General features: G+C 38.1%; 16 protein-coding genes, 5 non-coding genes and 2 pseudogenes across 27 annotated transcripts; 11 read left to right on the top strand and 12 right to left on the bottom strand.

Moving 5' to 3' along the window:
• Nucleotides 1-5,732: 5,732 nt before the first annotated feature.
• LOC110757419 (low temperature-induced protein lt101.2) lies at nucleotides 5,733-5,997 on the top strand. Its single transcript, XM_021959010.1, has 2 exons — nucleotides 5,733-5,813; nucleotides 5,914-5,997. Exons 1-2 carry the CDS (start codon nucleotides 5,733-5,735, stop codon nucleotides 5,995-5,997), a joined length of 165 nt encoding a protein of 54 aa, XP_021814702.1.
• Nucleotides 5,998-11,445: 5,448 nt separating this feature from the next.
• On the bottom strand, nucleotides 11,446-11,641 carry LOC148291070 (U2 spliceosomal RNA). Its single transcript, XR_015827125.1, has one exon. It is a non-coding gene; the product is annotated as a U2 spliceosomal RNA (small nuclear RNA).
• Nucleotides 11,642-15,809: 4,168 nt separating this feature from the next.
• LOC148291071 (U1 spliceosomal RNA) lies at nucleotides 15,810-15,970 on the bottom strand. The gene has a single exon (XR_015827031.1). It is a non-coding gene; the product is annotated as a U1 spliceosomal RNA (small nuclear RNA).
• A 631-nt stretch (nucleotides 15,971-16,601) lies between these two features.
• On the bottom strand, nucleotides 16,602-16,797 carry LOC148291072 (U2 spliceosomal RNA). Its single transcript, XR_015827130.1, has one exon. It is a non-coding gene; the product is annotated as a U2 spliceosomal RNA (small nuclear RNA).
• Nucleotides 16,798-17,538: 741 nt separating this feature from the next.
• Nucleotides 17,539-19,345, top strand: LOC148291073 (uncharacterized). Its single transcript, XM_088246320.1, has one exon. It carries the CDS (start codon nucleotides 17,656-17,658, stop codon nucleotides 19,075-19,077), a length of 1,422 nt encoding a protein of 473 aa, XP_088102446.1. The 5' UTR covers nucleotides 17,539-17,655; the 3' UTR covers nucleotides 19,078-19,345.
• Nucleotides 19,346-20,303: 958 nt separating this feature from the next.
• Nucleotides 20,304-20,464, bottom strand: LOC148291074 (U1 spliceosomal RNA). The gene has a single exon (XR_015827120.1). It is a non-coding gene; the product is annotated as a U1 spliceosomal RNA (small nuclear RNA).
• Nucleotides 20,465-21,242: 778 nt separating this feature from the next.
• On the bottom strand, nucleotides 21,243-21,437 carry LOC148291075 (U2 spliceosomal RNA). Its single transcript, XR_015827128.1, has one exon. It is a non-coding gene; the product is annotated as a U2 spliceosomal RNA (small nuclear RNA).
• Nucleotides 21,438-24,160: 2,723 nt separating this feature from the next.
• Nucleotides 24,161-25,912, top strand: LOC110747955 (uncharacterized; annotated as a pseudogene).
• LOC110757366 (Tetratricopeptide repeat (TPR)-like superfamily protein) lies at nucleotides 25,532-28,541 on the bottom strand. 2 transcript variants are annotated; one of them, XM_021958957.2, is made up of 2 exons: nucleotides 27,748-28,541; nucleotides 25,532-27,642 (listed from the first exon to the last, which is right to left on the bottom strand). In XM_021958957.2, the coding sequence occupies exons 1-2, from the start codon at nucleotides 28,191-28,193 to the stop codon at nucleotides 26,259-26,261; spliced, it is 1,830 nt and encodes a 609-aa protein (XP_021814649.2). In that variant the 5' UTR covers nucleotides 28,194-28,541; the 3' UTR covers nucleotides 25,532-26,258. The 2 variants fall into 2 exon arrangements, with proteins under 2 accessions (XP_021814649.2, XP_021814648.2); XM_021958956.2 differs by having other exon boundaries at nucleotides 25,532-28,541.
• Nucleotides 28,542-28,756: 215 nt separating this feature from the next.
• RBL13 (RHOMBOID-like protein 13) lies at nucleotides 28,757-30,939 on the bottom strand. The gene is made up of 2 exons (XM_021958959.2): nucleotides 30,753-30,939; nucleotides 28,757-30,347 (listed from the first exon to the last, which is right to left on the bottom strand). Exon 2 carries the CDS (start codon nucleotides 29,898-29,900, stop codon nucleotides 29,097-29,099), a length of 804 nt encoding a protein of 267 aa, XP_021814651.1. The 5' UTR covers nucleotides 29,901-30,347; nucleotides 30,753-30,939; the 3' UTR covers nucleotides 28,757-29,096.
• Nucleotides 30,940-43,406: 12,467 nt separating this feature from the next.
• CNX7 (co-factor for nitrate, reductase and xanthine dehydrogenase 7) lies at nucleotides 43,407-44,541 on the top strand. Of its 4 annotated transcripts, none has more exons than XM_021958938.2 (2): nucleotides 43,407-43,743; nucleotides 43,980-44,541. In XM_021958938.2, exon 2 carries the CDS (start codon nucleotides 43,991-43,993, stop codon nucleotides 44,312-44,314), a length of 324 nt encoding a protein of 107 aa, XP_021814630.1. In that variant the 5' UTR covers nucleotides 43,407-43,743; nucleotides 43,980-43,990; the 3' UTR covers nucleotides 44,315-44,541. The 4 variants fall into 4 exon arrangements, with proteins under 4 accessions (XP_021814630.1, XP_021814629.1, XP_021814628.1 ...); XM_021958937.2 differs by having other exon boundaries at nucleotides 43,408-43,624; XM_021958936.2 differs by having other exon boundaries at nucleotides 43,412-43,743; nucleotides 43,945-44,541.
• A 1,155-nt stretch (nucleotides 44,542-45,696) lies between these two features.
• Nucleotides 45,697-46,728, top strand: LOC110757362 (heavy metal-associated isoprenylated plant protein 8-like). Its single transcript, XM_021958950.2, has 4 exons — nucleotides 45,697-45,819; nucleotides 45,905-46,083; nucleotides 46,176-46,263; nucleotides 46,351-46,728. The coding sequence occupies exons 1-4, from the start codon at nucleotides 45,714-45,716 to the stop codon at nucleotides 46,635-46,637; spliced, it is 660 nt and encodes a 219-aa protein (XP_021814642.2). The 5' UTR covers nucleotides 45,697-45,713; the 3' UTR covers nucleotides 46,638-46,728.
• A 736-nt stretch (nucleotides 46,729-47,464) lies between these two features.
• LOC110757374 (uncharacterized) lies at nucleotides 47,465-51,187 on the bottom strand. The gene is made up of 2 exons (XM_021958966.2): nucleotides 49,718-51,187; nucleotides 47,465-47,799 (listed from the first exon to the last, which is right to left on the bottom strand). Exons 1-2 carry the CDS (start codon nucleotides 50,555-50,557, stop codon nucleotides 47,668-47,670), a joined length of 972 nt encoding a protein of 323 aa, XP_021814658.2. The 5' UTR covers nucleotides 50,558-51,187; the 3' UTR covers nucleotides 47,465-47,667.
• Nucleotides 51,188-53,429: 2,242 nt separating this feature from the next.
• Nucleotides 53,430-60,322, bottom strand: LOC110757371 (Class II aaRS and biotin synthetases superfamily protein). Its single transcript, XM_021958961.2, has 7 exons — nucleotides 58,869-60,322; nucleotides 58,252-58,431; nucleotides 56,681-56,938; nucleotides 55,983-56,117; nucleotides 54,809-55,090; nucleotides 54,441-54,581; nucleotides 53,430-53,973 (listed from the first exon to the last, which is right to left on the bottom strand). Exons 1-7 carry the CDS (start codon nucleotides 60,201-60,203, stop codon nucleotides 53,674-53,676), a joined length of 2,631 nt encoding a protein of 876 aa, XP_021814653.1. The 5' UTR covers nucleotides 60,204-60,322; the 3' UTR covers nucleotides 53,430-53,673.
• Nucleotides 60,323-61,026: 704 nt separating this feature from the next.
• LOC110757375 (bifunctional aspartokinase/homoserine dehydrogenase 1, chloroplastic-like) lies at nucleotides 61,027-71,442 on the top strand. Of its 3 annotated transcripts, XM_021958968.2 has the most exons (19): nucleotides 61,028-61,430; nucleotides 62,282-62,349; nucleotides 62,446-62,823; nucleotides 63,341-63,429; nucleotides 63,537-63,840; nucleotides 64,775-64,827; nucleotides 64,909-65,117; nucleotides 65,200-65,287; nucleotides 65,378-65,491; nucleotides 66,045-66,143; nucleotides 66,329-66,523; nucleotides 67,190-67,272; nucleotides 67,630-67,855; nucleotides 69,285-69,430; nucleotides 69,584-69,719; nucleotides 69,966-70,049; nucleotides 70,128-70,220; nucleotides 70,750-71,042; nucleotides 71,254-71,442. In XM_021958968.2, the coding sequence occupies exons 1-18, from the start codon at nucleotides 61,288-61,290 to the stop codon at nucleotides 70,993-70,995; spliced, it is 2,754 nt and encodes a 917-aa protein (XP_021814660.1). In that variant the 5' UTR covers nucleotides 61,028-61,287; the 3' UTR covers nucleotides 70,996-71,042; nucleotides 71,254-71,442. The 3 variants fall into 3 exon arrangements, with proteins under 3 accessions (XP_021814661.1, XP_021814660.1, XP_021814659.1); XM_021958969.2 differs by lacking the exon at nucleotides 71,254-71,442 and having other exon boundaries at nucleotides 61,027-61,430; nucleotides 62,449-62,823; nucleotides 70,750-71,155; XM_021958967.2 differs by lacking the exon at nucleotides 71,254-71,442 and having other exon boundaries at nucleotides 61,029-61,430; nucleotides 70,750-71,155.
• An 898-nt stretch (nucleotides 71,443-72,340) lies between these two features.
• Nucleotides 72,341-74,030, top strand: LOC110757411 (protein DETOXIFICATION 35 pseudogene; annotated as a pseudogene).
• An 86-nt stretch (nucleotides 74,031-74,116) lies between these two features.
• Nucleotides 74,117-76,999, bottom strand: LOC110757416 (DNA ligase-like protein). Its single transcript, XM_021959006.2, has 8 exons — nucleotides 76,817-76,999; nucleotides 75,986-76,113; nucleotides 75,774-75,862; nucleotides 75,588-75,683; nucleotides 75,343-75,437; nucleotides 75,217-75,257; nucleotides 75,025-75,108; nucleotides 74,117-74,451 (listed from the first exon to the last, which is right to left on the bottom strand). The coding sequence occupies exons 1-8, from the start codon at nucleotides 76,866-76,868 to the stop codon at nucleotides 74,302-74,304; spliced, it is 735 nt and encodes a 244-aa protein (XP_021814698.2). The 5' UTR covers nucleotides 76,869-76,999; the 3' UTR covers nucleotides 74,117-74,301.
• Nucleotides 77,000-77,040: 41 nt separating this feature from the next.
• Nucleotides 77,041-79,321, top strand: LOC110757405 (uncharacterized). Its single transcript, XM_088245110.1, has 4 exons — nucleotides 77,041-77,188; nucleotides 77,287-77,340; nucleotides 77,496-77,547; nucleotides 78,937-79,321. Exons 1-4 carry the CDS (start codon nucleotides 77,100-77,102, stop codon nucleotides 79,147-79,149), a joined length of 408 nt encoding a protein of 135 aa, XP_088101236.1. The 5' UTR covers nucleotides 77,041-77,099; the 3' UTR covers nucleotides 79,150-79,321.
• A 3,178-nt stretch (nucleotides 79,322-82,499) lies between these two features.
• On the top strand, nucleotides 82,500-88,116 carry LOC110757401 (SNARE associated Golgi protein family). The gene is made up of 7 exons (XM_021958994.2): nucleotides 82,500-83,104; nucleotides 84,478-84,530; nucleotides 84,920-85,012; nucleotides 85,102-85,325; nucleotides 86,011-86,077; nucleotides 87,586-87,696; nucleotides 87,851-88,116. The coding sequence occupies exons 1-7, from the start codon at nucleotides 82,678-82,680 to the stop codon at nucleotides 87,872-87,874; spliced, it is 999 nt and encodes a 332-aa protein (XP_021814686.2). The 5' UTR covers nucleotides 82,500-82,677; the 3' UTR covers nucleotides 87,875-88,116.
• A 140-nt stretch (nucleotides 88,117-88,256) lies between these two features.
• LOC110757420 (oil body-associated protein 1A-like) lies at nucleotides 88,257-89,249 on the top strand. Its single transcript, XM_088245675.1, has one exon. The coding sequence runs from the start codon at nucleotides 88,389-88,391 to the stop codon at nucleotides 89,154-89,156; it is 768 nt and encodes a 255-aa protein (XP_088101801.1). The 5' UTR covers nucleotides 88,257-88,388; the 3' UTR covers nucleotides 89,157-89,249.
• Nucleotides 89,170-92,518, top strand: LOC110757398 (annexin Gh1-like). Its single transcript, XM_021958992.2, has 4 exons — nucleotides 89,170-89,175; nucleotides 89,604-89,691; nucleotides 91,767-91,912; nucleotides 92,179-92,518. Exons 1-4 carry the CDS (start codon nucleotides 89,170-89,172, stop codon nucleotides 92,437-92,439), a joined length of 501 nt encoding a protein of 166 aa, XP_021814684.2. The 3' UTR covers nucleotides 92,440-92,518.
• Nucleotides 92,519-93,573: 1,055 nt separating this feature from the next.
• LOC110745999 (uncharacterized) lies at nucleotides 93,574-97,516 on the bottom strand. The gene is made up of 2 exons (XM_021946194.2): nucleotides 94,368-97,516; nucleotides 93,574-94,160 (listed from the first exon to the last, which is right to left on the bottom strand). Exons 1-2 carry the CDS (start codon nucleotides 97,054-97,056, stop codon nucleotides 93,760-93,762), a joined length of 3,090 nt encoding a protein of 1,029 aa, XP_021801886.2. The 5' UTR covers nucleotides 97,057-97,516; the 3' UTR covers nucleotides 93,574-93,759.
• A 25,806-nt stretch (nucleotides 97,517-123,322) lies between these two features.
• On the bottom strand, nucleotides 123,323-125,423 carry LOC110774585 (uncharacterized). Its single transcript, XM_021979142.2, has 2 exons — nucleotides 124,017-125,423; nucleotides 123,323-123,923 (listed from the first exon to the last, which is right to left on the bottom strand). The coding sequence occupies exons 1-2, from the start codon at nucleotides 125,354-125,356 to the stop codon at nucleotides 123,323-123,325; spliced, it is 1,941 nt and encodes a 646-aa protein (XP_021834834.2). The 5' UTR covers nucleotides 125,357-125,423.
• Nucleotides 125,424-134,494: the final 9,071 nt, after the last annotated feature.

Genomic DNA, 134,494 nt, shown 5'->3' on the forward strand with positions numbered 1-134,494 from the left:
CTATCAAGGATTAACCTCACTATCAAGGATTACGCTTGTTGATGCTCAAAATGGTTGGGCCAAGATTGAGTCCAACTTAGTGATGAGGTGTGATGGATGATGAGTGAAGGTTTGGACCTTCTGCGTGTATGTGAGGACTTAGCCAGTTTATGAATATACAAAAGACAAGATATATGTGGTTCACCCTTAATGAATGGGCTACGTCCACAGAGAAGATGTTCTCATTATGATATTGTTTACATTTGTACAAGGGGATTAGACCCAAAGATAAATGGAAGAAGGCCTAGGGTCTAAGGTACAAAGTTTGGAGTCTGGAGCCCAGGGGTCAAGTCCCCGGGTCTGGAGACCCAGGACTCGGAGGCCAGACTAATAGGAGAGTCCTGAAGAGGGAACCCAGCTCAGTTTCGGATCCCCTCTTAAGTGGAGAGTGGTATGCTTTTATAGGTGAGAGGGAGTCTTCACTTCTTGTAGATTTCCGATGTGGGACTCCTCTTGCTTTGCTTAGAGTTTCTTCTAGTTGCTTGGTCAGTTATGGTGTCAACAGTAGTCCCCCAAGTTCGCGAGTAAGAAGGTACTTCTTGCTTGGGGATTTGTAATCTTAAGTGCACTGGCCGAGCAACACCGTAGTTTGTCTTCCAAGTCGTATAGTGCACTATCCCCAGTCCCCCAAGTCCCCGGGTAAGAAGAACTTTGGAGGGAGAGAAGTTGCAACAAAAAACCAAAGTGGTTTGGAGGGAGAGAAGGTTTTTTTTTTTTTTTTTTTTTTTTTTTTTTTTTGGAGGGCTAGGTCAGCCAAGTAGCTATCCAAGTAGGCATTTTCACTTCCCAAATTCCTTCTGCATGTTGCCTACCGTTCGGCAGGTGCAATTTTTTTTTTTTTTTTTTTTTTTTTTTTTTTTTGGTGGCTAGGTCAGCCAAATAGCTAGCCAAGTGGGCAATTTCACTTCCCAAATTCCTTCTGCATGTTGCCTACCGTTCGGCAGGTGCAAAATTTTTTTTTTTTTTTTTTTTTTTTTTATTTATTTTTTTTTTTTTGTTGTTGTGGGTTGGCTGGAGCCAAGGAGCCAAGTCCTCCTCAAGTTGATTCTGCATGACACCTTCGGCAGGTTCAAATTTTTTTTTTTTTTTTTTTTTTTTTTTTTGGAGGGCTAGGTCAGCCAAGTAGCTAGCCAAGTGGGCATTTTCACTTCCCAAATTCCTTCTGCATGTTGCCTACCGTTCGGCATGTGCAATTTTTTTTTTTTTTTTTTTTTTTTTTTTTTGGTGGCTAGGTCAGCCAAATAGCTAGCCAAGTGGGCAATTTCACTTCCCAAATTCCTTCTGCATGTTGCCTACCGTTCGGCAGGTGCAAAATTTTTTTTTTTTTTTTTTTTTTTTTTTTTTTTTTTTGTGGCTAGGTCAGCCAAGTAGCTAGCCAAGTGGGCATTTTCGCTTCCCAAATTCCTTCTGCATGTTGCCTACCGTTCGGCATGTGCAATTTTTTTTTTTTTTTTTTTTTTTTTTTTGTGGCTGGGTCAGCCATTTGCTTCGGTAAAGGAGCAAAGCTTGAGGGTTTAGCTTCCTTGCCGAACGGTAGGGAGCGTGGAGAGAAAAATAGAGTCCCACACGGGCTTGGCTTTTGAGGCTTCAGCATGGAATTGGGCCCAACATCAAGAGCTGGCCTCTTAATGTTTCAACAGGAGAGCCGGGCACTTTAGGAAGAGCCGGGTCATGTGGGTTTAGCCTGGGCATTTAGCAAGGGCTGGGCCGCAATGGTTTTGGCAAGGAGTCTAGTTATAGTTTGGGCTGGCATGAGTGTCCAGAGGCTGGGAGTTTTGGAATTTGGAAGGAGGCTAGGCTTCGCAAGGAGCTAAGCTGCATATTTGGCTAGGCCTGAGTGTTGGGCTAGGCGGGGGACCAAGGTGCCGATCAGTAAGGGCCATCTATGGCTTTTATTGAGCCTGTTTTGCTCAAGATAGGGCTAGGCAAGGGCTAGGCCTAAGTACTCAGCTTGGCCTTAGGAGTTTGTTTTGGAGCTGAGCCTTCGGAAGGGGGCTAGGTCCCTTGGATACTGACATAATTTTGGAGTTGGGATGGCGAAGGCGATACAAAGCTTTGCATGTTGCAAGGTAATGTTCCTAGGCTCGGGGTGCCGAATGTGGGCTTAGGCATGGGGGGTGCTGAAGGCATGTTGCAAGAGATGGGTTTAGGCACGGGGGTGCCGAAGGCAAAGGGGATGCTAAAGGCACAAGGGTGCCGAAGGCAGAGTGGTTTGCCAAACGCACAAGCTCGCATGTCACAAGGCATTGTGCCTAGGCACGGGGGTGCCGAAGGTGAGCTTAGGCATGGGGGCGCCGAAGGTGGGCTTAGGCACGGGGGTGCCAAAGGTGGGCTTAGGCACGGGGGTGCCAAAGGTGGGCTTAGGCACGGGGGTGCCAAAGGTGGGCTTAGGCAAAGGGGTGCCGAAGGTGAAGCTAGGCACGAGGGTGCCGAAGGCAAATGAGATGCCAAAGGTGACACAAAGCTTGCATGTGGCAAGGCAATGTGCCTAGGCACGGGGGTGCCGAAGGTGAGCTTAGGCATGGGGGTGCCGAAGGTGAGCTTAGGCAAGGGGGCGCCGAGGGTGAGCTTAGGCACAGGGGTGCCAAAGGTGGGCTTAGGCAAAGGGGTGCCGAAGGTGAGCTTAGGCATGGGGGCGCCGAGGGTGAGCTTAGGCACAGGGGTGCCAAAGGTGGGCTTAGGCACGGGGGTGCCGAAGGCGAAACAAGCTTGCATGTGGCAAGGGGAAGAGCTAGGCACGAGGATGCCGAAGGCACAAGACTTGCATGTCGCAATATAAAATGCCGAAGGGCATAGGGTGCCGAAGGTGCCAAGCTTGCATGTCGCAAGAGGAAGTGGCTAGGCACGAGGGTGCCGAAGGCATGAGACTTGCTTGTCGCAATATAAAATGCCGGAGGGCATGGGGTGCCGAAGGTGCCAAGCTTGCATGTCGCAAGAGGAAGTGGCTAGGCACGAGGGTGCCGAAGGCATAAGACTTGCTTGTCGCAATAATGCCGGAGGGCATGGGGTGCCGAAGGTGCTAAGCTTGCATGTCGCAAGAGGAAGTAGCTGGGCATGAGGATGCCGAAGGCATAAGACTTGCATGTCGCAATAATGCCAGAGGGCATGGGGTGCCGAAGGTGCCAAGCTTGCATGTCGCAAGAGGAAGTGGTTGGGCATGAGGATGCCGAAGGCATAAGACTTGCATGTCGCAATAATGCCAGAGGGCATGGGGTGCCGAAGGTGCCAAGCTTGCATGTCGCAAGAGGAAGTGGCTTGGGCACGAGGGTGCCGAAGGGAAGGAATGCATATGTACAATTTTTATTATTATTTAAAGAATTTGGGTACCTTGTGGACATTTGAGCTTGTGGCATGTCCTTGGAGCTGGGCCTTCAAAGCTTCGGCAAGGGCTTGTCCTTCGGCGAGAAGAATGAGGGGCTTGATCCCGCAAGTTTCCAAGTTCTTGGTTGGTGGGCCTCATGAGCTGGGCTTTGGCGAAGGCCTGGGGTTTGTGCTCTGTGGAGCTGGGCTTCAGCGGGGGCTGGGGGCTTCCAGATTTGGAAAGGGTGTCTTGGGGGGCACTTTACGAGCTGGGTCCATGGGGGTCCGAGTGTTCGTTTAGTAGAAAGGCCAAGGTGGCGCGAAGGTGTGTTTGAAACTTCAGCAATGGAGTTTTATGCGATGTTGGGCTTGAGCAATGGCCTTGGGGCCGGGTTCCAAAGCTGGGCTTCGGCAAGCCTCCTTGACCCAGGTGGTGGCTAGGGTTTTGAGGGTAGATTCGGATTTTTAGAGGCTGGGTCCTTCCGTTTTTGAAACGTAGCTGGGGCCTTTTTGTAGCTGGGCCCTTGTGCTTTTATAGCTAGGGTTTTTATACCTTCGGTAAGGGAGTCCAAAGATTGGAGATAAGGGCCAGGGTTTGGGGAGAGGAGGTGCAAGTCCCCTATTAGCTTAAGACATGTCGTCACCTTTTAGCTTGAGGGGCTGGGTCAGCCAAAAATTGATAAGTCACTCCTTCACCTTCTGCATGCTCCCTGCCGTTCGGCAGGGAAGCTAGGCTCCAAAATATATTCGGAGCTGGGTCCGTAGTTCAGCTCGGAGGAGGTGCCGACCGGCAAGAGATATTCAAAGGTATTTTGGTGAGGGGCTGATCTGTCTTCGGCGAAGAGTGGGTCTAAGTGCCTAGTTTTTGCATCGAGTTGGAGCTGGGTCCGTGGTGTCGTTCATCATTTGTTCGTGGAGGGGGGTTCATCCAATCTAGGACCGTCTAGGGTCTGGGTCCTTGACTGACGGCAAGGAAGTGATTGGAGCCTTTCGATCCTTCTGAAGTGTGGGCAAAGTTTTTAGCTGGTCCTTCAAGGCGTTCGCGATTTCTCTTGGCTTCAATTGGTGCCGTGAGGTTTCAACTGCTTTTGCCAGAGCTGGGGTGTCTTTGGCAAGAGCTTTTGAAAGATAGATAGATGGCTGCAAGGGTTTTTGCAAGGAGAAGACTCAAGTTCGTTCGGCAAGCTCCGACTGATAGACCTTCGGAGCTAAGGCTGGGGTCTCTTGTACTGTTGTAAGGAACCTGGGTCAGCCAAGCAAGGGTGTCGTGACCATGGCAAGGGTATGGTGGGGTGCCGAAGGCAGCGCACGCCGAATGATGGAGCTTGTGGGACAAGCTCAAGTCCCCATATTTTTACTCTTCAAAGAAGTGTCGGTCGGTACTTTGAACTGAGATGTTGGGTTGGCCCTGCAAGCCATGCAAAGTATAGCCACACTGATTGGCTTTTTCTTAAAATATTGTCTTCTGCAATTTGTTGACCTGGCATTCAAGGTGGCTCCAGTAAGGCATTGCCTAACGGCAGCCTAGGTGATGTTGATTGTATGGGTGCCGAAGAGCACTGGAGAAGGGGAGAACGACAGAAGCCTTTTGTGTCAATTCCCACAGACGGCGCCAAACTGTTGATGCTCAAAATGGTTGGGCCAAGATTGAGTCCAACTTAGTGATGAGGTGTGATGGATGATGAGTGAAGGTTTGGACCTTCTGCGTGTATGTGAGGACTTAGCCAGTTTATGAATATACAAAAGACAAGATATATGTGGTTCACCCTTAATGAATGGGCTACGTCCACAGAGAAGATGTTCTCATTATGATATTGTTTACATTTGTACAAGGGGATTAGACCCAAAGATAAATGGAAGACGGCCTAGGGTCTAAGGTACAAAGTTTGGAGTCTGGAGCCCAGGGGTCAAGTCCCCGGGTCTGGAGACCCAGGACTCGGAGGCCAGACTAATAGGAGAGTCCTGAAGAGGGAACCCAGCTCAGTTTCGGATCCCCTCTTAAGTGGAGAGTGGTATGCTTTTATAGGTGAGAGGGAGTCTTCACTTCTTGTAGATTTCCGATGTGGGACTCCTCTTGCTTTGCTTAGAGTTTCTTCTAGTTGCTTGGTCAGTTATGGTGTCAACAACGCTCACCATGTGAAAACTTAGCACCCAAATTTGGGTTTCAGTATCAATCTATCCTTCACATTGTGCAACGTCGAGAGGGAGGAGATAGGAGGGAAACTTTTTCATTTTTCAAATGGTCTACTGATAAGTGTTCTTCCTTCTCTTATATATCCTCTACTTCTCTTTCACTGAAAGTAAATCCAATTCTCTCGGTCCACATTATCCTTAGCACAAGCATAAGATCCTCAACCAAATTTAGCACAACTGGTCTCATCATCTTCATCATCATGGGTTCAGAAACGTTTCTAGAAGTGATATTGGCAATTATCCTGCCACCTGTTGGGGTCTTCCTCCGCTACGGCTGTGGAGTAAATTCTTTTACCCTAATGCCCAAAAGCCATTCTATTTCTGTTCTTTTTTGAGTTTTGAGTTTGATTTAATTGTTAAATCATATTGTGAAAAATGCAGGTGGAGTTCTGGATTTGTTTGTTGCTGACACTGTTGGGATATATTCCGGGAATTATATATGCATTATATGTACTGGTCGGATGATCAAGTTTTTCTGGAGGTGAAAGAATAATAATATGGCAAACGACATGTGTGGTGTGGGTTAGTTTGGTTAATGTCACTTTGACTTTGTAATACAGGATCATAATATAGTTTCCTTATAAATTTTCCTTGTGTGCTCTGTTCTTGTTCTTTATTTTTTTGAAGAAGCAATTGCACACTGTAATTACATTCACTTATGCTAATTGACACTAATGTAGAAAGTGGAAAGTCTGAAAAAATCAAGTATAATGTTCTAGTCTCGAAAACAGAAAACAGAAAACAAAAATGTTCTAATGCGAAAACACAAAACATATGAACACAAGTCATGGATTTATACCTTGAAATAATAATGATCAATTTGCATGATGAGTTTCAATAAAATACAACTTTCAATGCAGTAAGTTTTATATTAGGAAAGGAAAATGTTCATAATTGATTTGAACATTTGGACTTATATGGTATGTCTTTTATATATATATATATATATATATATATATATATATATATATATATGTAAATGTAAGGTATTGGAGCAAACTAAACAAGCTTCTTCAAAGTAGTTCATTTGTCAACTGTGTGTGCATGACATAAAGGGAATACTTTTTATTTACGGCTGCATATATCCTAATTCCTCCATGTCTTAGTTATTATCAAGAACAGGAGAATAGTTGACTTATTATCAAGAACAAATGAGAATGCAAAATTATTGGCAGGTTTGAGTTGTGGAATGGTTGATTTTGGAAGAATCTTAACTGTATTGAATAATTGTAAGCTCTGGATGTCTAAAACAAATTGTTAGCTATCATAGTGATTGCAAATTAGTAATATTTTATACAATAAATATTGTATATTGCAAAACTAGTGTGAAAACACAAAACATGTGAACACAATGTGAAAGATCATACAAGTCATGGCTTTATACCTTGAAATAATGATGATCAGTTTGCATGATGAGTTACAATAAAATACAACTTTCAATGCTTGTTTATATTAGGAAAGGATTAGAACATTTCGAATTATGTGAGATGTTTATATTATCTAAAAACATTTTTACTTATATGTAAGATATTGGAGCGAACTAAATATGTATATCAAGCTTCTTCGAAGATGAAAGACATAACAAAAACTTTTTTTATTTATGGCTGCATTTCCTAATTCCTCATCTCTTAGTTGTTATTAAGAACAAATGAAAAGGAAGGAACATTTTTGAGTTATGGTTGTATCTCCGCTCCATCTCCCAGTTGTTATTAGGAACACATGAAAATGGAAGAAGATGAACATTTTTTTGTTATGGTTGCATCTCCTAGTTGTTACAAGCTGACTAACAATTTTAAATGGGATGATATGCGGGGTGAAATGAGAGTTAGTCATGGAAAAATGAGAATTAAGCGAGTCAAAATTAAATGAGAGTTAGTCATTCTCATTGTGGGCAAAATGAGAATTAAATGAGTCAAAATTAAACATAGATCCAAATTTGTATAATAGAAACTGTTTTTCATCAAAATCTCTCGATAAGTGGAAGAGGCACAAATCCTTTTGCCTATTCATTCAAAGAAACTTTCTATTGACTTTCACTTTCGTTGATCCCCTTTTTGGACACCAAATATGAAGGACAATGTATAAATGGAAAACTCGATGATACATCCAATTGAATTGTGAATTGGATTTGCTAGTTGGATACTCGATGATAATTAGGGTTTCGAGTCCTGAAGAAATAATGGGAACAAACATGTGTGGAGGTTTAGTTTGGTCAATGTCACTTTAACTTTGTGATCTTAATTTAATTTCCTTCCATTTTCCTTGCACGTGTGATATGTCATTGTGATTATTTCAGGTTTTTTTTATATGAAATTTTTTGTCAAATTAAATGGTAAGTGAACAATCCACAGAGCAAGCCCTTATTAGGCTATTTGATTCTTGACTTGAGAAGTATTTTCGTCTAGCTCTTGTCACTTCCATTCCATACCACAGTGGTTGAAACTTGAAGGTTGTTTTCACAAAAAGAAAAAAAGAAGCTTAATTAGTAATAAATTGATCATGTTAAAAAAAATATATATACAAGTGGAAACCCTTACCAAGTACCATGTTTAGGTTCTAGTCTCGGAAACACAAAAAATATGAACACAAGTCATAATTTTTTCCCCTGAAATAATAAAGGATCGGTTTGCATGGTATGGTACAATAAATAAAAGATTTGTTGTAATAGGTATGTCGGAGTGAAATAGAACTTGTGCTTGTTTATGTAAGGGAAAAATACATTATAATAAGACGTGAAACATATGTTTATTTACTTCAATTTGTCGATTTATGTAAGATATTGGAGTGAACTAAATATATTTGACAAATAGTGAAGGAGGGGTGATTTGTTGGACTGCGAAAGATTATTGAAGCTTGTGGTAAGGTCTATGATTAGTTGACGAAAGACAAAGAATTCAATTAAAAACAAGCAATGAGATAGTGTATATGGAATATGGAATTGCAACTAGTGTGAGTTTTCAAGAGATGGCATAATCAGACTTGTAACAACTTTGTTGTTGTATGGGTTTCAGGTGTTAACATAGCCTTTGTTTTTGTTGCATGGAATAACAACTATGTTTTTGTTGTACGAAATAATTTACTAATTACAATTACACTGGTGTTTGTTCTGTCGAGATACAAAATTAATTACCATTATTTCCGTTGAAATAATGGGAACAATATTTAGTTTGGTAAATGCCACTTTAACTTTGTGATCCAGGATCTTAATTTAATTTCCTTGACATGTGACATGTCACTGTGATTATTTCAGACTTTTTTTTTATTAAAAAAAATATGAAAAGTTCTGTCAAATTATATGCTAAGTGAACATTCCACAGAGCAAGCCTTTCCTTAAGGTGGTGGCCTAAGCCTAAACGAATAGTATAACTGTTTCTGTTAACCTTTTCTTAAATGTTTAAATAAAGTAAAAAACTGTACAATAATAAGCTTAAGCTTAATTAGTAATATGTTGATAATATTTAACGACAGAGTGAAAGTACAAAGTTTATGTTATAGTTCATCCAAAAAAGAAGTATAAGTTTGTCTCGGAAACACAAAAGTTATGAACACAAGCAATAATAAAAGATCAGTTCGCGTGATATGGTTACAATAAATAAAGATGTGAAATAGAGCTTGTGCTTGTTTATATTAGGTAAAAATAAATTTCCAAAAGAGCCCATACTTTAAAAATGTTAATAAATATATGTAAGATATTGCAGTCAACTAAACATGTTTGTCAAATAATATAAGATCGGTGATTAGTAAAAGTTCCTTGAATTTCAACTTCGTAATATGTGGGCGAGACCCTTGTAAATAGTAAACCCACCCATGTAAATGTAATTTATGGGACTTTTTCATTGAGCCTTGAGCTAAGCTGCATGCTGTTCATACTGTCTTTTTTTGGTTAATAAGAAAATGTGTTGGTAAATTTTACCATAAAAGTGCTGTAACTATTTATAATGACTAAAATAGACATGACCCCAGCACAAATTTTAGGATGGCATGAACATCGTTCATGCTTGAAGAAACCATAGATTTGATTTGGCCAGGAAGTTTTCGTGTGGAAAAATTTCCAACACAAGAATCAGATATACATAATAAGCACAACCAGTATAGAAAAAACAAAAAACAAAAGCAGCACGTATATAAAAATTTCAAGAGATTGAAGAATAAATATATCCCAGAAAATTATAATCAATAACTTTGAAGAGATTGATAATCTACCTTGTGAAAGAGATTGAGAGAGATTGAGCCTTGGGAGGCTACGTGAAGATGAACTTTGGTGTCTGCATATTTGAGAGAAATACGTGAGGATAATTATCTAACCTAATAAGGGTATTTGCGGAATTGCAAAAATTTCATTAAAGGGAGTGCGCTGCTTCAATTGAAAGCAGCTTTAAAAAGCAACCCCGAAGTTGCTTTTAAAAACTACTGTCAAAAGACCATTGCTTTTAAAATAAGCAGGATATTTTATTTTTACCAAACACCTTAAACTGATTCACTTTAAAGTTAAACAGGTTTTTGGCAAAAAAAAAAAAACAATCCCAAACGGGGCCAAAGACACACTAGATACCTTCACAACCTTGAATCTGACTCCAGGAATATCTCCCACGGCATGCCCCTTCCGACCAAATCCAGCAATCAACACCTCATCCTGCACCAAACGCAACAAATATATCATTAACTTGAGAAAATATAGTAGATGAAAGCAAACACGAACAGAGGATTCCTTGACTTTATAAAAGATTTAAAACTCTTCACTAAGGTTTCCTTCCTTTTTTTTGGTCAAATTCACCAAGGTTTCCTTGAAATCTAACATGCTGAAAGATGAAACTTACATTTTCCTCAATGTAGTTTAAGCAACCATCGTTGGGCACAAAAGCTGCAATCTTCTTCCCATTTTTGATTAGCTGAACACGAGCACATTTTCTAATGGCAGAGTTCGGCTGCTTAGCTTCAATTCCACTGCATTAACAGTCCACAATTTGTGACAATTCAGTTTAAACCTAAAAGTGGCATTAGTTATAATATCCCATGTTTTAGAGCAAGCGAGGAAGAGTATCAATAATCTCACATCTTTTCTAGAACGATGCCCTTGGCATGAGATGAGCCAGCAAATGGATTTTTCCATTCATTCCCAAGGTGAGACTTCTTGTATGACTTGTCCGCCCACCTTTGCCTTCTGCGGTGGTCCTTCAGCTTACGAGCAGCTCCCATACCACGTGTCTTCCTGCAAAATAACCACAATCTCTTCATTTCAAAATAATTTCACTCAAAACCAGTATACAAGAGCAAAAAAATGCAATCCAATCTCTAGGCATGAGTAATATTTGGCAACTGTTAAATTCAATGCAGTCACAGAAGCATCACTGAAATGAACAATGTAAAGCCAGTTGCACAGAGTAACAAGACATGCTTCAGCTTTCTTGTATTTGGACAAAACAGTCAAACTTCAAGTTCCCATGCCTCTTTTGTCAGTCAAATAATACATGCCTCTTGGGCACAATTTGACATTGATACCCGCTTTACCATCAGTTATAAGAATGGTGCTACCTAGAAGCCAGAAGTAATCCAATGTTGCTTTAACATCAGTTATAAGAATGAGGCTTGAAACACATTGATTAAGTTTAGCTAATTCAGACCCTATAAATAAGCATGAACTAATATCATCATCCCCTTAAGCCATGTCTAAGCTTAAGACTCGTTAGAAACCTAACAGAGCCCTACTGAAACTAAGATGCATCTCTTTTAAACCTAAAATTCAATAGGAAGCCAAATTACAAGCCAATATCAATGGCACCAACAAGTTTAGTTAAAGCATCAATTTGGTCTTTGTGTTTACGAGGACAAAATAAAAAAGGCCATTATTTTGGGCCACCACGGGAACAGAAAATCAAAATAAAATATGTTGGGAAAAAAATTCAACTAGCTTTGTTGGGGTGCGCCAGGCCCATGCTGTAGTGCAACGCTTGGGCGACACACGAGAGCCCCAGTAGCAAGCTACTGTGGTGGACCCTCCCCCTAAAAAAATTAATTTAATATCATGTGGGCCATTGGCCCACGTATCAGATATTAAACTGATAAGAACAGATACTACACTTGATCTTAGCCAAAAGGCCGAGAAAGGTATGAGTTGAATATCTGCATGCTTCGCATTTTATAAGATTCAGATTCGCTGTTTCGCTCTCTAGCTCGATGTGGGACAAAATAACGCAAGGATAATTGATACATTCTCTCATCCCTTTCGTCCTCTTGCGCGTGAAAGCAAATTCAACGCATCATTTATTTGGGTCAAATTCCTAATTTGTATTTGATTACTGTATTGGATGGTCCGGAGACGAAGTTTGACAAAAAATAAAATAAAATTGATATCACTTGAAAAAAAATATAAACATATGACAAGGACAATAGTGGAGGTGGCAAGAATATATACTTCCACGTTGATGGATGGAAGCAGCAGCCACAACTAGAGCGACAGTTTTAGTGACTGGTGATAGAAATGCTGGTGATGGTGGAGGGAAATCACGTTGCCTATTAAAATGTCGATAGGTTGTTATTATTGAGTTTGACTGGTTATAATATATATATATTTTATACATGCGATACTGGAAAGTGGAAATCAAACTTAGGATTTCACGTGCATAGTAAATATTTTTAACAACTTAAACTACAAGTCTCTGGCTTCTATAATTTCCTTTTATCCTAACTTCACATGGAAATTATTGAAACTCGGCAGACGGGATATTTAAATTTCATCAAGACATAAAAGATGAAAACCCTTGCCCTCTCTCTCCAAGAAAACACTCTACAAACGTTTTCACTTTGAGAGGGGAGGAAGCCATTGTTCTTCCTCCCCACTCCCTTTCTCCCTTTCTACCTTCTCCCATTTTCCCGTATTTTCAAAGACATAAAGTTTCTCCTATTTGTCTTCGTTTTGTAATGATTTCGTCTCTACGTCAGCTCTCCACCACCATCCTTTTTGCAGTTTCTTCATGTTTGGAATAAGTCAAAGAAACTCTTTAGATTTTTTGTATAATTTTATGTATCGTCATCCCAGGGCATGTAGCATTCCACTTTTGTGAAAACCTCAGCCATAGTCTGGCTTGGAGCAATAGTCAGCTCGCGGTATAAGTCGTCCTCAACTGGCAACCCTTTCTTGAAGGCAAAGGACATGATTCGGTCATTGCATCCCATAATGTGTGCCTTTTCTGCTTTAAATCTCTTGATGTAGTCTCGGATGGACTCATCTCTTGCGGATGCTTGTGACATGCTTGCGTGTTGAGTAGCATGTTCTTGTCTTCTTCCTTGCCTGCTAGTTCCTGCTCGACCTGCTTGAGGCCTCTCGAACTGTCTACCGGTGCTTCGTCGATCCTTCTCTCATCACCATTGGATCCAAGGTCAAGGTCTCGGACCAAGTCAATCTGCATGAGGAGTTGTCCAAGCAAGTTGTTTTGGTTGTCTACTCTTTGTGTCCAGTAGTCGACTATAAGACGGTGGTATCCTTAACTATGTGGATTATGATGAGAAAATTGTGTGGAGCCCAATTGCACGTGGGCTAGTATTTCATTGGAGGTGTACGCGAGAGTTGGGAATGTCAAGCAAGGTGGCAAATGAGGGAATGGTCGTATTTGCTCCACAACCGGGCCATAGGTGGCAGCGGCGCCAAGATTGCCGTGATGGGAGGTTATGGCCCCGTCATGTGTAAAATCCCGACATCGGCCATGGGCCGTGAGGTCGATTTCCTGCTTCGACCATAGGGCTCTGAGGGAGGTTGTCAGCCTTGGTTAAAGAATCATGCGTCGGGCTGACCGACTGATCGTGGATCAGGTTGACCGGAGAATTATTCATCAGATTGACCGAGGATTTGCAGGTTGATCCCCAAGTCCTTTGGTATTCTCCTGATCATTAGTGATAAAATATCATTAGTGGGCATGATAAAATCACGGTGTCATAATATATGCCAACTATAATATCATATATGCCTTGATAAAATAATAAAATTATTAAATAAAGCATGTACAATAATTCCGTAATTAAATATTAAATATTAATATTTATGAAGAATTTGCACTGATTCAAAATAAATATAAAATACTAATATTTATTAGGAAAGTGCATTTATTCATAACAAAATAAACCAAAATCACTATCTCACATAGACCTGTCAATGTTGCACACGGGTCGTTGACATGACACGAATTCGTAGGAAATTATCAGTATTTGGGTTAAGCTTAATGGATTTGGTTGAAAACAGGTAAACCCGTTAGCCACCCGTTAAGTTAACGGGTCGTGTCGGGTCCATTCGCGAATATTCGTTATCCACCCATTAAGGAGGGTAGTTTTGTAATTTTATATCACAATTCATATTAAAAACAAAACAAAACACCCACATAACTTCACTTTGTTTTTAATTATTCTTCTTCTCTCTCACCGAATCTCTCTATCTTCACAACCGGGCCATAGGTGGCAGCGGCGCCAAGATTGCCGTGATGGGAGGTTATGGCCCCGTCATGTGTAAAATCCCGACATCGGCCATGGGCCGTGAGGTCGATTTCCTGCTTCGACCATAGGGCTCTGAGGGAGGTTGTCAGCCTTGGTTAAAGAATCATGCGTCGGGCTGACCGACTGATCGTGGATCAGGTTGACCGGAGAATTATTCATCAGATTGACCGAGGATTTGCAGGTTGATCCCCAAGTCCTTTGGTATTCTCCTGATCATTAGTGATAAAATATCATTAGTGGGCATGATAAAATCACGGTGTCATAATATATGCCAACTATAATATCATATATGCCTTGATAAAATAATAAAATTATTAAATAAAGCATGTACAATAATTCCGTAATTAAATATTAAATATTAATATTTATGAAGAATTTGCACTGATTCAAAATAAATATAAAATACTAATATTTATTAGGAAAGTGCATTTATTCATAACAAAATAAACCAAAATCACTATCTCACATAGACCTGTCAATGTTGCACACGGGTCGTTGACATGACACGAATTCGTAGGAAATTATCAGTATTTGGGTTAAGCTTAATGGATTTGGTTGAAAACAGGTAAACCCGTTAGCCACCCGTTAAGTTAACGGGTCGTGTCGGGTCCATTCGCGAATATTCGTTATCCACCCATTAAGGAGGGTAGTTTTGTAATTTTATATCACAATTCATATTAAAAACAAAACAAAACACCCACATAACTTCACTTTGTTTTTAATTATTCTTCTTCTCTCTCACCGAATCTCTCTATCTTCACTTTTTTTTTTATTCCTCTCTCTCTCTCTTCTTGTTTTCTTCTTCTTTCCCTAGCACAGTTTTCTTCTTCCTCTCTATTTTTTTTTTCTTCTTCTTGCTGTTTCCCAAGTTTTCATCTTCTTTGTTTATATTTATTTCCTTCTCTCTTCTCTCTATGCTTCTTTCTCACAAGTACATTTCCTTCTCTCTCTTTTTAGAATTCAAATTTCTTTTCTTTAGATGTAAATGTGGAGAACCAGTGTCTTCACTGTCCGTCAATGTGGGTTGGGTTTTTGAGGGGTGGTTATGGTGTTTATGATATGGATATTTGGGGAGAGGACAGAGATAAGGGGTTGATGGCTAAGCTCGGTGATAGTTGTTGGTTTTTTTTTTTTCTAGTTTATTCTTAACGGCTCATGTTGGATATTCGCGAATTGTAACGGGTCGTGTTTGAGTCTAGTATTTGCCACCCGTTAACTTAACGGGTCGTGTTGTGTTAACCCGTTAAGTTAACGGATTGACACGAACACGATCGGAAACCCGTTAGCACGACCGTTTGCCAGTATCACACTAGTATCTAAGAAATTTGAACTAATCTTTAAAGAACTACAGAGACCAATTACTAAAATAACAAACCCAGAGAAATTTGAAGCTCGGAAAAGCTTTCGGCCAAGGTGAAACTCTCATGACTGTCCTTTCTAAATTCCAAACAACAAAAGATCACAAGCGCACACCAAATGCTCTTACCCAGAACTTAAATAACAACTTTAAACACCAAAACAAACCATAATCACTATCAACCCTGTATCTAATAAATTTTCAAATAACCTTTAAACTACAGAGAACATCTATTTGCAAAATAATAGCACAAAGATGAAAAATAACTACACGGGCTGTTTACCATTTGCAAAATAATATAAAATTAACCTTTAGACAAAAAAAGATAAAATAAAATCGACGTTTCAGCCCACAGTTTAATTCAATCAAGCCAAAACAATTGAATCAAAAATTCACAAATTACAATTGGCTATAAGATTGGCATTGCACTAAAATTTGGACAGGGGCTGCGCGAACGCAAGCCCCCACAGCAACAAATTATGACATTGGCTCTCCTACTTGAGGAGACCATAGGCAGGCACCCCTCCTAAGTGCAATGGAGGTCACCAACCTAGGACATGGGCCTTCTTGATCGCCCATGGACCCTGTCCAGGTAAGTATGTTTAAACATGCTCATCCTTTTGTATTTATACGTGCGCACCTCAACCCTTCAGCCTTTACTTGGGCGATGTGGGACAAGTACATGCATATTGGTTTTACTTATTGTGCTTGTATTGCAAAGCAAGTTCCCTGGTTTCAATGGTCGTTTGAAAGTTGCACTTGATTGCATGACAAATTCTAAATGGAGCATATTGTCTAACAGAGTAGTCGATTCGCTTATCTTCTGATTCAAATGTATTTTCTTGTTTGAAATATATAAGATTTACACCTTGAAGGGTATTTTTAACAAATTATATAGTGGCCGAACTTTTCATTTGTATTTTTCAATATCTTTTTATTTATACTTTTTCTGTTTAATATTTTATTTTACTAACTATCCTTTTTAGTATTCTAATTAGAAATATTTTAAAATGTCTTAATTTAGTTTGGTTTAAAGAAGATCATATTTTAAAATGTATGTTTTGTTAGGTGCAGAGATAAAATAAATAGATACCCCCAGTATCTTCAATGGTCCATGAGGAGACCCCCGACATGTTTACGAGTACAAAATAAAAAAGGCCATGACTTTGGGCCACCACGGGAACAGGAAATCCAAATAAAATAAGTCAGGAAAAATATTCAACTAGCTTTGTTGGGGTGCGCCAGGCCCTTGCTGTAGTGCAACGCTTGGGCGACACGCGAGAGCCCCAGTAGCAAGCTACTGTGATGAACCCTCCCCCTAAAGAAATTAATTTAATATCGTGTGAGCCATTGACCCACGTATCAGATATTAAACTGATAAGAACAGATACTACACTTGATCTTAGCCAAAAGGCCGAGAAAGGTATGAGTGGAATATCTGCGTGTTTCGCATTTTATAAGCCATTCTGCTTCGCTGTTTTGCTCTCTAGTTCGATGTGGGACAAAATAACGCAAGGATATTTGATACATTCTCTCTCATCCCTTTCGTCCTCTTGTGCGTTAAGACAAATTCAACACATCAGTCATTTGGGTCAAATTACTAATTTGTATTTGATTGCTGTATTGGATGGTCCGGAGAAGAAGTTTGACAAAAAATAAAATAAAATTGATATCACTTAAAAAATATAAACATATGACACGGACAATAATGGAGGTGGCAATAATATATACTTCGACGTTGATGGATGGAAGCAGCAGCCACAACTGGAGCGACAGTTTTAGTTACTGGTGATAGAAATGATGGTGATGGTGGTGGGAAATCACGTTGCCTATTAAAATGTCGGTACGGTGTTATTACTGAGTTTGACTGGATGTAGATTTTCCTAAGCCAATATCTCTTAGTAGATTTTCCTCATCCATTAGTTTTTGGTCGTAATCCTCATTCATTAGTTGGGTGTGGTAGAAAAGTAGTACAAGCTACACATGGATCTGGATCCAAAGTTCAGCCGACAGGCTTGACCACGTTCATTCAGACGGCCATTTTGTCTCAACCTTCTCCGACTCCCATGCTCTTACTTTACTCAATTGTAGATAAGTTTCAACTTTTGGGAAAGTGCTTCTTTCACTGCTTTTTGGCTTCAAGTTTGGTCAAATTTAAGCAAGTCAAACTCAAAGATATCTCACATGTCCTATAAAAATGCCCATTGCCTTTTACTTTACTGACTCCCAGTTTCTCCAAACCCATTTTGCCAAATTTGGAACTTCTTTCTCAGAAACCCAAAAACATGAACATCAAGAAGCTCTCCTTCCTCTTGCTTGTTATCCTCACCCTCCGGTGCCTCAAGCCCATCTCAGCAGCCTGCCACGTGGACGACGAAGCAGGTCTACTTGCCTTCAAATCGGGCATCACAGCTGACCCATCCAACAAGCTCAGCTCATGGAAACCGGGTACGGACTGCTGCACATGGGCGGGCATAAACTGCTTAAACAACCGGGTCACAAGCCTCTCTCTCGGGGGTCAACCCGACCAACCCAACACCTTCTTAGCGGGTAAAATCTCACCCTCTCTCTCAAAACTCAAGTTCTTAGGCGGCATATATCTCCAAAACCTCAACCTCTCGGGTCCATTCCCGGATCTCCTATTTGGGCTGCCCAACCTCCAGTACGTCTACATCGAACACAACAGGCTCTCGGGTCGGATACCCGATAAGATCGGCAACTTGACCCAGCTCGGTGCACTCAGTTTTTATTACAACCAGTTCACTGGTCCAATACCGAGCTCAATCTCCAAGTTGACTCGGTTGACGCAGCTCAACCTGGGCGGCAACCTCTTAACCGGTTCGATACCGTACGGCATTAAAAACCTCAAGAACCTCACCCTGTTCAATCTCGAGCGAAACGGTTTGTCGGGTCCCATACCCGATTTCTTCAGCTCATTTTCGGACCTCCGAATTCTCAGTCTTTCCTGGAACAAATTTTCCGGGAAATTTCCAGCTTCAATTTCAGCTTTGGCGCCAAAACTGGCTTACCTTGAGCTCGGTCACAATGCCCTGACGGGTCAAATCCCAGATTTCCTTGGAAATTTCAAGGCCCTTGACACCCTTGATCTCTCATACAATGGCTTCTCGGGAATTGTGCCCCAGAGATTTGTGAATTTGACCAAGATTTTCAACCTTGATCTTTCTCATAATTATCTCACCGACCCATTTCCACAATTGTACGTGAAGGGCATCGAGTCCCTCGATTTGTCTTACAACAGCTTCCATTTGAACCAAATTCCCAAATGGGTTACTTCATCGCCAATCATTTACTCTCTGAAGCTTGCAAAGTGTGGGATTAAGTTGAAATTGGAGGACTGGAAGCCTGCAGAGACGTATTTCTATGATTTCATAGATTTATCCGAGAACGAAATTACGGGCAGTCCGATTGGGTTGCTTAACAAGACTGATTTCTTGGTGGGTTTTTCGGCTTCTGGAAATAAGTTGAAGTTCAATCTGGAGAGCTTGAGGATTGTGAAGACGTTGAAGCAATTGGACTTGTCCAGGAATTTGGTTTTTGGGAAAGTGCCCAGTGGAGTTTCAGGGCTTGACAGATTGAATGTGAGCCACAACCATCTGTGTGGACCAATTCCAGCCACCAAGTTTGCTGCTTCAGCGTTTTTGGGGAACGATTGTCTTTGTGGTGCTCCACTGGCAGCGTGTAAGTAGAGGAAGATTGCCTTGCCACATAACAAGAAGCTTGAAGGAAATAAAACCTTGCCTAGAGAGCACATAACAAGAAGCTTGAAGGAAATAAAGGGCAGGAAGAGAGAAGTTAGGGTCATTATAGTTGATCTTGGGAGAAGAAACGGAGCAATGTCTCTCTCCTTATCTTGTATGTCAATTTAGAGTTAATCTTATTAGCAGTTGAAACAAAAGCAAAGGGAAAGGTAATGAAAAAATCAATGAACTTTGTTGTTGGAGGAACCTGAACTCATAGACTGGGAGTATTATCTTATAACAATATTGTTTGTCAGTGATGAATGATACTTGAGCAACAAGCACTTACAGAATCTTTGTTAAGGCAAAGACGTCTGAGTTTACACTCACGTAGTTCTGATCTTTTCTTGAAAATTTTATCTTCATAAGCACCAACAAGAAGAATAAATTTCTCAACCCTGGATAGTTTGATGTATCCTGATTTCTTGTCATTGACCTGCTTTTGAGCATAAAAGAAGTGGCATGGTCATGATCTTATCTACATTTTTTTTTTCCAGGGTGAAGAAATGTAACTAAAACAAGGCTAATCATGTTATACCCGGAGCATATCAACCATATAACCCCCGAGATTTTTGAATTCCTTCTTATAGACAGTCGTCAGCAAGTCAATTGCACCCTGGAAATAAGTAGTTATAATAAAAAAATTAGTTTCGAGCTTCATATTGTATTCCCATCAGTAATGTTGTTTCTGTTATGAATTATGAATGAAAGTATTATGATTTCATTTTCAATGTTGTTTCCTGGCTCCGCCACTGCCCATGACTGTCCTCTGTAAATTCCAAACAACAAAAGATCACAAGCGCACACCAAATGCTCTTACCCAGAACTTAAATAACAACTTTAAACACCAAAACAAACCATAATCACGATCAACCTTGTATCTAATAAATTTTGAAATAACCTTTAAACTACAGAGAACATCTATTTGCAAAATAATAGCACAAAGAAGAAAAATAACTACACGGGCTGTTTACCTTTTGCAAAATAATATAAAATTAACCTTTAGACAAAAAAAATAAAATAAAATCGACGTTTCAGCCAACACAGTTTAAGTCAATCAAGCCAAAACAATTGTATGCAAAAAATTCACAAATTACAATTGGCTAGGAAGAATTGTTGCCCTTAAGAATAAAAATAACAATTGGCTATAAGATTGGCAATGCACTAAAATTTGGACAGGGGCTGCGCGAACGCAAGCCCCCACAGCAACAAATTATGACATTGGCTCTCCTACGTGAGGAGACCATAGGCAGGCACCCCTCCTAAGTGCAATGGAGATCACCAACCTAGGACATGAGCCTTCTTGATCGCCCATGGACCCTGTCCAGGTAAGTATGTTTAAACATGCTCATCCTTTTGTATTTATACATGCCCACCTCAACCCTCCAGCCTTTACTTGGGCGATGTGGGACAATTACACGCATATTGGTTTTACTAATTGTGCTTGTATTGCAAAGCAAGTTCCCTGGTTTCAATGGTCGTTTGAAAGTTGCGCACTTGATTGCATGACAAATTCTAAAGGGAGCATATTGTCTAACAGAATGGTCGATTCGCCTATCTTCTGACTCAAGAAAATACCAACGTATTTTCTTGTTTGAAATATATAAGATCTACAGCTTGAAGGGTATTTATTACAAATTATATAGTGACCAAAATTTTCATTTGTATTTTTTAACATCTTTTTATTCCGTATTTTACTTTTAGTATTCTAATTAGGAATATTTTAAAATGTTTTAGGTTAATATTTTAAAATGTTTTAGGTTAGTTAGTTTACTTACTCTTCAAAGTTACATAAAAAGTTGTCGAGAGCAGGTACCACAGTGGTGGCCTCCCCCCTCCCCCCTGCTTGACACCCAGGTTCGAAACCCCAAGGGGTTTCTTTCCTCCCAATGTAACCAAAAAAAAAGTTACATAAAAAGTTGGGTGTAGAGATCAAAATGTATGTTTTGTTAGGTGCAGAGATAAAATAAAGGCTAAATAGAAAACCCCAGTATCTTCTATGAGGAGACCCCCGATATTTTCGCGACTACAAAATTAAAAAGGATGATTTTGGGCCAACACGGTAACTGAAAATCAAAATAAAATAAGTCAAGAAAAAATTTCAACTAGCTTTGTTGGGGTGCGCCAGGCCCAAGCTGTAGTGCAACGCTTGGACGACACACGAGAGCCCCCTAGCTAGCTACTGTGATGGACCCTTCCCCTAAAAAAATTAATTTAATATCGTGTGGGCCATTGGCCCACGTATCAGATATTAAACTGATAAGAACAGATACTACACTTGATCTTAGCCAAAAGGCCGAGAAAGGTATGAGTTGAACATCTGCGTGCTTTGCATTTTATAAGCCATTCTGCTTCGCTGTTTTGCTCTCTAGTTCGATGTGGGACAAAATAACGCAAGGATATTTGATACATTCTCTCTCATCCCTTTCGTCCTCTTGTGCGTGAAGGCAAATTCAACACATCAGTCATTTGGGTCAAATTCCTAATTTGTATTTTTTTTTTTTGGTGAACTGGGGGGGTAGAACCCCAAAGACAAACAGCAACTACTCACTACAGACTAGCCGAGTCCTAGTGACTCCAGTCAGATCATCAACAAGGCTAGCACCAACCCAACTAGGGGCCATATCAAAAAGGCAAACACCTAAGTCCATATTGTAGCTCCATTGCGCAATACAGTCAGCAACCACATTTCTTTCTCTATAAATGTGTTGGAGCGCACAAGTCTCAAACTTTCCCATAAGCTCCCAGCAACAAGAAGCCAGAGAAGCCACAGGATGTAAACCAAGAGTAGTAGAATTCTTCACTAACTTAACAGCCACTGCAGAGTCCATTTCCACCAACAGATTGCAAATGCCTCTGTCCTTAGCAAGCTTTAACCCAAAAAACAAGCCCCACATTTCAGCCTCAAGGATCTGACCTCTGCCCAAGTTAGCAGCAAACCCACAAGTCCAATCCCCAAAGGAATCACGAATAACTCCCCCCGCACCAATGCATCCAGAAGCACTTTTCCTGGTTCCATCCACATTCAGCTTATACTGCCCAGGACTAGGTGGCACCCAAGCTAGGGGAACCTGGATCTTAGCACTGGCTTTATGCAAATTTTTAGAGGCCATGAACCATTCATGGGTAGCAACCAAGATGTCGTGTCTGTGATTAACACGCACCTCCTCCTCAGGTTGAAAAATAAATTTGTTCCTCCACTTCCACAAATGCCAACAAGTAGCAACAAACACCAAATACCAAGGGATATCAGCCTGCCACTTCCTAATTTGTATTTGATTGCTGTATTGGATTGGATTGATATCACTTAAAAAATATAAACATATGACAAGGACAGTAGTGGAGGTGGCAATAATATATAGTTCGACGTTGATGGATGGAAGCAGCAGCCACAACTAGGGCGACAGTTTTGGTGACTGGTGATCGAAATGATGGTGATAGTGGAGGGAAATCACGTTGCCTATCAAAATGTCGGTAGGGTGTTATTACTGAGTTTGACTTGTTATCATATATATATATTTTTTATACAAGCAATACTGAAAAGTGGGAATTGAACTTAGGATTTAATGTGCATGGTAAATATTTTTAACAATTTAAACTACAAGTCTCTTTCTTCTATAATTTCTTTTTATACTAACTTCACGTGGAAATTATTGAAACTCAACTAACAAGATATCTAAATTTCATCAAAACATAAAAGATGAAAATCCTAGCCCCCTTTCTCCAAGAAAACACTCTACAAACATTTTCACTTTGAGGGGGGAGGAAGCCATTGTTCTTCCTCCCCTCTCTCTTTCTCCCTTTTTACCTTCTTCCATTTCCCCCCATTTTCAAAGACAGAAGGTTTCTCCTATTTGTTTTCGTTTTGTAATGATTTCGTTTCGGCGTCAGATCTCCACCACCTTCATATTTGGAATAAGTCTAAAAAACTCTTTAAATTTTCTATATAGTTTTCACCTCTCCCTTTGTAAGAGTTTTTACCTTTCTTTGTGAGAGTTTTATTTGTATTGTTATGACTTGGTTTTTTCAATCTTTATCTATATTTGGTTGTTCTTAGTCTGAACTCTTAGTTGGAATGCTTATGTCAGAGTTTCTTCGATTCTGCGTGATCGTTAGTGAAGGAGCTCATATTGTCTTTATTTTGATATTAGATCACTCCGTTATTGTAATGACCCTTCGTAGCTAGTTTGTATTGCCCTTTGTGGCTAGTGGCTTTTTTACTTGAATTATGAATGTAATTCCAAAATTTCAAATAAAATAAAAAAAAAGATTTCAAAATTTTATCCCAGTCCAAAATGTTAAAAACTAAATGTCAACCATGCATTAATTTATGTCCAGCACACCAAACATGACATGCCATGTCTTCTTAAATATGAGCTGCACCCGAGTTGCTTGAGGAGGCTATGAACAAGTTGGCCAAGAATACCACACAAGTGAATCGAGGCCTATAACAAGTTTTGAGAAATTTTAGTACCTATGCAACTACATGTCACGTACATAAAATTGGTGGTTCACTTACATACTAACAATTAATTTTCTGATAATTTCTATTAATAATAGTGTTAAGTCAATTGCGCGCATAACTGATTTAGACGATTTTTTTTGTTTGAAATCGGTAAGTTTTATTAATAGGAAGCCAAAACACTTACAATGTCATCCAGAATTTTAAATTTAGACTCACTCTGTCGAAATAGACCCATTTCATACCAAGTTCTTCAAAGCCAATGTCTCTTAGTAGATTTTCCTCATCCATTAGTTATTTGGTCGTAATCCTCATTCATTAGTTGAGTGTTGTAGAAAAGTAGTACAAGCTACATATGGATCTGGATCCAAAGTTGAGTCGACAAGCTTGACCACGTTCATTCAGACGGCCATTTTGTCTCAACCTTCTCTGACTCCCATGCTCTTACTTTACTCGATTGTAGATAAGTTTCAACTTTTGGGAAAGTGCTTCTTTCACTGCTTTTTTGCTTTAAGTTTGGGTCAAATTTAAGCAAGTCAAACTCAAAGATATCTCACATGCCCTATAAAAATGCCCATTTGCCTATTACTCAACTCCCAGTTTTTCCAAACCCATTTTGCCAAATTTGGAACTTCTTTCTCAGAAACCCAAAAACATGAACATCAAGAAGCTCTCCTTCCTCTTGCTTGCTATCCTCACCCTCCGGTGCCTCAAGCCCATCTCAGCAGCCTGCCACGTGGACGACGAAGCGGGTCTACTTGCCTTCAAATCGGGCATCACAGCTGACCCATCCAACAAGCTCAGCTCATGGAAACCGGGTACGGACTGCTGCGCGTGGGCGGGCATAAACTGCTTAAACAACAACCGGGTCACAAGCCATCCGTCTCGGGGGTCAACCCGACCAACCCAACACCTTCTTATCGGGTAAAATCTCACCCTCCCTCTCAAAACTCAAGTTCTTAGACGGCATATATCTCCAAAACCTCAACCTCTCGGGTCCATTCCCGGATCTCCTATTCGGGCTGCCCAACCTCCTATTCGTCTACATCGAACACACCAGGCTCTCGGGTCGGATACCCGATTAGATCGGCAACTTGACCCAGCTCTTTTCACTCAGTTTTTATTACAACCTGTTCACCGGTCCAATCCCGAGCTCAATCTCCAAGTTGACTCGATTGTCGCAGCTCAACCTGGGCGGCAACCTCTTAACCGGGTCGATACCGTACGGCATTAAAAACCTCAATAGCCTCAACCTGTTCAATCTCGAGCGAAACGGTTTGTCGGGTCTCATACCCGATTTCTTCAGCTCATTTTCGGAGCTCCGAATTCTCAGGCTTTCCCGCAACAAATTTTCCGGGAAAATCCCAGCTTCAATTTCAGCTTTGGCGCCAAAACTGGCTTACCTTGAGCTCGGTCACAATGCCCTGACCGGTCAAATCCCAGATTTCCTTGGAAATTTCAAGGCCCTCGACACCCTTGATCTCTCATACAATGGCTTCTCGGGAATTGTGCCCCAGAGATTTGTGAATTTGACCAAAATTTTCAACCTTGATCTTTCTCATAATTATCTCACCGACCCATTTCCACAATTGAAAGTGAAGGGCATCGAGTCCCTCGATTTGTCTTACAACAGCTTCCATTTGAACCAAATTCCCAAATGGGTTACTTCATCGCCAATCATTTACTCTCTGAAGCTTGCAAAGTGTGGGATTAAGTTGAAATTGGAGGACTGGAAGCCTGCAGAGACGTATTTCTATGATTTCATAGATTTATCCGAGAACGAAATTACGGGCAGTCCGATTGGGTTGCTTAACAAGACTGATTTCTTGGTGGGTTTTTCGGCTTCTGGAAATAAGTTGAAGTTCAATCTGGAGAGCTTGAGGATTGTGAAGACGTTGAAGCAATTGGACTTGTCCAGGAATTTGGTTTTTGGGAAAGTGCCCAGTGGAGTTTCAGGGCTTAACAGATTGAATGTGAGCCACAACCATCTGTGTGGACCAATTCCAGCAACCAAGTTTGCTGCTTCAGCGTTTTTGGGGAACGATTGTCTTTGTGGTGCTCCACTGGCAGCATGTCAGTAGAGGAAGATTGCCTTGCCTTGCCTAGCGAGCACATAACAAGAAGCTTGAAGGAAATAAAGGGCAGGGAGAGAGAAGTTAGGGTCATTATAGTTGATCTTGGGAGAAGAAACGGAGCAATGTCTCTCTCCTTATCTTGTATGTCAATGTAGAGTTAATCTTATTAGCAGTTGAAACAAAAGCAAAGGGAAAGGTAACGAAAAAATCAATGAACTTTGTTGTTGGAGGAACCTGAACTCATAAACTGGGCGTATTATCTTATAACAATATTTTTAACATAACAAATTGGGATTCATATAATCTCATCATCATCTTCTTCTTCTTCTTCATCTCTACCAGCCTATACAAAATGAGATATGCACATGATGCCATCCATTAGTATACAAACAGAGGTATACCATGCTCACACAACCTCAGATCAATCAATATATATTCTGTGAGCATTCTTCATATCAATCAATACATTATACATACATTCTTGCATACAACTGGGGAATTATGTATACAACGCTTCTCTCACAAATATCCGAAACACGAGACTTGGACAAATATCATGTGCAGAATCACCATAAAGCTAATAACGCAGAGGATCACCAATAATCTCCACAAGAGCATATGCCGGCGGCAAAATGGTGGAACCGCTTAGAGTCTCGAATTATGATAGTTCGCTTCTCGATCAAGGATATGAGTTTTGCAGTGCTGTGACAGTCACCACAGATTCTAAGGTTCTTAGTAATAATTATTGGCATGCCAGCATTAGTCACCAGAAGCCCAAATGCAATGGCTAGTTTCTCACTGTGCTTACTGATCATATCTTCTTTCACTGCCTGTTCAACATCATGAAGAATAAACTCCGTTTTCGACACGAATCCTGCCTCCCGAATCTTTCCTATCACTTCTTCCAATTTGGTGTATATCTTCTCTGACTCCGGATGAGATCGATCACCCACGGCAAATCTATGAATTTTATTTCCATGTTCGATAAAACTGCATCCAGGGTTTCTGGTGAGACCTTTCTCCTTCATCAAAGCCCTCACCTTTGAAGCATCTCTCCACAAACCAGCTGCAGAGTACATATTTGATAGCATGATATAGTTTCTGGAATCTGATGGGTCCAAAGAAAATAATCTCTCTGCTACTTCCTTCCCAAGTTCAATGTTGCCATAAACCCTACAAGCACCGAAAAGGGCCCCCCAAACGGCAGAGTTTGGCTTCAATGGCATACGTTTAATCAGCTCATAAGCATCATTCAGAAGCCCAGAGCGACCCAGGAGATCAACCATGCATGAATAGTGATCCAACCTAGGCTCAATTCCATAAACTTGAGACATAATGTCGAAGTAATTCTTTCCCTCCTTGACAAGCCCTGAATGGCTACAAGCACTTAGCAAATGAGTGAAAGTGACGTGATCAGGCTCCACACCCGCCTTAACCATGCCTTCAAAGAGCTCCATTGCTTCTCTCCCATTCCCATGCACAGCATAGCCTGCAAGCATTGCAGTCCAAGCTACTTTGTCGGGATTATTTACCTCCCGGAAAACCTTCAGTGAATAATTTAATCTCCCCAACTTTGCATACAAATCTAGCAGTCCAGTTGCAACTGTGGCATTTGCATAGAGACCGCATTTCGTTATCAAACCATGGACACCCTCTGCTAGTTTCAGTAAACCTAGATTCTCACAAGCTTCAAGCAAGGACAGCACAGTGCCATCATCAGGATTAATTCCAGCCCTTCTCATGAGATTAAAATAACCCACTCCATCTGCTGCAGTCCCATTTTGAGCATGAGATGCAATCATTAAATTCCATGATACTATATTCCCTACAGGCATTGTCTCAACCAATCGACAAACTGCATCCAAATAGCCTGACTTTCCGTACAAATTAATAAGAGAATTAACAAGCTTAACTTCCCACAGCACACCCAATTTCAGTGCAAAGCCATGAATGTACTTTCCTTCATCAACAGCTTCCCTGCTAGCACAAGCAGAGGTTATAGATATAAGTGTAACTTCATTGGGTTCTATTCCCATTTCAAATTTCATCCTAAAAAATGCATCCAAGCATTTATCTACATACCCTCTTCGCGCAAACCCCGAAATTAAAGAATTCCAGGAGACCAAGTCCTTGTTGGGCATTTCATCGAACATGTTGCGTGCATCATCTGCACGACCCAATCTAGCGTAACAAGAAACAAGCTGATCGCCAATGAACCCATCAGTATAATTGAAAGATTTGATGACGCAGGAGTGAATTGCACGGCAATAGGAGATTGAAGAGCAGGAGCTTACAGCAGAAATTAGATATGAAAGAAGAATGTCTGGATTTGGATGCGAGGGAAATTGGACAGAGGACTGGGGAGAAAGAAGAGAATTGTGAAATCTTTTCTGGGTGAAGAGTTTGCAGAAACGTTGAGGGTTTTGAATTTGATGGAAGTAGAAGAAAGTTCTGGACTTGAAGAGAAAGCCGGGGAGAGACTGGAGAGAGGGTAACAGAGATGATGAACAAGAAGCTACTGTTATCATCTCCCATCATTCAATCTTCGCTTGCTTGATGTATTTCTTGTATAGAGTTAAATTAATGATGGTAGCTGTTGAACCATAAGGAAGGGAAATGGAAATGAACAAGACGATGAACTTGTCCGTTGTGTGGTAAAAACACGGTTAGCAACAGTGCCAGAAAAACAAGACGATGAACTTGTCTGGATTATGGCATTCTGCAAGATGGCACATGTTTTTTCTTTTTTGGGGGTACATTTTCATGATACAATTTTACTATACAATATGGATTGAGCAGGAGCCCCTATAGCTGTCCCATTTCTTGGAGGCTAATGTTGAAGCCAATTCTTGTTTTTATTATATTATTTTAATTAATGGAAACGGCTAGCATCCGCATGAAGTTATAGTTATGATTTCATCAACATATACAAAATAATACATGTCCACTAGATATGGAAATCTCACCTAAGACCTGTTCTGAGATTAAAACAAAAACAAGAAAAATAGATGACTGAACAAAGAATAAATGAATTATCTTCCTCAAGGCTTTTATCGTACAATAAACGACTGCATGTGTATTGTCAACACCATTACACAATTCATCTTCCATCAATTTCTCTGAGAAAACAGTAGTAGAATGATACATTATCTGCTCAATTTAACAGACTCAAGAGATCCAATAAATGACAATAAAAAAACTGCTCCTATAACACAACAATAACAATCAACCCTTACATATGCAGTAAGCAACAATCGATCACTCTAACGGGTCAAACCGTAGCACCGTGGGATTTGTATCACCACAGTGGGCAGAGGTGACCAATCTGGAATGTTTCGAAAAATCAACAAAGTTTCAAGTATGACTATGGCTTGGTGGATCTAAACCCTGCAATAACTAGACCCCAAGTCAAGGTTGCATTTACAAATATATTACACAAGCTCAACACCCGTAGCTGGTAATGCGCTCATTTGCAATGCTCTACCATTTCCAACAAACCGTACAGATGAGGGATCAGTAACGGATTCAATCTCAAGAAAACTGAAATCATATGCGCCAGATCGCTTCAAACTGAACACAGAAACAAGCACAATCCATCCCAACATGGAAACTGCCCAGTAGTTGTTCATACCATGAATTAAACCCCATGCAATAGCATACCCAACAACAATTCCAGATAAATGACCGATAAAACTTGCTTGAGGAACGATGATTGAAGTAAAAATAAGTGACTCAAATGGTGCAAAACTAATGGGAAGTGAAAGAAATCCAAAAAGATGCAACTTGGATGTGGGTTGCTTGACAGAAAGAATCGTCATCCACCCAAAAACAACACAAGAATACCCAACAGCGGTAACTCTCCGAAAATACTCAATCTTGAATTTTTGGATTAAGATATGGTACATCCCCAAGACTAGCGCTCCGGATAGTACAACCAAGACAAGTGTGTACTGCAGATAATATTCCATCCCGAGACCTATAGGCCCCAACTTTTCTACTACCCCAAGACTCCAAAGTGCACTCATATTGAAAACAAGATGAAGAATGCTTATATGAGAAAAAGCTGAAGTTATAATCCTCCAATGGTGCCCTGCAATGGCAGTTTCATAACTCAAGCCCACATGTGAATACCCAATGTTTTTCTTCTGTATGTAGAACCAAATTGCACTGCATATTCCTATGAAACAACTCGTGGCTGGTTTTTCCAAGATCTCGAAAACCAATGGCCTACCCATCTATAATATATTTCTTAAGGATGCTTCAAACTCAATTATATAATCTCAATACGACAATTCCCACAATGGTAATAAGCTGCTGAAGAATCAAGACCACTTTTGCACTACCAAACATGACAGATATTTAGAGCTCCCTAATAGTTTATATATGAAAGGGCTTTCTCGAAACCCCAGAACTGTTTCAGAAACTACTCAGAGTTCACGAATTTAAGAATTCCCGGATAAAAAATCTTCAATAAAACGTGAAGATTCACACAACCCACCATCCAAAATGTGCACAAGACACCAATCCAAGAAATGGGTGGGAACTTTGAGAATCAATCCAAAACCACTTCCTCGATGAATTTAGTAAGTTGCATGAAATTTCATGCACAACAAGGAGAATCCTAGCTTCAGAGAAATATTAAATTTCATACGCTTAGACCTTGAGGCAATGAAATTAGGTTCCTGAAAGATCAATGAATCAGAGTAATTCGGATTTTGCAGACATATAACTTACTCACCTATTAACAAAAACATAAAAGGAAAAGGAAAAAACAGTAAAGATGCGTCTGAAGGGCACCAGAGGCACAAAACAAAATTTCAAGATAAAAGAAAAACAGTAAAGCTGCATACATTCCAACCACATAGAACAATAAAAAATCAATTCTTTATACAAGGAGAAAATTTATTATTAGTGAAATTTTTTAAGAAAGGTGTAAATGAAATCAATGTCGACTAACAGATGACAAAGAAGAATCTCATATTAGAGATTTTTCTGGTCTGATAGAGAGTAATTGAAATAAACCCAAATCAATACATCCATGGACTTGAACTTGTATAAAAACCCTAACCTATCCCAAATCAAGATACCTGAGTGAGGGGGCAGGTGCTGTGTTGTAAAGAAGATCTGCGCGCGCTCTAGGAGGAAGCAGCGAAAATCAATCTCTGTCCATAAAATGAGGCTGCTATTTCTATAGAGATGAGAAAGACAGAAGAAAGGAAATGGGGACTTAAGGAGGAAGTGACAGAGACGATGATGGGCTAGAAGGTCTGTGAGTTTTCCAGGTCTCTTTTTTTAAAACTTTAATTTTTATTTAATTTTTATTTTTTTAATGATTTTTTTTATTGAAAGAGACCCTAATATACTAAATGGTTATTTACTCAAATGATCTTCAAACTTATACTCGAGTTGTATTTTGATCCCTCAATTAAATTATTCATTCAAATGGTCTATCAACTCTTTATTAATCAGCGCACTAGTCCTACCGTTACATTCTGTTAATCTTGTCGTCAAATATAGGGGTAAAAGGTCCAGTTAAATAAAATAGTAAATAAATTTAAAACTAAAAATCAAAAGCAAAAAAAACCTATCTCCTACTTCCCAGCCCCCAGCCCGATAATCAATGCCCTCTCTCTTCCCCTCCCGCTATGTCCCCTCCTCCTCTCTCCCTCTATCTCCCTCTCTTCAAACGTTTATTAGGGTTGCAAGTGTTGGCGAGTCCTATTCTATTTGGGTTTTATTTATTTTTCCTTTGTGTAGATATTATGTAATTAGGATTCCACTTATTTCCTAATTAAACCCTACTAGGGTTTGTAACCTGTATTATAAATACCTCCTTTCGGAGAATGAAATAGATCTGAAAATATTCTACCATATTGTTTGACTTGGTATCAGAGCCGACTTTCTGGTGACCTGTGTGTGTTGTGCCCAGCCGTGTTCTACTCTGTGCCCTAATTTCTTTTTTAGGGTTCTTGTGCCCGTGCCTGTGCTGTGTTTATCGTATCTGCTTTGTGTTGTGTTTGTTTCCGCTGCTATCTATCATGGGTGATGATTCCATAATTGTGACTGGTACTAGTGCATCTACACCGAAGGAGGCACGTCCCTCGCGTGATTACTCTACCCTGATTACATCTGACAAATTGGATGGCTCCAATTATGCCTCTTGGTCTCGTGGTGCGCGTATTACGATTACTAGTCGTCGTATGGCAAGTTGGATCAATGGGAAGAAGCCTGCTCCGTCTCAAGACTCCGCTGACTATACCGAATGGGAAGAAGATAATTGTCTGGTGCAGTCATGGCTTCTAAATTCCATGACTAAACCAGTTCGTGCCTTGTTTGAACATGGTGATACTGCTTTTGATATATGGGAGGCTGCTCGGAAGACCTATACTGTGACTCAGAATAGTTCTCGTTTGTTTCAACTCCGACGGCAATCCATACTTATAGGTCAGAATGGTGAATCTGTGAAAGTGTTCTATGAAAAACTTCATGCTATCTGGCAAGAGATTGATTGTCTGCGTCCGCATGAGTTTAATTGTTCTACTGATGGGGCTCGTCGTCTGAAAGAAATTGAAGCCGATCGAGTTTATGATTTTCTTGGTGGGCTAGATCCACCGTATGATGGTGTTCGTAGCCGTATTCTTGCTCTTAGTCCTGTTCCACCCCCTCTTGAAGCCTATGCCATGGTCATGGAGGAAGATACCCGTCAGTCTGCTATGCTTGGAGGAGGATCGCTGGCTCTTAAGGTGGATCCAGCACGTCACCGACCGGTCGCCCGCCGCAAAAAAAGTTTAGATCTTCTGCTGGGTTTTGTCCTTCTGCCTCCACCTCTCTTGAAGGTCCACCTAAGTGCCGCCATTGTAATGGGGATCATTACTCTGAAAAGTGTTTTAAGGAGCATGGTTACCCCGATTGGTTTGCTGACTACAAAGCTCGTATGTATGGTCCCAAGGCCACTTACACTGTGACTCCTGATGAGGCCCGTCCTCCAACTCCATCTGCAAATCTGTGTGCTTCTGATACTATGCCAGGTATGGGTTCTACTACTTGGATAATTGACACTGGTGCTTCTGATCATATGACTTATAATGATAAAATGTTTGATGAGTTGTTGCATAACCATCGTGACCCATATATTACTAGTGCTAATGGTTTACCTTCCCCAGTTACCGGTGAAGGTACCATCCATCTTACTCCTTCTTTACCCCTGTCTCATGCACTCTTGGTTCCCAATATTCATTGCAATTTGTTATCTGTTGGGCGTTTTCTTGATACACTTAACGCTTCTGCTACCTTCTATTCTACCCATTGTTTTTTCCATGATCTCATGACTCACGAGAAGATTGGGCATGGTAAACGGATAGGGGGGTTATATTACTTACAGTTGCCGGCTGCAGCAGTTCGTGATTGTGTCGCTAATAAAGCTCTGAGTGGCAGTGTCAAGGACAAGCACCAACTTTGGTTATGGCATCGTCGCTTAGGACATCCGTCGTTTGGTTATCTTAGACATTTGTTTCCTTCATTATTTAGTTCATGTGATGAGTCTAGTTTCAAATGTGAGACTTGTGTAATTGCCAAGAGCCACCGTACTGTTTTTCCCTTAAGTAATAATAAAGCTGCTTTGCCTTTTGAGTTAGTACATTCTGATGTCTGGGGTCCTGCTCGTGTGACTTCTCATGGTTTCCGTTGGTTTGTGACTTTTATTGATGACTGCACTCATTTAACATGGGTGTATTTGATGAAGACTAAACATGATGTTGTCTCTATTCTTCCTGACTTTTGTGTCATGGTGTCTACTCAGTTCCATACTCGTGTTAAAGTATTTCGCACTGATAATGGCGGTGAATATGTGAATCATACCTTGCCCCAATTCTTTCGTGATCAAGGTATCATTCACCAAACTACCACTCCTTTTACACCTCAACAGAATGGTGTGTCTGAAAGGAAGAATCGCCAGTTACTTGAAGTTGCTCGCTCTCTGATGTTGGATATGTCTGTTCCCCATCACCTTTGGGGACATGGTGTCTTAACCGCCGCCTACTTGATTAATCGTACTCCTAGTCGGGTTCTTGATTTCAAGACTCCACTTGATGTGTTATGTGCTCTTACTCCTCCGGTTTCGATCTCTAAGTTACCTCCGAAGGTATTTGGGTGTGTTGCATATGTTCATGTTTACTCTCATCAAAGGAGTAAACTTGATCCTTGTGCTCTCTGCTGTGTCTTCATTGGTTATTCTACGACTCAGAAAGGTTATAAGTGTTATCACCCGCCTACTCAGAAGGTACATGTCACTTTGAATGTCACATTTCATGAAGAAGTATCCTATTATGTGTCTCCCTCCTCTTCAACTCAGGGGGAGAGGGGGAGTGAATTGAAGAGTTTCGGAGTGGAAAATAAGGAATTTTTTCCAGAACAGGATGAAAACGACCGGTCGCTTATAGGAGGCGACCGGTCGCTCGCATCGAGCTGGGACTACAGTAACGATACGAGGGAAGCGACCGGTCGCAGTGAGGAAACGACCGGTCGCGAACGAATCTGTCTAGATACGACCGGTCGCGTAGAAGTGGGGTCGCTCATGAATCTGCTTGGAAACGACCGGTCGCCCGCGTCGACGAGCGATAACAGTAACGATACGAGGGAAGCGACTGGTCGCTTGGAAAGCCGCGACCGGTCGCCAGACCAAAATTGTGGTTTTTTCGAGCCTCTCTCAGAAGGACATAACAGTGATATTGGCGACTCTCGTGCAGATGAAATTGATAATATACCCCCCTCTGCCCTGCCATTGCCTCAATCAAGTTGTGATAATGAGGTACTTTCTAGTGATATGCCTACCTATTCTTTGCCCCCACGTACTACCCGTGGGAAACCTAAAGTACAATATTCTCTTGATATACATGCCAAGTCTAAATATCCCATTAACCATTATATGTCAACTCATCGTTTATCTAAGTCATATGCATCATATTTGTGTCAATTATCTAGTGTATGTGTGCCAACTAAGTTGCAGGATGCTCTATCTGATCAAAACTGGGTAGATGCAATGCATGTTGAGATGGAAGCCTTGAACAAGAATGCTACTTGGGAGTTAGTTCCTTTACCAAAAGGAAAAAAGGCAGTTGGGTGCAGATGGGTGTTTACTTTGAAGCACAAGGCTGATGGTTCCATTGACCGTTACAAGGCAAGATTGGTAGCAAAAGGGTATACTCAGACATATGGAGTGGATTACACAGAGACTTTTGCTCTGGTAGCTAAGCTCAACACTGTACGCGTACTCTTATCCTTAGCTGCTAACCGTGACTGGCCGCTGCTACAATTTGATGTCAAAAATGCATTCCTCCATGGTGATCTCAAGGAAGAAATATATATGGATCCTCCGCCAGGTATCCCTGTGACTTCTAAGGAGGGTGTGGTGTGCAAGCTACGGAAATCCTTGTATGGATTAAAGCAGTCTCCAAGAGCGTGGTTTGGAAGATTTGCTGCATCTATGAAGAAGTTTGGATATGTGCAAAGTAACTCTGATCATACTTTGTTTCTGAAGCGTCTTAAAGGTAAATTGACGGCTTTAATTATTTATGTTGATGATATGATTGTGACTGGAGATGATCATATAGAGATACAGAGTCTTCAGAAGTATCTGGCTTCTGAGTTCGAGATGAAATCATTGGGTGATTTAAAGTATTTTCTTGGGATTGAAGTTGCCAGATCTAAACATGGTATTTTTCTATCCCAAAGAAAGTATGTTTTGGATTTACTTGCAGAAACTGGAATATTAGATTGTAAACCAATTGATACCCCTAGTGAGCAGAATCATAAGTTGGGGATATATCCCGATCAAGTTCCAACTGATAAAGAACATTATCAACGACTTGTGGGGAAGTTGATTTATTTGGCTCATACTCGTCCAGATATTGCGTATGCTGTAAATATAGTGAGTCAGTTTATGCACTCTCCTAGTGTAGATCATATGGGGGCTGTGACTCGTATTTTAAGGTATCTGAAAGTAACTCCTGGCAAGGGGTTAATTTTCTCCAAGTATGGCCATACAAATGTAGAAGGGTATACAGATGCTGATTGGGCAGGTTCAGCCACAGATAGGCGTTCGACATCTGGGTATTTTATGTTTGTGGGTGGCAATCTTGTTACGTGGAGGAGCAAGAAACAAAAGGTGGTGTCTAGATCTAGTGCTGAGGCCGAGTATCGGGGAATGGCCCATGGTGTATCTGAGTTGCTATGGTTGAGAAGATTGTTGAAAGACCTTGGGTTTGGGCCTAATAAACCCATGGAGTTATATTGTGACAATACGGCTGCGATTGCAATTGCTCATAATCCTGTACAACATGACCGTACAAAGCATGTGGAGGTTGATCGAAATTTCATTAAGGAAAAGTTGGATGCGGAGATTGTGTCCTTCCCCTTCATCCGTTCAGAGTATCAGTTAGCTGATGTTCTTACGAAAGCTGTTTCTACAAGTATCTTTCTCAACTCGCTTGACAAGTTGGGCATGCGTGACGTCTTTGCTCCAACTTGAGGGGGAGTGTTGGCGAGTCCTATTCTATTTGGGTTTTATTTATTTTTCCTTTGTGTAGATATTATGTAATTAGGATTCCACTTATTTCCTAATTAAACCCTACTAGGGTTTGTAACCTGTATTATAAATACCTCCTTTCGGAGAATGAAATAGATCTGAAAATATTCTACCATATTGTTTGACTGCAAGGCTCTGGGTTTGTTCACATAGAGAGAGAGAGAGAGAGAGAGAGAGAGAGAGAGAGTGGCTATTGCATACGCACAATGAGATGGGGGTGGGATTGGGTGGGCTAGTTTTTTTTTTTGGGTTACTTTTTGTTGTTTTTTTATTCTTTGTGCAAGATGATAATTTTTGGGAACATATAATATTTCACAAAGCCAATTTATCTCGTGGTAAAATTTGATGATGGTGATGGCCAAAAGATGGGTGAAATTAATGAAAAGATGGATAATATGCTTGGCAAAATAAAAGATATTATGGCAAGTGGAATATATGCCGAACATTTTCCTGAGGTTGAAGAAATTGTGCTTCGTAGGTGGGAAAAGATGAATATTCTCATGTATTGTCTTGCATTTGCCTTATGGTTTCATATGGCTCTGAATTGAGCATGGTAGATTTCAAGAAAGCCATTATTTTGATTTTTTTTACTTTGCCAAAGTTATTACCCATATAAAGAATTTAGCATTTTTACATTTAATACTTGTATTATACACATATGTATGTATTTTTTAATAATACATCCGTTTTTTGGACACGTCTTATAGACTTAGTAAAATACATGTTTTTTAAAAGCAAACATACAATACTCGTATTGTACATGTACATACATATTTTTCATGTTTAATACACGTGTTTTTTACAAAAGTTTCAAGAATACACACAAAATTCAAATATTATACACATAATTTTCACATATTATTGAATTAAAATAATATATATTTAAAAATGTAAATAAATTATATTAAAATATTATATAGTGGCCCAACTTTTTAGTTGTAATTTGTCAAATTTTGCATAATAAAATATGCAGGTATTTTATTCGTATTTTTTTCATTCCGTATTTTACTAACTATGAAAGAATGTGAGAGGCAAGGATTAGTTTTTACTACTTGTAACAAAAATGCAAGATGGTGATTTTGCAATCTCTTTGCCAACCAGAACAACAATTTCAATCAAATGTTTATGGGTATAATAGTAAGAGAGGTGGTAGTATTCTTCATGTAAAGTGTTGTTTGAAAAGTGAATCAATTACCAAGAACACTCCAACTTAGCATGCAATTCTCTACGACAAATAATGTGTGCAGTAACATAATTTAGTTTTGTTGGTTTTGTAAGGCATTGCAAACGTGTTTGAGTTGAAATTAGTCCCACATTGGAACACTAGAGTTCCTTCGAACATGTATGAGCCACTCTATTTAAACACAAGCCCTGGGTCTGTAGAATTACATCAAATTCGCATAGAACATTCATATCATCATTCCTGTATAGCCTCATAGATAACACACAAATTTCGCCATAAATCAAAGCCCTAGTGCTAGGACTTTGATTTAGATAGTAGTATCCTGGGGAAGCAAATGCCTGCAGAACTACAAGTACTGAGTAGGGGTGAAATTCTGTTTCAAGGACATTGCAATTCTGCAAGCCTGTTTATGCAAGAACAGTCAGTTTTGAATTTATTGCCATATTTAATTTCATTATTCTATTTGTTGTTTAATTTAATTGTTTAATTAAATTATTATAATAATATTGATTGTTGTTCCTCCAACAAGTTTCACTTGAGAGAACAAGTTAGATCAAAGGCAAATATTCCCACACAAAAAAAAAAAAAATTTGAACTCTCAAATTGATTTACTGTGAAATTTCTCTCTCTTCAATATCCGTTTTGGATATGTTGAAACTACCCAATTAATATCAATAAAGTATAAACTAATGCAACTAGGAGGGTGCCTTCTTTTTAACTAAATAGTATAGCCGCGAACAACTATACTTGGGTATCTTTTTTATTTTTAAAAAATCGTATAGCCGCTCGGCTTTACTACAGTAATTTAAAAAAAAAAAATAGTATCGCTGCCCGGCTATACTTGTGTCAAAACATGGACAGCTAATCACTAGGCGGGTCCTTTTTTCCTATAAATAGTATAGCCGTGCGGCTATACTTGGGTTATTTTAAAAAAAAACTAGTATAGCCGATCGGCTATACTGTTTTTCCATGTGGGCTCCTAGGCGGTAGGGGTTTTTAAAAAAAATAGTATAGCTGTCGGCTATACTCGGGTAATTTTTTTTTTTAAATAGTATAGCCGTGTGGCCGTACCCGGTTATTTTATTTACAATTAAAAAAAAAAAATAGTATCCTCTTTATATAGATACTGGTATCCTTTTAAAATTAAAAATAAGAAATTTTCCCGATTTTCTTTTATCGATAAGAGTAGTTTAGAACATTATCCATTAATGTTAGGCCATTACCCGAATCTCTATTGTCCTCGTTGATTTTTTTTACTTTGCCAGAGTTATTACCCATATAAAGAATTTAGCATTTTTCACGTTTAATACTCATATTATAAACGTAAGTACATATGTATCTATTTTCTATATACGTCTTGGGCTATGTTATTTAAATTAAACCCGATTAGTTAATTAATTATTTGAATTATTTTTAAAATTCAAATATCATATAATGTTTTTGTCTGATTGAGTTTGTCCTTATCTGATACCTGTTGGAACATGTATGAGCTACTCTATTTAAACACAAGCCATGGGTCTGTAGAATTACATCAAATTCGCATAGAACATTCATATTATCATTCCTGTATAGCCTCGTAGACAAACACACAAATTTTGCTAGAAATCAAAGCCCTAGTGCTAGGACTTTAATTTAGATAGTAGTATCCTGGTGAAGCAAATGCCTGCAGAACTACAAGTACTGAGTAGGGGTGAAATTCTGTTTCAAGGACATTGTAATTCTGCAAGCCTGTTTATGCAAGAACAGTCAGTTTTGAATTTACTGCCTGTTGAGGCCCAAAAAATCCATGGTTGAGCCCGAATAAATTCCTAGCCCAAAATGATATATTATTGGAAAAAGACCCGATTTGGAGTACACGTAAGTCTGCCATGCACAAGCCACGCCCTGCATGCCATGCCAAATAAAAATCTGTCACGCTAGAAATTGAGATTAAAATTATAAAGATACATTTAGCTTTGCAAATCCATGCCAATTATCCTATCAAGCGTCATAATTAAAAGCATGTCAAACGACATGCCATGCCAAGCAACATGCCATGCCAAGCGGGAAATTATTATTTCACACCCAATCGCACTACAAGCTTAAGTGGGCCCAAGCCACTCGAATGCCCGGGGCATGCTGAGTGGGTTGTGGTATGGATGGTAACAAGCTTTCGTGAGGCCCATTGATAAGCCGAGAAATTGAAGTTTTGGGTTTCTTGGGAGCCCAAAAACTCAAGCCCATTTCTTGAGCCCAAATATGTGGGTAAGCATAAAAGAGAGAGAAAAGGAAGCCCAATACTCTAGAAAAAATTAGCCCTTCACCTTAATAAAATAGCCCATCACTTTAGGAAATTAGCCCATCCCCTTAATGGGCTAACCCATCACCTTAGAGAGGCCCACGTAACCAAGGAAAATATCTGCCATCTCTCCAGCACTTAGCTGGAAACCAAAAACAGCGACAAAACCAAAGCTACCCATGTGAGTGGGCTGCTGGGAACCTCCAGCACATGGCCAAAGACAAATCCCAACACAAGCCATCCAAAAAACCAAAGGATACTTGAGCAAAACACCCTTCAGACCAGCTGTTAAGCTCATAATTTCATACATATACATGCCCAAATTTACTTACTTCTTTTGCTTAGTTTCTTATAATTTTGAGTTATTTGCCTCCCTTTGTGTGTTTTGTAGGCCAAAAGAGCAAGAGAGCATAATTCATGCAATTCAAGCATGTTAAGGCCTAATTTGGATGAAGGGAAGAAGAGCTTAAAGACAAACTCATTTTGGCTACAGCCCCCTGCCAGTCCAGTTCCGTAGGTCATATTGCAAGCTTTGTTTCAGCAACCTACATAGCTCGGATGAGGCAACATGATTCATGAAAGTTGTTCCAATGGATGTATACTATAACATATCCGAAATTCAGCCCCATTGGATAATTGTGGAGTCTGTTACCTAGCAAACACAGAGCCATGCTCAGGATGGATTTTATCAGCGCGCAAAATGAGTTAGCAATTTGTTTTGGACTTAACTTCCTCCTCCGACCTTGGATTGGCCCAAAGGATATATGGCTGGAAAGAAGACATTCTGAACTTCAAGTTTGAGTGCTTAAAGTCTTAATTTGCTTAAGGGAAGCCCAATTCGTAAGCCCTTGAAGTTGCTGGTCATGCTGACCTCAGGATGAGCTATTGTTTCTGGTTGGAAGCTTGGTCATGGTGACATGAAGATGAGCTAGGGCTGCTGGTGGGATTTATTGGTGAAGTGCATCAACCAATTCTGATTTTCTAATACAAGTGCATCAACCAATTCATATTTTCTAATACAAGTGCATCAACCATTTCAGATTTTATAAAACAAGTGTTGTATGCATTAGCCATATTGAATTCAGATTTTCACTTCCCCTAGGCCTATAAATAGGGAAGTTCTCTAAGCTTGTAAACACACCCCAAGGGGGGGAGCTCTCAAACACTTCTCTAGAGCTCCCTTCCCTTCTCTCCCTCAAATTCTCTTAGTTTTCCTTTCTAGTTCTCAATTGATTGTAACAAAAATCCTTTTACTAAATTTTCCTTTAAGTCTTTCCAAGTTCTACTTTAATTTTCATTGTTATGTAAATTCTTTTCTTTAGTTTCAAGTTTGATTAGTTTCCAAGTTTCAATTATGATTTTTGTTCTTATTCATTATGCTTATAAGTTAATATGCTAGTTTGAATGATTGATCACCATTTAGGCTTGCATGTTAGCTATCTTGGTTTGAATTAAGAGTAGACACCATGCTTTAATTCGAATTGAACTATGAATAGGAAGAGTATGTATGGACATTCGACAACAGGGATTAGATACATGCTTGGTTGTTTAAATTGTTCTTCTATGCTTAATGGGTTCCTAATGCTTAATTTTAGGTTAGACAACAAATGATCAAATTAGGGAATTAGGAATACAAGGTTATGACCAAACACCATGGCTTAATCATACATTAGCTAGAATCAATCCGTTAATCTAATTGAACTTGGGAACTTATCTACTTGAGTTAGTTATTTTCTTTCTTCCTTGTTTTATTTATTTCCTTTCTTTTTCATTTCTGTTTTGTGTAGGGAAAATGAATTGGATCATTCAATCACCAATCCTCGTGGGATCGACCTCGCACTTACATATGCTATACTACCAAACGGCTCGTGCACTTGCGAGTATCACAAGTTGAGGATGCAACTAAATCCATTTTGGTGCAGCTGTATCTACCAACACCAGCGCCCTTACCAATTTCTTTCTCCTACCAGGTTTGGCCATAGAAGAGGGAAGGAAAGAAGGTGAGGTGATAACCAAAAATGGTGTTCACCATTAAAGCAGCTACAGGAAAAGCCTTAGAGCTCCCAAAAACCTTGTCTTTGTGTGTTTGGACAGAAAAAGGTTTCACAAATGGGGGTGAGTCGAAGGAAGTGAAGGGAAAGGAGAGGGGAGACTTAGCAAAATGGGAGAGAAACCATTAGGGTTTCTTGGGAAAGGAAGGCTTCTAGCGGCTATAAAAGGAGCCATCTTCTACCCATCAAAACCAACTCACATATGGAGAGCAAGCTTCCTCTCTCACCTACAGAACCCTGCAATTTCGTGCCATATTCCTCCATTTTCTCCTATTTTCGCTCCTGTTAGACTGTTCCAAAGTTTGACAGAGCTCTCGTCGAGCTGCCGGAAACTGCTCAACACACCCACCTTCCTTCCTCTTTCTCTCTTTCTTCAACAAATCCTTCCAAAATACCTTTCCCCTTTCCTTAGAACCCCTGTTACTCATAGGAACTCATAGCTCTCTCTCTCTTTAATGCTAAACTCATGATTGCTTTGCTCCCATGCCACAAGCCTTTCATGCCAAGCTAGAAAATTTATCTGTAATTTGTTGTTGTTTTCATTGGTGAAGGTAACCAAAGAGTTTCCTAAGGCGTTATCACCCTTTCAAGACATCTTTGGGGCTTAATCTTCGAACTCAGACACAAAGGGGACACTTGCATCATATTGCTCTTTACAGCAGCCTAGCCCACTTGCTGCCGGAAGAAAAAAGCCCCTACACTGCCATATTTAATTTCATTATTCTATTTGTTGTTTAATTTAATTATTATAATAATACTTATTGTTGTTCCTCCAACAAGTTTCACTCGAGAGAACGAGTTAGATCAAAAGCAAACATTCCCACAAAAAAAGAAGAAAAAATTGAACTATCCGCTCGGCTATATGTGTTTTGAAACATGGGCACCTAATCACTAGGTGGGTCTTTTTCCCCCCTACAAATAGTATAGCCGCGCGACTATACTTGGGTTATTTATAATAAAAAATAGTATAGCCGCACTAGTGTCAGAGACGACAGTCTTAGATGCAGATGAGTTTTTTGTTCATGTTTTTCATCTATGATATTAAACTCTTCTTAAAAAAATAAAAAAGTTTTAATAACCAAAATAGTATTTTTCCTGCAGTAAAAGTAAAATGAAAGATGATATATTGATATTTAAACCAATTTTTTCTCAATTCTTAGATTAGATCCAAGGGTAGATAACTACAACTTCCTAGGACCATAGGGTCCAAGAGAATAAGACTGAATTCTTGAAACCATAAGCAATACTCTTATTATATTGACACACTCACCCACCCAACCTCTATTATGTTCCCCCTTAGAGCTCTTCCACTCATTTGCCATGACAAAGGGCAACGACAAGTAAAGGTGGTGACTGTTCACTTGAATAGTATATGCCCTAGCAATTTTTGTGTGGCTTTTCCATCCATTGTCATGGTAATCCTAGGACAATTACTATCCACATGAAATTAATTTTATTTATATTTAAGAGATTAATAAATAAAAAATTTCTATGTATGTATAAATTTTGTTGTTGAATATTTTGGTAATTTTTCAGAATTTTTTTCAATTTTTTTCGTCGCCCCTCAAGCAGGAACTCGGGCTATCTTGCCTTGGGCCGGGATGGATGTCACCGCTGGAGGTGATTTTGGGAGACAGGGGGCTTTTGCCTGGGCTGGGCTGTCAGCTGGAACTGCTCTTACGCCTATCCATTTATCACCGCTCCCACCTATTGGAATCTATTCGTCCAAAAAAGTCCTCTCCGAACCCAATATCTTGAAAGAGACAGAGAATCAAACGTGGGCTCATCAGCTTTAGCGCTCTCCCGATTGCTCGTCTGCTGTCGTCGGTCACGTACTGTTGTGTAGCAGCGACGTCGTCTATCAGGTACTGTTCTCTCCTCTGGAACTGAGTCGTTAAATCTTTCGTTCCAGATCGATACAGATCAAAATTCGTAGGGGAGGTGAGCGAATTAGTCAACTACGGATTTGATGGATTTGATTTTGGTGAGTGAAATCCAAATCCTTGTATTTGGGTGAGTTGTGCTGTATTTGGGTGGATTTGATGAATTAGTCAACATGAAACTGAGATGTATTTTTATTTAATTTCTTGATAAGCATACAAGTTGGTTTTTTGCCCTGAGATTCTAGAAACTAGATATTTATGAAGTATTTGGTGTCTTAAAATTGAAGATGTTATTGTTGCAGCCAACATGTTCCACAAGAACTAATTCATGTGGCAGGGTGTTCTGCAATGGACTGCATCCAAGAAGAGATTAAGACGGTAACTATGGACTCCACAACAAAGGATAAGGGGATCGAGGGTTCATCTGTTAAGATCAAGGTGATGTTCTTTGCCAGAGCTCGGGACCTTACTGGCTTGAGTGAGATGCCATTGGAGGTGTCGACTGGCAGTAGTGCCGATGATTGTTTAAATAAGCTCATCGCCATGTTTCCCGGCCTGACAGAGCTCCGCGGGTGCATGGTTCTTGCTCTTAATGAGGAGTACACAACTGAGTCAGCAATTGTTAAAGACAAGGATGAGTTGGCCATAATACCTCCGATCAGTGGTGGCTAAAATGTAGTCTAAACCTTGGATACTCGTAGAAAGTTGTTATGTTAGCTTTTGTTGAGCAACTGGAAGACTGATAGAGCAGATTCATTTGCTAAAGCTGCAGTTGTGCAGAATGCTCATTCCATTATTTTACTTGCCTCCACTTGTGAATGTAGTTTTCTATTTCTACCCTTTTAGGATAAGTAAAAATAAATGTTACACATTCCAGAGATTTGAAGATTCATGTTTTATGAATGTGAGTATGGCAGAGAAATTGTGAATTTGATACAACATAGAGATTTAAGATAGTTGTTGTGAGGGCCCTCCTATGGTATCCGTGTGTGTGAGTGTTTACCCCGTCCCCCTTCCCCCTTCGTAACTTTGACAAAAAGATACTTGTGAGGAGGGCCTGATTTCAAAATCAAAACCAGATTTAAGATGGTTGTGAGGTGAGATGTAAACAAGGTTGTATAAGATTAAGAAACAATTTCCGGCTAAGTTTTGTGATTGGATGATCATTGGGTTACCATTTGACCAATCAAAGAGGATCTAGAGCTTATAATTTTCAGTTCCATATGAGCTAACCCAGATTGAATAACATGAGGAAATCATAATGGTATTGCTCCCATAGAAATTAAGCTTTAATAGAGTAATAAATTGGTTAGGGAAATGATTATAGAACTTGAGCGTTAGAAAAAGATAAAGATTTTCCATATACATTAAAAATCATTATTATCGATTATTAAAAAGAGGACTATTATCACCCAGTTAGTAAGTATCCATAAATGAGATAATGTAACCTATTTTCTTCTTTGAAAGGACTATTCTTAAAGGATCATGTTTAATTTTTTTTTTTTAATACAACCCATAGTCTAAACTAGAAGGATGAGGGGGGCTTCTCATACCCACATTACACTATCAAGGTGACATGGGGGTTCAAACCTAAGACCACTGCTTCAAGTCAAGGTCTTTTTCCACTCAGCTAGACCCCGTTGTTGGCTTAAAGGAGTTATTTTTTCCTAGAGATTATGTATTCTATCAATTTTCTTTTGATAATTTAGTAAGCATTTTATTATCTCATAAATCCAAATTTATATAGAACCACTACCATTATGATTTCTTATATATGAAACTGAAATAGAAATTATCTGGAAGGACCATTTTGGAAGCCAAATAAAGGTTCCACAATTAGTTGGGAGTTAAACCACATAGTAGAGTGGGGAAATATTTCCATTAATACAATTGAAAGATACACCAAATGTATCTACCAATAGTCATGTAATCACAAATAAGTTATTTTTTTTTTATAGCAAGGAAACATAATCACACATGCATGTATATTATGCTATACAATTTTATTTTCATCTCATTTCACAACTCTCCGATTACCAGCCTCAAGAATTTTTGATAACCCAACTTCAACATGGCAGAGAGAAATACTAACTCCGGCAAAGAAATTGTGTTGAAAGTATTAATGCATTGTGAAGGATGCCAAAGTAAGGTTTCCAATTGCCTGAGAGGTTTAGAAGGTAAGATTTTCCTTCATTTTATACTGAGACTGAGTGCTTGCATATATAATTTTTTGGAGTTTTTAAGATTGATTTTATTGATTAGGAGTTGAAGAGGTTGTAGTTGATTATCCAAATCATAAAGTGACTGTAAAGGGAAAAAAGGCAGACCCGTTAAAGGTTTTGGAGAGAGTACAAAAGAAGTGTAGTAGAAATGCAGAGCTCATATCTCCAAAACCAAAACCAGAAAACAAAGACAAGAAGGAGCCAGAAAAGAAAGAATCGGTATGCTTAACAATTGACTTTCCCAATTTTATATATCATCACGTCAATTTGTTGTAGTCTTCTTAGTTGTTTTTGGTATTGTAATGGCTCAGCCTCAGGTGAAAGTTGTGGTGCTCAAAATGTTGTTGCATTGCCAAGGCTGTGCAAATGATGTTAAGAAATACTTGGAGAGAATGAAAGGTAAATCTCTCTCTCTCTCTGGTTCTCTTTTCAATTTGTATATGAACAAGAATGGTTTTTCATTTCTTTTCAATTTGTATATATCAGGTGTTCTAAATGTAGAAGCAAATAGGGAGAGCTCAAGGGTGACAGTGAGGGGAGTAGTTGATCCACCAAAGCTGATAGAATTCATAAAGAAAAAATTAGGGAAGCATGCTGAGGTTGTGAAGCAAGAACAAGGTGGAGGAGGGGATAAAGGGCAAGGCAAAGACAATAAGAAAGGCCCAGAAGCAGGGGAATATATATTCCAATACGCTCCTCAATATTCAAATCAACATTTTTACCCTAATCAAGCATTTAGTGATGATAACCCTTTTGCATGTTCCATAATGTAAACAAACTTTTAAGCTTGTAATTTCTTCCTCCCATGGTGATGGTGCACCTAATCTGTGCCCATGGTTTCAGTTTGGTTTGTCTGCAGGCCGTCAGCAAATTTCTTGTCTAAAAAATAAAATAAAATATTTTTTCGGTGGTATTGGCACCCCCAAAAAAAAAAAAAAAAAAAAAAACCTCCCTGCTCTGAAAAAGTCACAAGGAACTTGTATCTCAAGTGATTAAGAGCAATTGCTCTTACACTCTAGGTCAAGCATTCAAATCCCCCCCCCCCCCCCCACCCAATATCGCTTGTAATTAAATAAAGAAATAAAAGAAAGTCTTGGGCATACGAGTTAAAGCATATGAACTTATGGTGGCTCTATCTCCCCAAAATTTCATGAGAACTGGGTAGAATATCCAAATCATGCATCCATGGAAGTTGTAATATAAAGCCCAAGACCAGGAAATAATGTTCAGTGGACTAATAATTCCTGCATCTTTGCAATATTCCCAATAGGCTCACTTGTAAGGTTAAGTGAACTAATATGCAAATAATTTGACTAAACCTTGGAAGCTTAATATTATTAGTCACCAAAAGCTGAGGAATATATTACACAGAATCTTGTTAAATATAAATAAATTAGGTTTAAAGTAACACCATATATAAACAAATAAAACCCTGCCACATTAGTTAGTGTACAAAATCTTGGGAAAAGGTCTGGTGGATGCACATTGCTGGGCTGCTAATATCATATAACAAACACATGAGATTTTGCATTTCCAATGGCAGGCATGAAAAATACACTGGACATGTAGATAAAACAAGAAAGTATACTAGGCAACGGGAAAAGAGAAGTAAAAATTTGTACCCGAACGGAAATTTTTGTCTGCATTTTACAGAGTGATGCAAAAGATTCTAAATTTCAAAGTTATAATACATAACAGGTACAATCGTTTTGATACAAAGCGTGGCATAAGAACTTTAGTACTTTTAGCACAGCTCATGGACAAAGTACTTTCTTTTTCTATGTACTTCACAACAAGAATTTTCTATCTCAGGCTCATTACAGGCCACGGATTTACCCCAGATGCAGGCAGCGAAGGTCGAATTATAGGAACCCGCCTCACCACTGAAAATGCTTCATTGAGACGCACAGCGCGACTCATGAACTGAGACACCTTCTGCAAAATTTGTTCAGTTAGATATGCCAGGTTCTACCTCAACATATACGTCAAAACAGAGAAGCAAAGTTCCCATTTGGAAAGCCACATAACTCATATAACAAAGTACAAGTAAATAAAATCCTACCATAAAAGCCTCTTGCTTACAACTAACATAGGTTCCACCATTTTCCCACCCCAACCTAATACGGCTAGAGCTAGATAGAGCTCATGCCCCAGCACAAAATAATTCGAAAAATAAGCAAAAGCAAACCATTTCATGAGACTTATTATCACAGCATCATGGATTTCTGCACTCTTTTACTCCAATGTAAATTGAACAAGAACATAAGGAAAACAAATTAACTCTACCGGCTACAAGGCCAAAACAGGAAATATCCACTAGTACTTTGCAAAGGTGTTATAAATCTCATGCAACATATAATCAACTACTCTGACTACCTTACTTGTGATCACTGATAATGCTGAAAAAATATTCACTCAGTATGAATTCCAGGAACTCCAGGGAAAATTTTTACCAAATGAATATGCCCTTTCTTGCGAAAGGAAATAAACAAGGTCTAAAAGACCTTATCTGTCCATGGTTTATTCTATTGCAACTATCTTCAGATCCATGGTTTCTTGAAATTATGAAACAGGAAAACAAATAACCATTAAAAGGTAACATGTGACCCTTTGCTAATTTGAAAGTATAGACTATAATTGATAAACGTCGTTGACAGTATATTTTGTTTTTAGTTTTACTTTTTCACCCAGAGCTTTCTTAACTGGCCTATATTAAGCAAGCCCTTTACATGTTCTTCTAAAGCCATTAGTTGTTCACTCAGTCCATACATGTTCAAAAAATTGAATTACATTGATTACTCTCTAAACCCAAAGTTTCTTTACACTTCAATGCAGCCAGGAAAATAAAGAATCGGTTTAAATAAAATTTCAAAATTGATATATGTAAGTGTCTAGATATAGGTTTCGTCCCCTCATAGACATGTACCTATCTCAGCTAATCGTAAGTGAAGAGTCCAAAACAAACAAAACTGCAGAAAGATGAGCATTCTCTCAAAAGGGGAGAGCATAAGAGTAGTGGATAGAGGTTCAAGCCAATGGGTTTAATTCAAATGAGTTGATAGTGGCTTCCGCAGAGGTCCTTGGGAAGTCATCTTGCGGGGTATTGGTTCTTTCTCTTCTAATCTATGTTTTATTGTGGGGAATGGAACAGGGATTTAGTTTTTGGAGGACAAGAACTTCTCAACTTCTACTAATGCTTCCATTGCAAGTATCTGAATGTTTAAGTCTGTGTAACTTTCACTACGTGTTCAACTCTATTGTAACTTTGACTTCTTTATAGTAATAAATATCCTCTGTTTCTTATCCCAAAAAAAAAAACAAAATTTCAAGAAAGAAAAAATGTAATACTTGTAACCAAACATAATAGCATAATCCCAAATAATTTTAACAATATTGCAGAATACAATAAATTAACAGAGGAAGGTGAATAAAACCAAATCTCTACATTCCTTTGCACCAGAAAATGTCAAACAAAAACAGAACAGTGTAAGAAAAAAGTACTCCCAAATGATTCTTATGATTTTTTTTATCTATAAGAAAAGTAATAAAGATTGGAAAGTGCAACTTTAGACATATCAAATAAATAAGAAACACAAATGAATGTGCAAAATTTTCCTCGGACCAAAAGATAACTTTAGCCATTTCAAATAAGTAAGAAACTCGAACAAATGAACAAATGCAAAAGCTTTCTTCACACCAAAAGAAAACTGAAGTACAAAAAAGCCTTATAATATACACTATATAGTCCTACTTTCACACCCTGAATGCAGTCAAAGCTTTCCCATAACACGCAGTGAAGACTAATGATCATTAACTTAGATAAAAGAAAATAATAAAAATTGCAATAACTGACCTTATCATCCAGAGTAACCTTGAGCTGCAAGGTCTGGCTCTTTCTCTTCATCTTATACAATCGCCGCCCCAAGAAAACTAACCCCATCACTGCTGCGGCCACAGAAAAGGACCAAACAGGGCTTACCCTAAAAACACAATACTTCAAGACCTCAAATGGAACCTTCCACCACAAGATTGTCCTCTTCACCACCTCGGCACCCGATTTTGCCTCAGGTTTCACTTCAGGTGCGGCACTTTGACTCCCAACTGATTGTCCATCTTCTGGTTTCTTATCCATGTCATTTCCACCATCCAATCCACTAAAATCCATCTCACTTTCCTTCTCAACCCTTGTGTTTTCCCCAATTTCTTCAAAGCTCAGTTGGCCTTCCGCATCCAACCCACTAAGTTTGTTCTTGCCAGACCCGAATTTTCCCAAATTCTCATCGGTATACTCCATTTCTACAATCCCTCCAAAACCAACTTGGCTTTTGTCATTACCCGCAAAACCCAATTCGTTTTTCACCTCAAAATCATTACTTTTACGGCCATCGGACCGATCACTGCCCGAATCGGACCAGAAGCCACCCGATTCTTTTGCCCCGTAGCGAGTCACCGGACCAGGGTCAATCCAGCTCGGGTTGTCGGACTCAACCGAACCCTCTTCGCTGACATCAGCCACATCCTTCCCATACTTGCCCTGATTATCCAAAGAGAAGTAATCAGGCCTGATCATACCCTCGGCATCAACATCAATTCCTTCGAAGTTCCTAGGGCTTTCAACCGAGTCATCTGAGTTGACCAGGGGAGGGTCCGAGTTTTGGAGCATCTCCCAGTCACCGATATCTCCTCCTTCCATGGCTGGGATTGATTGATGGGTTTCGGAATTGGAGGGTGAGAACTCAGCAGAAAGAGTACCAAATAAAAAAAAAACCCTTAATTTTGTGTGTTGGGCAGAGATGGGTGTGTTGAAAATAAACTGAAAAACAGAGAACGCTTTTATTGGTAAAGACACGAAAATAAAGGAACCGTTTTTGTTGATGGCTCCTGTTTTGTAATGAAACCCACCCTGTATTTCCCAAAACCACTCTGTATTTGATAATCTCTGCAGAGTATTATGGCTGACGAGGCCTCTACCCTCGCTCAAACTGGGCCACCTGTGGTGTTGAAGAATGGGGATAACATAAAAGATAAAGGTCACAAGAGGTCAAGTTTGTAATTTTATGCACTTGTTGGAGTTTTGTCAAATGGGCTTGTGCCACGTCATTAGTTAAAGTGAGATGAGCAGTGGTGGAATTTTGCTAGAGCCAGCGTCGGGGGAAAGAGATGGAAGTAAAACAAGCATTGATGAGAATTTTGAGATGTCCTTTTCTTGACAGGGGGAGGGAGAATTTTTGAGGTTGGAAGAAAGGAAGGGGTAAGCAACAAGGAAATGAAGAGAATGCTGCCTGCAGAACAAGTTGAGAATGGGCTTTGCTAAACTCACGGCGCCTGTTGGAAAGTTTCTGAAACAGCCAGTCACAATTTGAGAAACTTGTGAATATGATGAGTCTGTGGTAGTCAGTCACTCGCGGTCTCGCATCACATAATAAATAAATAAATTTATACTTTTGTTCTTTTACTTTAATTTTGGCGAGATTAATGGATCCGCCGACTTGTTTGATGGATGGGTTGAACCGTGTGAGCGGTTGGAATTTGGGTGGGAAAAAGGAGTCTTTCTTTCTTCTTTTCATATTTTCTGTCAAACCCATCCATGACCAAGACAGTGCCATTGCTGCCGACACCAACATTATATTGATACATATGGTAGGCAGCGAGCTGTACATCAAAGTTAATGTGCAGTTATTGAACCAGTCGACTACTCCAGCAACAATCCAATATGGTGAGGGAGAAGAGCTTGCTTTTCTCAATTTGCTCAAGGGACTGAGGTTGTAGGAGATGAGTGTGTATGTGCTTACTTCGCTGCTCGCATTATCTTCTACACCCAACCTATTGCTGTGGATTGACTTTGAGGAGGACTGCGCCTAACTTAATTGGGTGGTATTACTACTATTAACGATGAGTGGTTGAGTCATTTCTTAAGACTAATTGAGTAGTTTAGTAGGGGACATGTAGCTCAAGTGATTAAGAGCATTCACTTGTGCATCCGAAGTCCTATGTAGACGTAGAAACACATGGTACAATGTAACATTTGTGATTGGTATTCAAATTTATTATCACTAGAAACGCAAAAGATTCATATAATTATATAGGCATAAAATGTCATTGACGAGATTAGCGTCCTTTTCTTACTCTTCTCGATCCTCTTATGTGGAGTTACTGTCTATGGACTTATGCCATTTTTTTTTTTATGATGATGGGTAACATGAATTGTGAACTGGAACATGCAAGTCATTTTCTAATTCATATCTTTGTATGGTTTAATGCATTTCCTAATTGCTAGACCTAATTACTCTTAGTTAAACAATATAATAAATATGAATATTTAAAAAGTATAGACACGCAGCTATACTCTTAGAATATTTTCGAATATTTTAAAAATATAGCCACGCGCCTATACACATCACATCAACATTTTAAGTTAAAATGAAGGCACTAGCCCAATTTTTATTCCCATCCCTATGTATCCATAGCTCTGCTTTCTAGTTAGACAGAGACGCATTCATGTATTAACTTAAAGCACCGACGGTGAGATAGTTGGGGTTGATTTTTGGTACTCATGAATCATGATGCATCATAGCCAAATGTGGCCATAGACAGTCATGAGATGAGAATTATCATGTTGAAAGCATTTGGTCTCACAAGAGCCCATGGCATAGAATTTATCAGTATCCTGCCCCTTGTATTCCCTCATGTATGGTGGAGTGGTCAAAACGGAGAAGAAAGAAAGAGAGAACAATTCAAAGATAAAGACGGTTTTGGTTGTAGTGTGGGCAACCCCAATTGCAAATCCTACTCCCTCTAACCCATCGGCAATTTCTAAAAAAATTTGAACCCAAAAAATAATCCCTAAATTACATATCCTATAAATAATGTACCTATAATATATATATATATATAGGTATTTAGGTACATTAAAATCAAACTAAATCCAAGCCAAGTCCATTAAAACCCACCACGATCGAGAAATGATATATCTCCCTTCCTTCAATCCAACAAAGCCATGGACAACCTCTATTTGACACTAAGCCAATTAACCCACCACCCCGGCAACAACTAATGGCACTCCCACAACTCCACCCAAACCATACCCGCCCTCCATGCGATGGCTTATGCCCCTCATTCTATTTCATATCCTCAATTTTGTGTATGAAAAAAAAAAATTGAAATAAATAGAACATTTGAGTATTTCATCTTGGGGAAAGAGGGGTTGGGACTGGTGGGACGGTGAGGGTGAGGAAGGCTTGGTGGTGGTTGTGGGTTGTGTGTTTAGGTGGGGTTGGGTTGGAGAGGTTGTGGCGGAAGAAGGTTTTTTCGTTTTTATTTTTATTTTTTGAGTAAAAGGAATATTTAGAGGGTGGAAATTAAAAATAATACAAAAATATCATTTTACCCCTGCATTTAACATAAAAAATAACAAAATTGACGGAAAGACCATTTGTCCTAACAAAAGTGCAGTTGAAGGACCATAGGAACGATTTTGGAAATTGAGTGACCAAAATGCAAATAAGGTAAAATTTCAGGGACCATTAGACCTAAAACCCTAGAATCCACGCACATAGAGACCAAAATAACTCGTAACTTGAACGAAACTTTGTCAAAATCACTCATCATAGGATTCGCTTGTTTCATGAACCCAAGCATTGCAATACCAGAATTACATGTGAGATGAATCTGAAATCAATGTGTATAATATCTGTTTTGAGCGCCTTAACATGCCCAGAAAGGGGCATGTAAACAAAGAAAAATGAAAGATAAGGGAATCTGGCTTGAGATTTGTTCTTCTTTTCTTTGCCTCCACAAAATATATTCTTATCATGAACTCAACCGTTTTTGAAGTTCTTCCACAATTCTACTTCTTGGAATTATGCTTTCCTCGGCAGCCTCAATATCCTTTAATCTCACAACCCCTTCGTTCAGCTCCCGTTCACCCACGATTATCATCCAAGGGATCCTAGATTCCTTGGCTCGATCAAAGTGCTTTGACATTCTTTTATTGACCAAGTACTCTGCTTTCACTTTTGCAGCCCACAGCTCGCTTGCTAACTCAGCTGCTTGCGTTAAATCATCCCCCAATACACTCACCAGGACTTCAGTCTTGGTTGCTCGGGTTGTCTGTATAATAATAACAATAATAAATAAAATATGAAAGAACAGATCAATGTCTCATACAATACAAGCATGCTAAAATAAATAAACATGTATGTACTATACTCGGGCATGCCATGCACCAAGAGCAAGTCAAACCATATATGTTTATTTATTTTTGTTAAATTCATTAAGAGAAGTTCTGATTTAGATCAACTAACCCATATTCAGTTACCAAAATGAAGCAATTTAAAGTTTAAGGACTAAACTGAGATACAGATAAAAGTACAGGAGGCATAGTGTAAATTAACCTAAAAAATGTATAACTAATGAATTTAAAATTCATAAAAGTTTCTTTTATTAGTTACCCAGTTGGGAGAACAAGGATTTGAAGAGCCTATCACTACCAATCGGATTATAACCCAACAACACAATTCACCCAAAATATAAGTAGACTATTAATCAACATACACACAGAAGCACGTCAAAGTTACCTGATTCTGGTCTTTGTTAAGCTGCTCCATTATATTAAAAACTCGCTCAATTCCAAGGCTGACACCAACAGCTGGAACCTGCTTTGTACCAAACATCCCTATAAGGTTGTCGTAGCGTCCACCAGCAGCAATTGAACCAACCTGATGAAAAAATCAAATATCTATAGATTAACCTTGAAACACATAAGTTAATGAGAGGAAGCAATAACAATACTACTTGCACCACTCATCTGAATTGAAATTTTTAGGAAACGACAGCAAATGTCAGAGGGCAAGATTAGAGAAGGCACATAAGACAGGTTATAGAAACAGTAATAGCATGCAAAATGAAAGCAGAGGAAATCACAACAGCATTTAAATAATTTTACCTGTGCACCCCCCTTAAAAACAGCTTCATATATTACTCCCGTATAATAATCAAGACCCCTTGCTAGACTCAAGTCAAAAGCCACTTTTCCGATACACTTTGATTTTTCCAAAGCCTTGAATAAGATCTCCAGGTCATTCAATGCATCTATAGATGCACTGTTTTCTAAAAATGAGCTGCCCTCCTGTTTAAGCTTAAATAACAATTCCAAAGGATGTCCACGCTCTTTTACAAAGGTACCAATTTTGTCTGCTGTCTCAACACTTAAGCCCTTCTCTTCCACCTGAAAATGCAAATATGATAAATATTAAAACCTCACTAGTTTTGGATATGAGGAAACAACTCAATCATCATATGGAAATGTTTACCCAATGATTATGGAGAAAAGCACAACAAAATGATAAACCAAGCATATGCTTATTTTTTTCGACAAAAAAAGAGAGCATATGTTTATTCAATAGAAAAATAAACTGAAAATCAAATGAAATCGGTTCTTATGTTAATGAAAATTCAATTCAGCAGATACATTTTTATTGTCAAATTTTGTATTCGCATTTACTTGAAATAACATGGTTTATTCATTATTTTCATTGATGAATGTTTTACATTTCAGTCATTTGGAACTCAGAACATGGTTATTAAAATCAACACAATGTGTTCCAGAGGCAACAATTAATTAACAGTAAGAATTTTGGGTTGGCAGGTACAGGACCAAAAGCTTTACCTCAAGGTGTGAGGCTTAAGCGATTCATTGGCCAATATGCTATACTAACCATGTCAACTGCCCAAGTAGACAGGCGTTCCTTGTAAAGAAGCAGACAGATGACAACAATTATGGTGTTTTGGTGCACAAAGCCTTCCTCTAGTCGTAAAATTCTTATGTAGCAATTATTGCTCTATTGAGTTATAGATGTGGAACATCAAGCCTTCCTCCCAACTACTTGGGGTCAGCCAGGTAAGTACTTCATAAAAACAATCTTATGCAGTAATTAATGTTCCATTAAGTATTTCATACTGAATTAACAACAATGACGAAACAAGGAAACTGAGACACCAAGACATGAGACGTAACTCAAAGCAAGCATATGCAAAACATAAAAACACATAAACCAAGATACAGAATTGTAACTCAAGCATACGCACGTGAAATATGGTTGCAATTTTTGAGTCTTTACCATTTCTTTTTTTATCTGCTCGAAAGACTGCTTGTCTAACTTGTCGATACTTGAACAAATAGTTCTAAATTTTTCAGGAGGTACTCCGCAGATTTCCAACATTCCATCCAATAACTTTCGGTGGTTCAACTTAATCTGTACAATAAACATTAAGACAAAATTGTAAAATTAGATTTAAGGCAGAGAGATAAGGCACACAAAAGTCTGAATATAAGTAGTGTAGCACTTCATGGAGAGGTTTAAATCACAAGACTAGATTGGCTTCTTTTAGAAGGTGAAGACCTCAAGACTAGGTTGAAATCCATCTTTCGATATTGCTCTACGTCAAGATTGAAGGGTATAGAAAAACAAGAAAGAATGAATCTTGTTTCTATATGTGAAGCAATTAGGAATCTTTACTTCATCTCTTCCTAGTGTTAGCAGAATAGTTGTATGTATTAACTTCGTATCATTACTATGCAATACTAATCATGCACCAATATGTTTCAAACTAAAAAACTTTACAATAATTTTAAATGTTTAAAATAGTGACCCAGATCTGATAACAGTGAGACATCCAATGGAAGTCCCAAGCATAACTCCATGTCAAAATTAATATGTGTGAGGAGCTGTGGTACTATAATCCATATAATTATTCAAATTATCAAAACTTTGTATGCAATGACAAAGATAGAGGGGAAAAATGAAAAGAAAGTTACCTCATAATCTCCAATATCCAGCTCGTCAAGAAGTTCTGTTAAAATCTTAATAACCTCAAAATCTGGCCCCATTTTTTCATATTGGCCAGCAATATCAAAGTCACATTGGTAAAATTCACGATATCGTCCTTTCGATGGATTGTCTCTTCTGTACACCTTTGCTATTTGGTACCTTTTGAAAGAAGTGATACCATTCATAGCTGCATATCTAGCAAATGGAACGGTTAGATCATATCTCAGTGATAAAAGCTCTCCTCCCTGTCGACAGGATAAACACAAACTACATTAGATATGAGTGATTCAGTTTTATTGTCAAGCTATAACAAGATTGAAATTTAGCTGCTAGAAACCTAAGAAAAGTATTTATAAGGAATAAATAGAAGAGGTAGCAAGGCCTGTCTAACACACCTTCACAAACAATATTTAACATCACATGACAAGGAATACCACAATTCAAACATGAAAAAAATACAAAGTGGTCGCAATATAAAGAAGATGATTTCATGTTTAAAAATACAACACCCATAACAGATTTTGATGAGGACATCTTTGTCAAACCCATTAGGGTTTATAAAAGAAAGAGATGGAAGAGGAAGTCATTTAATTTGGTCTTTATATCTGGCAATTTTTTGATTTCTGCGATTAGTTTCTAACTTGTTCTCTAAGTTTTCCAGAATTTAGTAAGATTTTAAAGTTTTCCAGGTTTCAGTAGGATTTCTAAATTTCCTATTTTATTTAGGCTAGAATTTCTGTTTTAACAAGGGAATTTTTATCCTATTGTCTCTAGGTTTTAGTTTGCTATAAATACCCCTCTCATGTAATTCATTAGGGAGTTGAGTTGTTGAGATATAAAGAAAGTTTATTTTCCAGAGATTGGAGACTTCTTGGTGTGAAGCCAAACCCCTGGAGTGATTCCAGACCTATCTATCCTTATTTGTTCTATTTTCAGTTTTTCATTGTTTTGCTTCCACTACTCTACCTAAGCCTACAATTCACCCGTGTCCTATATCAGATTTAAAGCGAATAAAACAAAATTACCAGCAACATGCAAACAACACAAGGTCATCCCAATAGCCAATTTCTTAAGAAAACCATACAATCAAATCTTAAGGTTAGCTCCCCAGCTCACACACACAAAACCAAAAATGAACAATCTAGAAGGCATTCAAGGTAGTATTTCATAGCTGAATTCAGAGAAGAATTGATGAAAGTTGCCAAAAAATGTATTTAACAATGGTTAACAATAATGAGCGAAAACTAGGCTCAAAGCCTCGGACTTGACAGTCTTAATACCTCTTAGGAACCAGGATTGCTATTCTGGCTTAGGTGATAAGTTAACATCTTAGGAAACACGAAAAGGTCACCTAACATCGATATTCCAAGTACAAAAAGTGTGGCATTCAGCTAATTTAGTGTAAATGCCAAGAATCAAATTGATTCATGTTTATATGCCCACTCCCTCTTCACCCTACATTAAATGAGGACCGACAAGCAACACCTATAAAATAACTACGAAAAATAAAAATAAATAGTCCATTTAAACTGACAAAAGTTGAAAATGAGGCAATTACCTGGTCAGCAAGATCATAAATCAATTTCGAATCTTCCCCATATTTCCCCATGAGAGTTTCTCTCAATTCAAAAACTGGAGTATCCAATGCTGTGGCACCATGCCTCTCAAAGACCTCTTCAATTATCGAAAATGCTTTCTTTCTTATTGCCATTTGTTCTTTTGCAAAGTCACGAGTCCCCTAGTATGTGCAAAATATGTCCAAGTCAGAATGCTATTAAGTTCATTCATTACAATCCAAAAAAATAACATAAATGAACATAATCTGCAAAGGCAACTACGACAAAAACCTGAGCATGGTCTCTGAAAATACACACATGCACAACTGTATAAATTTTCAATTCTTTCCAAATGATCACATGTTACAGAATCTAACTACAAGTTATAGTATGCACATTGTTTTCTACAGAAATCTTTCCTTCCTAAGACACTAATAAATTAAGAGGCAGATACTAATAAGAACCCAAATGATTTTCATGAAAAACACTGCATCCCAAAGAAAAGGGGAAAAAAAAGAGAATAATCATTCATTTTATTCTCCTACAAATCAATGAAAAGGTGGATTAGAGAAAATACTCCGGACAGAAATGAAAAGCAGAACTCTAGGCATTTTATTACCTTTGGAAGCTTGGGGAGTCTTCTAGTCTCATTGCTTTCCACCAACTCCTTTACTCTGTTCAACAAACTATCAAACTCTGGGTCCTTGGGGTCCAAAAACGATATAAGCTCTTCAACCCAATTTCCCAACAAGCCCAAACTATCAACAGCATTTCCTCCCTTACCCTGCAACCTATCTTTTATCAACTGTAATATAACACTAGTTCCTTTTCCCAAAACCACCTTCTTCTTCTTCTCACTCTTCTTCTCCACTTTCACATTCCCTCCTCCATTCACTTCACTACCTTCACTCTTCTTCCCATTCAACTCAGCTCCCTCCAACACCATAAACGCCGTAATTGCCTCCCAAGTCACAATTTTCCATACAATTCCCATCAACACATTCACTTCATGAGCAAAATTATCATAATTCTCTTCCTCTTCAAAAACTAATTGGGAAACCAACTTGAACCCACCTCTCAAGCTTTCACCACTTGGGCATTTCTGCTCAAACAATGCCACCAAACTCGACCTCAAATTCTCACTACCCACCCCATCCACATTCATTTTCGCACGGGACAAACTACGGTCCCCCAAGTCCCACAGAGCCGCGGCCAATGGCAACAAAGCGGTCCTGACTACCCCGGCACAAACTACCTTCCCACCAGAATTCAGCTCCACTCGAGACTTGGAGTGCACCGATTTCACTTGCTCTCTCAAACTCGCGTGAATTTTGGGGATTCTTGAGATCGCTTCAATTTCAACCTTACCCACTAACTTAGACCCGTTGAGCAACACCTTCAAATCACTGGCCACCCCAATCTCCTCCTTCGCGGCGTGCCCATCCCCTGAATCGATCAAATTGAACGCCGCTACGTCGGCTTTCAATGCCTCGCAAGAAATCGCCGCTACTGCATCCGAAACCGTCGACAAAGCAGCAGACTGGTGGTCCAGAAGCGCACATATTGCGTACAAAGCAGAGGATAACTTGAGTTTCTCCAACGCAAGGGCCTCCTCGTCAGTCAAATCGAGGGATTCGAGCTTTAAGTCTGGGGAATTGAGTGCTTCCGCGATTTTAACTGGAAGAACAGTACGGATATTGGGGGAACCGGAGAGAGAGAGGAGCTTGCTGAGGAGGACGACGAGGGAAGCTCTGTATTCTTCAACGGTTGGGAGAGAGGGTAGGAGAGAGCCGAGGTTGTGGGTATTGAGAGGTGATGAGGAGGAGGAGGGGAGCCTATTGAGCGCCGACGAGTCGATGCGTAACTGAGCGAGGCCATTGGCAATGGCGTAGACAGAGGAGGACGAGAGAGATGAGCCTTTGCCTCCTACTGTTATCACTGAGAGCTCCGCCATTGTCGGAGCTCAGAGACTGAGAGGTTCTTGCCGGTTTCGGCGGTAGGGTTTTTCAAGTATGAGCTTTGAAGTACTGTTCGATACTTTTTTCCTAGTGTGTTTTCTTTTGGTGGTTTGGGCAGTGCTCGCTTATAACTTGTTTTTCAGATCACTCTCAAAAAAATAAAATAAAAAATAAAAAAATTGTTTTTCATAGGCCATTTTTTTTTCAAGGTCAATTTTTCATTTGACCTAAAAAGAGGTCAATTTTTCATAAGCTTGATCATCGGCACTCAAATTAATTAAACCGAGAAAGGCAGAAGAACCCTCAAAACAAAAGGGAGGAAACGTTTCTACCAAATGGATTCAATTGGTTGGGTCTCACTTTTTGGTGTATTGTTATGTCATTTTGTGGGTTTTGAATGAAATCCACTTCCGATAAAAAGAAATAAAAAATGGATTCAATATTAACAAAGAAATTTACGAGTTTGAATTTCAACATTTTTGGTCCATTATTTAGATCAAATTAACAAAATTGGGTTTGTGTTAATTGTTCAATGTAGAGACATAAATTTTACATGTTTATATTGAATCAAACACTCTAAATTGAATTAATAATCAAATATTACAAATCCAACATACTCTCGGTTGCATGTTCAGCTACTAAATAGTACCGAGGTATATAATTAATGAGTGATGTTTCACTACTAATAAACTTTTTATGATAAAACCTCATCTCCATTCCAATCGAGTCCAACGCATTATGCATGAATTCTGTCGGCATCAGTTTTCTAGGGAGCAATTTCACCTGGTGAAACAAAAGATATGCGGTGCTCTGGTTAAGCAAAGAACGCAATTTGCAATACTGAGTGGCAGACACACGTAGCAAAGTTTGATACTTGACCCCTACATTTTGCTACGTGCCATTGCTTAAATGGATCATCACCTTGCCCCACAGTTTTAGACGCCGCACCGCATCTCCCCCTTCCAATCATTCACTTTCATGGCCTCCGCTCAGTAGTACATTATATTAGCCGAAGCCGCCAAACTCGCACTCACACCCACACCAAAAACCAAAATACTTTCTCTCTCACTGTGAGAGGCTATGGCGTCGCTCTCTTCAGCCATCTCTAATCCAGGCCACAGCCTCTCCCCCAACGCATTGCCTCACAACGCCAAGCCCAAGAAGATCTGCTACTCTCAATGCCCTACATTCCTTCTCCCTCCTCAGCGCTCTCCGATTTGCAGGTACTCATTTTATACCCAGCTAAATTTTCTTTCTTGATTCCATTTTCTGTTTGTTTCTCGAGAAAATGGAAGAGCTTTCTGTATAAAAAGTGGAACTCTGTTTTCATTATGATATTTCTTTTTACCATTTCACTGGACTGGAGCTTATGGCTTAAGTAGTAAATGTTTAACTTAACCTGGAGTGATGGAAATATTCAACTTGTCCTCAAGTTTCATGTCGTGCCTAAAGATAATTTGTTTTTAGTTTTTAAAAAAATGGTATACTGAGAAGTGAAGCACAGCGGAAAATGGGGCTTTTAAGTGTTGGAATTGTTACCAAATTCCAAGAGCTATTGGTGCAATTTTCTTCTTTGTTGTAATTATTGTTTTGGTATTGGTTTTTCTACTCAATTTAATTATTATGCATGCAGGAGCTCTGGTATGAGATAGCATTGTGTTTATTCAATCATTTTGAATTTGCTCCTTGCTTGATGTTACTATCATTTTCAGTAAACATTTTTTCTTTAAACATTCTTGCTTTCTGTTTTGACTAGTTAGGAATTATATCACAGATCATAACCAAACATGATCCAAGTAGGTACTTTCAACCTTAGCATGTTTCTCTTAAGCTCTTAGTGTAAGTTTGTGCTCTTAGAACTGATGTTTTATTTGCTATAATAGTTTTTGCATTGCTGGAACAAATTTACTTCTTATTGCACAATTAAAAAGTTTTTATTTTATTTTATAAATATTTTGAATCCACCTTTTTCACTTCCAAAAATTAGTGTTGTAGGGTTTATTTGACTAGCGGAATACTTAAGATTAACTTAAATGATTCATTAATTTATGCGGATGTCTGTTGTCTTTTTCAGGATGGGTTTTGTTTCTGGGCTAGAAAGGAAAAAGACACTAAAACCCCGGATCATTTCATCAGTCACAGGTTCATTTTCTATGCTTTTCCATAATTGTCCAAAGTTTTCCTCAGGATCTTGTATTTATAAGTTTCATCTAACTCTAATTTTCTTTCCTTTAATAGTAGATACTCCTGTAAATACATCGCCTGAAAAAGTTCAGCTTCCTAAAGGTGATACTTGGTCTGTTCATAAATTTGGTGGTACCTGTATGGGAAATTCAGAAAGAATTAAGAATGTTGCAAAAATAATTCTCAGTGATGATTCGGAGAGGAAGTTTGTAGTTGTCTCTGCAATGTCCAAGGTAACAGATATGATGTATGATCTCATCAACAAGGCTCAATCACGAGATGAGTCCTATATATCTGCATTAGATGCTGTTTTAGAAAAGCACAGATCAACAGCTCTTGATCTAATTGATGGGGATGATCTCTGTAGCTTCTTAGCACAATTGCAACATGACATCAGTAACCTGAAAGCAATGCTTCGTGCAATATACATTGGTACTAGACTTCTCTCCCTCACACACTATCTCTCTCAAGTTGCACTTGGAATGTTATGTGGACATTCTTGGTTCATTTATTATTTTCCACAAAACATCAGAACATTAGTGGATCTCTGATCTGTATAGGCTCTCCAATGGCTTATCACATAAAGCAAATATGGTGTGTGCTTTAACAATTCCCATCATATTTCAAATGGTTTATATTTACTATTGTGTATGTGTTTATATTACAAACAATATAAGCCAGTGTTCTCTGTCAGGGAAAGACTAATTCTTTTATCTGAATCTTCAATAGTTTGTAATGCGATTAGCGCCTAGTGTTAAATCACTTGCCTTTTTCCAACTTAGCCAACTCCTCAATTTATATGTTATAGAAACTATGTTCTTTGTCTAGTCAAATTATTATGACACTTAATTTGAATGTACTTGTTAGTTTTCTTGATGTCTTTGGCTAATTTTGATTAAACTTTATGGTTGGATCTGATCAGATTGACTAATATGCTTACTTATGGCAGCTGGTCATGCAACAGAATCCTTCACTGATTTTGTTGTAGGACATGGAGAGTTATGGTCTGCTCAGATGTTGTCATGTGTTGTTAGAAAGGTCTGGTGGTGGTTTGCTTACTTTTCAAGAGCATTTGCTGAATGTTGCTTTTCCTAGTTGTCTGTTATATTAATATATTTTCTTATTCTTTCTTTTTCCTTCTTCAGAATGGGGTAGATTGCAATTGGATGGATACAAGGGAAGTCCTTATTGTTAACCCTACTAGTTCTAATCAAGTGGATCCTGATTTCAAGGAATCTGAAGAGAGACTTGAGAAATGGTACTCCAAAAATCCATCAAAAGCAATTGTAGCTACTGGTTTTATTGCTAGCACACCTCAAAACATTCCTACTACTTTGAAGAGAGATGGAAGTGACTTCTCCGCAGCTATCATGGGTGCTCTATTCAAGGCTGGTCAAGTCACAATTTGGACAGATGTTGATGGAGTTTATAGTGCAGACCCCAGAAAAGGTTCGTATAGCTCTTGTACTTGGTAAAACATGTCACATATCAGCCATTTTAAATAATATATGCTTGTCCAAAATGGATCAATAGAAGTTGTGAGCGACCTATATTGCTCTTCTACCGAATTTAGATGGGTACCTGTTAAGATAGAATAGTCAGTGAGGGACAAAGGTACCTGTGTGACATCATAGAAACCTCTGATGCTTAATTTGGCGGAGTAAGGGTATGTATGATGGTATTCATACCTTTTCTTGGGGGGCGCATGCCCCTAATTATAGAGAAGTCAGGAGAACCTCTTATAATACTTTGATGTGGGAGACGGCATGTGGTGGTGACATGTGTCCCTGAACATCAACGTCCATGGTGGTGACGGAAAGGGGCCTCCCACTGGTGAACTGGAGGAAGCATGGCTGCTGCCCATGTGGTTATGCCAAGGTGCTGAATGACTTTCCTTTGGGGGTGCCATTTGGCACGTTGTTTAATTGAGTCTGTACAGACTGTCTAATTGGCACAAAGAGATAAGTGTCGTTTGACACCTAGTCTTGGTTAGCATGAGGTGTCTGGGGCTGAGGGTCATTCAGCCTGCTCAAGCATGCTGATCAGCATGTGGTGGATGACTGCCACGTGGTACCTCCTGTGTACTGATTCTGTACAGTGAGCCCTGACCTCTTTTCAGCACATGGGTCCGGTGGACCCAAAGTGGTGGGTGCCGAATGGAGAGTCGGCCTGGTCAAGGTCACCAGTTCGGCGTTCTGATCCTTATCTGTAGCCTTGGATCAGTCTTATCTTGCTTGGTCAGTTATGGTACAAACACTATCTTTAGGAATACAAGCGTACATATTGTTGCTTTATTTTGTGAGAATAATTGGTTGATGCCTTTTAAGAAAGTTAAAATGTTACTGTGGGATTTAATTCAACAATAAGAAATGTTCATATGCAGTTAGTGAGGCAGTGATTCTGAAGACATTGTCTTATCAAGAGGCCTGGGAAATGGTGAACCTCATTACTCACTACTTAAGTTTCTGAGATTGGCGTATTCACAAATTTAAACATAATATATATGCGTATGTGCAGTCTTATTTCGGGGCAAATGTTCTGCATCCACGCACCATCATCCCAGTGATGCGATATGACATTCCTATTATAATAAGGAACGTTTTCAACCTTGCTGCACCTGGAACCAAAATTTGTCGCTCTACTGAGGATGAAGAGGGCCAGGGTTTGGAATCGTTCGTCAAGGGGTTTGCAACAATAGACAACTTGGCCCTTGTAAATGTTGAAGGGTGAGCTGTGCATTATAATGATTGCAGCTGCATTTGATTTTAAAGATCTACAATTTTTAATATTCTCCTTTTGTTCTCCCAGAACTGGAATGGCTGGTGTTCCTGGTACAGCCAGTACTATATTTAGTGCCGTAAAGGATGTTGGGGCTAATGTTATTATGATATCTCAGGTTATCTCATCCTCTGTATACAGGTTCATGATATGTTGAAACAGTAGAACATTTTTTATGCTTAACGTTCTTAGTGATGGTTCACTGCAGGCTAGTAGTGAGCATTCAGTTTGCTTTGCTGTCCCTGAGAAGGAGGTAAATGCCGTTTTTGAGTTACTGCAGTCCAGATTTCATGAGGCTTTGAATGCTGGGCGTCTTTCTCAGGTGCTTACTTTTCATTTGACTGAATTTCTTGACCAGGTTACCTGATATTTAATTTATGCAGATCAAGGACAGTGTACCGGCAATTAGTTTATTGTTTATTTCACTGATAATCACTTAATACTGTGGTTCATTGGTTTTCTTCACAATGGTGGAAAAGGCTGGACGGTCATAGCTCTTTGTTTTACCATCAATTACTTATTATTAGAGTTGTTGCTCAAAATCATCTTTCCATGCATCATCCTTTTAATTGATACTAGAGGGGCAGGAAAGTGTTGTTGGGTTGGCAGGTTACTTAAGTAAGTTGGAGGCAAGCATTTAGTGAGTGGGACCAAGGTGGTGATTTACATATTTTAGATTAGGTCGCACTATTAGTATAAAGAATTATAAGAAACAGTTCAAAATGGTGACATGAATGTTAATGTGAAAAAATGCACTGCATTTTTATTTTTACATTTTCAATTTCATATATGTTAAAATATCATCCTTTTTTTAAAAAAATTGTTTGAAAATACTAATTTGTGGCACCTCTTCCGGTTTTTTTTTTCCCTCTCAGGTTCAAGTCATTCCAAACTGTAGCATTTTGGCAACAGTTGGCCAAAAAATGGCGAGTACTCCTGGAGTTAGTGCAACTCTTTTCAATGCACTGGCAAAGGTTAGGGATATAATATTTATATTAATTTTATTAATCAGTTAGGTTAAATATGAAAATTCGTGGTTGTTAGTATACTGGTTTACGATGTGGGCTATCCTCTTCTAAACTGTAGTCTTTGATTCTAAATGTTTCTCCTAACTCATTATCTCCAATACCGAGGGATCTAAATTGTTTTTACGATACAGGCAAACATTAATGTGCGTGCCATAGCTCAAGGTTGTTCCGAGTACAATATTACTGTAGTATTAAAGCGAGAGGATTGTATTAGGGCCCTGAGAGCTGTGCACTCTAGATTTTATCTTTCAAGAACAACAATAGCAATGGGTGTCATTGGACCTGGTCTGATTGGTGCCACATTACTTGATCAGTTAAGGGATCAGGTACTTTATTTTCGCTTTTCCTATGTTATTATCAGTCTTTTGTGCAATATAGCACTTGAATTTTCATCTGTCTATGAAATTGCATGATTCTTCATTACATGTTTACTTTGAAAATCCTAAATTTGGTCAAATTTGGTCATTCTGTGTGCTTAGTTGGAGGCCTTTTTCTGGATTTTGCGAACCTATTCTAGTTTGATTTAGTTTTGTGGGAAGGAAGATGTTGGATTGTGTATTCTTCTTCCGTTTATTTCATCAGAAATGTTGCAAAGAAGGATGTAATCAATGCATGCATATTGTCCATTTGCAGCCATTTGTACATGCTGTACTGTGCAATTTATAGCCATTCAACAATTTAACATTAGTTTTACAAGCCCAACCAACTGGCATTTCTTTCTAAACTTTTAATTAAGGATCAAAGTTTGGAATGATTTTATATTTGCCTTCTCTCTCTCTCTCTCTCTCTCTCTCTCTCTCATGTGCATGAACACAAAATGTACCTGCTGGCACACACACACACACACACACATTAAATTTACTCTGTCTTTACTAAAAAAGTTTTATATTGCTGCTTGCTTAGTAACCAAATTTTGACGAAGACCAGGTGCTTTTATTTTCTTTTATTCTGTTGGGTGAATCCTTAACATTTAAGTTCTATAATCTTTGCAGGCAGCTACCCTCAAGGAAGAGTTTAATATTGATTTGCGTGTTATGGGAATAAGTGGATCAAGGACAATGCTTTTGAGTGAGGCGTAAGTTAAAATTTTTAGCGAAATATTATTAAATGAAATGTTTCGTATAATCTAAATTACACCTTGGAATGGTGGTGGTCTAACTTATACATGTCTGCTAATGAAATATTTTTGAATTGATAATTGACCAACATGCTTCTTCTAAGTAGTGGAAATTGCCTCAGTTGACATTCCTATTACAAACTATGCTGAAGCTTAATAGTTGGCTCTCCTTGTTCTTTTTGGATTTCATATGTGAATACTATCACCGACCTTTTCCCTTCTAATTGATTAAAGACTTTATTCCATAAATAATGGTCATTCAGTAGTTTCATTTCCATGACCACGAATTTACCTTTTTCTTATTTATTGTTGTAGGGGTATTGACTTATCTAGATGGAGAGAACTCCAAAAAGAGAAAGGAGTAGTGGCAGATATGGACAAATTTGTGCAGTATGTACATGGTAATCAGTTTATTCCGAATAAAGTTTTGGTTGACTGCACAGCTGACTCTAGTATCGCAAGCCATTACTATGACTGGTTGCGGAAAGGAATTCATGTAGTCACCCCCAACAAAAAAGCGAATTCAGGACCTCTTGATCAGGTAATATCTCTTTAACATGTGGACTTCTTTTGGGTTTTTATCTTGATGTTATCAAATTGCAAATTGATGTAGGATATGGGTGAATTGAGTATTTAGGTAGTTTAGCGGAAGCGAAAACAATGGAAAACAGAAAATAGAACAAAAGGGATAGGTCTGGAATCACTCCGGGGGTTTGGCATCACACCAGGGGTTTGGCTTCACACCAAGTAGTCTCCAATCTCTGGAAAATAAGCTTTTCTTTATATCTCAACAACTCAACTCCCTAATGAATTACATAGACGGGGTATTTATAATAATTTAACCCTAGAGTGAAAAGGAAAATTAAACTTATTCTAGGAAGGAAATCCTAATCCAAATAAAATAGGAAACTTAGAAATCCTACTGAAATCTGGAAACACTAAAAATCCTAATAAAATCTGGAAAACTTAGAGAACCTAGGAACTAACAAATAGATTAGGAAACTAATTAATAATTCCCTCTTCCATCTCTTTCGTTTGTAAACCCTAATGGGTTTGACAAAGATGTCCTCATCACAAATTCTGTGTTTCGGTAGTTCATATTAACGAAAGAACAAGAACATCCCCATTTCCTTAATTAATTCATCTACCCAATTAAGTGGGATTGTGCGATTCTCATCATAGTTGTGTATCCAAAACCCCTGCATTTGGGATATCTTGCTTTTAAACAATTTACACGGTTATCAAGCTATGATCATGTCTATTGTTGGTTCACACCATTTTGTTTTTGTTCAAGCTACATCATATCTTCTAATTCTTTATCAGTTTTGTTCTTTTTCCTTTTTCTATTTTGTGATTGCTGGTCAAGAGTGCTTTCTTTTTAAGATTTGGATGAGGAGTTTTGATTCCTATCACATGGTTTTATATTTCTAGGAGAGAATTTAATGGTACTTTATTGTCTGAACATAGTGGTAACAAAAGCAGCCATTTATTATACATAAATTTTTCATAAATTTCTATGCAACAATGCTAATGTGAATTTGACTCTTTTCTTTATTCTGAAAGATCACAAGTTTGCCTTACTTGAATTTGATTTGAAAGATCTCAAAGTTTGTCTTGTTGAATACAGTGTTCATTAGAAAATGGGGGTGGGAGTTGTACTCAACTTGGTTGTTGTATTTGTTTCCCTCAGGATTTTATTTTGAGTTGACACTTGGGCTTTCATATCCATATCTTACTATTAGGTAATTATTTTGTTTGATCTGCTTCAGTCCCCCTGCAGCATTACCATAAACTGACTTGCAGGAAGAAAGAAACTATAATTTACGTTTAACTTTCACGTAACATAAGTTAGTTATTCTCAAGTAAAAATTTAATGCATTCTGAGAAGGCAATAATATTGTTCATATCGTACAAATGTTTTTTACTTCTGGGGTTTCATCAGTCATGAAATTATTTTTGTCCATGTCCAGTATTTGAAGATAAGAGCTCTTCAACGGCAATCATATACACACTACTTCTATGAAGCTACTGTTGGAGCTGGTCTGCCAATTATCAATACATTACGAGGTCTCCTCGAAACCGGTGACAAAATATTGCGCATTGAAGGCGTCTTCAGGTAGGCAGACTACTTTTGATTTGTCTTCTCTCAGTAAATGCTGAAAATAATACAAGTATAATTCCTCTTTTTAAGCATGTAAAATCATGCTGTTTACAAATGCACACTTATATTACGTTTAACACAAGTCTTCCCTCTGATTTGCTGTTGCAGTGGAACTTTGAGTTATATCTTTAACAACTTTATAGGAAGACGGACTTTTAGTGAGGTGGTGGCTGAAGCAAAGCAGGCGGGTTATACTGAGCCGGATCCTAGGGATGATCTATCTGGAACAGATGTTTGTAGAAAGGTACAATGTGCAAAATTTTTGTCCACTATATTATGGAGGCTTCTAATGTGATGATGTTTTATCTGTTTAACCAGTTTAAGTTATTCAAATTTTGATATGAGACCCTAAAGCTTGTATTATTGTCAAAGATTGACCGTCTTTGTGCTGCTTTTGGGCCCACGCCCAAACTACAACCTGAGCTATCATTATTTTTGCTTCATTGTTTTGTGGTAAGATTTGCCTCCTAAGGAACCCCATCAAATGCAGGTGATAATTCTTGCTAGAGAATCTGGTCTTAAGCTGGAACTCTCTGACATCCCTGTTGAAAGCCTTGTGCCAGAACCGTTGAAGGTAAAATTATATTTTACCATACCTTACCAAATGCAAAAGTTCACCTTTGATGTGGAGTTTCGGATTATCCATTTTCAGAATAGTGCATCAGCAGAGGATTTCATGGAAAAACTTCCACAGTTTGATCATGACTGGGCTAAGAAAAGACAGATAGCTGAGGATGCAGGAGAAGTAAGTATCTCTGGGATGCATTTCTTCTCTTGGTTCCTGTGTAATACCACAATTTTAACCTAGCCATATTTGATTACTACATTATCAGGTTGTTGCTTAGAAGCCTGCTAGGCACCCACAGGCTATTAAATGCCTCCATTTCTTTTCTTTTCTTTTCTGGAAGTATCAGCTATCTAGAATGGGCAATTTAAGGAGAAAAAGAACTCAGAATATTTAATTTATATAACTATTAGAACAATATCATTTTAGCTTCCTTTGAACCCAGCATTGTTACATTATCATCTGACATGCTATGATGGGTTTTCCGTTGCGTTTATCCAACTTTTGGTGATAAAAAATGGACTCTGGATTTCTTTTTTAATAGGCCATAATAGTTTGGAAAATGTGAACATTTATATTTTCAGAGTTCTTTGGGCGCAGGGATATGCAGCTCAAGTTTCACAGGAGTTTTTTTTTTCCCTCTTTTTGTTTTTAGTTTTGCTCAAATAATTTTTCTTTTTCCCTCATCATGACTTTGTGATATCTGAAGGTCTTGAGATATGTTGGGATGGTCGACGTGGTCAATCAGAAAGGGATAGTGAAGCTGCAAACATACAAGAACGATCATCCTTTTGCTCAACTATCTGGGGCAGATAACATCATTGCTTTCACAACAACAAGGTACAAAGATCAGCCCTTAATAATTCGTGGACCTGGTGCCGGTGCCGAAGTCACAGCTGGTGGAGTCTTCAGTGACATATTGCGGCTTGCCTCATATCTTGGTGCTCCGTCATAGTGGAAAGCCTGTCGCTAGAAGTTGATAGCTTCTTATGGTTCCTATAGGTATTAATTTATGTATTTCTATCTGGGGGCACACACCGAGTGTACTTATAAACATCATGTATGTCGGCTTTTATTTAATGGATGCAATAAATTTTTTGTAATCTGTAGGCTAATTTGTGAACTGTTTTTCTGCATGAGAGAATATAACATTCTCCAGAAATTATGATTTATTAGTGATTTGCGTCGTGGCTCCTGGTCCTGTGAAATGTAGGTACCAGCTGGGGATTTTTGGTAGATAAAGCTTGGTTTGGATGGAGGGATTTGAATTTAACAATAAAGCTAAATTTGCTACAAAAATAAGAACTATACTAGATTGAATGTATTTGAAATAACTACATGTACACTTGAAATGAAGTTGAGATGATTATATGAATGGAATCATTTGACATCTATTTGTTTTCTTCAATTCTTTCTTGTCCAAATCTTGGCATACATGGATCGTAATATTTTATACAAACGAAGATAAAAAGAAAGAAAAGCAGGAAAATGTCCTTTACATTGAAGTGCAAGTGTAACGGAATGCTTCTTCCTTAGAGCATACACAGTGGGGGGGTGTATATGGGGGTGTATGTTACCGGAATCGGAATCGTCTCCAATGGTGAGATATACACCCCGAGTCACCGGAATCGTCTCCAATGGTGAGATGTAAATGGATGTAAATATACATTACCACCATGGGGATGTAAAATAAAATGTATATTTACATCCATTTTTACATCCCTTGCAGGCGGGACCCACCCGAGAAAAGAGAAGAAAAATGAAGAAAAGTCAACATAAAAGGCTGGGACCCACGGCTGACCCCTGAATTTACACCCTCCCACTGGAGCAAAAAACATATTTACACCCCCCGGAGGTGTAAAGGGGATGTAAAGGTCCCCGAATTCACACCCCCTCACTGTGGATGCTCTTAGTAAGATTTAATTGTCTGAAGGCTGAACCCGCCCGGCTTCATCCTTATTCATCCAAGCAATAGCAACTGCAAGCTTAAGGCCCAATTGGGAATCTGCATAGATTCTGTCGTTTTTTATCTACAAGTTTTAGTCTGCAGTAACGCATGACGCTTGATCCCTTTGAACTTTTGAATGTCCATTTACCCTTCGAAAGATAGAAACCCAGAGATACACTAACTCTACAAAACGGAAAAGGAAAGAGAGGCAAGCATCCATAAGGAATGGCTTGATTTACACGCAGTTTAAATCCCACAAAATAAGCATAAGTTATTGCTTGATTTACAAGGCTATACAAAAGGAAATAAATCTGGCTATTCAATTATGGTTGATACACAATATAAATCCCACAAAATAAGCATTAAACCTTCAACATTTGAGTGACGTGGTCCAGAGGTTTTATCAGGGTTTTAGGAAATGGAAGCTGACGCTGAGTTGAGCAATAAGCTTCCTCATGATGATGATGATCTGAGGTATGAAGGTGGTCACAAAGGAGCTTCGATGCATTGCGGTGTATGTTTTGGATCGAGACACTGAAGCTGTGGAAAATAGTAGGTCCGACAGTGATCACTATGTTGTGTATGTATGGGACTAGCTCGGCTGTGGTTCTCTTTGTTGGTCATATAGGAGCTGTAGAGCTCTCAGCCGCCTCCATTTCTCTCGCCGTCATTTCCACAGTCTCTGATGGAGTCCTGCTTGGCATGGGGAGTGCTCTTGAGACCCTGTGTGGGCAGGCATTTGGAGCTGGGAAAATTCATATGCTTGGGATTTACATGCAGCGCTCATGGATAATCCTATTTGTAACCACCCTCTTCCTCTTGCCAATTTACATCTTTGCCACACCTGTTTTAAAGTTGCTAGGCCAAGAAGATGGCATAGCCAAACTAGCTGGAGAATTTACAATCCAAACCATTCCCTCATTGTTCTCACTTGCCACTAATTTTCCAGCTCAGAAGTTCCTTCAAGCTCAGAGAAAGGTTAAGGTTCTGGCATGGATTGCAGTTTCGGGTTTGCTCATTCAAATTGGACTGCTCTGTCTCTTCATTTTGGTGTTTAGTTGGGGCACATTGGGTGCAGCTGTTGCATTTAACATTGCAAGATGGCAGATTGCAATGGCTGAGCTTGTGTATATAATGGGTTGGTGCAAGGACGGCTGGACCGGGTTTTCATGGTTGGCTTTCAAGGAGATGTGGGCTTTTGTAAGACTTTCCCTTGCCTCTGCTCTCATGCTCTGCCTTGAGATTTGGTACGTGATGAGCATACTCATTCTCACAGGCCATCTTGATAATGCAGTTCTGTTGGTTCCCTTTCTATTTGCGTGAACATTAACGGGTGGGAACAAATGTTGTTCATTGGAATATATGCGGCAATAAGCGTGCGCGTCTCCAATGAGCTTGGATCAGGACGGCCAAGAGCAGCCAAATACCGTGTCTATGTGACAATGTTTCAGTCTCTCCTAATTGGGATTTATTTTCATGATTGTTATCTTGATAACCAAAGACAATTTCTCCCTAATTTTTACCAGTGACAAGCATCTGCAACAAGCCGTCACTAAGCTACCCTATCTTCTTGGTATGACCATGTTGCTCAACAGCGTCCAGCCAGTAATATCAGGGGTTGCAATTGGAGGTGGATGGCAGGCAATGGTAGCTTATATAAACTTGGGTTGCTAACTTGCTACTACGTTTTTGGACATCCTCTTGGATATCTTCTTGGTTATACTGCTTAACTGGGTGTTACGGGACTTTGGGGTGGCATGATATGTGGAACTGCTCTCCAAACCTTGCTTCTGTTGTTTGTGCTCTACAAAACCAACTGGAACAATGAGGTGGAGCAAGCAACAAAACGTGTGAGGAAGTGGGGTGGTCAAGACATCACAGCTGAGAATGGAGCTCAAAGTACATAAAATATTATTGCACCCAGTGATTTGATGTGCTCTTCAGCAGACTTGAAGTTCTGAGCCTGCAAGTGTTGAATTGGTTTCTATTCCTTTGCCTGTTTTCAACTGTTCGGTGTTTTCTTTCGGTTTGACATTTGCAATGAGATGATTGAATTTCTTGATTAGTGACAATGGCATGGAGGGATGCTTGGTAAGCACGTAAATTTAACAAGCTATAGAATGCTAATTCATATTCATCCAAGCAATAGCAACTGCAAGCTTAAGGCCCAATTAAGAATCTGCATAGATTCTGTTTTTTTTTTTAATCTACAAATTTTAGTCTGCAGTAACACATGACGCTTGATGCCTGTGAATTTTTGAATGTCCATTGTAAAGAGAGAAAACCGAGAGATACAGAAACCAGTCCTATGGATCAGTTGATCTTGGGACTCAGGTAAAACTTTGGATCCCTGAAAAACCTTGAAACTACTTCTGCCTTGTCAGCAGAGAGGTCTGTGTTTTCCAGAATTTGCTCCTTTGATGCCTTGGAAATTGCTTCGATCGAACCAATCGCTTGGTTAAGCTGAACAAAATTGCCACAATATAAGAAACACACAATGTAGCATGACAACCTAATAATGACACTGTACAACTCAAATGCTGGAAGCTTTACTTCAATTAGTCTTTATGTTTTCCTTTTCCCTCAATGATCTATTCTTTAGTTAATGATTGTTACAGAGTATAGAAATGCATTCAAAAATTTCATGTTGACATTAAGAAGCCAGTGGAAATTAGCAAGAATCAGAATTCAGGGATTTAAACTGGACTTTCTAACCCAAAGCTACAGAAATAAAATTATTTGGAACAACATTATTTCAGACGTGTTCAGAAAAACAATACAATTATACTTCTTGCACAACTCCAACAATCACAAACAATTAGCAAACTTTGGGATGCTAATTAAAAGTAGATCTACCATTTTTAACATTTCGTTTTTCCCAAATCAACAACACATACCAAAAAAAGAAAAAAGGAGTCTATTAACTTCTTCCTACTTCCGAGAAGTATAATTTCTTAGTATGTAGCAAGGATTTTTTAACGAATGGATCAATGGATTTTATTAACAGCGGAGAAAGCAACAAGATGAGTTAAGTACCGCATTCGCATCATGACTGTCAATACCAGGAATGGATGTGACCACTCTTTGAAACACATTCACTGCTTGCACAGTTTGCTTCCTCTTTTCAAACAACCACCAAGAGAAGAAGTAAAAAGAAATGTGCATGTTAGAACAATATGGTTAACATTCGTATTGACATTAAACAATGAAGCAGCTTATTGTATCAACCTCAGCCTTCAATTTTGCGGTAGCATCCTCTCGCTTGCATACTGTAATTAGCGGTTACTTAGGCAAATTATTACTTGGGAATTTTTTTTATTTATATCAAAGTTAGTTTCAGAGAACAATACTTACCCCCACGAGAGTGAGCTATCTTCACCATCTTTTCAAACCCCATTTCCAAGTCCTTAACCAGAACGAATGTGGGTTTACCAAGCTCCATTCCAAATCTTCACAGATTCAAACAGATGCAATTACTTTTTAATCAATCAGTCACAGTACAGACAATCCAAATTAGTAAATATTAAAGGAATCGCATTTATGATTTGTATAGGTGAATCACATCTCTAAATATAGGACACAAGTTTCTTATAACTCACTTGAAGTAAGAACGAACAAACAAATCATTTTTCTCCTTGGTTGGGAGGGTGATGACAACGTATAGATTTGCAAATTGCAGCTTCAGCTTTTGAACTCTGTACAACTAAACAAATCGCATCAAACCTAAAAAGACAGAGACGGACACACACACAAGAGGCATCAGGAAATGACAACAACTTGGTCACCTGCCGAAGATTTGTGAGATGCAAGTGGGATCCAAGCTTGTCACAAAGATGAATGCCACAGATGAACCTCCACAGTTGAAAATGAAGTCCTGCAATACAAATGGAACCATCACAGAGTTGAAAGTGAGTGAAAAGTGATGCACCAATCTTGTTTTCTTTTTCTTTTTCTTTTCGACTTGAGAATGTGAGATGAATGCAATGGAGGAAATTACAGGAGCAATTGGGACAAAGTTAAGACGGAAAGCGTTTGCAGTGAGGAAGGTGGAAATGAAGTTGATGAAAGATGGGTGTTGTTCATCTCTCCATGTGTTGCTCATCATACAAACCCCACCACCACCACCTGCAATTACAAACATAATTTAATTAATCCTACCATTTCAAGGACAAATTATTTATAATCTAATGATAGAGTTATGAGTAAAGAGCAGAAAACAAGTACGTAGAAATTGTAGATGTTAAATACCATTTTCTGATTTTCTGATGGATCATTTGTAGAAAAGATTAGCAAAAACTGTAAACTAAACGAAGGACGAATTTTAAGAAATTCAAATCAAAATTTCAGTTCCTTCTTCTACTTCTTATTTAGATTAAAAAAAAAAAAAGGCTTGGACTAGGAGATCACTGAGAAAGTGAGATTTAGGTGGAAATTTCAATTCCAATTTTTAAATTTTTGAAGAACCAAACAGAGCATAAGTGAAAACGAACGGAGAAAAAACGAGAGTATTCTGATACATCAAACAGAGAACTTCCTTTACAAAATTTCAATTCCTTCGCCTTTTCTTCTTCTTCTTCATATATTTTTCCTTACGGATCAAACAAAATTTAATGCTCCGTTTGGAGAAATGTCTTGGGTTAAGAGAATATTATTGCAGAGGAAGTGAGATTTATGGTGGACATTCCAGTTTCTGCATCCAAATTTTCCAAGTAACCAAACAGAGGATAGGTGAAATCTATCGGAGCAAAAATGAGATTACTACAAACAGAAAAGAAAATCTAAGCAAAATTATGAATCAGCAAGTGGAAATTGAAAGAAAAAAAGGTACCTGAGTTTATGGCCCTCGATGGAATTTGAGACGTTGCTTTCGTATTCGCCATTTCCAAAGCTCTGAGTCTGAGATATTCGGAGAGTTGGGGCGAAGCGGGAAAAGTGAGGTGAGTGTTAGCCGCCTTTAAAATATGAATCCCCGCGGTCTCTTTTATTTACGAAATTACCCAATCGATGGGGCCCAATTTCCAACGCAATTTTGAAACAAGGCCCACTTCATTTTTGGCCCAAAGCTTTCCTACTTCACAAATCCGATCTCTGCTTTCAGAGAAAGAAGGAAAATGGAGTCTTCAACTTCCTCAATCTCCATGACAGCCTCCTCAAACCCACCTTCCAAACGCCTTTTGTTTGATCGCCGTTATGGTTGGGTGTAAGTATCTCTCTCTCTCTCTCTCTCTCTCTCTCTCTCTCTCTCTCTCTTATATATAGACGTAATTAAGCTTAAAATAATTGATATTCATGTTTCAGAATTGATGAATGGAAAGACCCATCGGAGGAAGCTCTGGCGGGTGGCCGAGGAATGTAAGTTCTTTTTCTTACTTTACCTTAGAGAACCCACTGATTGGTTACTGAGAAAAAAAGGGTAGAAAAGAAATGTGGAAATGGGATATTATTGGACTTTTTAAGTATACTACTTAATTTTAAGCCTAATTGTTGTCCTAATGGCTTTGATTAAGGTTTTGCGTCCTGCCTCTTGCAAAATCTTTGATAAAGATGGCTTCGCAGTCGGTATGATGAATTTTCAGCTCATTCTTACATTTACATTTGAGATTCTTGTTATTCTATATTTCACTAAAAAACTGAATTCACTATTAGTTCTTTGATATGTGTTTTGCACTTTCTTTATGTACGTTAACATTTTGACAACTTATTTGGCATCAGACATATTAATTTTATTAGGGTGTGCTAATTGGACTTTGGGGATTATCAATAATTTAACCATCTGAGAGGCACAGATAAACAGAATTTGGTCTCTCTGGACTTCATAAGTTTAGACTACTGCCGAAAGAAAGATGCTTTAAACTTATCAAAAATTACCCAAAAAAGGGATCAAAATGCTTTAAGTCCAGTCAGTCAGCTTTTGTTTTCACTACATGTTGGTGAAGCCCTTGAGCTAGACTTGCCCCTGGTTGTTGTTGTTGTGATTTGTACCACTGGAACTTAGCTTGCCACTTTCCCACATGCCATGAAGAAGTTATAGTGTTGTACTGTGCTGATGGTTTCATTGCATAAAAATATGTAAGCTATGTTTGTTTGCGACCACCACGTTGATAATTTTAGAACAATTCATCCATCAGCGTACATTGAAACGTTTTAAACCCCTCACTGTAAGAAATGTTTTACAATGATTGAAAGAAATACTCACTTTGTAGCTAGAAATCAAGGGCAACCCAGAGTCTCTTCCCTCTGCCAGCATATCTGCTGTGGACTTAGCTGATACAGGAAATCTGTGAGCCAAGGAGGGCAAAAGAGCCGTTAATTTAATGTCTTCCATCATCATGCATTAGCCGATTCACCCTATAATTTATGTTGGGGAAATCAATATGGCTTTGTGAGATAGAATGCAAAGGAGAATTAGTTTGGTTGTAGGCTTAGCTGTGATAGATAGACATGAATTATAGCAAATATGTGATATTCAAATATTATTTTTTGACCCTCATTACACCTACCCCTCCTGGATTTATCAGACACTGGTTATCAACACATAAATTCTAAACCAGATGTGATCTAAATTTTAAACTAAGTAACAAACTATACTTGCATATACCTCCTTTCCCATGTTTTATGCACATACAGTTATCCAGTTGGAGTAGGAAACAATAGGATGTAGATACACAACATGTTAACTATATGTATGTATGTATGTGCTATATGTATATGTCCCAAACTTTTTCATCTTCATAGTAAAAATTCTATTTAGTTGGATACTTGAAAGACTAACTGTTTCAGTAAAGTATTATACAAATTCAACTGTCATGTGTTGTATGAACTATCTCTGGCTGTGCTGCGTTGGCAATAAAATCGTAGAGAGTTTTGAATATTTGAATATAATGTGTAACAAACATGGCAAACATACCACTTCATTTATACTTATGTTTTTCCCTTGTTTCCCTACAGATTAATCTTGCAGCGAACTCAGCAGTGAAAGTTCTTGAAAGGCCGGACCTGCTTTCTCCTCAGCTATTGCAAGCTGGTCTAAATGACCAGCTTTACAAAATTAAGTCTTCTTTGCCAAAGCCGGAATTCAACTATTTCTTACTCAAAGGAAATCTCTCATCAAAAGCTGCTAGTTCCTCTTCACGTAAACAAACAGAAAGCAGTAAATCGTAGATGATTTTAAATGATTCGATTTCTTAAAGTTCTCAGAGGAATAACCATCCGGTATTATTTTAGGTCAAAATTAGGTATGGTTTTTGGGCTTGTAACAATCAGCATTGTATGATATCTTGCAGTAATTGTATAATAAAACATTTTGCTTTATAATCCTAAAATTTTTCACATACTTTATGAAGCATTTAGAGTTTAGTATAATCCTGAAAGCTTCAAACTTTATAAAGAAAATCTTGGTTTGTGAAGCCAAGAATTGCTCCAGTTATGTCATTTCGATCATACTAATTAAACGCCTAAAATCAGTAAAGATGGTTTATTTATAGTCTGCTCCAATATCTCAAACTTACTAAGCTGGCACCTTCCATCTACGACATGCGTCCAATAAGAAATTGGAATTGAAGTTATTAAAGATAAGACGGGTATGGTAGCAGTGTCTGGCTTTTCTTAACGGATTGACACGACACGAATGACAAGTCTACCTTGTTGGGTATTTTTCTTCATCAATTATTAGTTTTAATTTAATTAAAAGTTAACACTGTCAACTTAGAGTACATTTAATGAATTCATATTACAGTAATTTTAATTGAGATCTGTCGATCCACTAGTCCACAACGTTATTGGGTATTAGAAATTAAACTTGTATCGTGCAAAGATCTGAAAGCCTTCAACTTTTTTCAGAAATTCTCAGTTTATGTGATTGTGTGGCTGAAGGGAATTAGCGATGAAGAAAGTAAAAGAAGCAGAAGAACTGATGAATGAAGAGGTAGTGGAGCAACAAATAAAAAATGTTTTTCCTTCAATTATTAGGATGGGGGCGGGAGAATGAGATGGCCAGGGTTTGATTTTTTTTTTTTTTGGGTTACTTTCTAATTTTTTTGTTATTTTATTTTTGTATATATTTTGATTTTAATTTTTTAAATTAATTTAAACAATGAAGAATTTTTAATTAAGTTTTAATTCCATATGGTATCCACCTCATCCACTCAATTAGTTTAATGATTCATGACAAAAACACCCTTGCCACATCATCAGATTTAACAAAGTTTTGAATAGAGTTAACGGCAGGGGGCAAAGTGGGTCACTAAACCTCGATCAAGGGATGAAAGTGGGCCATTTTAACTTTGAGGGGAGTAAAGTGAGATTTGACCAAAGTTTCAGGGGCACTACAGTAAATAAGCCTTATATATATATACTAAAAGCTGCTAAACGGTTACTACGCTTAGGAACAGTACCAATGTTCCTAAGTTATTCATATGGGAGGAAATAGCAGTTGAATTAGGCTTGCCATAGCTGCAGCTAGATCTCTTGCTAAAATTCGAGAGCTGACACAGAACCAAAAGAATTACAAGAAGGAACAAGAAAGAAAAGACCCTAAAGGCTTTAAGCCCAAACCCATATGAGGCTGCAGCATCTGCCCACCTTGGTGCATAGGAATTGGAGTTTGATGATTCAGTGCCCACCTTGGTGCATAGGAATTGGAGTTTGATGGTTCAGTGCGACATTTGAAATCACTTGGATGCCTTTTAGACGAAGCATGCATATTTGTTGGTGACTTCCTCAACCCCTAATACCCATAAAGATGATTTATTTCTAGTTTGCTCCAATATCTCAAATTTATTAAGGTTTGTTCTCCATTTATAATAAATCATCATTCAACAAATGTGTGCCTATGAACTTGATATTCTACAAATATATGAAGTTCATCATCATGCAAATGTGATTAGAGAAAAAGCAATAGATGTTGCATGATATATCGGTAAAATTTACTTTTTGGAATTCGACTTTTACTATAACAATTCAACTTAATTAGTTATTTGCTTTTGTGAGTGTGAGGTATGGTGATGGCTTCGTGAGGGGTGAGGAGAACCATGTAAGGAGGGCAAAAGGGCCTTTAATTTTAAGTGTCTCCCATCATCATGCATTAGAATGCAAAAGAGTTCAATTTGGTTGGAGGCTCAGCTGTGATAGACCTGAATTACAGCAAATATATGATATTCAGAATTTATTTGTTAACCCTACCCCTCCTGGATTTATTTATTTGACAGTGGTCATCAACACATAAATTTTAAACCAGCTGAGATCTAAATTTAAAATGAGTAAAGTCACTATACTTGCATATGCCTCCTTTCCCATATTTTATACAATTATACAGATGGAATAGGAAAAGGTAGGATATAGATACATGATGTAGAATAGATGGCAAAAGCAACCGAAGAGAAGTTGGAGAGATGCACGCGTAAGGATAAATCATGCAAATAATAGATTTGGACTCCGAGCTCAAAATCGAGCTCATGACCCCTTTATTTGAGATCGTTTAGTAAGTATGAAATCCAGTTTTAACAATTTTTGGAAACTTTGTTTTTTTTTTTCTTTCCAATTTTAATTCCTTGTTTATTCCTAGGGTTTTTAGGAGTATTTAAATAGATTTTATCCGTGGCTAGAGTTATGTTTTGTTATTCCAATTTATCAAATAAACATTAAGGTTTCCTCAAAAATTACATATTCTAGATTAAAGTTTTAGCCAATCTATTGTCATGCCGCGTCAATACACAACATGTTAACTGTATGTATGCATGCGTTGTATGTATATGTACCCAACTTTTTCATATTCGTAGTAAAAATTCTATTTAGTTGCATACCTTGAAGACTAACTCTTTCAGTAAAGTATTTTACAAATTCACCTGTCTTAAGTTGTATGAATTATCATTGGTTGGGCTGCATTTTCCATAAAATTGTAGAGAATGTGAATGTTTGATTATAATGTGTAACAAACATGGCAAACATACCATTTCATTCTCCTTACGTCTTCCCAGCAGTGAAAGTTCTTGAAAGGCCAAACCTGCTTTTTCCTCAGCTATTGCAAGCAGCCGGAATTCAACTATTTCTTACTCAAAGGAAATCTCTCATCTATCATAGATGATTTCAAATGATTCGATTTCTTAAATCTCTTTTTGGAGTACCCACCCATCCATATTATTTTAGGTCAAAATTAGGTATGTGATATATTATTTTGGGTTAAATTAGAAGGGATCCAACTCTTCATCTATAATAATCCTAGCTTATTTTCCCACCCTCCATTACCATCTTACATGGGTAGTTAGTTAGTTTTGAACATTATTTTCAAGTGTCAATAGTAACTAAAAAAGAAAAACAGTTGCTTTTCGGAATGATTAGTAGCTGCTGGTGTGTGCCAACCAGGCATATTTGACACAAACGAAAATGCAACCAGAGGTAAACAAAAGAATACATGTCACTTCCTCTACCACTCTTTTACCACCTAATCAAATCTGAACCACACAATTATCTTCCTCCTCTTAAAAATGTCCAATTGCCAATTTGGACCTGATTAAAATTACAAAGACTGGAGATTTCCAGTCCCTTCCAAAATTTAAAAACCACTCACTCACCATTCTTCGTAGACTTCTCTTTTTCCATTTCCCTCATATTCACTTCCGTTATCTTCTTTTCATCCATACATGGCAGTGGTGTGCCTCCCGCTCTTATCCTACCCACAACCCACTACTTAAAATGCGCACCCTCCTCACTCTGAGGCCACCACCACCGCCATCTGTGCTCCTTCCATGCCTCTCTTCCTTATCCCCACCTCCTTCTTTCCTCTTCAGCTTCAGACCCAACAAGCGTTTTCACTTCCTCAGCCCATGTTCTTCTCTCAAACAGTCCAAGAAGAAGTCTCTCCAGAAGACCACCAGGCCTCCCAATGCTCCTCCTCCTCAGAGCCAGCGCTGGTTCTTCAATAACCCAAAGGGTGACGAAGGTGGTGAAATTGAAAAGACTGATGAGACTGACGGTGCCTTAGGCGGTGACACTGCGCTTAAAGGTACTATTTTGGCCGGTGTTTTCTTGGTTGGTATTGTTGGTGGGTTTGCTTGTGTTGGGTATTTGTACAAGGACCAGATCAACGCCTTCTTGAATCAGTTTTCCACTTTCATTGAAGGTAAATTTGCGAAATTTTTGTACCCTTTTCAGTTTTTTTTATCTCAATTCTGCTTGGAATTTGTTAATTGGTGTTTAAGATTTATTTATTTTTCTTATAATAAATGGGTGTTAGGATCGGGGTCTGGTAGGTAAGATTGCAATTTATGCAAATTCGATATCAGCTTTTTCAGGTCTTCGTGGGATTTACTTTTGATTGTATGTATAGTCATGTGGAACTTTTGCTTATCTCATTGTATTTTAGGAAAATTTGACAACTTCGAGGCAGACTGCATGTTTTGACTCAGAACCTCAACTCTTTTTTTGGTACTGAACTCTAGCCTTTTGAAGGATTTTGGATGGTGGGGTAATGCTGATTTAGAAAACTTATCTGTAAAAAAGAATCTGGGGGTGTGAACTATGAAAGCAATAGAAGAGCTCTTAGCCTATTGTTCACGTTTTCCCCAACTCATGACACGGTTTGGCATCAGAATCTATCCAGGGACCTAACAGACAGTATAATCGTTACATTGCTAGATAGCATTCCCATGTCCTTTATGATTTCATGCCCAATATATGAAATTATATTCAACCAAAAACACCAAAAGCTGTACCAACCTACAAAAAACACAGATACAAATGAAATAAAAAATTGCACAGGAAGTTGCCGCTTAAGCGTTAAAACATGCTCTGTTGTATTTTTCTTTGAAATTGAATCTTCATGTGAGTAGTTGATTCTGAGTATCCTCAGACTTGAAAATTTTGGTGAATCATCTAGTGCTTCTCCATAGCCAGATATAGTATATATAAGCTGATCAAGCTATCAAACTACAGTAGAGATTTTTCTCCCCTTCAAGTTAGCGGTAGCCTGCCAAATTCATTAGCCCAATCCCCAGCTCTTCTATTAAGAAAACTATATTGCAGAAGTTGATGCCATATTGTGTTTGAGTAGCTGCAGTTGCAAAAGAAAAAGGGTACTCTGTCGAAGTACCTTTTTCCAATTTCAAATCACATAACTGTGTAGGTTGCAAGTTTATCCATATATATCTAAAATGCTTTGTTTTCCTAGGTTCTCTCCTCTTGTTAAGAACGCATGCCTTTGCTTAATTTTATGGAGCTCTAGCAATAGAATTTTCCCTTTAATGCTGTATTTTGAACATATGACCTACCCCTTGGGGCCCTACCACAATCAACCCTTACTCTGTGGTCAGAAAATAGGAACACATCTTCTTCCTATGTTACCCCTGGAAATGCCAGTTCTTGTACCTTGCTTGAATTATCTTTTGATAAAATCAGAAGACATCATTAATATAGGGTTTCCGTTTCTGGTTTTTTATTTTTTTTATCTTAATAATGCTATAATTGACTTAATCTCATAGAGCTTTTGGTGAACAGGTTATGGTCCAGCTGGATATGCTTTGTTTGTAGCAGTTTATGCAGGACTGGAAGTATGCATTTGATACCCATTCTTTGAATATGTTGCTATCTCTATATGGATTTCCTGCCTAATCTTCTTTTCCCACTTGGATGCTCACCCTTATGCTAGTTATTTAATTCACCTATACAAGTTAAACATAACTACACATTTCTTATCATGAACAAATAATTGTGTTGCCCCTTTGGGTCTTTTACATTCATTTTACAAATTATATTTCATTGGCTAAATAATCTGGTTGTTCATGGGCTGTATGCTCTGAACTTGATTTCCTCACATCTCTTTTATAACAGCATTCAACAGTTGTTGAAATTCTAGCATCTGTTTTTTATTTAAAATGATACAGAGAGCCAAAACAGTCTTTTGTCAACTACTGACTGAGTGAAATTTATGTTTTCCTAGATCCTTGCGATTCCAGCTGTTCCATTGACCATGTCAGCTGGTCTTCTTTTTGGCACAGTTATTGGCTCTATTCTAGTCTCCATAAGCGGAACAGTGAGTAATTTTCTTTCCTGAGTGTACAAAGGAAAAATTGTAAATATGTACTTAGTTTGTTTTTTCCTGACATTATTTACCCATTTCAGGTGGCTGCTAGTGTTGCTTTTCTCATTGCTAGATATTTTGCTCGTGAGCGCATTCTTAAAATGGTTGAGGGAAACAAAAAATTTCTTGCAATTGATAAGGCTATTGGAGAAAACGGGTTTAGAGTTGTCACTCTCCTTCGCTTGAGCCCTTTGCTTCCTTTTTCTTTGGGGAACTATTTATACGGATTGACATCTGTAAAGTTTGTTCCATACGTGTTGGGAAGGTTTGCTGCCCTGCTTCTTGTTCTCTTAGTTAAAGTTCTTACTTCACAAATTGGTTGTTCTTATTGGCTGCTCTTGAGAGTTAGGGGATTGAGCCGGATTTAGGACCTGTTTGAGCTCAGGTCAATTTGTTAGGCTCTTGGCATGATAAATGAGACAAGTATTTTAGCCCAAGCTTAACCCCGTCGTTAAGTATGTGATTAGGGCCAATATATCAGCTAGTTCAAGGTCTTCATTTTTTCCATCTACTTTTTATCCTTTTTAGATTGAAGAGTCCCAACATATGACAATACATATTGTCAGTTTGAAGTAATAGAACTGAAAGTTAAAGGGAAATGAATTATTTTCTTGCTGTTTTCAGTTGCAGTTTCCACTGATTCTCATGATGTAAATACTTTTGCTCCATTTCAATTATGTAAAGATTATTAAGTGTACCGTTAGGTGTCTCATATAGAAGATGTAGGGCTAAAATATCAAATAAAAGTTGATAAGTTGAGCATGATTGCACTGGCGCATGGGAAAAAGAATTATAACAAAAGGGCGGAGAGTATGATGGTCATGACTCATGTCTGGTAGTTTACCTTCAGAAGTAGTTGATTTTTATATCATGAACTAATTTAAACATGTGTACGTAATATTGTAACATCCTTCACTCTGGTTCTAAGTCAATCTATACTTGACTTGCAGTTGGCTGGGGATGCTTCCTGGAACATGGGCTTATGTGAGCGCTGGTGCATTTGGGCGAGCCATAATTGTGAGTTTCTCTCTGTTTTTCCTGTTCTGTTGTGGTGGTTCTATGTATTTATTATATATGACTTATATTATTATGTTTTTTTTTCCTTTAATACTACTTTCTCTCTCTCCGTCAGTAGGGGATGCGGGTGTGTGAATGAGTATGAAGCAAATGATTTATACTTACCATACTGCAAAAACAGGATAAATTCAATTTGATATTGACAATGATCAGATCAAAACAAAACAGTAGAAAAGAGAAATCATTGCTAATTAATGTCAACTATCATCTCTTTTGATGATATATTGCTATGCTTATTCTTCCATGATAAGAGTCCATTCAAAAAACAGTTTCTTTAAAGCAACAATAGTACGAAATGACAACTATAGAACAAGTTATTGACTTATTACACATCATTATGTTATAAGAAAGCGAATCCAGTGGGATATTTTCTTAACGTCTTTGTACCTTGTGAGATATGTTTCCTGTCTATAAGGTCTCTGACTTGGGGGCTTTGTTTGTCAGCTTAACATGTTGCAATGAGTTAATATAAAGTAGCACAGTGAGGAATATATAATGTATGTGACTTGGACCACCAATAATAACCATCAGTGAAGGTGACCAGTGTAATACAAATGTAGACAAATCTAGTCCTACACATGCGGAGACAGATTTTATGTTAGGACGTGGCTGGTTAATTTTTACTGGGCGACTCCATTTAAATCAAACTCTCATTCTGTATGTAGTACTTCTGTGTAAAGAGTGATAGAGTGAAAATCTTTAACACCTTAGGAGGTTCTTACTTTATATGATAAAGTAAATGGTTCCCAGATCTATGTCAGGTATCAACCTCTATATTATGTGGTTGATATGGTTATAAGTCTGGGAAAATGAAAGTTGTCAAATAACATCCAGATGCATTGGTGCTTTTCATGCTGGCATCTGCAACACTGGGCTCTACACTTATGTATTACTATTAACGCATTGGCTTTTCATACAATTACCATTGGGCATCGTATCATGTTAGTTACACTTGTTTGCAATCTTTGTGACGCCGGAATTTATAAATTGAATATTCAGAGAATTTTAGCAGCTGTCAAATTGGTTTAGAGTAGAGATAATTTATGTATTTTTATCTGTCTTTTGGGGGTTAATTTGACAGCTTTGGGTGAAGTCAGGATTAATTCTTAGGGGTCTTGTAAGAAAAGACACTTTACAAGCCAAAGCAGCTAATAATCTTGAAGCCGATAGGAATTTCTTACAGTTATTAACTTCATTGTGTTAAGTCCTCAGATTAGTTGTAGACTGGTGCTTCTCTTTTATCATAAATTTATGACTCACCGAGGAAAAAAATTTGGTCTGGCGAGATGCTTGCTCGATTTATTTGTGAGACACATTGGATTATACGTTTGGGAATTTGTGTTTCCTTATACTAATATTCTTCAATTAAGGAAATTAATCGGTTTCCATCTGGTTACAGGAGTTTCATTTCGATTCATTTGTTAATATTTTCCTGGGTGATGTTTCAGCAAGAAGAATCTGAGCTTGGTTTGCCTGGAGGAAATGGTCAGCTACTGACACTAGGGCTTGGACTGTTAGCCACAGCATTGGCTGCTGCTTATGTTACACGATTAGCAAAGGTACTCCCCAAATTGACAAGCATTTTCAATTGTACCATTTTTTTTTTTGGTCTGTTAAGAAACATGGCATTGCCAAAAGCTTCTCATTGTTTGGTTTGAGAAGGCAAATATTTTTACCCATATTGAATTGATTTTCTTGGTGCTTCTGGTGCAGGATGCTGTAAAAGATATCGATTAGCCTAATCGGATTAGGTGACGAGTCTCAGTCTGGCCATGAATTCTACACAAGATATTTCAAACATTAAAAAAGAACCCAAAAAAAAAAAAAAAAGAGAAAAAAAAAAAAAAACCTTCACTGCCCTGTAATTATTTAACTTTTGGCAAATTGAATAGGAAATGTTTTGATTTTTATTCTTATTATTAATCTTAAATTGTATAATTAATCCGTGATAATAATATGCCACGGTCATTTCCAGCGTCGATTAGCTTTTGTTGGTATCACCATCTACACGTGTCTTATGATGAGCATTGACAAGTGCCTCCTCCGTTGTCCAAATTACACTTTAAATAACATGCAATATGTTCCAAATTTATTTTTCTATTTTGGTGCTAAGGCTTTCATTCAGCCAGCTGGTCAAACGAAATAGCTTAAACTCTTCCACGACCTCACCTCTGCATGCAAACCACATCCTTTTTTGTGCCATCTGTCATGGCTTAAAGCCAAAAACAATTGCTATAAAATCAGTCTGCTAATGTTCCTTTGTCACCGGTTAACACCAAACCAAAGGAAGCCATTCTCCAACAAAACTTCAAAAATGGCGACAACTCACGCACGAGTCCCCGGCGAGCCAACTCCGACGGGCATGGCCATCCTCGAGACCGCAACGGCCACAGTCCAAAGCTTCAGCCCCATCAACAGCATCCACCAGCACCTCTGCGCCTTCCACTTATACTCCCACGACATGACCCGTCAACTGGAAGCTCACCACTTCTGCGCCCACCAGAACGAAGAGATGCGCCAGTGCCTCATCTACGACAGCCCTGAGGCCGATGCAAAACTCATCGGCCTCGAGTACATCATCTCAGAGCTCCTCTTCCTCACCCTCCCTGATGACGAGAAGCCGCTCTGGCACTCGCACGAGTACGAGGTGAAGAGCGGCGTTCTCTTCATGCCGGGTCTGCCGGGCCCCATCCAGAGGGAGGACCTGGACAAGGTGTGCAAGACGTACGGGAAGACGATTCATTTTTGGCAAGTGGATAGGGGGGATGAGTTGCCGCTTGGGATTCCGCAGGTTATGTTGGCGTTGACCAGGGACGGTCAACTGCGGCCGGAGCTAGCAATAGATGTTCAGATGAGGTACGGGGTGAGCTTCGATGAGGAGAGAGAGAAGCGAGCGTACATGGCGGGGCCGAAGCTTGCGGTGCATCCTTTGGCTAATGGAGGAGGGAAAGGGTTGAAGACTGAGCTCAGGGAGACCGACTGCATGCCAGTAGATTCTGTTCCCAGGGTCTTTGTTTGAGTCCACTATATATATGTATGTAAAATAAAGCTTCTATATGTTTTTTCAGTGTAATTTTCTGCTCCTGTATATATAATATAGACACTTACAAAACTTTTCCATTTTTCGTAGGTTTTTTAAATAATTTTTTTTCACTTAATCATCTTGAAAGGAAGCTTCAACCCTAATTACAAACACTGGTAGCCGGCCCACCGTGCCCACCGGAAATTTTAATTTATTTTGTTAATCTGTTATTATAATCGTCTCAATTCGTTACAAGTTATTTTTAACTTTGAGGTTTTTTTTTTTGGTACATTTCATTTAATAAAAGTACACTTTTCTGAATTGAGGATTTTGATTTCAAAAAATTATTATAATGGGAGGGTAAAAATTAATTATAGATCCCACGTCCAAATGACCTAGAAAAAAGCAATTAACATTCCTTTGGATGTTAACACCAAACCAAAGGAAACCCTTCTCCATCAAAACTTCAAAAATGGCGACAACTCACGCACTGCATCCGAAGACTGTGAGCAGCTCAAAAAGGCCTTCAAAGGTTCCTTCTTTATTATTTTAGTAAATTGAGCTTAGACCCATAAAATTCATTTTAAATCACCTACAATCATTTTCTTTATTTTTATATTTAAAATATCCAATTTTTTCAAATAATATCCGATGATGAGGATTCAACTAATTAAGTTACCTAATATAACTTAAAATCTGATTTATTGTATTTTTTGGATTCCAAAATTACCCCTATTTATAAGTTAATGTGTTATGGGGTGTAACTAATGACACACGTTGAATTTGGAAAGATCTCCAAATGGTTGTAAATGGTTATAATGGATGTAGGAATTAATTTAGAAACTTATTTGAAATTAAATATTAAATTCAATATTAACGTATTAGTAATCTAGGTGATTAACATTTTGATTTATTTAATAAAAAAATTATGTTGTTTTCCTTTTATGAATTATACGACTAGTAATCTATTTTATTATAGTTTTATGAATAATAGTGTACATTCTATTATAGTTATAGTTTTATGAATAATAGTGTACATTCTAATTATATTGAAAAATAATTTGATAATCTATATATATTTTTTTAAATGAACCTATTTTTTCTCTAAATAAAGCACCTATTACTTGTTTTATGAAAAATAATTTGATCATCTTTTTATTGTTTGTTTTATGAAAACAATTTTTTTTTAAATGAACCTATTTTTTCTCTCCAAATAATGTACCTAGTAAAAAAATTTACCTAATATAATGAACCTATTTTTTCGCTAAATTTTGTATCTATTTTTCTCTCTAAATAATGTACCTATTAGTTGTTTTATGAAAAATAATTTAAAAATCTATTTATTTTTTGTTTTATGATTTTTTTATTTATAAAATGAACCTTTTTTTTTTCTCTAAATAATGTACCTATTTCTTTTTTTTTTCTCTAATAATGTATACTTAGTAAAACAATTTACCTAGTATAATGAACTTATTTTTTTCTTCTAAATAATGTACCTATTTTTAATTTATAAAAAAAAAGTGCATTATACAACGTACCTATTTTCTATAAATTATTGTGTACCTATTTTTAATTTATGAAAAATATACGGAAATTTCAATTACAAAGTAACTGACCAAGTTTTTTTTAATTTTTTTTTGGTAAATAATATACCTATATTTTTGTACATATATATTTTTCATATGTACATTATTGGATATGTAATTTAAATATATATATTTTTTGATTTGCAATTTTAGGGTGCGATATGTTAGAAGGAATGGCAACCAAAAGAAATGGGGTGATTGATATACTATTAATAGGGAGTTTTAATTACAATTATGGCAGTTAATGAAATATTTGGAATAAATTATAAATAAAATATAAGATCTGATGGCAACAATGTAAAAACATAGGAATAATATGACCTCTTATATCCTACTAGTCATTTAAGTTTGAAATTGGGTTTTACACATAAATTTATAGGATGATGAGTATATGTCTAGGAAAGTAGGACCTATATTGGACAAGCTGATCTTTTACTCCCTCGCGTCATTTCCTGTTCTCATCATAAACCACCCCCATATTTTGTAATTGGCTTTATGATTGATGATTGATCAATCCCATTTCACCGATCCATTGTTAGTGTTAGATAAAACGTAAATGATATGATAATGTAAAAAGGATCCTTTTTGTTTTTGTTTTTGATTTCGTTCTGCTAATTCTCTTTTGACTCTCTCTGTCATCAATGATCAGATGCATCAGATTTGTGTTTTGTGTACATGAGGTTTGGTGGGTTGATGAAAGGCCCATATGAATGTGATTGCTTGCTTTTGTAAAACGGTGATCACTCTGCACCAAAGCTCTGTTTGTGTCAGAAGAAAATAATGCATTTGGGATAATTTCTAAAAAGAAAAAAAACAATGATGGGTACGTATAGATTTATAGCAGGTTTGTAAAGGACCTGATTTGACATGAAAAATGGTATTTTGACATGAATAAATAATTATAGAAAACAGCTAAAATAGTTTAGACCTGAGTTTATCTTCTTTCTTTCTTTTATGTGAATTTTCATGTTTGGGGTGTTTGGTTTCATGTAATCTTGAATTTTTATCAATACAATTGCAGGATGGGGAACCAATGAGGACTTAATCATATCCATCTTGGGGCATAGAAATGCCGCTCAAAGAAAGGTAATCCGACAAACTTATGCTGAAGCTTATGGAGAAGATCTTCTCAAGGAGCTGGAAAAAGAACTTACAAGTGATTTTGAGGTCAAATTAAGAATGCACTTTAATTTTTGCATTAGTTTGAGATAATTTGACTGCATGTTTTACATAAATTGTTACCATGATTGATTTTTGCCAAGACAAGGCAGAGATTTAGCTCATTGTTTTCAGCTATCTTTTTTCATGATTGGATAAGAATCCATGATACTAGTTTTCACAAGTTTAATGTTTGGCTGATTAACTTTTGGGAGGAAGCAAGCGCATCGTTGAAAGGGCTGACATATTTGGGTTTCTGAATTTCTCTTAACCAGAGGAGTACACTGCTTTGGACACTTGATCCAGCTGAACGCGATGCATTTTTGGCCAATGAAGCAACAAAGAAGTGGACTAAAAGCAATCAGGTTCTTACTGAAATAGCCTGCAGTAGGTCTTCACTTGAACGACTCTTGGCAAGGCAGGCTTATCACTCTCGCTATAAGAAGTCCCTCAAAGAGGATGTTGCACATCACACAACCGGGGACTTTCGCAAGGTCGCAAGGTACCAGTGGCGGATCCAGGATTCTCGGGTCTAGGGGTCACAGTGTAAAAGTTTCGAAATTTTTTTAGAGAAAAATAACACTAGAAAAACAGAAAAATAGTACTTTCCATCCAAACTTCAATTGTACACGACGAGTTTTCTTTTAAAAACATTGCATTATTCTTCATAAATTATTTATTTTTTAAAATAATTTTAGGCACTTTTGTTAATGTCTTATCTGAAAGAGAATATCATTTTTTATAAAGAATAAAATTATAATGTATAGAGACTAAAATTATCTTTAAAAAAAATTTAAAATGAAACAAGCCCAACCCCACTTTGAAAAAGAAAATTAAAAAAAAAACAAAAAACAATACCTTCAATTTTCTTTTTCACAGTTTCACTCTCTGCAACATCCACCTCAATTCTCTCTTCCGTACCTTCTCAACTTTTATAAAATAAAATAAGTATAAAGAAAAAGAACTAAAATAAAAGTGAAGTAAAAAGAAATTAATGTTGGGTAAGGGTAGAATAGGAAAGAGAATGAACAAAATTGATTAAAAAGTATTAAAAAGCAAAATGGAGTGTAAGTGGAGAAAATAGGAGTGGGGAAATCAGCTCCCAAAAAAGAAATACTACATATAATATAACATGTTTGTTCTTGTTAGCGTGCCCACGTTCCTCTTCCCATTCCCTGCCACTTATGTTGTTTTCAAAGCCCCACACACTAAATGAATCAGTTGCTGTATATTAATAGGCTATTTGCTCAATGTGAAAGCAAGACTTTTCTCATACTATACACTAATGTCGGCAGCCCCAAGTGAAGACCTAAATGTCTTCAATTTCAACCACTCATTTAATGCAACATGACTTCGCCAAACCAAAACCAGAACTTGCTGCCCCACTCTAAGGGTTGACATCGTCACTGGTCTATGAACTTCTGTTTCTATATATATATATATATATATATGGTGTTTGGTAGCTATCCATATATAGTAATATAGTATGGCCCTTCCAATTATCGCCACGTCAAATACTATATTTGTTCCTGTTATATTGGTCTTGGTCATTTAATTTTCACAATTGAATTGTTTATTAATGATTTTGGGGTGGTTTACAATTTCAAATTCTCGTCTGTATTTGCTGCTACACAGAGTATATAAAATTACTAAACAAAACCCTTGTCCTATTTAATTTTGTTTTTCCTCACAAGGATAAACAAACTGTAAAACATCTTAGATAAAGTATACATAGAGCCATAGCATATTGCACACATGCATGAAATAAATTACAAGAAGGAAACATCTATGGAGAATCTTTCTAAATAGAAGACACAAGAAAAGTGAAATGTGCATAAGAAAGAAGCACATTCTGATCAGGTAGCCAAAGGATCAAGAGCAAGCAATTCACCACATGTCATCATATGTACCGGCTTCGAAAAATGCAGCATCTTAGTTGAGAGGAAATGAGAAACTTGTTTCATTGTTGGACGAGATTTCGGGCTAGAATTCAAGCATGAAAATGCTATCTTCACAAGAGAGACCACTTCGCTTGCAAGTTGATGTGTAGGAGGGGAAATGCGTTGGTCCAAAACATCCACAATTGGTATTTGATGGGCTGGTAATGCAGATGATGATGAGGAGGAGGAGGATGAAGAGACTGATGAGAAAGATGAGAAAAGATCTCCAGGATGCTTTCCCATAATTATTTCCAATGTGACCACACCAAAACTATAAACATCGCAGTTCTCATTCACTTCCATTGTATAAGCAAGCTCTGCTCAGAGAAAACCTCAGGGAAGTGGCATTATTAGTTTATAGAAATAACTATTCATTGGAATTTTAACGAAACTGTATCATGCATAAATCGACTTATTAGTTTATAGCTTAAGAGAAGAGAACCTAATGATGAAAATGAAGCATTGGTCTAAAAGCAAAAGCTTAAAAAGTGCTAAATACAGAGAACAGGGAATCACAATATTACCTGGTGCCATATAGCCATGTGTGCCTGCAGCTGCAGTCCAATTAGTTGAGTCTGGATTTAAAAACTTAGCTGTGCCAAAGTCTGAAACACAGACCTCATATTCAGAATCCAACAAAATGTTCTTGCTTGAGATGTCACGATGTACAATCGGTGGCAAGCAATCGTGGTGCATGTAAGACAAGGCATGAGCTAAGCCTTTAACAATATTCACCCTTTTACTCCACCCCAAATCTTTAGCTTCTTCATCTTTGCTCAACATTTCTGCTAAGCTGCCTCTTTCAAGATATTCATACACCAAAAACAAGTGTCGTTTATGTGCACAGAAACCATAGAGCTTCAGAATATTCCGATGTCTTATCTCACTAAGTGCCCTTACTTCATTGAAGAACTCTGTTTGAAATTCTATCCCGCCATCCCATAGCAGATGGAGTTTCTTCACGGCCACTACGTCTCCAGATGACAAATTTACTCTGTAGACGCTTCCATGTCCTCCCTTCCCAATGCAATATGTGGAATCAAAATCTTCTGTTGCCCTTATGATTTCATCATACATTGATTTTCCATCAAAATTTAAAACCGAAAAGGAAATTTCTCCATGCATGTGGTTTTGTTTAGTATCTTGATGCTTCTTCTTTATTTGCACTATTGCAAAGACAATTGTAAAGAGAGCAAATAGAAGTACCAATACTGCTAGAACAGAGAATATGACCTTGTGGTCCTTTTTTGAGCCATGTGCATTGCAGGGTGGTAGCATAGCTCCAACTTTGCCACACAATCCTTTGTTCCCTTTCAATCTTTCTGATGGAGCTTCTCGAAATGCATTGATGTTGGGAAGGGGACCTTTCAAGTGATTGTAGGATATGTCAACGTACGACAAGCCGTGCATCTTTTCGAAACTTGATGGTATGGAACCCAAAAGATTGTTGTGGGAAAGATTGAGCGTCACCAAACTCTCCATATTGCTCATTACTGATGGTATGCTACCTTCAAGAGAGTTATGACTTAAATCCAGTTCGTTTAATTGAACTAACTCCCCCAACTGAAGTGGAATTGCTTGAGATAACTTGTTGTTGCTCAAATTCAGATGGTATAATTTGAGCAAGTCACCTAGAATGCTGGGAATTGAGTCACTGAATTTATTTGTTGACAAGTCAAGATAATCAAGATTAGTCAATGATCCGAATTCAGAAGGTATACGACCCGAAAGTTGATTTCCATTCAACATTAACCTCTCCAAAGAAGTCAGTCTCCCGAATCCCATTGGAATCAACCCAACTAAATGATTCGAAGAGAGATCTAGCTCATGTAATAGGGTTGCATTGCCTATCTCAGGTGGGATGCTCCCAGTAAGGTTGTTTCCCGCAAGTCGTAGGGCTGTCAACTTTGGGCATTTTTGCCAATTGTGTGAGATTTCTCCATACAAGTTGTTATGGCTTACATCTATAAAATCAAGATTCGGATAAATGCCAAAGTCTTCAGATATATTTCCTGTCAATTGGTTCTGGTCAAGACGGACTCTGAATAAGCTTGTGCAGTTTTTCAAGCTTTTGGGGATTGGACCAGTTAAATAGTTTCTGAATACCGAAAAGTTTGTGAGTTTTCCACCTTGGCAAATATTTGGGGGCAAATAACCAGAGAATTGGTTTGTATCCAAGTACAGTTTAGTCAAATTCTTGAGATTTTCTAACTCTTGGGGAATGGAGCCGGAAAGTTGGTTATCCCGTAGATGTAAGATCTCCAAGTTGCTCAAGTTAGCAAATGAGGCTGGAATTGAATCGTGAAGTTGATTACTGTTTAATCCTAACTTCACAAGAGATTTCAAGTTCCCTATCTCCTTGGGAATCAAACCAGAAAGTTGATTTCTAGCCAAGTACAAAGTGTTTAGTTTTATTAAGTTACCAATATTTGGAGGGATGAGACCACTTAAATTGTTGTAGGCCAACTCTAGATCTACAAGAGATTTCAAGTTCCCTATCTCCTTGGGAATCAAACCAGAAAGATGATTGTTATTCAAGTACAAAGTGTTTAGCTTTATTAAGTTACAAATATTTGGAGGAATGAGACCACTTAAATTGTTGTAGGACAACGCTAGATATACTAGAGATTTTAGGTTGCCTATCTCATTTGGAATATTCCCAAAAAATGTATTGTCAGAGAGACTAAGAAACCTAAGATTTCTTAGGAAACCGATTTCTGGTGGGATTTTCCCAGAGAACTGATTCTGGGAGAGATCGAGATGGTGGAGTTTGGAAAGGTAGCTGATTTGAGGTGGGATGACATCAAAGAGTTTGTTCAAGCTGAGGTTAAGATATTCAAGATTAGGGAAGGACAAGAATGAAAACTCATGTAGCGTACCTTGAATACCACAAGTGGAAAGGTTTAGCTTGCTAACACTTCCAGCTGCGTTGCATGAAACACCAGTCCAAGTGCATGGGCTTGTTCCTGGTTTTGGATTGGTGGTGGAAGAATTGGTGGCGTTAATATTATGAGTGGGAGGGTCGTACCAGGTGAGGTTATTGAGGGCTTGATTTAGAAATAAGCTGGCTTTCCATTTGAGAAGAGCCTTTGCTTCAGTATGAGAAGTAGAAGTAGCATAAGGAAAAGCAACCCAATTTGGTGATGAAACATACAACAAGATGACAAGGCAATAAGGCAGGAAGCATAGTTTAGCGGAAGTTAAAGATGCCATGGTTAGGGGGGGGAGGGGGGGCAGGGGCGGACGCACCAAGGGATTGGAATGTCGGCGTTTGGCTGTGGAAGTCTTAGGCGAGCAGTTGTAGACCCCTTGGCCAGTAGCTTGTTAACCTCTTGGGTGCACTGAACGTGCTCGACGAAAGTCCCCAAAGAGAGAGAGAGAGGTGAGTTGATGGGTTACAGCGACGGTAATGGGTGGGTGAGTTTTAATTTTGGACAATCATAGAGAAAAGGAAAGGCAAGTCAGAGCATATAAAAGGGAATTTGTGCTGCAAATTGTTGAGATTGGTAAAATTCCCATGTGGGACCCATGTAGTAAATGGGGTAGCAAGTTCTGGTTTTGGTTTGGCTTTTGGAGGAAGTCATATTGCATTAAATGAGTGGTTGAAATTGAAGACATTTAGGTCTTCACTTGGGGCTGCCGACATTGGTGTAGAGTATGAGAAAAGTCTTGCTTTTCACATTATCCCAACGAATTGAAGTCTTGCTTTTCACATTGAGCAAATGATCTTCTCATGTATCTAGCTTGATAAGTTAGACAGATTCAGAACCGTAGTTTCCTTCATGGATGCTGCCGTTTTCTTTACTTAGTTTTGATTTTGGCAAAGCAGAGGCTTGTCGTGGAGCTTTGCTTGATTGCTGCTTCAAATGAAGGTAAGTGTAAATACACATTCCAGCAATTTCTGTGAAAGCCCCAGGAATACTTGTCTTGCCTGGATTCGAACTAAAGAGGTAGTAGTTCTTCCTAGAAGAATGACGCATGTTTTGAATTGACCAAGAACAACATGTGTAACAGCAGATGCAGCCCTGTCAATTCACAGAAAGATGAAGAAAAAAAAAAAATTCAAGGATATCAGAACCACAAGAACCAACCAAAATCAAATTTTGCATGCCATACTTTTAACAAAGTAATATAAAAGTTGTGACGAACAAACATATAGTAGTCCCCAAGATACATTACAACCATTCAGCCATCATCCAGTCACACAAGAGACACAAGACTGTTTTAAATGGTTATCATTAGAATTGAAACTTCATGTCATTTAACATAATGGTCACATGCCAAGTGTGTTACGGGTCAAGCTTGGTGCGATACCAAAGTAGTGTGAATTGTGCAAGCATGTGCTCAGTCTTGTACATGCAGGTAATCCTAGTTATTGTGGCAGCATACTGGTATGTGTTATTTAAGTTTAACCCTAAACCTTATTGGTAGGTGTTGTTTAACCCTCCCGCCCACTGCCTGTGATGTGTTTAACCTCCCATTGTTGCGCATATCAGCTATTGCACTCTTTAATAATGTTGTTGATTGTTGCTAGGTTTTCAAGTGCAATGTAAAGTAATGCAAGAGAATCTGATAAGTGTCTCAGCTTACTGCTCTAGGTAGGACTCTTCGTAATCCTACATCACTATACTGTTATAAATGAGAATCATACACACCCATAGATTATACTTCAGTGTGCTTTTCATGATAGACTTCAAATTTGAACCACTGCCGCGCTGTAGCATTGGAAGCAGTATTCTATAATCAAAATTTAAATTATGTTGGGTACTTGCGAAAATGGTAGAGTGAATAAATTGACAGGATATTCTTATAGGGGAGATTCATCTCAAAATGATAATTTATATATGCTTGTTATTATCAATTTGAAAGGTGACCAAATCTTGTTTCCTTATCAGAATTTTCAAGTAAAAATCTCAAGTTTCTCCCTCTTCAACGAAAAGCTAAATAAAAGCACAAGCAAGAGACAATGAGAAATACAGATACAGAAAGGTAGACAGATTGATGAGGTCATCAAAGACGAACCTGTTACCGAGCCATATAATAATACATGGAAAGTTGATACGCAAATCAGGTAAGATACATCTCAATGAATCTCAGCCATCCATATCTAACATAACGGCAGCAAAAAGATCCTTATTTAAGGATCTTATTAGAGAAATTTTATATCTACATGTATTACTTCATTTCTGACAGTGTACCATGTTGACTAGTTTGTTTATGCTACGGACCTATGTAAACCATAAGACAACGACATCGGAGGTCAAAACTCTTGTATAGGAAACAATGGAACAAAACAGTAACATAGGATAATCAAAAGGAACAGACAGATATCACATACCCAAGTGCTAGAGCACCTGACCACTGAAGCAAGAAGCCAAGAATAGCTGACATGAGAATTGCCAAGGTGTTATTAAAGTTCCAATTGAAGGAGAGGGCACCAGGTGGATCTAACCAGGGTATTAGTGCAACAAGGAAAAATAAGGTGATTGGCGTTGTCTTCCACATTAACCTGTTCAACGGTTCGCATTTTAGTTTAGATGTAAATATAAATTCTTCCAACTAGAGCTCAATATCAAGGAGATTCAAATACAAACTGAAGAGTCGAGCATCAATTACGCCAAGGCTGTCCAATTTGTTATATCAAATATAGTTTTCCTTTTCCGTAAAGACTTTTAATTTTTTTTAAAATTACAAAACTGCCATCAAAATTAAATTCAATAGGGCCAACTGTCATTTTGTGGGTTTTTTTTTGGGTTTGTTTATAGAAATTAAATGGTGTAGGGTTTATTTATAGTTTTACTGCTAATAAGGGTATTTGACTAAATATCTCAAAAGGAAATTCTATCAGTGGGGAATGCCACGTTTTACAATTTAATACAGTTTCCAAATAGTATCTCTTTCACATTAGGCAGGGTCACATTGGATGTGGTCTACTTCCTTCTCATTTCAGAGTCTTGTGAAATGATGAAAATATTAAGGAGAGGGAGAGCAATATACTACACCAATTTTCACAAACATGTAAAAGCTGACACCAATTTTCTATCCTACGAAAACAATAACTGAGCCTGGAATAGCAAGAATATAAAACTTCATTTTATTTGCATAAAGAAACTCTCTTATTGTACAGTAAAATTTATGCGAGACCAATTGTTGGAGTAACCACAATCTTAGACATCTGATAAAACCCCACACTGAAGAAATAGACATCAAACTCAATGTTGAAAATTAAAGTTAATTATGAAAAATAGAATCTGACGATCTTTTCTGTAGGTAGGAATACTGACGAAATATCTCACCTATTGTACTTCAAACTTACATTAGCAAGACCAGTAGAAAGAGCCATAACAAAACCAAGAGTAAATAACGTAGATAAGCGGGTCGATTTTGGGGGACATGCAGGGAGGATAGACAGAGCATTTAGAACAGCCATCAATAACCAGCTAACGATATAGTGGATAAAAGTGAGAAATATAGGAAACTGGAACCCAACAACTTTGAGCACCTGAGGAAATACAAGCTGGGTAAGTTATCAGCTGGAAAACTGCTATTTTAAAATCCAGTCTGGAAAAATATGGGTAGAATAAATAAATATATAGAGAGTTCAGCGTACGAACCAATTTGTTCACGAAAATTATACCAACACCAATTACAAAATTGAATGTAAGAGCAGTAGCAGGGCCACATAGTTGTTGTTGTTGACACTTTGCAGCTTCGGATGAGCGAAATTCACTAAATAGGGCTGCCCGCAAGTCATCTAGAGCAAAGATAAAAGATTGTTGGAGCATAAACACAAAGAACAAGAAGAAAGAAACAGCACAGACGATTGCAAAAGGTTGGCAACCAAGTAATCCAAGTTGCCAAGAAATAGTTCTGAGAAGAAAGAAGGAAGGCTTCATCTGCTCCAAGCCATTCTGACTCATGGATCACAAAGATGGGAATCAAGTAATCTCTTAATTAGGGTTGAATATGGTTAATAAGGTGTACCTATTAAAATTATATTTGTTTCATAATTCCACATATCCTTTTTGGTCATTTTATATTAGGGTAAATCAGTAATTCAATATATATTTTTGTAATAGGGTGTACTCAGTTAATTTTAGGGTTCGTTTAGCAGCACTCAATTTTTATTATGTTTTTCCCTCTTTTTTTTTTTTTTTTTTTTTTGTCGGAAAAGAAAGTTTATCCATCAAACAATGTGACCTGGGTTTAAAGAATGTAATTTACAGCAAAATTAAGAGTTTTTTTTTTTAATTAAATAGAAGCTATAGTCTAAATTAAAAGGGGAGGGGTTTCTCGTACTCAACTATCAAGGTGACATGAGGATTCGAACCTGAGACCATTGGTTTGTAAGTTAAAACCCCTTTTTACAAGGCTAGAGCCCATTAGCTAATTAAGTGCTTTTTGATAATGTAGTTTGAGTCAAACAAAAAACAAAATTGTTAGTTTGAGCAGCGTATATATGAGTCAAGAATTCTATAGTGAGGGCCTTATATATGGCTCTTAGATGAGGCCCTATCTGTTTGTTGGATCAAATTGGTTAGTTTAATCTAACGTGTTAGTATGAAATTGTGTTGGTATTTCCTAGAACTCAGTATTGATTTGGAAGTGTCATTTAGCTGTAGGGTTGAAGCAAAATTGTTGTCTCTGATTTCCAGAAACTGCAGGATTGAAACAGCTTAGCAATCCTTGAATTCCAGAATTGTGACTTAACATGTATGAGCCATTTGATATGAAGGGAAATACATGTCATTTTTCATGCACTCATAATAGGAACGTTTTTTGGAATATAATATGATTTTATTTCACTTATTCTTTCTTTATCCATGATTTGTTACTTATCTTTTAAAGTAATTTACTTGCAAATCAAGTTTTAATTAGATCACATTGTTAAAGGTGTTGAGATATTCTTGGTAGTTGATCTAAGAATATTAGGACTCCTTTAATCGTGGGATTATCATAAATTTCCTTTATTGAATTTTTTACTTTCCCATTATTGTGGGCTTCACGTGCGATCATCATTAGAATAGCACAAGCAAGAGACAATGAGAAATACAGATACAGAAAGCAAGAGACAATGAGAAATACAGATACAGAAAGGTAGACAGATTGATGAGGTCATCAAAGACGAACCTGTTACCGAGCCATATAATAATACATGGAAAGTTGATACGCAAATCAGGTAAGATACATCTCAATGAATCTCAGCCATCCATATCTAATATATCGGCAGCAAAAAGATCCTTATTTAAGGATCTTATTAGAGAAATTTTATATCTACATATATTACTTAATTTCTGACAGTGTACCATGTTGACTAGTTTGTTTATGCTACGGACCTATGTAAACCATAAGACAACGACATCGGAGGTCAAAACTCTTGTATAGGAAACAATGGAACAAAACAGTAACATAGAATAATCAAAAGGAACAAACAGATATCACATACCCAAGTGCTAGAGCTGACATGAGAATTCCCAAGGTGTTATTAAAGTTCCAATTGAAGGAGAGGGCACCAGGTGGATCTAACCAGGGTATTAGTGCAACAATAACCAGCTAACGACATAGTGGATAAAAGTGAGAAATATAGGAAACTGGAACCCAACAACTTTGAGCACCTGAGGAAATACAAGCTAAGTAAGTTATCAGCAATTACAAAATTGAATGTAAAGGCAGTAGCAGGGCCGCATAGTTGTTGTTGTTTTTTGACGCTTTGCAGCTTTAAAAAGTGCACATCCAGAATGGAGCATTAGCGCTATTAAATCCGCTATGCTGACAACTGCAGATGTATTGGATGATACCCTAAATCCAATTAGATCCTATATTGATGATGGGAAGGATTATGAATATGATACGTGGTGCATAGGCGCTGGGCGGGTCTTTATATATATTTGGCTATACTAGATTTTTTTTGAATTTTTTAAAGAAATAGTATTGCCGTCCGGCTATACCCGTTTTTCCAATTTTTTTTTAAAAACATAGTATAGCCGTTCGGTGTTACTGTTTTAGCACTTTCACGTTTAATGATGTATTATACACGTACGCATGTATTTCTCATGATTAATACATGTATATTTTACAAAAATTTCAATAAGACACACAAAATTCATGTATTATACACACAATTCTCACATATTATTGATTAAAAAGAATATAAATTTTAAAAAAATGGTATAGCCGAACGGCTATATTCAGTTTTCTCCTAATTGTTTTTAAAAAATAGTGTAGCCGCGCGGCTATACCCGTTTTTAAAAATAGTATAGCCGGACGGCTTTACTTGTACAGTAAAATTTTCTATCCTACGAAAACAATAACTCAGCCTGGAATAGCAAGAATATAAAACTTCATTTTATTTGCATAAAGAAACTCTCTTATTGTACAGTAAAATTTCTGCGAGAACAATTGATGGAGTAACCGCAATCTTAGACATCTGATAAAACCCCACACTGAAGAAATAGACATCAGCAGGAAAGCTGCCATTTTAAAATCCAGTCTGCCAAAATATGGGTAGAATAAATAAATATATAGAGAGTTCAGCATATGAACCAATTTGTTCACGAAAATTATACCAACAGCTGTTGACGCCAAAAAGTGGTTCTTTGACTTAGAGGGTCAACTTAGTAAATTTGTGTCTTCGGTAGACTTGATGCTTCGGTAGGCTGTGCGATCTGCAATAAAAGCAAGCGCACGGTAAGACCTAAGGCACCGGTGTGGTACCGGCCGAAGGCTCTCCGATGCTTAAGTAAGTTCGGGAATAGAAAGTTCAACTGACAGATCAATAGGCTTGTATGCCGTAAGTTCTGATTACCTCCATTTTGGGATAGTTGGCCTCCTTTTATAGCTCTTGGGAGGTGTGCATTTTGTTGATTATTTCGATGTGGGACTGTGGGCGTCGCTTGGGAGCGCGCCACGTGTCCCAGGAGAGGGCGTTGCCCTAATGGAGAGATCGGTAGGTAGGGTGCCGAGGGTACCTCTGACCAAGCCCAGTTTCCTCCACGTGTCTTGCTCTCATTGGCTGTTTAATTTGGGTGTAAACAACAGCAATTACAAAATTGAATGTAAAGGCAGTACAGAGTTTGAACTCTGCCCCACTTCCATTTGTCTTCTAGCTATACCATACTGCCTCTTTCTTGATTCTTCTAACCTGATAGGATAGCCTTCTCCAATGAAACTTAAATCTGGCATTTGCACCATTACATGGTTTGAATAAAGTATTTGTCATGGCCTTATTGCCTTTATTGATTTTCGGATCCTTCCTGTTTTGATGTTCGTTTCTTTTTGGATAGATTTGACCTCATGCTGAGACTCGTATATAAAAACCTCATACACAAGATGGTATACATTACAAGGGCCAGAAGGAGCCAACCTGTGCTTTTGGATGATAACGTTAATCAGTTCCCCTTCCTGTTGGCTTCCCACAGAGTTAGCCTGAAATCACTTGTTCTACAGAGTTAGCCTGGAATGACGTCGAAATTCATGGCCTCCCTTATGTCTCCACCGAAAGAGAAGATAAAGCCAAATCGTACATCAATTGAATTTGTACTGCCATGACAACATCTCCCAATCTGTATGTATGTAAAACAAACACAGAAGATCTGGATGCTGGTAACAATATAGTACAGAGAGATAGAGATAGGGTGATATATATTCTGTGTGTGGAGAGAGAGAGAGATATATGATATTCAATTAAGATTTTTAAATAATTTAAATAAGTCTTGTGGTATTCGATTAAGACTATTAGGATTTTAAAAAGAGAATCACGGAATCTAGTGGTATTCAATCAAGACTTTAAACAAGTAACAAAAAATCTTATGGTATTCAAAAACTTGCTAATTTCGCAGGATTTTTTAAAATGTGGAATTGTGTGGGATTTTTTAGTGGGAGGTATAAATTCCAAGCCCTATCTCAAATCCCACCCAAACCCATCAGACTTTTCAAGTGGGATTTTTTATCTTATTCGTTCCTCACCTTGACCTAGACCCAAGCAGTTGTGCAGCCATGGCGACCAAACCATCAACAAAGACCACTGGGTATAAGTAATGTTTCCTAAGCTTATCATAATATTGCCCCTAATCTATGAAAACAATGTGCTTGATATTCTGTTTTCAGAATAGGGGATTTCGTTGGAAACATTTGGAACAAAGCTCCTTCAATCTCGTCCCGCGTAAAAGGCAAATACAACCAACCATTTTGCTCTGGAGTAATCACCGATCTCACGACATCTAGAATTCCGTCGACATTCCATGCACCATTTGAAGAGAAAAGCTGTTGAAAATAGTCACAAAAAACTGAGCCCACTACATTTTTAGAAGAAACCCAAACATTGTCTGAATCAAACACTCCTTTTAAAAAATTCATGTGCCCCCTGAGCTTCGCCTGAGCACGGAAAAACTTGGTATTCTTGTCGCTAGATTTTAACCATGCTATACGAGACCGTTGCCGCCACAAAGTTTCCTCTCGCTCTAGCAAAACATCCAGCTCATTAGTCAACTGATGCTGATATTGGGTGGCTTGTGGGGGTCAAGTCACGACTCTGTATAGCGTTTAACTTATCTTGCACACCCCGAATTTGCCCGGGAATAAGTCCAACCTTTTCCATGTTCCAAGACAGCAGAGAAGTCTGACATGACATAATCTTGTCAACCACTGTGCCACCCTCACTTCCCCAGGCCTGGATTATTGTTTCCTGACAACCATCAATAGTAGTCCACATCTCTTCAAACATAAAACGCCGATGTCTCCTTCCCGTCTTACTCACTTCAAAGATAAGTAAAATAAGTAAATGGTCAGACACAAAGAATTAATATGATGAGTACGCATATCCGGAAATGCCAACAACATCTCATCATTACCCACCACCCTATCTAACCGGAGCTATACATTCCCTTCACCTTGCCATCTATTTGTCCATGTAAACTTGTACCCTGTATAATTGATCACCTTTAAGCCACAATCATCAAGAGCCTCGCCAAAGTCATGCATCTGTGACATAGGTCTAAACCTTCTTCCCCAGTATTCGCTTGCTTGGAGGATCTCATTAAAATCTCCACCAACTACCCATGGTCCACTGCCATTTCCATCCAACCTGCGCAATAGCTCCCAAGAATGCTTTCGAAGATGCGTTTCAGGATGACCATAAAACCCCGTAAACCTGAATCCTATCTGCTCCACCCCTTCAATAAAGACATCAATATGACCTTTTGAGTAGGACCGAAGGGAAACAGTAACCCCGTCCTGCCAAAGTATAGCCAAACCTCCAAACATTCCAACACGACCCACACTGAAACACCCATTCATTCCTAACTGTCTTTGTACTACCTCCATTTGACGCGTCGTCTTAGTTTCCATTAGAAAAATAACGCAGGGCTAATTAGCTCTAAGGAAGAACTTTAGAGCGCGGAATGTACGTGGATTACCCAAACCACGCACATTCCAAAAGAGGATCGTCATTTCTCGTGATGGGCCCATTTCGTGGGACCCATCACGGATATGTGTTGCATTCCTAAAAGGACACAAATTAATGTGCAAACAACCAATTAAAAATACCCGTAAGTGCACGAATCTATTGAGGTATAGATTATGTAAGTACGGGGTCGATCCCACGAAGAACTTGTCGGCTTCCTATAAGTTCTAATTTGAGTACGTAAAGAACACTAATTTAACACACCACAAATGCACAAATGCAAATTGGAAACTAAAAATGAGTAAAGAAATGTAAAAGAAATGAAACAACACAAGAAACCAAAGAAAAACAGAAACAGCACTTTCTATCACCCTTTTATCACCTATTTATCACCTGTGAACAGTGCCGACCGGTTGTTTTTGGACAGATTCATGTGCGACCGGTCGTTTGTTGGGCAGATTCGTTTCTCTGTTTTTCCAGTTTCGACCTCTGTCCAGTGTTTTGCCTATAACTTTCCAACCGTTTATCCAAAATTCACGTTCTTTATACGGGTGGATTCAGCACACAAAAACGAAGAACACAAAGCGGACCAAAAGTCCAAAACAGTTACGAAAATAAACAGAATTCAGTAAACAAGACACACAACGTAACAAACACACAACTCACACACACATTGGGGGGGGGGGGGGGGGGTTTGGTTTGGTTCAAGTGACCTATTTCTATTGCATGAAAGTAAATGGACTTTGAATTTAAATGAGAATAGCAGAGATGAATTATCACAATGTGAAATTAAAATGTAACAAACACTAGGGTTTCGGAATCCACCCTAAACAATTCTACCAATGTTCATGAATACTCAAGTGATGAACTCTAAACATGTTGTTGAAGATGTTCGCAATCAAGACCAGTACGAGTGGCTCAAGACGCATTGATTCTCTCTAATGTACGTAAAGTGCAGTACGAGTGCTACAATACTTGTGCCTTCCCTATAATCGAATCTAGGTGTGCTTAGTACTTTGATTCAATTACAAGAAAAACCCATTAAGTTCAAAGAGAATATGAACATCACAAGAATCCTAATAGCATGGTGTTTACATTAGGTATTCAAGAAACCAATTCACATGGATGATTCTTACTTCACCCATTTATTGCTTAGGATAACATGAAGATACACATAATCCCAACAACCTCAAGAAGCATGCTTTCAAAGGTGATCAATCAAAAAAGAACATACATCAAGGATAGATTAATTTGGTGAATTGGAATTCATCAACAATATCTAGAAATTTATACACTCAAGCATCAAAACAATAAGATAATCATGTTTAGGGCTTCAACCTAAGCCCTAGCTATGGAGTTTAGTTGCTCATACTTATTCCAAATACAAACTCAAAATAAAATTAGAAAGAGTTTACAGATTTTGAGAAAATGGTGAAAGCTTCAAGGTCATCAATGGTGGAAGCTTTCTTCTCCACTTTGCTTGGCTGCCCCTTGGCTTTCTCCTTGCTCCCAGCTCTAAGCTCATCTCCAGCTCTAAAATCTCTCCAAATTGTGGAATAATAGAATGAATTCAATGGCTGATGCTCTTTGCACTCTTCTCTCCTCCTTTCCAGCTTTTCCAAAATATCTTTTAATATAAAACAATTACTTTTGTTAAAGCCTTAAGCCTTGTCTCCTTGCCATGATGGGCTCTTTTGTTATTGTCTTCACCAAGATGCTCTTTGTTTCAGAAAATATCTCTCAACCAAAGTAATTTCTTGTTACCAAGTGTTATGGTAACAAGAAGAATCAAGATAACATTATGGAGGTAAAAAACTGGCCTACTTCGGATTTCCAGAGCTGCTGTAACATATAGGATCAGTTGGATAGGCTACACTTGTCCAATGGAGCTCAAATTTGGATATGTTGTAGTTAACATCCATTGGAACAAGTTTCATGAAGATCTTCACCTCATCCGAGCATTGGAGCATGCTGATCCAAGGCCAAGAAGTTGACCTACGAAAATGAACAAAATCAGAATTTATAACCAATAATGCACTTTTAGCCCATTTTCATTCTAACCAAGGTAAAATCTAAGAAAACACAAAAAGGAAGTAAAAAGCTATAAAAAGTCAAGAACTAACTCAAAATAATAGGTGAATAACATGAAAAATCATGTGTAAAAATGAACCGAACAATATGCTAGCCATACCAGCTATTGTTGCCTTCCCAACAGAATTACCTTGTTGCCTCACACCGTTCATATTTGAACAACCTCGAGGATGTACCCCCCTCATCCTCTTGAACCCTTTTTTTCCAGATGAAGAAGAACCTTCGTGACAACTAGGGGGAAGGGAGTTCACATTGTGCGTAGTATCGATACATTCATCTGTCATGTTATCCGGCACCCCTAGAATCTCCTTCCCGCGGCTCAATCCCAAACTTATCGTCACAGGAACATCACAAAGCACATCAGTAACATCAGATTCTCTATTGGAGAGAGACCCCTCAGAGACTATGTGCAAGGTATCATATGAACCCAATGAGATATCCTTCTGAGCAGCGAAGGCCACACGGTGTGAATGAACAGTCCCTACAGGTGAACCATGACTCCCTGAAGCCACCTCCTGACTATGCAACTCCTCACCCAAACCCAAGCTTCTTCATGTCAAACCATTTGGAACTCGAATAATATTGTTCTTTGTCAATAACACCCGAATTTTTGAATTCACACCCAGACCCGACGTGATCCAACCTACCAGAAAATAGATAGAAAAAAGGAATTCTTTCATATTCTATTTTGTAGGCTTTGGCAAGTTCATTTGATACAAGTCTCAGAGTAACATAACGTTTCAAAGGTTCTGTCACCTTTAAACCGACTCGGATGCACAAGAAACTCCCCAAACAATCACCATTAAGTCCCTTATCTACCATAACAAAGGTCCCTAGAAAATTCCTAAGTTTTTCTCCCATTGCTAGAGTAAGGAAAAAAGGTGGGATGCCCCTAACCCTAACCTAGAAATTTTGTAAATCCAGGGGAACAGTATGGGGATCAACGCTACCATCAATTGTTGACAATAACAATAAAGCCTTATCAAAAGTCAATGGTGATCCCCTCATCACCCTTTTACGATCAAGATCACTCTTGAAAGAAAATAGAATACGTTTAGAATCCTCCAAGGTAACAGAAGAGAACTCCTCTCGTGTATGCCAAATACGCTTCAGCGTGCCCACCAAGGAATCCTTGTGATAGTTTTTAGTCGTCAGCAACCGCCCCCACCAAGAGAAAGTGTGTCGCTTTTAGGCCATCGAGATCATCAAGACCAACAACTTCAACAGCCTCCGCATCCGAAATCGCAAGAGATCTGGTAAGCCCCTGTGTAATCCCATCGATGGGATCCATTAGCCTTAGAAAAAGCAGCCCGCAGCCAAGACTTTGAGAAGAAAACCAAATCCAAGCAACCAACCCAAACCCTGAGACGAAAAACTCAAAACCCCGTCAACCAAAACAACATCAACACCATCACCAAACGATGGGAAACCCTGCAGATGATGAGAAACCCCGTAGACGATGAGAAACCCAACTCCAACACACCACTCAGACGATGAGAAACTTTGGCGACCAAACCAATGCCAACTCCACACAGAAGGTTGTGACGGCAGACCAAAACCCTATTTCCTAAACCCTAACCAGACATGGAAGGGACTCTGTAACTCTCGTGACTGTCAAGAGTCTAGTTATGGGCTCATTTAATTAACCTAAGGGATATTCTTCTTATCCACGTGGTGTCTTGTGATTGGAGAGGAAAATATTTGCTCCCACGGCCACCACTATAGAAATCCTTGTCAGCATTGGTGTCAAGCATGTCGAAGTTGTGGTCTGATTACATTCGTGGGTTTTATGATGAAGAGGATCAAAACCCTAATTAAGTTGAACTAATGAGGGCTGGGGCTGGGGTTGATTGGAGGAAAGAGAGAAATAGAGGGAATGGCAAGTATGTAAACTAGAGGAGAAGGGAGGGTGAAATTGGTAATTTACTCAATTAAAAAGGTATAGCCGTGCTACTATACTATATATACAATCAAACCATCCTAAAACTCAACATGTCATCAAACTTCAAATTTCAATGAAACATAGTCAGGGTTCAAACGATCAGACATCACATTGACACTGAAGTCTACTATGCACAAACCAAATGTACATATTACATAAAAGTTTTCCATGAAACATTCCCTCAGTTTCAAGCATAATTGGGTCCATTTCCTTCACGATATTGTTTTTTTTTTTCTCTTAGAAGCTATTTTTGCTCCTTCAACAGTTGGCCCTTTCTGGTTAATTTCCTGAGGAGCAACATCTCCACGTGCGGTTTGAGATGACAGATTTATTGCAGTTTCAGTAGCTTTCGCCAACTTTGAGACTAAAATCAAATCCTTCAATTTATTAGCCATTTAAGAGAATGCACGAGTCCCATTCTCATACTACAACCAACTAAAGCATGCAAAAAGTCAGAGCACCCCACTTCTTCAGGGAAAAATGCAAAGGTCTATAATGCAAAGAACATAACAAAACTCTCCTTTATTTTATCATATTTTTACTTTTTATTTTTTGGATTTCAGAATATGTAGTTCAGTAAACTACAATTTGTTAATCCTACTTGTATGATGCATACTTAATAGATTACTATGAAAACTGACAAACCCATAATGGCCGATAAATAAAAAGAAAGTAGGGATGCACAAATATAATTGACATACTGCTTCAAGTTTGGCAAGAGCAACTTCCAACTTCAAAGAGAGCTGATGGTTTTCATTTGCTAACGCCTCAATATGCAAATAAAAGGAAATAACCCCTGCAAATTAGACAGATGAAAAAACATGATAGTACATATGTTTATGAGAATAACCTTTTGGGGATCTGCATGAAACTTTTGTGCACTGAAGCTAGGCTTTCACAGAAGTCAGAGTTTTTATTCCTTGCATGATTTCACAACCAACAGTAAAATAACATATATAAAAAAAGGCTTCAAATAAGTAATGCAACTGGATAGAACTAACTAAACACAAAACCTAATTATCTCCCTGGAGGAATGCATTACCTTTGAGTTCATTGTTTCCAATAGTTGTACAAGATAGTCAAATTTTTCTTCCATGCTTTTGTCTACCGCGCAAATCTCACGGCCTGGAGTTCCGGGCCGAGGGGATATGCGTTGACACGCGGCTTCCTGCTTTTGGATGCGGTGCGGTTGTGCACGGGCGTGCCAGCACGGTCTACCGTGCGTCGAGAGGTTGATGTGGATGGAAATGGTTAAGTGGTGCGCATGTTTGAACTCGTCTTCTAATCAAACGATTGTAGCCGAGAGAGGAACAAATCTCGGCTGTCAGGTTCACGGCCTGAGCTACAAGGCCGTTTAGTGGTGGTGTTGGTGGTGGGTTTCGGGCGGTGCTCCGGCGCGCTGCTCAGTGAGCGACGGTCGTATGATATATGGGGTGAATGAGCGAATAGCAAAGATGGTGCTCCGGCGCCTTGAAAATCAAGGGTCGTATGATATATTGATGAATGAATTTTCCTTACAATCTAACGCTACTCCTAGGAAAGCAAGTAAAATATTGAAAGTGCATTACAGGAAAATATAAGTTGCTCCGTGGGAGGCTTTGGTTTGGTGTTTGAACTCTTTGAAAGTAGTCTTGAGCCTTGTATTTATAGGAAGAGTTCCTGGAGGACTAATCGAGGCTGAAATCCTGCATAGTGGAGTCTGATTAGAGCAAGTGGGTAGTCCAATCGACATTTGGGATCGTGAAGTATGGTGGTGTGACCCCATAAATCCTGGTGAATCTCGACCGCCGCCCTGATCGTGGGTTCTGCGCCTCTGGCCGTGGGGACGCATTTATTGTTCTGATAGCTGGTCACCCAATCTCTCAAGCTGTAAGAATCCTTGTGAGAATGTCTGCGTCTAATCACTCTATTTCCTGTCGCCACAACCTGACTTCAGTCACTTCCCACCTTCCCTCGTGCATTAAATGCTTATTTGTGGCCAGTGGGTTTGCTGCAATAAACAGAGGCATTACTTCATTAAATGAAGCATGGGACCCTGCTATCACGTGATGATTTGATTTTTAATACCATTGGCCGTGATTTTGTTCGGCCTCGGCCTCGGCCTATTATCGAGGCCGAGATGATCGTGCCTTAGCAACTTTTCTTTTATCTTCAGGAGGGCCAAATATCTTGGCGAAACGCTGCGTTTGAGCAAATGCCAGGGCCGAGAAAAGGGGCTCCTTCGGTCAGTTCATGGCCGTGATTTATTAGGCACAAACATTGCCCCCACATCCCTGGATTCTTCGGTCTCGGCATGGGCTGGGGCCGAATGGATTCCAAGGGATGGACCCATTGCATTCCTTCTGAAGTGATTGACAACTGGAGCATTAAATGCGCAGGTCAGTCAGCGCATTTAATGCTTCAGGCACGTCGCGTAGGCCATCATTGCCCAGGGCGTCGCTTCGTTTTGTCAGAGGAAACGACGGCCTCTGGGCTTTTGACACGTCATTGCGCCTGTTGAGCATGGTGACGGGACGTTACGTCTCTCTCGAGAGACATACCCTTTCGTTTCGAATTCTAGCGCCAATATAAAAACCCAAACTTCTTTGTTTCTTCTTTACGCTTTCAGAACCCTCAGACACCCAAGCTTTGCCAAAACCCTTCTCTCAAACCTTCAAGCCTACCAAGCTCTCGAACCTCCAAGTTTACCAGAGAATCTTGCCTGAACTCGCAACTCTCTTTCACTCTTGAGTTTCGCCCTTTCTAGAACCTACAAACCCTCACCCTTTCGTAGATTTTCTTCCAGCGTTCTTCACGCTCATCGCCTTTTCTCCGCACTTTCCTTTCAGACACCCAACTTAAATCCGTTTCAATGGCCTCCAGTACCTCCACATCTGTTGAAGCTCGGTCTCAAGCCTTCCGTAATATCGCAATCATACAAGTAGAACGAATAGATTGAGTGGTTCACCCATAAAGTCGGGCTACATCCACTAGTTGTTATATTTGTATATATGTATAGAGATTACATTGGGATAGGCTCGAGAGCCTTCATAGATGGGAGAGGGGAGAGGTCTGGAGGAAAATAGAGAAAGTTGCCGCACCTTCTCTTGGTTCCGTGTCTTTTTTCTTGGTCCCCCTTCAATAAAAGGAGAAAATCCCTTTTGTAGGAGAACAACAACCGACTTCTATCCTTGGGCCTGCCGACGTGGCAGCCCATTAGTGGCCCACCCAAGTGAGGTCAAGTCATGCATAAAAAAGCCCCCCAGTCCTCAGTCTAATAGTAGCTTCTTTGGCTGGGGACTTCACAAGTCCATAGAAGGGTTTGGCCAAGCTGAGTTGTGTGTTAATATATTGCTCAAGCCAGGTTTAGAGGCAAGTCGTGCTTGGTGCTAGGTGTTATTCGGTGCTGGACAAATGAGGAGCGATCATGGAGAATTTATTCATGCCGAGCAGAACACCACAGAGTTTGAGATAGTCATCACTAAGCAATAATGGCCTTGGTGTGGTCCCAGCCATAATGGCCTCGGTGGAGCGGAGGAGTCATGGAGTCAGAACCATCCCTTCCGAGAAAGGCCTAGGTGGTGTCCGGGCGATCATAGCGTCCGAGCCGGTGGCGCAAGAGTCATAATGGAGTTCACGCATGTGACATCACATTTATAATATGATGAGGATGTTTGTGATATGATGAGGATGTTTGTTATGATGACATGATGAGTATGTATGTGATGATGACATGATGAGAACGTATGTCATGATGAGAATGTATGTGAAGATGATGCATATGTTATGTTTGTAGGACACTATTTGACAACTTGTACTAGTAGGTAGGTCTCATCCGTGGTGTCTATAGTCTCATCCGTGGTGTCTATAAGCATACCATCTCTCTTTATAAGTTTGGCGGTGAGACACGTTGGAGATGACTTGGATGAGGTGAGCACAAATCTGGTTGAGCGATTAGCCTGAAACCTTGGTGGGGAGAGCTTTTCTATGGAGAATAAACCATGCAAAGTGGTCAGTGTTCATCCACGGTGGTCGGGTCGGCCATGTAAGGTGGCGGGCGACTATGCAAAGTGGTCGGCGTTCATCCGCGGTGGTTGGGTCGGCCATGTAAGGTGGCGGGCGACTATGCAAAGTGGTCGGCGTTCATCCGCGGTGGTTGGGTCGGCCATGCAAGGTGGCGGGCGACCAAGCAAAGTGGTCGGCGTTCATCCACGGTGGTGGGGTCGGCCATGCAAGGTGGCGGGTGACCATGCGGAGTGGTCATAATTCGGTTCATGTATCGACACATAATAACATTATAACATCATAAGATATTATGTTATGATAGCCCATCACAGATATTATGCAACATGAAAGAGATATTTTGACACAGACCCACCATAGATATTATGCGATATGATAGAGATATTTTGCCACGGAACCCACCATAAATATTATGTGATATGATAGAGATATTTTTCTACGGATCCACCATAGATATTATGTTGAGATATTAAGTGGGTTGAGCTATGTTAGATAAGATGAAAATATCTTATCAGTGGTGGTGTTCAGTCGAGAGGAGAAGAGAGCCCATATGGTGGTGTTGGCAACTCAAGGGAATGCTCTGTGCGTTGCTGAGGAGGGATGGCTGATTGGTGGACGTCCTCGAAGGCATGGTGCACAGTTTCCAACAGCTCGTGACGACAAAAAAACTCGGGTTTTACAAATTGGAGGTTTCCCAACTATCTAGCGTGGTACCAGCTGTGGTCGGTGTCGGTGACCGAGCCCTTTGTCAAGGGCGGACGTATGGCTAGGCTGGAGTGGGCTCCAGCCTAGGGGAAATTTTTTAAATATTAAATATAGTTAAGTTTATTCCTACTCCAATAAATATTAGCCCACTACACCAAATAAATATAATAAACTAATAATAGCCCAATTTAAGTAAAGTAAATAATAGCTTTATTTAAAATAAGCTTACTCCTAAAGCATATAGGAAATAATAAACATCAATCCAAACCTATATAAATTTGATTAGAAGTAGAACTCACGCTAAGGCTCTACCAACTTGACTTATTCTAATCATATTGATATTGGGCTACACCCACAGAGAGCAAACATTAAAAAAATTCTTCTAGCCACCCAAAATGCCATATTTGAACCTTGAGAGCCTAGAGGAAATAGTTCTCCTCCTCTAAAAAATTGTACCAACCTATCTTCAGTGGGTTCTTCAATCTCGGTAAGTTTTTCTCTTCTTTTTAAAATTTTTTTTATTTTATATATTAAATTTCCAAAAATAGAACCTTGAGAGCTTATAATATATCTCCTCTCAAAAAAAAAAAAAAAAATTTAGCCTACCGCTATAAAAATTCATGGGTCCGCCATTGCCCTTTGTTGCTCCAATTTTTCTTCTTTCTGTTGTTTCAGGTTTCTTCGCAAGGAAGGGAGATCAGAGTGAGACCATAATGGCCTCGGTGTTGAATCCGGTGAGAGTTCGGAGCACGGTCAAGTCGGAGTCAAAGACCTTGACCCGCTCCAAGCCTTGAGGTCGAGACTTGGGAAGCTGAACCACCCTTACACGCAAGGAACTAAATGTCGCTTTTTTGAGTGGGCGATATTTTAGCACATATCCACTTAAATATCGTCAATATATCGCGATATTATTGATATTATCGCGATATGAAACTGAAAAATAAATGAAAATGTTTAAGAAATGGCGTCTTTGCACACAAGGGGATTCGAACCCCTCTCCTTCCCATCCAACTACTCAGCCTTATCCAACACGCTGCGAATCAATTTGTTAACTAAAGCTACGACATGTAATATTTATATGGTCTTTAAAATTTCTGCAAGCTAATATTATCTAGGATAAATTTCCATAAAAAAAGAAAAAAAAAATCCCTAATGATAAATTTAGGCATATGTTTAATTTTATTTATTATTTTATTATGGAGTTGTATTTTTTTTTTTGGGTTATATATTATGGAGTTGTAATATTATTTACTATTGAGTTTTAATATTGTTCATTATATGTGATACCAAGTTTTAACTTTAATAGGAATTCTTTCTATGTGGTACTAAGTTACTTTTTTTTTTTTTTTTTTTTGTCAAGCTCATATATCTTATCATATGTAATATATTGTAGTAAATTATTATAACTAAAAAATTATGGTGTGTCTAATTTTCTTTCACTAATTACTACATATTTTATAAAGACAGTGTTTGTCAGGTCGCTACATAATCAACTTAAATCACTCAAACCCACCATGCCATGCATTTTATTCCAATTTTTTGTGATAAAATAATAGACAATTGACTAAATAAACATCCTCTAAAGTTTCAATAAAAATTTCCAAGTTTTTCTCACAATTTCCGTGATTTTTATTCAATTTTTATCAATATCGATATTTCTTCAATATTTCCATCGATATTTCCGTGTTTTTGGACCACCGATATTTCCGAAACTCTCGATGTTTTAGACCTTGCTTACACGCCGACAGTAGGGGACATGATTCTAAACTATAAGAAACTCATAATCAAGCATTGGGGGTTAGGGCTTTAGAGAATCGCACCTTGGGACTGTCACTGAGCATTCAACTTTGAAGTAATAGGGGTCGAGCAATAGTCTTCTAGCGAACAAGGAGCTGGAGCTCTTGAATGGTCCAGTGAGAGAGAATCCTAAAATTGTGAGAGAGGGAGAGGGAGAGGGAGAGGGAGAGCGAGAGGTAGAGAGAAGTGAAGTCACCACATAAAATTCTACACACAGTGAATTCCCACAAAGAATATTTTCTCTCTCTACACCCGAGACACGTGTCCAGAGAGAGAAAAGGGGGCAGATGTGGGAGCAAAAATTAAGGCCCAAGTAACAAGCCACTTCCCATGAACCCTAAATTTAGGGAGTGGAGGGAATTAAATAACATGATATCCACTACCATTGAGCATGGAGATAAATAAGGGATATGGGACTCGGAGTTCAAGGGTTCAATGCCTATAAAAGGCTAACTAATCCCCCAGCATAAGGAGAGAGAGGTATGAGATTATTCTGACTATACGCAATATTCCTGAACGAACACTGACTTGAGCGTCGGAGTGTTTTCTTGCAGGTACTCCCCTCTCATTGGTGGCAATCGAAGATGGTGTTCGGCTTCTCAACATTTATTACGAGATTACTTGTTAGAGGACCCGAAATTTCATGCTCCAACAGACAACTTTTTGACTGGGCTGGGTAGGTAATTGAAATACAAGTCGTGTTCACTGATTTCAGTAGGCATTGCATCTAGAATATTTTGTTCTTCTAGGATCTGCAGCCTTTTCCACGTATCAAAGTGAAATTAAAACTTAAGCAAAAGGACAGCGGAAAGTCTCGCTCTTTAGACATCACACCGGTGAACACCAATTTCATCAGGCAAAACAAATCAAGAGCGTTTACCCTGCGTTTCCCTAAGGTTAAAACTTCTTCTTGTTCTAAACTAGTAATGAGAAACCAAACTGAGCTTCAGATTCTCTTTTACAGGTGAAAAACGAAGCAAGGTGGTTGGTCCTTGGGAACACCTCAACATGGGAACTATATGCTCTCTTAAGAGTATCTTTCTCTGATCACTTGGTTTCTCACATGGAGTTACCATCAGTTACTGAGACTCTCCAGGTACTACGTGGTTTTTTCATGCTTTGCTTGCTAACATTTGTTTTACGTACCATGCTTTCCAGGGGATGAAATTGACTTTAATTTCAGATTGTTAATTATCTAAGCAAATTATTGAACTGCAGTAACCAAAGCAAGATATATTATCAGTAGATACATTGGACCGTAAGGTGTATAGTTATAGATAGTTTTAAAAAAGTATCAACACATTGGACCTTAAGGTGTATATCAGTAAATATTCAAATATATTTACAAAGTATACAAAGTATAACCGCGCGGCTATACTATTTAAATATATATTTCCTTCTTTATGTTTTTGAGTGAGATTGAGTAGTAGTTGTGAGTTGAGTCTCTTTCCCTCTCCCACATATATTTCTCATACTCTAACCCTAGAAGGAAGGGGTTAAAAAGAGTAAATACCATGTTGACTTTTTTTAGGACATCGAAATTTAGATTCAAAACGCATTCAAGCAATTTTATACTCTGAAATTCAACATTCTTTGATCCCCAAAAATTTGGTGGATCCCTTTTGTTATTGTATTTATGGGTTTAACCCCTATTATTTCTTATTCTTGCCCAAAATAATTGAAGAAATACCTCTAGCAGAATGAGCTAAAGTGGTATTTTAGCCCCAAGATTTGAAAAAATTGTATATTTAAAGAGTATAGCCGTGCGTTGATACGATACTAAAATAAAAAAGAATAAAAAAGAATACTGCTGAACGGCTACACTCATAAAAAAATAAAAAAGAGTAACGCTGCCCGGCTATACTCGTTAAAAATAAAAATAATACTCTAATATAAAAAAAGGATATAGCCGAGCTGCTATACGCTTTATAAAAAAAATAAAAAAAAAATTAAAAAGAGTCTAGCCGCTAGTGCCTAATTATAATGTAATAGTCTAGCAGCTAGTGCCTGATTAAACAAAAGTCTAGCCGCTAGTGAATGGGACATTCATAATGTAATACTAGAATAATTATAAGGACGTTGCTACTAGCTAGTGCCTGATTATTCATTGCAAATCAGTTCCTTCATCTGCGTATCTTTCAAGGTCATATGACTCATCATACCCTATTCAATTACAATATACACAATTTAAGGTCTTCTTATTTATGTCCCAAACTTATAGGTAGTCTTTTAATTTATGTTCCTGACTTATAGGTAACACGATTTATCACTAAGTTGTTTCCATTGCTAATAATAACATTCTTTAGCTGTATGTTAGGTACATAATTTCATGTGGGTGCTTACCCGAATAACTGGTATAATATGTGGATTTTCACTGTCATGAATTAACTTAAATTTTATCCATGTATTAGATAAATATTACCAAGGAAAGAATTGAAAATTTAAATTCTGAAATTCAATTACGAGGAAATAATGCATTAAATTTAGATTTTCAATGTGTTTTCTTTATTTACCCCAATGGGTAAATCGACACAACAAAAAGGTAATAAAAGTCAAAGGTCTTACATCTAAAACCAAACACGCGTGGACTAAACTCAATGACAGCTAATCATATTGGACCTAGATCTAAGAACCCCTTATATTTTCTACTAAAAGGTTCTTAAAGGGAGCTTCAAGCATTGATCAACACTTCTACTCAACACCATTTAAGAAAAATATACTTGTAAGTGTCCAAAGTTGTTATTGTCATAATTATTGCTAGAGTGATTGTCTTGCATTTCGTATTTGAAATGGCAAGATGGTACCTGTGACACTAGTTTTAGAGGCATAGCCGTGCGGCTATAGTCTTTAAATATATTTGAATATTTTAAAGGAATAGCCGGGCGGCTATACTCTTTAATATATCCAGGGTTTAGCTCTGATAATCCTTTTCCATGTAAACAAACAAAAAAATTGCAAAATCAGATACATACGTAAATTGGACGCCATGGTTGCCACGGATAGAGGACTCGAACTCGTCACTACGAACGTCTAGGGCACAGAGCAAGCCCGTTCCAGGTTCCGAGCAGTGTTCGAAAAATTGGCCAAGGCACTAGGCGGGAGGACACCGACGCCAGGGAGTTAGGAGGCGCCTAGGCGGCCTGGAAGGATCTAGGCGGCGCCTTGGTGGCCTGGAAGGATCTAGGTGGCCTGGGAGGATCTTGGTGGCCTGGGCGGGTCGTGTCCATAGTTATAATCAACTTAGGCATCCATAGTTTTCCAAAAATTTACAAGCAGCAAAACAGAGAAAATACGAGAATCATGGAGATTCCTTCGATCTGAACAACTCTGAGAGGGGAAGCAACCTCTTCTGTCGCTGCCACCTGAAGAAAGGATCTTGCCACCGCTGTACAATCAACTAAATCAAACCAAAGAAAGTTGACTTGTTGACCAAAAATGGTTTTCAAGCCAATTGGGAATTTTACCCCACCACCACAGGAACTAAATCATATACACCTGAATTGTCCTCTACTTGCTCATTTATAGGCAGGTAACTTGTGAGGCAATATATAATGGTATGGATGACTGTAGCTTTAAAGCTGCATTGCTGGATTGGGCTCTTCCATACGTGCCGGGCTACTTACATGGTGTACACCCAGATTAATATTCTCAATTCAAGCAGTCTGAATTTGATATCCTGAATCATCTGCAAGTAGTAGTTGTTGAAAAGCTGTTCTACTGGAATGTTATAAAGAGTACTGGAAGTGAATCCAAGAAGCGAGTTGAATGTAGTTGTCTTCTGACGGTATGTTATTTCATCCTTCATTGAATGTGCATGCCTGATCGTGTGTATTTCAAAATAGTTTTACTTCAAACTGATTTCGAAGTTCGCTGGAACCACAATGTATTTACATCCTGCTAGAATACCAGGAATTAGATTTTTAAGCATATCATGCTGCTAGAATACTAGCGATTATGGCATATTTAATCTGGTAAAAAATAAAGTAAATAGTTTTTTTTTCCCCCAAGAACTTCTCTTTTATTCATATTCTCTTATCAAATGTTGTTTTTCATGATTCTGGAAGATATTTCACTATTTATGCACGGTACTTGGTGTGATGAAGACCTGCAAATTTTCACTCTTTCATACTCTCATTCCTTTTATCGTATAAATGCAGGGTAGCATTTTGTATACAACCCAAGAGTCAGATTCTCACGCATTATTTATGGAGCTTTCTCGTTTGTTTATTTTAATGGAAATCCTGAACTACACTTGGCAAATTTCCTTCATATGATCACAACCATGGCAGAATCAGGCTCAACTGAGGAGCAGACCGAGTTTTTCATCTTAAATTGTCAAAAAGGTGCCAAAGCTTCCTGATGGAGAAACTGTTTTACTGAGGCTGACTATCCAATGCATATGGAGTTTGATCCTATTAATTAGTTTTGAGACTGCGTTTTTGGGACTGCATTGCATGTTCAATTGCTGCTTTGGTAGTTGATGTGTGAGCCTATTTAACCAGATTTTATCACATCAAACTGGTAGGCCAGTCCAGTTGTTTTGCATACAATTCTGCTTTTCTGGTTGAAATTTAGTGTCCTGGAATCGGACACAACGGGCGGGAGCTATGATATGTGGAGCTGAGTACGGCATTCTGAGAAACTCCTCGTTCAACTCTATAGTTGTATGTATAATGGAAAAGAAATGTCTACAGAGCAACAATGCAGGAGCTGCGTCAACTATTCAATCAAATGAATTTGTCTGTTTACAAAATTTACATCTTTCTGTTGTGTAGATGACAGGTTTTTATTAGGTGCCGTAAAAGATGTTGTACAGTTTATTTACCATAATATCTACTATTTAAAACAAAGACACTAATAGGATGATTTAACTCTATATATTAGATATGTAAAGAACATGTTTGATAACATTATTCGGCTGGTTCTTTATTTCCAATTTTTTTATATACAAGATGGAGGAGGGGCATTTTCTGCACACTTTGAAGATGCTGTAAGGGTTCAAACCTGAGACCACATGATCCACAAGTCAAGGGCATTTTCACTGGGCTAGATCAGTTATCTTTATTTTCAATTTTAATTAAGGATAGAAAAAAGGAAAATGAGAGGTTTTTTTTTTATGCGGAGAAAAGAAATTACAAAGCAAGGCCTTTAGAGCACGGACTAACAAGTAGGTCATAACAGAGATGTTGAAAATACAAAGGGAACATGAAAAAGAAAAGCAAATCAACACTCCCTCACGTAAAAACAAAATGTAGTTAGATGAACTAGAACAAGCTGCTAGCAGAGCCCAGTAAACAGGTGCGCAATCCAAATCGCATTTGGTATGAGCAAAGAGTAATTATATTGTGTAATGGTTTCATCCTCTAAATTGAAATGGCCTATTTTAGTCGGTGCACAATAATCTATGTAATATATGGAATTGGGTTGGCACCGAGGAAAGTTTGAAGCCAAAACTGATATACCACAATTGTTACTCAGGAACATAAACTCATCCCCAATACTTCTCAATTTAACATGCTGCAGCACAGATCCATCCCTCCCATTGAACACCAACTTGTAAACCATGAATCTCTCTTCACCGGCATAAACTCTATCTTTATGCAATCTTCGAACATGCAACAAGTCTCCCTTAGTTGATTCCACCAGGTAAGCATTATAAGCGGAACTTGCGAATGGACTTTCTTGCGAGGTAAGAATCTTTGCTTTTATTCGCTTCCTACTGATATGGAAAAAATGTTTCCCCACTCTGCAACTGCAAAGACTTGACTTTTATGAAATATAACATCCGTAAGCAAGTCCCGTGTAATTTTCCCGCTGTAAATCCAATGTTTTCTTCCTCCTTTAGTGAAAGCCAACTCAGGTTTATGTTTGTAAAGTACCGCAACCATATAACTGTCTGGATTCAATGTGGGATCCTCAGATAAGATAACCTTCGGGAAGAACATTAGGAGGACATTCAAATTAAAATAACCCAGGCCATCATACGTATGGCGGTAATTTTTTACTCAACACCATTTAAGAAAAATATACTTGTAAGTGTCCAAAGTTGTTATTGTCATAATTATTGCTAGAGTGATTGTCTTGCATTTCGTATTGGAAATGGCAAGATGGTACCTGTAACACTAGTTTTAGAGGCATAGCCGTGCGGCTATACTCTTTAAATATATTTGAATATTTTAAAGGAATAGCCGGGCGGCTATACTCTTTAATATATCCAGGCTTTATCTCTGATAATCCTTTTCCATGTAAACAAACAAAAAAATTGCAAAATCAGAAACATACGTAAATTGGACGCCATGGTAGCCACCTAAGAAGCACGGACACGGATACGGATACGGCGATACGATACGACACGATACGAGGATACGGCAAATTTCCAAAAACTAGGATACGATACGTCATGGATACGGCAATTAAAAATTTATATTAAAATATAATAATAACAATATATATAATTTAAAACATATTTTAATTAATATAAAAATTCAAATTCATATACCAAATTCAAATTTAAACTCTAGAAAAATAAGAAAACAAAAGTTTCAATCAACTACAATATCTGTAATGTCTTCTCCGGTAAATAAAGCAACCTCCAATGATGGTTCATCTAGAGAAAGGTTAGCAATTTCAAGCATCCCAACACCATCTTCACCCAAGCTATCAAATCCATCTCCTCCAATATCCCACATTTGAGTAACACCTTCTTTGTAGCTTGGGCTCTTCCTTGATAAAAGACGAAGATTATTATGCACAAATACCAAGTCTTCAGCTCTTTGGGGTGTTAACTTGTTTCTTCTGAAAGAGTGAATGAAACTATATGTACTCCAATTTCTTTCACAACATGAGGAGGAACAAGGTTGTCCAAGTAGCTTCAAAGCTATGGATTGGAGATTTGGTGTTGAAGCTCCATGAACAATCCACCACACCATTGGTTCCATGTGAAACCTATCATTCATAGCATCAATAGCTCCAAAGTCATCTAAGCACATTGAAAAAGAGGCATACTCCACATTGATATCTCTTCTAGCCCGGTCATCTGAAAAGTATTTCTCAAGACACTTTTTTCTTTCCCTTGTAATCTCAGCATCTTGGTGTGGAGCAACTCGACTAGGATCCTCTTGCAGCCATTCTGGACTATAAAACCTAAAAGTAAAGTGTGATATTATTTTATAAAATTATCACAGTATGAAAAGTAAAATTAAATACTTTAAAAGGAAATAAGCACATAATACTTACTTAGGATTTAAAGAATGTGCCAAACAATGGAGTGGTGTGCTACTCTTAGTCCATCGCTCCACTATAATGTGATACACCACATCAAAAAAGTCGCTTTGTTCATGCAATTGCTTGTGCTCTTTCCTATAGATAGCTGCCTTCACCTTCTCTATCATGGTATCCCACCACTCATAAACCAAATGAAGAGAAGGTTTATCTGTGTCAGCCATCCTAATCATCTCATATATAGAAGCTGTAAAGGAAAGTATATAATCAATCTCATCCCAAAAGTATTCATCCAATATCTTTTCCTTCACTGATCTTGCTTTGCCAACATCATCATCTTTATATAAAGACCAATTTGGACTAATCACCATTTGTTCTAAACCTTCCTTTACTTCCTTAAATCTTCTAATCATCACAAGTGTAGAGGCAAACCTTGTTTCAGCAATGGAGAGCAGCTTCAATTTGCAGTGGTCCTTATACATAGTCAATCTCATATTATGGTTCACAATAAAAAATTTTATGAACCCAACATCAGCAGCAATGTTTGAAATCCAACAACATTTTTCATACCAATCATCATTGACTTTTGGTGAACATATGCTCTTCAAAGCAAGATTAAGAGTGTGAACCACACATGGTGTCCAAAAGATATTGGGATATCTAGCCTCAACAAGTAATCCAGCAGCTCTACAAACTGGCGCATTGTCAGTGATTACTTGAACCACATTTTGATAACCAATTTCCTTAATGGAGTCGATAAGAATGTTGGCAATACAATGTTTGTCCTTGTACTCTCCGTCACAATTAATTCCCTTCAAGAACATAGGCCCGCTCTCACAAGTTGCCATAATGTTAATAAGTGGTCTTCTTTGTGAATCTGTCCATCCATCACTACACACACTTACACCTTTAGTGCTCCATGTACCCTTAATTGGTTGTAAACACCGCTCAATGTGCCTCTTCTCTTGTTGCAAAAGAGTAGTTCTTAGTGCATTGTAACTTGGTGGAACATATCCTGGAAGCGTAGAAGCACGAAGATAAGAGTTTCGATAATGTGGATTTCTTACAAGGTGGAAGGACAATCCACCTGTATAAAACATCCTTGCAACTTCAGCATCACATTGTTCTCTAGCCTCATTTTGAAAAGCTCTATCAAGGGGCCCATTCATTCCCTTTCTCTTCTTTTGCTCAACATTAGACACAGAAGAGCAAAGTAAAGAACCAATATTAGGCAAAGACACTTGTCTCGGAGCTGCACTTTTCAACTGATATTCACATTCTCTCACTAGTTTTTTCATTTCTGCAAAAACTTCCTCAGTAACCTTTTTGCAAGGTGCAATCCCGTTTCCCGACATTTTCAACAAATGAAACTTGACTCTAGAATAGGAGCCTTTGTAAGATTTATGACAATAATTGCATTCAAACATGGTATTTCCTCCTCATTTTCCTAACTTGTCAAGCCTTTTAACATACTTCCACAATGGAGCATGATCATCTACCTCAATTTCATTATTCTCAGTAGGATTAACATTAGCACTTGCATTATTATCTGAATGACTCATGTTCCTGAATATAAATAAAAATCAACATATTAAATAAATATTATTAAATTACTGTGGTTAGTAACCACAAATTTTTTTCCAAATTAAAATTGCTCTTCACGTGGGGGGTAAGGGTGGGGTGGGTTTGATTATGTAATAGATGACATGACATGTTTCACATGTGATAGCTACAAGTTCACATACAAGGTATCAGACATGAAATATAATAATATATATGTGTTGGTTAACTTACATATAATATAATAATATATGTCTGTATGTGATAAGGACAAAAAAAAAGCTGTACCAAAACACATAGAGAGAGAACCGTGAACATACCGATGGACAAACCAGAAACACAGATCAGAGAGAGAAGCTTGACTTGAGAAACAGAACCAAAATTCGCTACAAATCCAACCACCACGACCACACCAGACTTGAATTCGAACCTGGGCTTTGTTATTTATATATGCGTGAAGAAGAAGAAGAAGAATTGATGAAGAAGAAGAAGAAGAATTGATGGGTGGCTGGCTGTCGGCTTTGCTTGTTTATTTATATGAAGAAGAAGAAGATCTACAGGAAAAGATCTTCCAAGTTTCAAAAGAGGTAAGGCGATCCCGTGTTGTTCAAGACTTCGAATTCTTGTCGAATTCTAATTTATCCCGCAATTTTTTCCTAAAACGTGTCCAAAAATTGGGATACTCGTATCTGTCTTATCAGATACGCGTATCCTTTCGTCCAAAACCGTATCCTTTGACTCGGATATGTATCCCGAGCGTATCCGCGCGTATCTTATGCGTATCGTATCCTGGACCGTATCAGACACGGGATACGCTGGTCATGCTGCGTATCCGTGCTTCCCAGGTAGCCACGGATAGAGGACTCGAACTCGTCACTACGAACATCTAGGGCACAGAGCAAGCCCGTTCCAGGTTTCGAGCAGTGTTCGAAAAATTGGCCAAGGCACTAGGCGGGAGTTAGGGGGCGCCTAGGCGCCTGGAAGGATCTAGGCAGCGCCTTGGCGGCCTGGAAGGATCTAGGCGGCGCCTAGGCTTCCTGGGAGGATCTAGGTGGCCTGGGCGGGTCGTCTCCATAGTTATAATCAACTTAGGCATCCATAGTTTTCCAAAAATTTACAAGCAGCAAAACATAGAAAAGACGAAAATCATGGTGATTCCTTCGATCTGAACTACTCTGAGAGGGGAAGCAACCTCTTCTGTCGCTGCCACCTGAAGAAAGGATCTTGCCACCGCTGTACAATCAACAAAACAAAACCAAATTTTCACAAAGAAGAAAAACAAACGCATCCAAATTTACAGATAAAAATACAGATAGAGAATTGTACGAACGGGTTGCCATGTTGTAATTTCACGAATCACGGAGAGAGCAAAATAAGAGAAGAGAGACAGAGCAATAGTATAAGATGGGAAGCTTTGTCTCTCTCGGGTATGGAGGAACCTCTGTCTCTGTGTATAGTGAATGTGAAGATGATTGCTAAACCTAGTTGTCGAAGGACTGGAAAGTTGGGCCTTGCCCACCCATGCCTTTCTACTTTATTAATTTCTTTCTATTATTAGAAGCCTAATGTTACTGTCTAATAAAGTCGCATAGAAAATCCTTACATCTTCTGCTTTGCAACTACATGCCTATAAATGTTTTTATTTATTTAAATATTTTGACTGTACAAGTGGAATAGCACTGTAGGGTGGACGCTACTTTAGACTATGTGAATGAGTTTGGACAATGCTTGGCTCCTGATATATCAGGAGCCATTCCTCCTCCATACAAGATGTGGCCTTCTTAAAAAATGACACCTGTTTGTTTGTTTTTTTCCTTCTTTCACAAACTCTCTTTCTCTCTCCTCACCCACTCGCCTCTCCTCTCCTCCCGTGCTCTTCTTTCACAAAATTAAGACACTATGGGCCTCTCCTCTCTTTCTGTTTTTTGTGATTATATCATAAGACGTCGGTTGTTTATTATTTACGTCGTTGTAATATTTTATCACGTCGGTGGTTAATTACCGTCGTGAAAATTTATTATTACGTCGACTGTTTTGTTCTTACGTCGTTTGAAATATTATAATACGTCGTAGTTTATAAATAATCGTCGTGTTTTTTCTTAATTTCACTGATATATTTTCACTTGCAGGTTTGATTTGTCTGTAACCATGGTTTCTCAATCCCAAAGTAAGGAGTCTGGCTTGAAAAAAAATGAATGTAAGGAGCTTAGAGTTGTAAATCCTCAAGCCAAGTCCTCGAAGAAGATGAAGTTTGTTTCATCTTCTGAGACAGAACCAGGCAACACGGCAACATTTTCTGAGGAGCCAAAGTCAGGTCGAGGTATAAGCACAATGCCCCGTGTTGTGAAGAGAAAATTTCAGAAAATCAAGCCTGTTGTTGAGTACAATGACATGGGGAAACCATTTGGCCTTGCACATAGTGAGATGCAGTCCTACATTGGTGTGTTGGCACGCTCCAGAGTCCCACTTGTGGACAAGAAATGGGCTCAAATATCCAAGGATATAAAAGAGCAGATTTGGGAAGCCGTTGACATGGCTTTTGTGGTTGGTCAAGGGGGCAAGAAAATGGTGCTATCTTCTGCCGCCAAGAAATGGAAGGATTTCAAGTCTACACTAACGAGGGTTCATATCCTTCCATTCATCAAGGAGAAGGAGAAATTAAGGCAACCCCCTGAAACATACAAATTCATAGAGAAAGCTCAATGGGATGCCTTTGTAGCTTCAAGGTTATCTGAAAAATTTGAGGCTGTGCATGAAGAACAATCACAGAGGAGGGAGAAACTTGAGTACAATCATCGATTGTCTCGAAAAGGATATGTTGGTTTGAAGGAGCACTTGGTGGAAATCATGCCTGGGGTAGATATTGACCGATCTACCTTATGGAAAAAAGCTAGAGAAGACAAACATGGTAACATCCCGGATCCAAAGGCTGCATAGAAAGCAAAATTAATTGTAAGCCTACTCACTCTGTTTTAAAAATTTTATTACGTCTGCTGTTATATTTTTGCGTCGTGTGAAAAATATTACTACGTCGAAATATTTTAAAACACGTCGTTAAAGGTCTGAATCTGGAATCACTACTCTGTTTTTTGTAATTATATCATAAGACGTTGGTGGTTTATTATTGACGTCGTGTTAATAAATTAATAACGTCGGTATTTAGGTAGCGTCGTCTGAAATATTATATTACGTCGATTGTTATGTTATTAAGTCGTGTGAAATATTATATTATGTCTATTTTTTATAAATAACCGTCGTTTGTTTCCTTATTCTGACTTTTTATTATGTCTTTTTGTTAGGATGATTTGCAAAAGCAAGTCTCTGAAGGCACTCTTTCTCTGTCAGGAACCAATGATGTGTTGACATTGGCTTTGGGTCCCAAGCATCCAGGAAGAGTTAGAGGGGTAGGGGCTGGGATTTCCCCTAAGCAATACTTTAATTTACCTAGACAACAGAAGGTAAGGTTTGCCGATCAATTGAAGGAAAGTGTAAGACTTGTCCTTCAAGAAGAGACTTTGAAAATGGAGGCTAGATCAAGGGAAGAGAGTTTAAAGATGGAGGCTAGGACCAAGCAATTGGTAGAAGCTGAGAGGGAAATTTGCTGAGTCAGCTTTCCAAACTCATCCCCAATTTTGATCCAAGCGTGCTGAAACTGAATACAATGTCCCAAATCCAAGGGCAAAGTCCCAAAAATCCAATGTCGAACAAAGCAAGCTGCTCTGGGGCACTTGATGTTAGAGCCCTACAATTTGAGGAGGATACTGCCATAACTTTGCCTTTTTCATTTGTTTTTCAATTTTCAGACGTCTATATTTTCTTTAAACCGTCGTTTGTTTTAAATTTCCACGGCATTTTTTATTTAATTGAATGTTTAAATTGTTGTACAAGCTTACATACCGTCGTAATATATGAATTACCACGACGTTTATTATTTACCGTCGTGTAATTAAATTTAGACGTCTGTAATTCTTACATATCGTCGTTTGTTATTCAGTACCACGACGGTTTAATTTAATTTTTTTACTTTTTACTTTTTTTTTACTTTTTGTACAATGTCTTATATATATTTCTTTATTTCTTATAACATAAATCTGGGGATGTAGAAAAGATTGAAGAAAAGAAAGATGAAAAGGTAAATTCTCATAACTTTGCCTTTTTCATTTTTTTTTCAATTTTCAGACGTCTATATTTTCTTTAAACCGTCATTTGTTTTAAATTTCCACGGCATTTTTTATTTAATTGAATGTTTAAATTGTTGTACAAGCTTTCTTATATATATATCTCTTTATTTATTAAAACAGCAATCCAGTGTTGGAGAAAAGCAAATTGAAAAAGTAAATTCATTAATTATGAATTTTGCATTTGAATTAGACGTCGGTTTTATTTAAACGACGTAATAAAGTATTCATTACGACGGTATTTTTTTCCCCGTCGTGTAACTTATTTTCAAACGACGGTTTGTTATTTAAACCGTCGTTTTTATTTATTTACCACGTCACTTTATGTTGCTTTATTTCTTCAAACAGGATACTGAAGTACCAGATTATTCAAAGCTGGAGTTGCCATCTTCTTTACAATCCCTTTGTAGTTATGTGGAATCGACACTAAAGCCTCAGGAGAAGGCTATGACCTTTACAATTGAGAAGGAGGTGTTTGGCATAGATCGTAATACCTTCGTCTTGCATGAAGATATTACCCGATTTGCTGGCATGTAAGAAATTGGGGCTACTGTGGTTGCAGTATATATGAGGTTTGTCCTTATCAAATATTCATTTGACACTCTCCTTTATGTTGAAAAAAAAAAACACTCATGGTTTCAATTCATATATTTAGGTGCCTATTTGATCATTTGAAAGCTACAAATATGGTGAATATGGTTGGCTTTATAGACCCTGCTCTAGTTAGTGCCGACGCTGGTTCATTAACTGAAAGATCACGTATCGTAGCCAGTCGACTTCAAAAAACAGATGGTGAACAGATTTTCCTGATGCCTTACAATCCAGGGTTAGTCTCCAAACAAAAAACAGGATTTTGTTTGTATGATGCTCTGCATATAAAACTATTTAACCTTTATATTTATTTTGTGCAGCCGTCATTGGGTCTTGATCATTGTGAGAGCAAAGAAGGAGACCGTCTATTTTCTGGATCCACTGCCTGGAAATCGAGTTGTGGATGAGGACGGGAAAAACATAGTGAACAGTGCTCTAAAAATGTATAATACAGACATAGGCAGAGTAGGCCGTAAAACACCTCTTTGGAAAACTCTGCCCGGCACTCCAAAGCAACCAAGCAGTGTAGAATGCGGGTATTATGTCATGCGCTTTATGAGAGACATCATAAAGGATACTTCCCTGGAATTTGAGAAGATGGTAAGAAGAAAATTTTCAGATTTATTTTTATGTGGGTTTTTATATTATCAACGACGGTAAATTAAAAATACCGTTGTTGAATATATATACTACGTTGGTAAATGAAAAATAGCGTCGTCTGTGAGATTAATATTTGTTTATGGATTGCAGTTTGCGAAGGGAAAGGATCAAGCGCCATACCCCCAAGAAGCCATTGAAGAAGTTAGGAAAGAATGGGCAGAGTTTGTTTGTGTTCATATGGAGTAGAGGAATTTTAGAATACTTAAACATTTTTATAAAATGTACAAATTTTGTTAGAATTAGACAAGTTTTTGTACAAAATTGGTTAGAATTAGACAAGTTTTTGTGCAAATTTTATGTATAATGTACATTCTTTTTTTCCCTATGAATTTCAAATAGGTTTTCATTATTTTTAAAAAACGGAAATTGTGTGACCGACGTGTAATAAAACTTGCAACGACATAATTATATAGAACACCGTCGTCTTTATATCTATCAAAATTCAAAATATTCATAATAAATTTAAAATATAACCAAAAAATGCACCGTCAACCTCCCTGTAAATTTGTTGAGGTTTTCATGTTGTGAAAAACCCAAGATCATGCTGAACCAAATTTGTTGAGGTTTTCATGTTGTGAAAAACCGTCGTTTCTTCAAAAAGACGTTGTACACACATAACAACGTCACAGTTTTTAAAAAAGCGACGTAAAAGGTTTTTCAAACGACGCTCTTGGTTCTATAGACGACGTTGTTTTCTTGATATTAGACGGCGAGAAGTTAAGAGTTTAGGTCATGGAAAATGGTTTGTACGTCGTTTTCTGTGTAAAAATGGTCATGGTTTTAACTTTAAACGACGTTTGTTTTAAAATTAAGTTGTTTATTATAATTTAAAACGTCGTTAATTTATTAACGCCGACGTGGTTTGTGGGTTTTATTAATAATATTTTATTCTATTTAATTCGAAATATTCATAATAAATTTAAAATAAATCCAAAAAATGCAACGTCAACTCTTATGAAGTCATTGCTATATTTTCTTCCCCCTTAAGCTTTAAAAAATTAAGTTTGAGTTATACAAATTTAAAATTACCACCAAAAAGAAAAATGTTTTCATGAGTCACAACATCACTTATACTTTAATGGTTTAGGGTTTAGGCTTTAGGGGGATAAAGGTTTATTTTTGGGGTTTAGGGTTTATGGTTAATATATATTAGGCCGTAAAACCATAAACCCTTTTCTAAAATTATTTAAAAATATATATATATATATATATATATATATATAATTTAGGGCTTATATTTTATGGTTTAGGGTTTAGGGTATAGATGTAATAAGCGTCATGTTCATTTATATTTTTAACGACGGTTTTTTTTTTTCCGTCGATGATTAACAAAGAGCGCATTTCTAAACCGTGGTTTCTTTAAAATGACGTTGAACACACATAACAACGTCATATTTTTTTTAAAAAGCGATGTAAAATATTTTTCAAACGACGCTATTGGTTATATAGACGACGTTGTTTTCTTGACATTAGACGACGAGAGGTTAAGAGTTTAGGTCGTGGAAAATGGTTTGTACGTCGTTTTCTGTGTAAAAATGGCCATGGTTTTAACTTTAAACGACGTTTGTTTTAAAATTAAGTTGTTTATTATGATTTACAACGTCGTTAATTTATTAACGCCGACGTCGTTTATGGGTTTTATTAATAATATTTTATTCTATTTAATTCGAAATATTCATAATAAATTAAAAATAACTCCAAAAAATGCAACGTCAACTCGTATGAAGTCATTGAGATATTTTCTTCCCCCTTAAGCTTTAAAAAAATTAAGTTTGAGTTATACAAATTTAAAATTACCACCAAAAAGAGAAATGTTTTCATGAGTCACAACATCACTTATACTTTAATGGTTTAGGGTTTAGGGTTTAGGGTTTAAATAAATTTAGAAAAGGGATTAGGGTTTAGGGTTTTATGGACGAGATATTTTAGGCCATAAAACCCTAATCCCTTTTGAAAAATTATTTTAAAAAAAAAAAATATATAATTTAGGTTTTATTTATTAGGGTTTAGGGTTTAGGGTTTAGGGTATATTTGTCTATTTAATTTTCTAATACGTCTGTTTTTTTTTACGACGTATGGAGATACCATGACCCAATTATTTTAATAGGCGTCATATTTCTTTAGACATGTTAACGACGGTAGTTTGGTTTTGCGTCGTAAGGATATTTACAACGACGTCATTTTTTAAATAAGCGTCATGTTTAGGTTGAACTTTTAACGACGGTTGTTTTTTTGTTTCCGTCAATGTTTTTTAAAAAGCGCGCTTTCTAAAAATTTTACCTCGACCTAAAATTTTCAGATTTCGCTCTAACTCTTATACTTGTAACCTTGAACCAAGTTGGCCATAGTCTATGACCTAAAACATTTCGTTCCGCTCTCTCACTTCAACTCTAATTCAAAGTTGGGCTCTCCGTCGAATCCAAGTTGGCCAAGTTTACAACTCCGTCGAATCCAAGTTGGCCATAATATGTGAGCTCTGCCTACCTGTAAGTACAAACCCTAATCTCATGCTTGTAAATTCATTGAATGATATTCAGTTCTGTGGTAAAGGGTTTTGTGATTTTTTAATGTTGTCGACGGTATGGGTTAATGGATTTAATGTTTGTTTTCATGAATCGGGAATGAATTTAATGTTGTCGGATCTTTTAATCACTCTCTGTTATTATGAATCGGGAATGGATTTAATGTTTTCATGCTTAGTATATGTTGGTTTCGTGCTTAGTATACGTGTTCTTAATACCCAACATAAAAATTAATGTATATGTTGTGTTCTGAATATATTTTGGGTTCTTGAAAATAAACTGGGATTTCAATATCTTTTTTATGCATACGATGACGGTTTTTTAACAAACTGTTGTCTGTAAATTTATACCACAACGCATTTTTTAACTACCGTAATGGTTCAAGTTCGCTGGCCTCTGTTTCTTGCTAGCATTAGACGACGTTTTTTTAAAACCCGTCGTCTATATATGTGTAATACGTCTTCTGTTGTTGAAAAATCGTCGTCTGTATACTATATTATTTGCTATTAAAACCTTATATAATCTGCTATAGTGATAGTCATTGCTTGTCTTTTCACCTTATTATAGGATATAGTGTCGGAGATGGATAAGTCATGGATGCACTTAGATAGAAGATCGAAGGCATATGAGTTAGGGGTGGAAGCATTTTTGTAATTTTCTGTAGAAAATCTTCTAACTACAACGCATATCCGTTGTCCATGTGTTAAATGTGTGAATTTGAAATTGTTTGGGGTTGGAATTATAAGGGATCACTTATACTTTAATGGAGTTTACCAAAGCTATAAGAATTGGACATTTCATGGAGAACCTTGGGAACCAACTACTAATGCTAGTAGAAATGTTGAAGAAGATGATGACTATAGTAGGTACAGTTTTGTGTCTGAAGAAATAGAGATGGATGATAATGATTTTGGTGATTTTGGATCCATTGTACCCTGGTTGTAGAAAGTACACCAAGTTATCGGCATTAGTGAAGTTGTAT

Source organism: Prunus avium, chromosome 8, assembly GCF_965620075.1.
Source record: "Prunus avium chromosome 8, drPruAviu1.hap1.1, whole genome shotgun sequence".
Classification (NCBI taxonomy): domain Eukaryota; kingdom Viridiplantae; phylum Streptophyta; class Magnoliopsida; order Rosales; family Rosaceae; genus Prunus; species Prunus avium.

Excerpts from the sequence above, each read along its gene's own strand:
- LOC110757419 (XM_021959010.1), top strand. The coding sequence starts at position 5,733 with ATGGGTTCAGAAACGTTTCTAGAAGTGATATTGGCAATTATCCTGCCA. Across the intron at positions 5,814-5,913 it reads TCCTCCGCTACGGCTGTGGA|GTGGAGTTCTGGATTTGTTT; the intron begins GTAAATTCTTTT and ends TGAAAAATGCAG.
- LOC148291073 (XM_088246320.1), top strand. The coding sequence starts at position 17,656 with ATGAACATCAAGAAGCTCTCCTTCCTCTTGCTTGTTATCCTCACCCTC.
- LOC110757366 (XM_021958956.2), bottom strand. The coding sequence starts at position 28,193 with ATGATAACAGTAGCTTCTTGTTCATCATCTCTGTTACCCTCTCTCCAG.
- RBL13 (XM_021958959.2), bottom strand. The coding sequence starts at position 29,900 with ATGGGTAGGCCATTGGTTTTCGAGATCTTGGAAAAACCAGCCACGAGT.
- CNX7 (XM_021958938.2), top strand. The coding sequence starts at position 43,991 with ATGGACTGCATCCAAGAAGAGATTAAGACGGTAACTATGGACTCCACA.
- LOC110757362 (XM_021958950.2), top strand. The coding sequence starts at position 45,714 with ATGGCAGAGAGAAATACTAACTCCGGCAAAGAAATTGTGTTGAAAGTA. Across the intron at positions 46,084-46,175 it reads AGCCAGAAAAGAAAGAATCG|CCTCAGGTGAAAGTTGTGGT; the intron begins GTATGCTTAACA and ends GTAATGGCTCAG. Across the intron at positions 46,264-46,350 it reads ATACTTGGAGAGAATGAAAG|GTGTTCTAAATGTAGAAGCA; the intron begins GTAAATCTCTCT and ends TGTATATATCAG.
- LOC110757374 (XM_021958966.2), bottom strand. The coding sequence starts at position 50,557 with ATGGAAGGAGGAGATATCGGTGACTGGGAGATGCTCCAAAACTCGGAC. Across the intron at positions 47,800-49,717 it reads AGGTTACTCTGGATGATAAG|AAGGTGTCTCAGTTCATGAG; the intron begins GTCAGTTATTGC and ends CAAATTTTGCAG.
- LOC110757371 (XM_021958961.2), bottom strand. The coding sequence starts at position 60,203 with ATGGCGGAGCTCTCAGTGATAACAGTAGGAGGCAAAGGCTCATCTCTC. Across the intron at positions 55,091-55,982 it reads AGCAGATAAAAAAAGAAATG|GTGGAAGAGAAGGGCTTAAG; the intron begins GTAAAGACTCAA and ends TTGCATTTTCAG. Across the intron at positions 53,974-54,440 it reads TTAACAAAGACCAGAATCAG|ACAACCCGAGCAACCAAGAC; the intron begins GTAACTTTGACG and ends ATTATTATACAG.
- LOC110757375 (XM_021958968.2), top strand. The coding sequence starts at position 61,288 with ATGGCGTCGCTCTCTTCAGCCATCTCTAATCCAGGCCACAGCCTCTCC. Across the intron at positions 64,828-64,908 it reads ATCAAGAGGCCTGGGAAATG|TCTTATTTCGGGGCAAATGT; the intron begins GTGAACCTCATT and ends GCGTATGTGCAG. Across the intron at positions 67,273-67,629 it reads ACAATGCTTTTGAGTGAGGC|GGGTATTGACTTATCTAGAT; the intron begins GTAAGTTAAAAT and ends TTATTGTTGTAG.
- LOC110757416 (XM_021959006.2), bottom strand. The coding sequence starts at position 76,868 with ATGGCGAATACGAAAGCAACGTCTCAAATTCCATCGAGGGCCATAAAC. Across the intron at positions 76,114-76,816 it reads ATCGAGGGCCATAAACTCAG|GTGGTGGTGGTGGGGTTTGT; the intron begins GTACCTTTTTTT and ends TTGTAATTGCAG. Across the intron at positions 75,438-75,587 it reads TTTGTTCGTTCTTACTTCAA|ATTTGGAATGGAGCTTGGTA; the intron begins GTGAGTTATAAG and ends GAATCTGTGAAG.
- LOC110757405 (XM_088245110.1), top strand. The coding sequence starts at position 77,100 with ATGGAGTCTTCAACTTCCTCAATCTCCATGACAGCCTCCTCAAACCCA. Across the intron at positions 77,341-77,495 it reads CTGGCGGGTGGCCGAGGAAT|GTTTTGCGTCCTGCCTCTTG; the intron begins GTAAGTTCTTTT and ends GCTTTGATTAAG. Across the intron at positions 77,548-78,936 it reads TAAAGATGGCTTCGCAGTCG|ATTAATCTTGCAGCGAACTC; the intron begins GTATGATGAATT and ends GTTTCCCTACAG.
- LOC110757401 (XM_021958994.2), top strand. The coding sequence starts at position 82,678 with ATGCGCACCCTCCTCACTCTGAGGCCACCACCACCGCCATCTGTGCTC. Across the intron at positions 83,105-84,477 it reads GTTTTCCACTTTCATTGAAG|GTTATGGTCCAGCTGGATAT; the intron begins GTAAATTTGCGA and ends TTTGGTGAACAG. Across the intron at positions 84,531-84,919 it reads CAGTTTATGCAGGACTGGAA|ATCCTTGCGATTCCAGCTGT; the intron begins GTATGCATTTGA and ends ATGTTTTCCTAG.
- LOC110757420 (XM_088245675.1), top strand. The coding sequence starts at position 88,389 with ATGTTCCTTTGTCACCGGTTAACACCAAACCAAAGGAAGCCATTCTCC.
- LOC110757398 (XM_021958992.2), top strand. Across the intron at positions 89,692-91,766 it reads GCTCAAAAAGGCCTTCAAAG|GATGGGGAACCAATGAGGAC; the intron begins GTTCCTTCTTTA and ends ATACAATTGCAG. Across the intron at positions 91,913-92,178 it reads AACTTACAAGTGATTTTGAG|AGGAGTACACTGCTTTGGAC; the intron begins GTCAAATTAAGA and ends TCTCTTAACCAG.
- LOC110745999 (XM_021946194.2), bottom strand. The coding sequence starts at position 97,056 with ATGGCATCTTTAACTTCCGCTAAACTATGCTTCCTGCCTTATTGCCTT. Across the intron at positions 94,161-94,367 it reads ACATGGCTATATGGCACCAG|AGCTTGCTTATACAATGGAA; the intron begins GTAATATTGTGA and ends TTCTCTGAGCAG.
- LOC110774585 (XM_021979142.2), bottom strand. The coding sequence starts at position 125,356 with ATGTCGGGAAACGGGATTGCACCTTGCAAAAAGGTTACTGAGGAAGTT. Across the intron at positions 123,924-124,016 it reads GCACATTCTTTAAATCCTAA|GTTTTATAGTCCAGAATGGC; the intron begins GTAAGTATTATG and ends CTTTACTTTTAG.